General features: G+C 42.1%; 1 protein-coding gene and 7 long non-coding RNA genes across 15 annotated transcripts; 4 read left to right on the top strand and 4 right to left on the bottom strand.

The window, feature by feature from the left end:
• Positions 1 to 17,953: 17,953 nt before the first annotated feature.
• LOC145861152 (uncharacterized) lies at positions 17,954 to 19,662 on the bottom strand. Its single transcript, XR_014380998.1, has 2 exons — positions 18,669 to 19,662; positions 17,954 to 18,567 (listed from the first exon to the last, which is right to left on the bottom strand). It is a non-coding gene; the product is annotated as an uncharacterized LOC145861152 (long non-coding RNA).
• A 15,291-nt stretch (positions 19,663 to 34,953) lies between these two features.
• On the top strand, positions 34,954 to 43,731 carry LOC145861151 (uncharacterized). 2 transcript variants are annotated; one of them, XR_014380997.1, is made up of 3 exons: positions 34,954 to 35,716; positions 36,934 to 37,414; positions 37,505 to 43,731. It is a non-coding gene; the product is annotated as an uncharacterized LOC145861151 (long non-coding RNA). The 2 variants fall into 2 exon arrangements; XR_014380996.1 differs by having other exon boundaries at positions 34,954 to 35,739.
• Positions 43,732 to 54,725: 10,994 nt separating this feature from the next.
• LOC123728195 (uncharacterized) lies at positions 54,726 to 62,796 on the top strand. Of its 2 annotated transcripts, none has more exons than XR_006760059.2 (3): positions 54,726 to 55,488; positions 56,712 to 57,192; positions 57,283 to 62,796. It is a non-coding gene; the product is annotated as an uncharacterized LOC123728195 (long non-coding RNA). The 2 variants fall into 2 exon arrangements; XR_006760058.2 differs by having other exon boundaries at positions 54,726 to 55,511.
• On the bottom strand, positions 61,192 to 66,581 carry LOC145861150 (uncharacterized). Its single transcript, XR_014380995.1, has 4 exons — positions 66,306 to 66,581; positions 63,159 to 63,476; positions 62,850 to 62,970; positions 61,192 to 61,396 (listed from the first exon to the last, which is right to left on the bottom strand). It is a non-coding gene; the product is annotated as an uncharacterized LOC145861150 (long non-coding RNA).
• A 9,994-nt stretch (positions 66,582 to 76,575) lies between these two features.
• On the top strand, positions 76,576 to 81,337 carry LOC106577479 (uncharacterized). Its single transcript, XR_014380994.1, has 2 exons — positions 76,576 to 79,293; positions 79,384 to 81,337. It is a non-coding gene; the product is annotated as an uncharacterized LOC106577479 (long non-coding RNA).
• A 2,029-nt stretch (positions 81,338 to 83,366) lies between these two features.
• On the bottom strand, positions 83,367 to 88,722 carry LOC123728196 (uncharacterized). Its single transcript, XR_014380993.1, has 4 exons — positions 88,447 to 88,722; positions 85,260 to 85,577; positions 84,951 to 85,071; positions 83,367 to 83,497 (listed from the first exon to the last, which is right to left on the bottom strand). It is a non-coding gene; the product is annotated as an uncharacterized LOC123728196 (long non-coding RNA).
• Positions 88,723 to 100,745: 12,023 nt separating this feature from the next.
• On the top strand, positions 100,746 to 107,228 carry LOC145861154 (uncharacterized). The gene is made up of 2 exons (XR_014381004.1): positions 100,746 to 101,444; positions 101,535 to 107,228. It is a non-coding gene; the product is annotated as an uncharacterized LOC145861154 (long non-coding RNA).
• LOC106596683 (uncharacterized) lies at positions 105,603 to 137,631 on the bottom strand. Of its 6 annotated transcripts, XR_014381002.1 has the most exons (15): positions 137,395 to 137,631; positions 136,890 to 137,231; positions 117,022 to 117,360; positions 116,058 to 116,363; positions 115,567 to 115,602; positions 115,293 to 115,398; positions 115,130 to 115,195; positions 114,912 to 114,941; positions 114,781 to 114,828; positions 114,620 to 114,637; positions 114,426 to 114,488; positions 114,099 to 114,137; positions 107,605 to 107,922; positions 107,282 to 107,402; positions 105,603 to 105,827 (listed from the first exon to the last, which is right to left on the bottom strand). XR_014381002.1 is itself a non-coding variant. In XM_082963071.1 (13 exons), exons 1-13 carry the CDS (start codon positions 137,432 to 137,434, stop codon positions 107,850 to 107,852), a joined length of 1,506 nt encoding a protein of 501 aa, XP_082819197.1. In that variant the 5' UTR covers positions 137,435 to 137,631; the 3' UTR covers positions 107,604 to 107,849. The 6 variants fall into 6 exon arrangements, 4 of the variants coding, with proteins under 4 accessions (XP_082819197.1, XP_082819196.1, XP_045555348.1 ...); XM_082963071.1 differs by lacking the exons at positions 105,603 to 105,827; positions 107,282 to 107,402 and having other exon boundaries at positions 107,604 to 107,922; XM_082963070.1 differs by lacking the exons at positions 105,603 to 105,827; positions 107,282 to 107,402; positions 107,605 to 107,922 and adding an exon at positions 112,025 to 112,185.
• Positions 137,632 to 144,179: the final 6,548 nt, after the last annotated feature.

The following is a 144,179-nucleotide window of genomic DNA, read 5'->3' as shown; positions in this document are numbered from 1 at the left end:
CGAGGAGGCATGGATGAGTCAAATAGGAATCCTGACTTAATGAAGTGGTGATTAAAGAGCTCAGCCATGTGCATCTTGTCAGTAACAACCACATCATCAACGTTAAGGGACATGGTCAGCTGTGAGGAGGACGGTTTATTCTCCAGGTCTTAAACTGTTTTCCAGAACTTCTTGGGGTTAGACCCACAGAGAGAGAACTGCTCCTTAAAGTAACTAACTTTGGCCTTCCGGATAGCCTGAGTGCACTTATTTCTCATTTGCCTGAACAAGCGCCTGTCAACCTGATTACGTGTGTGCCGAGCCTTTCGCCAAATGCAATTCTTGAGGTGGAGTAACTCTGCAAGATCACGGTTAAACCAGGGGCTAACTCTGTTTTAATTCGAATTTTCTTTATGGGGGCGTGTTTGTTAACAATACCACTGAAAATATAAAAAAATAAGGTCCAAGCATCTTCGACAGAGGGGATCAAGCTGATTCTATACCAATTTACAGAGGCCAGGTCATGAAGGAAGGCTTGCTCATTAAAGTCTTTTACCAAGCGTCTATGACAAATCAGGACAGGACGTTTCACTGAGCAGCCATTACGAACACAGGCTGTAAAACAGTGATCACTAAGGTCATTACTGAAAACACCAGACTGATACCTCTCATGATTATTTGTGAGGATAGCATCGAGCAGAGTAGCCTTTTCTGGGTGTTTGGAGTCATACCTTGTGGGATTGGTAATAATCTGAGAAAGATCTAGGGTGTCCCATTGCTTTAGGACTTGGTCAGGTGGTTTAAGCATGTCCCAGTTTAGGTCACTTAGCAGGACAAATTCAGACTTAGTGTAAGGGGCCAGGAGAGAATTTAGGGCAGGTAGGGTACAGGCCAGTGCTGATGGAGGACGATAGCATCCAGCAACAGTCAACAAAGAACTATTTGAAAGTTTAAATCTAGCAAATCAAATTGTTTGGGGACAGACTTGGTTGAGCACTGAAGGTGATCCTTGGTAAAGATTGCCACTCCCCCACCTTCGGAAGATCTGTCTTGCCGAAAAAGTTTATAACCAGAAAGGTTAACATCAGTATTCAAAAAACTCTTCCTTAGCCACGTCTCAGGAATGACCAACACATCTGGATTGGAGCTGTGAACCCACACTTTCAATTGATCCATTTTAGGTAATAAGCTTCTAGTGTTAACGTGCTGAAAACCCAGGCTTTTATGAGAGCAGAAATCACCAAAGCAGATATCAGAGCACAAGTCAGAATTGGGGCTAGCAACCGTAGATGGGCCAGGGTGTACATGCACATTTCCAGATATCATCAGCAGTAATACAATCAAGGCACGGCAGAGGACAGGGCGAGCTCTACAGTGCTGATTTATGATATTTGAATGTGCATTAGATGGCAACGATCATATTGTACAGCAATTGCATCAGGTAACATGAATACAAAGCCGGCAAGAGGTGGTTAGAATAGGATGGGAGGCCAAAAGTCTGTGTAACCAGTAAAGAGTCAGAGTCCCGAGTGTGGGAACAAACATAGTCTGTCCCACGGGTGGGTAAACAAGAAAGTCCATCGTCAACAAAGCATGTAGGAGTCATTAGGTAAATAGCAAAATGCACAAGAAAAAATATATAACGACTTGGGGCTAGCCATTGTAAGTTAAGAGTCACTCGCCCCAACAGTGCCAGGGGGAGACAAGCCAGGGCAGACGGTGAACAGATCTCCAGGTGGAATCCAAGCAGCAGCCAACGGGAGTAGGTGTCACACCCACTTGGGAGAAGCTTTTAATTCTGGAAATGATTTATTGTAGAAAATGGCTGGATGGTCTGTGAACTGCTTCAAAGGCCTCTGGATTTGATTGGGATAACCTGCCCATTTGTTGGGCTCAAAGGCTTCGACACCTTTCACTTCACACCTCAGTGCAAATTGAAGTTGTATCTGGTCTGTCTCAGTTCCAGGTTCTCAGGTCTTTGTTTGCCAGATCACCATCTGTATAGCTTGGAAAAAGGAATCCTTTCTAGGTCATTTTGTTCAAAACTGGGTTGTAGGTTTGGAGATTTGATCTGGAGTGAAGGTTATGTTGTGGAGGGTAGCATCCTGTATATGTCCCTGCCAAAAAATCCAAGTTTATCTAACGCCAAAACTATATTATTGTAAAAAACATGTTGGAAAATGCGAGAGCTCACATGCAGCAGTGTCTCTCTAAGCAGAGGGAGGTTCAAGTGCAGGTATTGGTTAGTTTAAATCAACACTAACCCCAAATATAATATATGTTTTTGTATTATTGAGGTATCCATGCTTGTAATGTTACCTTTCTCCATCCCCATCCCTCAGCTAATGTGGCTATCATTGGGCTAAAAAACAAACTACAGATTGTGGCTTTGTCAAGACAGTAGCACCACCTGCCGTTTACTTATTAAAAGACCAAAGAGAACAGTGGAGCGCATAATGAACACAAATATAAACACAACATGTTAAGTGTCATTCCCATCTTTCATGAGTTGAAATAAAAGATCCCATAAGTTTTCCATATGCACAAAAAGCTTATTTTTCTCAAATGTATTGCATCCCTGTTAGTGAGCATGTCTCATTTGCCAAGATAATCCATCCACCTGACAGGTGGGCCATATAAAGAAGCTGATTAAACAGAATGATCATTACACAGGTGCACCTTGTGCTGGGGACAATTAAAGGCCACTCTAATATTTGCAGTTTTGTCACACAACACAATGCTACAGATGTCTCAAGTTTTGAGGGAGCATGCAACTGGCATGCTGACTGCAGGAATGTCCACCAGCGCTGTTGCCAGAGAATGTAATGTTAATTTCTCTACCATAAGCCGCCTCCAACGTTGTTTTAGAGAATTTGACACAACCGTAGCCTCACAACCGTAGATCACCTGTAACCACGCCAGCCCAGGACCTCCACATCCAGCTTCTTCACCTGCAGGATCGTCTGAGACCAGCCACCCGTACCTAGCTATCTGGCCGACCGGCCATCCGGACCTAGCATTCTGGCCGGCTGGACTTAGCTACCTGGCCGGCCGGACGACCGGACCTAGCTTACTGGCCGGCCAGACCTAGCTATCTGGCCAGCCGGTGGGCCGTACCTAGCTATCTGGCCGACCGGCCTTCCAGACCTAGCATTCTGGCCGGCTGGAACTAACTACCTGGCCGGCCTGACCTAGCTACCTGGCCATCCAGCCTAAACTACCTACCTGGCCGGCCCCGCTGGATCTACCTATCTGGCCGGCAATACCTAGCTGTCTGGCAGACCGGCCGTCCGGATTTAGCAATCTGGCTGGCCGGACCTAGCTACTCTGGCTGGCCAGAGCCACCTATCTGGCAGGCCAGCCGGCCAGATCTACCTATCTGGCGGGCTGGACCTACCTATCTGGCCAGTCAGACATATTTGGCCGGACCTATTTCTCTGTCCGGACCAAGCTATCTGACCGGTCTGCCGGACCAAGCTATCTGGCCGGACCTAGGACATCAACAACCAGCCAGGGTTTCATTAAATACGCTATAGGCACAATACCTTTTATTGTACATCTAGGCCTAATTAAACTGATGCATTTGGCAATGTTCAAGTTCAATTCACTGGCACTATGAAGAATAGCTAAGCCATACCGTCAGGGATTTCTTCGTCGGAGGACGATATAGCGAAATCATCATCGGAAAAAGATGACCAAAATGCAGCAGGGTTGTGATAATTCATTTTTGATCATTTAATAAACTCAAAAAAAATGAACATAAAAAAATAACAAAAAAAACGAACTCACGATTTACAGACAGTCCTGTTAGGCTTACACACGCTAAACATGAAACAATCTCCCACAAATACACAGACAAACACACCCAACTAATATAGGACTTCCAATCAAATGCAACACCACACAGCTGCCTTCAATTGGAAGTCCACCCCAATTAACTCAACATAGAAACAGATCAACCAGACTACAAATAGAAATACATCAACATAGACCATAACTCAAAACCCGGAAATAATAAATCAAACGCCCTCCTAACTAACACACCACCCTGAACCACATAAAACAAATACCCTCTGCCACGTCCTGACCAAACTAAAATGACAATTAACCCTTATACTGGCCAGGACGTGACACATACTCATTAATAGAGTAATATATAGCCTATTTTAATGTAATTTTGGTGAATTTACGAGGCATTGCTAGATAGAGAATACTAAGATATAGCCTATGCGCACGGTTCTGACTGTCTCTCTGCCTGCCCTAATCCTCTCTCCCTCACCTGCTCCTCTTTCTCTTCGCTAGTGTGTGTTTGGTCATTGGTCTGTTGAGTGTAGAATTGCTTAATCTACTCATTGATAGCCCCTATTTTTGTAAATTTGCGCGAGAGATTGCAAGCCAAGAAATTGCGAAATACAGCAATACCATAGCCTATACCTTTTGATTACCGATACACATTTCTGATTGTCTGCCTGGTGGCCGACATGCCTACCAATGCCTGGCTGTGCCCCTCCCATCTCTCTCTCCCTCGCCCTTTCTTTGCTGTGAAAGATGCGTGAGTATGTGTTCTCTAAATAGACTACGGAAAATAGTTTAATCCCTTGCAAAAATACAGAATCTTAGAAGTCGATGAATCGATTCCTAGCGAAATCGAAGTTTGACAACCAGAAATGGGAGTTGACACCAGGAGTCGACAGGCAAAGAGTTGAGGAATCTATTATTTTGAAGTCGACTCCCCATCACTATCCATATGGCAGTTAAGACAGAGCTCCCGGTAAACTACACAACACACAGGTGGAAATCAACAACAGTTTCTCAAAATGTACAGACAAAACTTCGAAAAGATTTGACTGCTTAGTGATAATCCCTGTTGTCCTGCATTCTTGTTTTACTTTTGAAAGTAAAGTGACGGTTTGTTGAGGAGAAGAACGTCAAGGAAATAAGTTATTTGCTAGCTAGCTACTGTAGTTATTGTCACGAGAATTTTCAATCCCAATGATAATAACTAACAATCAATAAGCTTTGACCAATCCCCGAGGTTTGTAAGACCCTGGGTTTAATAATAATTAGGCAAAGACTCAGCTTATGCTAAAGGTTCGTACAGTTTATTCATGAGAACGTTCTAAAGTCCACAATACAAAGACATGCCATTTTATAACTCACTCCCTACTTACGCACATACCTCCACACAAACAGTAGATAGCCTACGCACATACATACACACGAACAGTAGGTAAAATGTATCCTTCCCCATGGTTCTCACCACTGTTCATCATTACCAAACTGGCAGTTCCATCCCCCCGAGATTAGAGGAACCTTGAAAGGACTCCCTGTCCTATCGTAAGTTTCTCAGAGTTCTAGCCAGGTCAAGTCATACACAGTTTAATTGTTCTCGGTATCTTCTTAGTCACACACACACACATTTCTCTCCCTCACATGTCTCTACCGAACCTTATTGGACTTACGTTTAGTACTTTAATTATTCATTATACATGCTACATAAACTAGTAATCACTAATAGTTACGTTTCAGGGTGGACTTCTTTAATAATTACCTTTAAGCATATAAATTGCCTTATCAGTTAGCTAGTTTGCTAGTTTAGCTGGATAATTGTAGCTCGCTCACTGTTAGCTCTCAGGATAATCCTCCATGGACATGGTAGCTACATTTTCATTTTGACTTGTTGTAGGCGCTGACATTTAGATTTCTGTTTAGTTAATTGATATTAAGTGTGTGCGTGTGTGTGTGTGTGTGTGTGTGTGTGTGTGTGTGTGTGTGTGTGTGTGTGTGTGTGTGTAAGAGAGTGACATGAAACACGAAACCTAGATTGCTTGTGTGTGTAAGACAGTAAGCTAGGCTAATTCTTGAAACTTGTACTCCCAATATGAATGTGAAGTTTTTATTGATTCGTCAGAGATCCTTGTATTTTTGGGTATTTTGTATTTGAGAATACCATAAATTTATCATATCCCGACTCCCCCTCAACACGCATTCTAACGTCTTTGTTCATTCTTAAATGTCTGTTTCTTGCAGGAATCTTCTAACTTGGATGGACGAGGGAACAAAGGGAAGGAGTACAGAAGTTATCCAGCCTGCTGACTAAGAAATGGAAATAGACAGCAAAGCATAGGCTATCTGTCACAGAAAATGTCGTTTTGTTGAAGGGAGGACCAATACGCAGCAGGAATGTGGATGCTCATCTTTTAATTACTTTAGAATAAAGCATACACGGGAAAAAACAAGAAACACGACAGTACAACAGTCTTGCAGGCTATACTAAACGCAGTGCAAAAACAACTACCCACAAAACACAAAGACAAACACACCCTACTATATAGGACTCCCAATCAAAGGCAACTCAACACACCTGCCTTCAATTGGGAGTCCAACCCCAATTAACTATACATAGAACCACAGACATAGACCAGTGACAAACCCCATACACATACATCAACTCCCCTCTGCCACGTCCTGACCAAACTACAATAACCAAATATCCTCTATACTGGTCAGGACGTGACAGTACCCCCCCCTCAAAGGTGCAGACCCCGGAATGCACCTACACAAAACACAGAAAACCCCCCCAAAACAACAACAAAAAAATCCCCTAAACAACAAGGGAGGGAAGGGAGGGTGGCTGCCGTCAACGACGGCACTGTGCTACACCCCCCCTCCCCAACCCACCTATATAGGAGGCGGCTCAGGTGCGGGACGTGGACCTCGCTCCACTTTCGGCGTCGCCCACTTAGGTGGCGTCGATGGCTGCGCCGGGCAGACGGACCACTCTGGCTGGGCTGGAGGACAGGCGGGCCACTCGGGCTGGGCCGGAGGACAGGCGGGCCACTCGGGCTGGGCCGGAGGACAGGCGGGCCAGTCGGGCTGGGCCGGAGGACAGGCGGGCCACTCGGGCTGGGCCGGAGGACAGGCGGGCCACTCGGGCTGGGCCGGAGGACAGGCGGGCCACTCTGGCAGCTCCGGGCAGTCGGGCCACTCTGGCAGGTCCGGGCAGTCGGGCCACTCTGGCAGCACCGGGCAGTCGGGCCACTCTGGCAGCTCCGGGCAGTCGAGCCACTCTGGCAGCTCCGGCTCAGGATTCACCAGGCTGGGGAGACATGAAGGAGGCCTGGCTCTGGGCGCAGGCCCTGGACTCACCAGGCTGGGGAGACCCGCTGGAGGCTTGGTTTGAGGAGGTGGCACAGGAGAGACCAGGGTGGAGGGATCCACCGGAGGACTGGTCCTTGGAGGAGGCACAGGCTTGACCAGGATGAGGAGACCCACTGGAGGACTGGTCCGTGGAGGAGACACGGGCTTGACCAGGATAGGGAGACCCACTGGAGGACTGGTCCGTGGAGGAGGCACGGGCTTGACCAGGATATGGAGACCCACTGGAGGACTGGTCCGTGGAGGAGGCACGGGCTTGACCAGGATAGGGAGACCCACTGGAGGACTGGTCCGTGGAGGAGGCACGGGCTTGACCAGGATAGGGAGACCCACTGGAGGACTGGTCCGTGGAGGAGGCACGGGCTTGACCAGGATAGGGAGACCCACTGGAGGACTGGTCCGTGGAGGAGGCACAGGCTTGACCAGGATAGGGAGACCCACTGGAGGACTGGTCCGTGGAGGAGGCACGGGTTTGACCAGGATGGGAAGACATGCAGGAGGCCTGGTTCTGGGCGTAGGCACAGGACGTGCAGGGCTGGGAAGACAGGCAGGAGGCCTGTTTCTGGGCGCAGGCACAGTCTTCACCAGGCAACCAGCACGCACCTCAGGACGAGTATGGAGAGCTGCCTCAGGTGACATCATTTCATCGACACACTCCGTAGGGCGAATGCCGTACCTTATGTACCAAACTAGCAGCTCTCTCATCTCTCTCTCCTTTAATCTTCCCATTAATTCCTTCATAGTCTCTGCCTCGTACCCCTCGCTCACCTCCAATGTCAGCCCGGCTGGCTCTGGTTCCGACCCCGGCTCCGCCGACTGTCCCGTGTGCCCCCCCTAAAAAAATATTGGGGCTGCCTCTCGTGCTCGTTTCGCTCTCTCTCCTCATAGAATCGCCTTTCCACTCTCGCCGCTTCAATCTCCCACTGCGGGAGGCGATAATCCCCAGCTTGAGTCCATGGTCCCTCTCCGTCCAGGATTTGTTCCCATGTCCACGAGTCCATAACGCTGTACTCCTGTTGCTCCTTCCTGCTCCGCCGCTTGGTCCTTGTTTGGTGGGTAGTTCTGGCGACTCCTGACTGGCGGGCATCTCTGGCGACTCTTGACTGGCGGGCAGCTCTGACGACTCTTGACTGGCGAGACTGGGCTGACGCACTATACGCCTGATGCGTGGGGCTGGTACTGGACGTGCCGACCTGGAGACACGCACCTCCATGCTAGTGCGTATAGCGGGAACCACCGGACTGTAGAGGCGCACTGGCGGTCTTGAGCGCAGGGTTGGCATCACCCCTTCAGGCTCGATGCTCACTTCGCCTTGGCACATGCAGGGCGCTGGTACAGGGCAGACTGGGCTGTGCGTGCGTATTGACGAGATAGTGCGCACCTCAGCGAAACATGGCGCCCTCCACCTCATACGCTCCTCCATGTAATCACGGGTAGCTGGCTTACGGCTCTTCCTTGGCCTAGCCAAACTACCCGTGTGCCCCCCCAAAAAAAATTATTGGGGGTGCCTCTCGGGCTTCCTACCCAGCCGTGTTCCCTCATACCGCTGCCGTTGGTTCTTCTGTCCTGCTGCCTCCACTCTTCTGAGTGCCACTACCTGTTCCCATGGGAGGCGATCCCTTCCGACCAGGATCTCCTCCCAAGTGTAGGAACCCTTGCCGTCCAGGATGTCCTCCCATGTCCAGTCCATCACGCTGTTCCCCTGTGGCACCTTCCTCCTCCGCTGCTTGGTCCTTTGGTGGTGCGTAATTCTGTCACAGAAAATGTTGTTTTGTTGAAGGGAGGACCAATACGCAGCAGGAATGTGGATTCTCATCTTTTAATTACTTTAGAATAAAGCATACACGGGAAAAAACAAGAAACACGACAGTACAACAGTCTTGCAGGCTATACTAAACGCAGTGCAAAAACAACTACCCACAAAACACAAAGACAAACACACCCTACTATATAGGACTCCCAATCAAAGGCAACTCAACACACCTGCCTTCAATTGGGAGTCCAACCCCAATTAACTATACATAGAACCACAGACATAGACCAGTGACAAACCCCATACACATACATCAACTCCCCTCTGCCACGTCCTGACCAAACTACAATAACCAAATATCCTATATACTGGTCAGGACGTGACACTATCTCTCTCTATCCGTCTGTCTGTCTGCCTGCCTGCCCGCCTGACTGACATATTGCTGAAGGGCAACATAGTCAATGTACTTGCTAGGCCAAGCCTAACTTGGTGAAGACCTTGATTCGTCTCTGTCTTTATAGTTCCTGAAACATGTCAATGGCCTGATGCATGGCCTCTACAGAGGTGGTTGGCCACCCACTCAGTTACCAGTGACCTATTCTGCCACATCCCAGGGAATTGAGAGCGCAGGACCACCCCTTCTTAAATCCATAGTAATTGACACAGAGGGTTCTACCTGGAACCCAAAACGGTTCAAACTGGAACCAAAAAGGCTTTGCCTATTAGGACAGCCGAACAAACTTTTGGACCCTTGTTTCTAAGAGTGTAGTGTAAGTAGATCTACTTGAAAAAGCACCACTTCTAATAATATAACATTGTAAAGCAAATCAAATCCTATTTTAACTTTTTTTCAGGTGCAAAAGCCTTGTGTCCTGATTCAACAGACACCTCCCCTGGTGAGTCATGTAAAGTTTCCTGATTCAACAAAACCTCCCCTGGTGAGTCATGTAAAGTTTCCTGATTGAACAAACACCTCCCCTGGTGAGTCATGTAAAGTTTCTCCCATTTCTCTCTTGCTCATTCTCTCTTTCACTCCCTCAAACTCACACACATGCAGAAGTAGAGAAGAGGAAGAGATATACCAATTACATCAATTTCTAACACTGTTTGTTGCAGGAATTATGACAGACGCATAACCTTTTGGATTAATGTCCCACTTCAATATGAAGGGACAGAGGAGCAAACATGCCTTTGCTACCACTTTTAGTAGATTCTGACTGTTACAGATATTTTACTGTGTGTTACTGTTATGTCCTGCATGCCCACATTATGCAAATCATTTAAAAAGTCTTAATTTTATGCTTACAATAAGTGTCATGAAAAGTCAGGAGGTTGATGTGTTATGGGCCTTCTGGAAAGTCCTAAAATATGCCCCTGAGCCGTGTTGGGGAAGGACGCAAAGTATTTTTTTTTAAATACATCTCTAAGCTATAACTGCCACAGCATTATTCAACTAGTACCATGGAAATACTTTTAACTGGCTGAGTACAAAGTTTCTTCAAGAGTGTCCTTTTCTAGTTTGCTTATAAAATATTAACTTGATAAAATTGTAATGTGCTGATTGTCTTCACTTCATCTGATCCATCACACCACTCTTCAAGAGGACCGCTCTGCTCCAGAACTGACCCATCACACCACTCTTCAAGAGGACCACTCTGCTCCAGATCTGACCCATCACACCACTCTTCAAGAGGACCACTACGCTCCAGAACTGACCCATCACACCACTCTTCAAGAGGACCACTATGCTCCAGATCTGACCCATCACACCACTCTTCAAGAGGGCCACTACGCTCCAGATCTGACCCATCACACCACTCTTCAAGAGGACCACTATGCTCAAGATCTGACCCATCACACCACTCTTCAAGAGGACCACTATGCTCCAGATCTGACCCATCACACCACTCTTCAAAAGGACCACTATGCTCCAGATCTGACCCATCACACCACTCTTCAAGAGGACCACTATGCTCCAGATCTGACCCATCACACCGCTCTTCAAGAGGACCACTACGCTCCAGATCTGACCCATCACACCACTCTTCAAGAGGACCACTACCCTACAGAACTGACCCAGAACTGACCCATCACACCACTCTTCAAGAGGACCACTCTGCTCCAGATCTGACCCATCACACCACTCTTCAAGAGGACCACTATGCTCCAGATCTGACCCATCACACCACTCTTCAAGAGGACCACTATGCTCCAGATCTGACCCATCACACCACTCTTCAAGAGGGCCACTACGCTCCAGATCTGACCCATCACACCACTCTTCAAGAGGACACTATGCTCCAGATCTGACCCATCACACCACTCTTCAAGAGGACCACTATGCTCCAGATCTGACCCATCACACCACTCTTCAAGAGGACCACTACGCTCCAGAACTGACCCATCACACCACTCTTCAAGAGGACCACTATGCTCCAGATCTGACCCATCACACCACTCTTCAAGAGGACCACTACGCTCCAGATCTGACCCATCACACCACTCTTCAAGAGGACCACTACGCTCCAGAACTGACCCATCACACCACTCTTCAAGAGGACCACTCTGCTCCAGATCTGACCCATCACACCACTCTTCAAGAGGACCACTATGCTCCAGATCTGACCCATCACACCACTCTTCAAGAGGACCACTATGCTCCAGATCTGACCCATCACACCACTCTTCAAGAGGACACTATGCTCCAGATCTGACCCATCACACCACTCTTCAAGAGGACCACTATGCTCCAGATCTGACCCATCACACCACTCTTCAAGAGGACCACTACGCTCCAGAACTGACCCATCACACCACTCTTCAAGAGGACCACTCTGCTCCAGATCTGACCCATCACACCACTCTTCAAGAGGACCACTATGCTCAAGATCTGACCCATCACACCACTCTTCAAGAGGACCACTCTGCTCCAGATCTGACCCATTACACCACTCTTCAAGAGGACCACTACGCTCCAGATCGCCTTCTGTGCTCAGATGTCCTTGATGAGGATCTAGCCCATCACACCACTGTTGCAGGTTAACTTTAATTGGTAACTATGGATACAAATAGAAATGTAATGAACAATGTTTTCAATGTCCAACTTCATCCTCTGCAGATCTTACACTCTTAGGGGAAAAAACGTATTTGGCTGTCCCCAAAGGAGAACTCTTGAAGAACTCTGTTTGGTTCCAGGTAGAACCTGTTGTGTCTTTGGCTATGCCGGATTAAGTGATATGACATGCTATTCTGTAAAATCATTTCTCTGTAATTAATATTACCTGATTAAGCTAATCAGGTAAATAATTAACTAGAAAGTCGGGGAACCACGAAAGAATGTTTGTAGAGCTGTTATCTTCCGAATAAACTCTTAAAGACCTAGTAATCTTTTACATCAATAGCAGTCAATATTTAATCTTCACCTTGTTTAGTCTCATCTGAAAGTTGTAAATTCTTGGTTATCTTCACGAACCCTGGCTAACAAATTGAATTAGCAATACAAAATTTGGTTTAATTATTTATTTACTAAATACCTAAATAATCGCACAGACTTACATATACACAGAATCAATCATACATTGATGGACCTGGTGAACGGAGCCGATATAGCGGCTGGTTACACAAAGAAAAGGGGGAGGGGTTTGAGTGAAAGAGCGGAAAGACTGAGTAACAAAGGGAGAAGCTATGCTATCGTAAATACAGTATCTTATGCATTCTAAATTACCGCCCATTTGAAAAAGGAAAATGCAATAAATATTTAGTCTGAGCTGCGCTTAATTAGATTGGTCGTAATTTCGTTAGGGCCCCCAAAATTGGCTTAGTTCTGTAGGTGGTCTTTGTCCTTTCAACGTGGGAACCTCAAGTCCACACGTCGTTGGAACAGGTTATTATCTGAGCCTTTTTAACGTAGGACCGTCGCCCTAACGTCCTCGGAACAGGTTATTCTCTGAGCCTTTTTAACGTAGCACCGTCGCCCTAACGTCCTCGGAACAGAAAGTTACATTTTCGTCAAGGGGCTTATATAGGATTGGGAGAGAGGGCTGTGTTTCATAGTTTACAACCCATGTCTGTTCACTTGGGCGGGGCCCCTGAGTGAGCAGAGTGGTGTTCTTCTGACAAACCGTTCTCTCATTAAGAAGCTAAAAATTCAATTTCATCTTTTCACAACTAGTTTAATATTTAAAACATTTAAATTGCACAACAATTTCATGTGACTCTGATAACTAGAATATGTAGATTTTCCAAGATACAGTTTATGTCGTCCTATCGTCAGTAATCATGTCTCAGACGCCATTCATTAAGTCCCATCGCATATTTTCATCTGGTTGGATTACCGAAATATGGTTCCGTTTCCCATCTTTTGATGTCACCAGACTCTCTATGTTAAAACCTGTTTGGGATAGGGGGCAGTATTTTCACGGCCGGATAAAAAACGTACCCGATTTAATCTGGTTACTACTCCTGCCCAGAAACTAGAATATGCATATAATTATTAGATTTGGATAGAAAACACTCTAAAGTTTCTAAAACTGTTTGAATGGTGTCTGTGTATAACAGAACTCATATGGCAGGTCAAAACCTGAGAAGAATCTATACAGGAAGTGCCCTGTCTGACAATTTGTTCTCCTTCTAAGGCATCTCTATCAAAAATACAGCATCTCTGCTGTAACATGACATTTTCTAAGGCTTCCATTGGCTCTAGGAAGGCGCCAGAAAGTGTAATGAGAGCTCTCCAGTCTCTGGGAGAAAAACAGCAGGGGTTTTTGTGAGTGGTCCTGCTGAGAACAATGATACTGAGGCGCGCGTGCATGAGACGACTCCATGTTTTTCTTTCAGTGTTTGAATGAACACAACGTCGCCCGGTTGGAATATTATCGCTATTTTACGAGAAAAATATCATAAAATTTATTTGAAACAGCATTTGACATGCTTCGAAGTACGGTAATGGAATATTTTGAAATGTTTTGTCACGAAATGCGCCAGCGGTCACCCTTCGGATACTGACCTCAACGCACGAACAAAACGGAGCTATTTGGATATAACTATGGATTATTTCGAACCAAAATAACATTTGTTGTTGAAGTAGAAGTCCTGGGAGTGCATTCTGATGAAGAACAGCAAAGGTAATCCATAGTAAATCTGAGTTTGGTGAGGGCCAAACTTGGCGGGTGTCAAATTAGCTAGCCGTGATGGCCGGGCTATGTACTCAGAATATTGCAAAATGTGCTTTCACCGAAAACCTATTTTAAAATCTGACACCGCAATTGCATAAAGGAGTTCTGTAACTATAATTCTTAAAATAATTGTTACGTTTTTTGTCAACGTTTATTGTGAGTAATTTAGTAAATTCACCGGAAGTTTGCGGTGGGTATGCTAGTTCTGAACATCACATGCTAATGTAAAAAGCTGGTTTTTGATATAAATATGAACTTGATTGAACAAAACATGCATGTATTGTATAACATAATGTCCTAGGAGTGTCATCTGATGAAAATCATCAAAGGTTAGTGCTGCATTTAGCTGTGGTTTTTGTTTTTGTGACATATATGCTTGCTTTGAAAATGGCTGTGTGATTATTTTTGGGAGGGTACTCTCCTGACTTAATCTAATGTTTTGCTTTCGCTGTAAAGCCTTTTTGAAATCGGACAGTGTGGTTAGATTAACGAGAGTCTCATCTTTAAAATTGTGTAAAATAGTCATATGTTTGAGAAATTGAAGTTATAGCATTTTTGAGGTATTTGTATTTCGCGCCACGCTATACCATTGGATATTGGTGTCATAGAATAAGTCGTAGTCATCCTTAAAAATGTCGTACTGGAGAGAAGAGGACCAAAACGCAGCAGGTATGTGTATGCTCATCGTGTGTATTTATTTACAGACTAAATGAACATCAAAACAACAAAACGAACTCACGAGAATGAACGAACAACCAACAGTCTGGCAAAGCATAGGCTCAACACAGAACAATTCCCCACAACCCCAAAGACAAACACACACACCTATATAGGACTTCCAATCAAAGGCAACTATACACACCTGCCTTCAATTGGAAGTCCCAATCATCAACCCAACATTTAACAAACACAAACCCCCTGCCACATCCTGACCTAGACTAAGCAATACGCCCTCTGCTGGTCAGGACGTGACAGTACCCCCCCTCAAGGTGCAGACTCCAGGATGCACCTAAAAAAGAAAAACAAGAAAATCCCCAATACCCCAACAAAAACCCAACAAACAATAACCCCTAAACCATAAGGGAGGGAAGGGAGGGTGGCAACTGGGGACAGTCTGGGCAGTCTGGCAACTGGGGACAGTCTGGGCAGTCTGGCCACTCCGGCAGTTCAGCGCAGTCTGGCCACTCCGGCAGTTCAGCGCAGTCTGGCCACTCCGGCAGTTCAGCGCAGTCTGGCCACGCCGGCAGTTCAGCGCAGTCTGGCCACTCCGGCAGTTCAGCGCAGTCTGGCCACTCCGGCAGGTCAGGGCAGTCTGGCCACTCCGGCAGGTCAGGGCAGTCTGGCCACTCCGGCAGGTCAGGGCAGTCTGGCCACTCCGGCAGGTCAGGGCAGTCTGGCCACTCCGGCAGGTCAGGGCAGTCTGGCCACTCCGGCAGGTCAGGGCAGTCTGGCCACTCCGGCAGGTCAGGGCAGTCTGGCCACTCCGGCAGTTCAGGGCAGTCTGGCCACTCCGGCAGTTCAGGGCAGTCTGGCCACTCCGGCAGTTCAGCGCAGTCTGGCCACTCCGGCAGTTCAGCGCAGTCTGGCCACTCCGGCAGTATAGCGCAGTCTGGCCACTCCGGCAGTTCAGCGCAGTCTGGCCACTCCGGCAGTTCAGCGCAGTCTGGCCACTCCGGCAGTTCAGCGCAGTCTGACCTCTCTGACGACTGTTGACTGGCGGGCAGCTCTGACGAGCTCTGACGAGCTCTGAAAATGTCGTACTGGAGAGAAGAGGACCAAAACGCAGCAGGTATGTGTATGCTCATCGTGTGTATTTATTTACAGACTAAATGAACATCAAAACAACAAAACGAACTCACGAGAATGAACGAACAACCAACAGTCTGGCAAAGCATAGGCTCAACAGAACAATTCCCCACAACCCCAAAGACAAACACACACACCTATATAGGACTTCCAATCAAAGGCAACTATACACACCTGCCTTCAATTGGAAGTCCCAATCATCAACCCAACATTTAACAAACACAAACCCCCTGCCACATCCTGACCTAGACTAAGCAATACGCCCTCTGCTGGTCAGGACGTGACAATTGGTGAGGCGTTCCGCTAGCGGGACGTCTGTCCCTAACTTAACGAAGGGATTTTCAATAGTCACATTGGTAGAGTAGAGAGAGGAAAAAGGGGAAAGGTATTTATGGGGGTCATAAACCTCCAACAGGCCAGCATCATGAGTTCCACAGAGGGTTCTACATGGAAACCAAAAGGGTTCTACGTGGAACCAGGGGCGAAAATCTGACATCAACTTTGGAGGGGACAATTACATTACATTTTCTCAAGAGCAATTCTTGAGGGGGACACCAAAAGTAGTGCTGTAACACATAGCCTACGTTGTAATATGTTAAATGTATATTGAGGAACCATACTTACTACTACTGGATAATTGATAGGTACAGTAGTTAACAGAAGGGTTGTCCCAACTTGTTCAAATGTTTAAATCATCATAATACTACTACTAATAATAGTTATAGCAGTGTTCCTTATCAGTCCAGTATGTCTGCAGGTATTTGTATTTACAACCAGCAATACCAAGAAAAGCCAGTAGGTGGCAATGGTACTGTACACTGTATGGGTGCAGTTTTCGTAAATACAATGAACATGGTGTGATCTCGTCTAAAATAATCTCCATTGAGTAACATCACAAAGTTGTTCTCCGTATTGAATTGACCTTTTAATTTTACTTTTTCTGATACATTTATAAAGTCATTAAATATGTGCCACTGGCCTGAGTCTACTACAATAGCTTTACAAGAACAAAAAGCTAAAAATAAGTACAGTTCTAAAAGCAAAATAACTACTTCAATGAATAACCCAAATAAATCAACCAAAATATCCTTCAGTCTGTGTCTCAACTCTTCAAACAGCAGCTATGGACAAGTATGTCACACAAAGTATGACATTTGAAATAAAATAACATGAAATAAATAATTAGTAAGTGTACTGTAATGTACTAAAGCCTCCTGAGGACCTCTGCTGCCTCTCCACTGCTGCTACAGGGGTATTTGTTGTGAAAGAGAGGGATCTGCACTGAAAGAGAATCTATGTTTAGCTCTGGGTACTGATCTAGAGACTCATCCAACTCCCCCGTGAGAAGCGCTCTTTCCAACTTTTGCAGGACGTTTAGACTGTCCTGGTCAGAACGGTCGCCAAACTGAACCTCCACACCATCCAACACAAAAAAATTCTGCCCTAGAGTGATCCACTGCTTTGCCAGCAAATCGTCTTGAGTGTGTCTCAATGGATTCAATAGAGTCAATCAATGTTGTTGCTTTCTCATACAGTGCAAGGTAGCTTTCGTCATTTCTCTTGCCCCTAAGAGATGACCGCACACACTCGACTGCAGCCTGCATACCAGAGACAGTCTGAGTTTTCTTCTGCAGTGAAATGTTTAGACATTCAAGCTCTCCAAGAACAGCAGAGGCAAGTGTGAGGCCCAACACAGTCTTGCCTTTGCTGAAGTGCTCGAATAAGCCACTGGCGGTTGAAGCTGTCTTGGATGCAGTTGTTGCCATCTCCTCTAGGCTGCTTAGTACCCGCTCATACTGCCCTAGCACAGCTCTAATAGCAGTATTCCGCACAGTCCACCTCGTTGGACATAGGGGTTTCAGGGTGGTCAGATTTGTATCTTTGGACGTGGCAACTGATTCAAACATGCTCTTAAACTTTCCTGACTGGCCATAGAGGACACCTAACTGATGGACCCAAGAAAGGGAATCCCGGATCAGTGGGGAGGCTGTGCAGCCAGCCTGTGTAATCAGATTACACAGTGTGCTCCACAATGCACATAGAGGGCTAATGGCTGCTGCCTCCTCACAATTGCCTGTGCACCTGTGTATTTTCCTGCCATGTTTAGAGTCACCATCGTAGCTCTGCCCACGTAAGCCAGACATGGGCAAATTGAGCCTCAACAACACATCAGTTGCCACTTTCGCAATGCCCTCGCCTGTTGTCTCCGACACCCTGTATAGCCCAATAAACTCCTTGTGAGGGACAAGGTCATGGTCAACATAACGCAGGCAGACACTCTCCTGTTCACCACCAGAGACATCTTGAGTACCATCAACAATTACTGAAAATTGTACAATCGGAAGAGACCTAATCTCAGCTGCAATGCCTTGAATGACTGTATTGGCCATGATGTTCAGAATTTCATTCTGTACTCCTAACTACCGGTACCCAAAACTACACAATTAATCAAAACAGCAATACCATTGCCTTAAACAAATCTTAGTTCAGTCACCAGTTTAAGTTGAGAGTGGGGGTATCTATGGCATTTTCCAATTATGTCCCTATTTTACAAGATAACAAAAAAATTAGAACCTTTCATAATGTTGCCAAACAAAGACTCAACAAACTTACCTGAGACTCCCTGTCTCTGCCAGTCTGTCCCTGCATATCTGTCCCCAACTCTGCTGTCTGTGTGCCATCTGTTGCCTGCTCTGCCTAATGACATCAATGTGAAACATTTCTATTAGCATTTCACTTCTTTCTTATGAACATTTTATCAACTAGTCTTTGAGATATTAGGCTACTAGGGTTCTTACTTTGCGTTTTGGTGTACTGAAAAATACTCTGATGTCCGTCTTTTTTCTTTTTTCTGCCATTTTTCTACCTGGCTGGCTGGCTACTCACACACACAGTGTGTAGGTTATTTACAGTAGGAGATGGGCTTCTATCATCTTATCTTCTATCATTCTATATGGACTTCGATCTAAAAGGTAGCTAGCAAATGTGAAACGGATTAAAATGACAAGAGTTGACAGCTGTATGAGTTCACCATTTACACAACATATGCTGCAACCTTTTGTAATTTTAATAGTTTGTTTCATATTGGCTGGCTTCCAACAATAGCTGAATTTGCAAAGCTAGTGAGCGCCAATTCCGTTTCAGTGGTGTTTGCTATAATCTTTGTTACCCGAGTTAAATAAAGTTGAAATAAAATAAATAAAAGTTCCCTTGCGACAATTTAGCTTTTGCAACGAGACCATTAAATATATTTAAGACCATTGTCTTAAAATTAGAACCTGTTCAGTTTGGATTTCAGTTTATCGCTAACCTTATCACAGGGACTTTGAAGCACTAACTTACATCATCTGCATGCTGATTTCGGAATAAATTGACGATAGCAAAGATTCCATCTTTGACGAGGCCACATAAATGGAATAGGTACTAGCTAGCTTAATAGTTAATATTTGCGCGCTACCTCTGCATATTCAGCTAGTGTGTGTGCGCGATTGACTGGCTAACCTCACGTCAGTTACGTTCATTGAGTGCCTTTCAGACAGTAGATACGACCTCTCTGTTACGGAGCAAGCTAAGGAACTGGCAGTGGATCAAACCATTGTGAGGCAAAGGGTGGGGGTGTCGCAATCTTTTGAAACTTAAAAACGCGCTATTAAGTGTCTATAATCAGCACAATTGCTTTCATTGCGTATTATTAATATTATTTAAATTACATAGTTATGTTTCAGTGATATATTGGGGGGGACAAATCATATTTTTCCCAGGATGGGGGGGTCGTGTCCCCCCCGTCCCCCCCGGGATTTCCGCCCCTGCGTGGAACCAAAAAGGGTTCTTCCTAGAACCAAAAAGGGTTATTCTATGGGGACACCTGAAGTACCCTTTTGGAACACTTTTTTTCTAAGAGTGTAGGTAATAAGCTGTAGTCAGGTGGTCATTACCAGGTTATGATGAGGTCTTTACTATGACCAGTAGCCTACATAATATAGCACATAATATAGTGGTCACAATTATGACCAGATGGTCACATGTTGGTCAGAAAAAGACGTCAGATTCTGGTGAGTAAAAATCTGTTAAAAAATGTCCTATTTCATCCAGTTTGCGACAGAATAAGACGTCATAAAAAGATGTCATACTGACGTCTTTTCAAACCAGGTTTTGACCACTGGGTGGAATACCACTGTAAGTAGGCCTATACTATAGTTGTCATTTGTTTCCAAGTAGACAATGTTTCAGAATTTGAGGTCAATGCAGCATATGAAAAATACATTATTGAATTCAAACAATCTGTTTAGAGGTCCCAAACAATTTGCAATAGTTTTTTTTCTTCAGAAATTGTCAAATACAGCAAATGTCACTGTAAACGTTTAAAACATTCTGCCAACACCTCCAGAGACATTTGATCAAACTCGCCATTTCTATTTGGAAACTACCATGGTATAATTCCAGTACTTCCAAAGTACACAGCAAAAAAAGGCGTTATTGTCACTATAAATGGTGAATGAAGGCCGTTTTTCAGGCAGATTCTCATTCACGTGCGCACAGGTTCAGGACGGTCTGATTTATAACAGGAAACATGCTGTCACGACTTCTGCCAAAGTCGATGCCCCTCCTTGTTCGGGTGGTGCTCGGCGATCGACGTCACCGGTCTTCTTGATGCGTTTTTCATTTTCCATTGGTTTTGTCTGGTCTCCTTACACACCTGTTTCTTATCCCAGTAATTACATGTTGTGTATGTAACCCTCTGTTTCCCCTCATATCCTTGTCGGTGATTGTTTGTTATGTTATGTACGTGTTGATTATGTATCGGTGTGCGATGGGTTATTTTTACCCGGATTATTTAGTACGTTGGTTTTGGAGTTTGTTTTCTTTAATGAATACTCCATTTTGAACCACTTTGGTTTGTCCTGCACCTGACTTCCCTGCCACCTACATACCGTAATTTCCGGACTATTGAGCGCACCTGAATATAAGCTGCACCCACTGAATTAAAAAATATATATATTATTTTGAACATAAATAAGCCGCACATGTCTATGTTTTTGGATTTAGGTTAAAAGTTGGGGGGAAAAATAGGAAATTCCCTTACATTGATTACTTTTTGCAAATCCAATCAGTCCTATATTGTCATCATATTGCATTTTGTTGAAATGAAGTGGAAACAACATTGTTCCAACCAGTTTTTGCCCAGTGGGTAGTGATCAGCACAAACTCATAGAGTCAGACTTAAAGTAGGTCAAGTAGCCTGTGTGTTATACATTGTGTTTGGGTATTTAAAATGTGTCAGTAGGATATATAGTATTGTATGTAAAGGGCTAACCAAGAAAAACTTCCAAAAGGACTAATTCGAGACAGAAAGGAGTTGGGGCACTCAACTGTCACCTGTTATCATCCTATAAAATGGATTAAAGTGACCTAAAATAAATCCATCTCTACCTTTCCAATTACTTTCTGCCTCAAATTAGTCCTTTGGGATGTTTTTCTTGGTAAGCCCTTCTCTTGCTTTTCATCATTGTTGTTGAGCACCCCTCCTTTCCTTTGTTTGCTGAAGAGGCCCACCTGAACTCATATCATTGCATGTATTTCTGAGACACCAATTCAGTACTCTATCCTCATTGTAGATCTAATATGTATTTGAGAATGCACCATTTTTACTACAGTGCTTCCAAGTAATTATTAAAATACCAAAAAGCTGACAAACACTCATTACAGCAACTCTTTAACCAGGCTATTAGTATTATCTTACCTGAGATGAATTTTCCTCATGATTACGCCACCAAACACCAGGACAGCTACACATGCTGCAACGCCTGTTATCATCCCCCAATAGAAGAGACTGTTGTCTGTGGCCTGTTGCACTTGTGTTCCTGAGAAAGGGGAAAATATATATTATGATCTTGTATGTTTCTCTTCCGCCATCTTGTTCATTTACATTAAGGCATTGTGTTTTGACAGTCTCCATTTTAAGACATTATTACATGTATTGATGACAAAATCCAATATTGTGACTACAGAAAGTCTCAGTTCTGTCAGATGTAACTTCTATGACAGACTTTACGAAACAAGACCACAAAACACTGACAGAACATAAAGGTAAGCACATGACAGGCATTCCACTAAATATGTGGTGATGTCACGTCCTGACCAGCAGATGGAGATATTGTTTTAGTTTTGGGGTCAGGACGTGGCAGTTTTGTGTATGGGGAATGTTTGTATTGTTGATTGGGACTTCCAATTGAAGGCAGGTGTGTTGAGTTGCCTTTGATTGGAAGTCCTATATAGGTGTGTGTGTTTTTCTTTGGGGTTGTGGGTGGTTGTTTTTGCACTGCGTTTCTAGCCTGCAGAACTGTAGCTGTTGTCACCTTTATTGTATTGTTAAGTGGATGCTTTACTCCTTATTTGTAATTAAATATGAGTATTCACATACCTGCTGCGCCTTGGTCCATTTATGAAGACAGCCGTTACAGAACCACTCACCAAACCAGGACCAAGCAGCAGAAGAGGAGGAAGCCACAGGAGAAGAAAAGGGAGGAATGGACATGGGTGAACGTCCTGGACGGCAAGGGAGCCTACACCTGGGAAGAGATCCTGGCCAGAAGGGATCGCCTCCCATGGGAACAGGTGGAGGCACTCAGGAGAGTGGAGGCAGCTGGACAGAGGAACCAACGGGAACGTTATGCTGGAACACGGTTGGGTAGGAAACCCGAGAGGCACCCCCCAATAATTTTTTTGGGGGGGGCACACGGGTAGCTTGGCCAGGCCAGGGAAGAGCCGTAAGCCAGCTACCCGTGACTACAGGGAGGTGCGTATGAGGTGGAGGGCGCCATGTTACGCTGAGGTACGCACCATCTCGCCTATACGGACGCACAGCCCAGTTCGCCCAGTACCAGCGCCCCGCAGGTGCCAGGGCAAGGTGAGCATCGAGCCGGAAGGGGTGATGCCAACCCTGCACTCAAGACCGCCAGTGCGCCCTTTCGGTCCGGTGTTTCCCGCTAGACGCACTAGCATGGAGGTGCGTGTCTCCAGGCTGGCACGTCCAATACCAGCCCCACGCATCAGGACTCTAGTGTGTCAGCCCAGCCTCGCCAGTCAACAGTCACCAGAGCTGCCCGCCAGTCAACAGTCACCAGAGCTGCCCGCCAGTCAACAGTCGCCAGAGCTGCCCGCCAGTCGTAAGTCGCCAGAGCTGCCCGCCAGTCGTAAGTCGCCAGAGCTGCCCGCCAGTCGTAAGTCGCCAGAGCTGCCCGCCAGTCGTAAGTCGCCAGAGCTGCCCGCCAGTCGTAAGTCGCCAGAGCTGCCCGCCAGTCGTAAGTCGCCAGAGCTGCCCGCCAGTCGTAAGTCGCCAGAGCTGCCCGCCAGTCGTAAGTCGCCAGAGCTGCCCGCCAGTCGTAAGTCGCCAGAGCTGCCCGCCAGTCGTAAGTCGCCAGAGCTGCCCGCCAGTCGTAAGTCGCCAGAGCTGCCCGCCAGTCGTAAGTCGCCAGAGCTGCCCGCTAGTCAGAAGCTGCCGCTAGTCAGAAGCTGCCAGAGTGGCCAGACTGCCCGGTTCTGCCAGAGTGGCCAGACTGCCCGGTTCTGCCAGAGTGGCCAGACTGCCCGTCAGGATCTGCCAGAGTGGCCCTCCTGTCCTCCGGTCTAGCCCGAGTGGCCCTCCTGTCCTCCGGTCTAGCCCGAATGGCCCTCCTGTCCTCCGGCCCAGCCCGAGTGGCCCTCCTGTCCTCCGGCCCAGCCCGAGTGGCCCTCCTGTCCTCCGGCCCAGCCCGAGTGGCCCTCCTGTCCTCCGGCCCAGCCCGAGTGGCCCTCCTGCCCTCCGGCCCAGCCCGAGTGGCCCTCCTGCCCTCCGGCCCAGCCCGAGTGGCCCGCATGCCCTCCGGCCCAGCCCGAGTGGTCCGTCTGCCAGGGTCAGCCCGAGTGGCCCGTCTGCCCGGCGCAGCTATCGGCGCCACCAAAGTGGGCGCCGAAGGTGGAGCGAGGTCCACGTCCTGCACCTGAGCCACCTCCAGGATAGGTGGGTTGGGGAGGGAGGGTGTAGCACAGTGCCGTCGGTGACGGTAGCCACCCTCCCTTCCCTCCCTTATTGTTTAGGGGTTATTGTTTATGGGTTTTTTGTTGGTGTTTTCTGTTGGTAGGTGCATTCCGGGGTCTGCACCTTGAGGGGGGGGTACTGTCACGTCCTGACCAGCAGATGGAGCTATTGTTTTAGTTTTGGGGTCAAGACGTGGCAGTTTTGTGTATGGGGAATGTTTGTATTGTTGATTGGGACTTCCAATTGAAGGCAGGTGTGTTGAGTTGCCTTTGATCGGAAGTCCTATATAGGTGTGTGTGTTTTTCTTTGGGGTTGTGGGTGGTTGTTTTTGCACTGCGTTTCTAGCCTGCAGAACTGTAGCTGTTGTCACCTTTATTGTATTGTTAAGTGGATGCTTTACTCCTTATTTGTAATTAAATATGAGTATTCACATACCTGCTGCGCCTTGGTCCATTTATGAAGAACGCCGTTACAGGTGATGAGATATGCTGGAGTTCATTTTAAAATGATTGTGAACAATCCCATCAGACCAAACACTTACCATTGACAGAAATATGTATGTTTATATCAGAACTGCCTTTATAATATGTACAATCACAGGTGTAGCTCCCTTCATCAGATGGTTGTATGTTGATGATGTGTAGAAACACTCTGTCATTCTCTATCTGCAATGTGACTCTGGGGTCACAAGAGCTGTTGGTATGATTTGTTTCAAAGTCTTGTGAAACTCTAAACTCATGACCCTCACTTATACCTCTTATTTTGTGACATACTACAGTAATGATGTCAGTGAGAGTTTGGTTTGGGCAGAGAAGAGTGGCATCTGCTCCTCCGGTCTCCATTGTTTTCTCTTGAGTCACTGTAAACAGGAAGGGAAAAAGTTTGTGTATATTATTTCATGAGATCGGTTTGATTGAGCATGAGTAGTACTATCATTTCTCATTAATAAAAAGTCCCATTTCAGTCTACAGAAATTAATACAGAGCCAAAATGAATGTTTTATAATGGTAAAAAGAAACCTGGCACATGAAAAAGCCACTTTACTGAATTGTTAATGCCCAAATGAAGATGACCCAAAGTGAATTAATGACCTCATACTAAAACTATCTCAATGTAACAGGAATATAATATGAGGGGGTTTAACTGTGTACGGGATGCAACTCTAAACAAGTCATCAACTAAACTATATCCTTTTCCTAACATGTCTAAGGTATTAAACCACAACATTAAAGAGATGGGTCTGTGTGAACTGTGGAGATAGAAACATCCAACTGAAAGACAATACTCCTATTACTCTCACCTCCAAAACTCATATTCAGTCATTTACTTATTTATTGTAAACTTGGCTATAATTGACTGTGTTTCTGAATCTAAATACCTTCCTAGAACAATTACGGACAATAGCCCATTGTCTTTAACGTTTAAGTTCAAACCTCCAATGCCAATAGCAGAGACATAGAGATCCAACACAATGTTTCTTGGAGATAAGGAGTTTACCTCATATTGCAACACACAGATAGACATGTTTTTGGAAATAAATGTGGACAATGAAGTATGCTCAACTGTAGTCTAGGAAGCTCTTAAATCATACATGAGAGGTTGTATCATGTCTTACTCTTCACATAAGAAAAATAAGACCAATAAATAATTAGAAATACTAGAACAGAAAATCCACCTCTTAGAAAGAAAACACAGTTTAGATAGAAATGTTGACACCCTTCAACAGTTGAACACTTTGAAGCTTGAATATAACACAATAAACTCTCGATCTGCAGAGATTGCTGCCATAAAATCCAAGCAACAATATGTTGAGCAAGGTGAAAGTGCAGGGGAAACGCTTGCTTGGCAAATTAAGAAAGAGGAATATACCATCCATAGCATTCAAACCCCAGATGGTAGCATAAGAATGGATCCTTCTGAAATTAACTCAGTCTTTAAAACATTTTATGAAAAACTGTATCAATCTGAAAACAAAAGTTGAAAGGAATATATAGACAATTTCCTCAATAAGGCCATTTGACCAATTATAAATGAACCAGAGAAAAGGAATATGGATAAAACATTTCCCCAGGTGAACTGTTGGAGGCCATAAATAATCTACAGATTGGGAAATCTCCTGGTAATTATGGATTCCCAGTGGAATGTTATAGACACTTTAATCCCAGATTACTAAGGCCTATGTTACTTATGCTCACAGCAGCTCTAGAGAAAAATGAACTTCCCCAGTCACTATGTCTGGCTAAAATCACCCTACTTAAGAAGAAAGATAATGATCCACTGTCATGCGGATCTTCTGCCCAGTATAACTTTTGAACGTGGATTACAAAATCATTGCTAAGGTATTGGCTTTTCATTGGCATAGAAACAGTAATGCAAAGGTTAATTCACTCAGATCAAACAGGGTTTATAAGGAATAGGATGTCCTCAGACAATCTCCACAGTTTTTTTCAATGTAATCTATCATACCACCATCAAATTCATGAGGTGGAAAGAAACAACATTGCCAGGCACCCTTATTTGGAATAACACCACCTTACCTCCAGCATTTAGTGATGACACCTTTAAGTCATGTTCCGAAGTGGCATCATTAATTTTTAACATGTTTACTATGATGGATATATACTGTCATTGAATGAATTACATTATCCAAGGCCGATTTCTTTCAGTTCTCACAACTCAGAAATCATATTCAATCACTTCAACAGAATCTGGATGAACCTAAGGCATCTAGCATAGAAAACATACTGAAAGAAGCTGCTACGACAAAGAAGTTGATTGCCAAGTTATATCAAGAGCTGATTGAAACTCTACCTGATGGTTCAGAACCTATAATGAACAAATGGTAAACAGATATAAATGAAGAAATTGAGGAGCACCATTGGTCACAGATACGTGAAAATGTTCATACCTGCTCCTACAACTAAAGACATGAACTAATGCAATGTAAGATCATTTATAGGACTTACTATACTCCTGCCAGAATGCATGTAATGTCACCCAGAAATGTCACATCTCTGTTGGAGATGCAAAAAGTACAAAGGAACTCTATTACATATGCTGTGGTCCTGTGACAAACTGACACCATTCTGGGATAATATATGTGCAATCATTTCACTGTGTCTAGGAATTTATATCCATTCATCTCCACGATTATGTTTGTTTGGAAATGTAAATATTGGTCATCAATATGATAGACATTTTTGTAATCTAGGTCTACTTGCTGCAAAAAATAAATAAAGCCATCAATTGGAAAGCCCCATATCCACCCTCAATAACAAACTGGAGTTAAACCATACATATTACACCATACATATTAAACCATACATATTACACCATACATATTAAAGAATTTGGAAATGTTATGTTCACCATCTCAGAGAAAATGTTGTATAGTTGCCATTTTGTTTTTGTGTTGTTGTTTTTGATTAAAAAAATTAAATAAAGAGCATGAGTAGCTAGTGGTAGTAAAAATGACAGTTTAGTCTTATTGAATAACTGCATTAAAACTGTAGTGAACAATTTGGTTACACTTTACAATACAGTGTCCTTATTACTGTGTAGGTCTAACTCCTGTAGGTATTCCTGTAAATTTCAGGGCTTGTGTACAAATTAAATAGATCATGGGATACATCTCTCTTACCGTCAACAGCTGTGAATAGACCCCACAGCACCAGAAGCAGAGCAAGTCTGGATACACTTCCACACATACTGACCAACTGCACAACCAAACGTTGACCCGACACTTCCTGCTCAGACCGACTACAGATATGACTTCAATACAACGTTATTTACTCAGTAGAGGAACAAAATAAAACTCAATCAAACCAAAGTGATGCTCATTTCACTGGCTTGACTTGGTTATAATGGGCCTTGAGAGCTGAGAGGAGGAGGTGCTGTTGTCTAGCTTGTATTTATGTTACTCCTATGCAGAAACAATGGCACCTCTGCTAGTGCAACCTAGTTTTTGTGACTCGGGTCTTTGTAGAGCTCTCAACACAGAGAGGTCTTATGATCAACCACAGACACATCAACCGGTCCACTTCCATCTTTAGACACAAACAATGATAGATTTTGCACCACCATAAGGCTGAAGGGTTCTTTTAACAGATTTTTTAATTTACATTTTTTATTGAACCTTTATTTAACTAGGCAAGTCAGTTAAGAACACATTCTTATTTACAATGACGGCCTACCAAAAGGCAAAAGGCCTCCTGCGGGGTTGGGGGCTGGGTTTAAAAATATATATAAATTAAATAAATATAGGACAAAACACACATCATGACAAAAGAGACAATACAACACTACATAAAGAGAGACCTAAGACACCAACATAGCATGGCAGCAACACATGACAACATAGCATGGAAGCAATACAACATGACAACACATGGTAGCAACACAACATGGCACAGCAACACAACATGGTAGCAGCACAAAACAGGGTATAAACATTATTATTATTATTAACATTATTATTATCTTGCCCTTTGAGCGCAGACAACAGCACAAAGGGCAAGAAGGTAGAGACAACAATACATCACGCAAAGCAGCCACAACTGTCAGTAAGAGTGTCCATGATTGAGTCTTTGATCAAAGAGATTGAGATGAAACTGTCCAGTTTGAGTGTTTTTTGCAGCTCGTTCCAGTCGCTAGTTGCAGTGAACTGAAAAGACGAGCAACCCAGGGATGTGTGTGCTTTGGGGATCTTTAACAGAATGTGACCGGCAGAACGGGTGTTGTATGTGGAGGATGAGGGCTGCAGTAGATATCTTAGACAGGGGGGATTGAGGCCTAAGAGGGTTTTATAAATAAGAATCAACCACTGGGTCTTGCGACAGGTATACAGAGATGACCAGTTTACAGAGGAGTATAGAGTGCAGTGATGTGACTTATAAGGATCATTGGTGGCAAATCTGATGTCAGAATGGTAAAGAACATCTAGCCGCTCAAGAGATCACTATTACCTGCAGATCTATACATTAAGTCTCTGTAATCTAGCATGAGTAGGATGGTCATCTGAATCACGGTTAGTTTGGCAGCTGGGGTGAAAGAGGAGCGATTACGATTTAACTTTAACCTGCAGCTTTGATATGTGCTGAGAGAAGGACAGTGTACCATCCAGCCATACTCCCATGTACTTGTATGATGTGACTACCTCAAGCTCTAAACCCTCAGTAGTAATCACACCTGTGGCGAGAGGGGCATTTTTCTTACCAAACCACATGACCTTTGTTTTGGAGGTGTTCAGAACAAGGTGAAGGGCAGAGAAAGCTTGTTGGGCACTAAGAAAGATTTGTTGTAGAGCGTTAAACACAAAATCTGGCGAGGGACCAGCTGAGTATAAGACTGTATTATCTGCATATAAATGGATAAGAGAGCTTCTGTCACGACTTCCACCGAAGTCGGTCCCTCTCCTTGTTCGGGCGGTGCTCGGCGGTCGACGTCACCGATCTTCTAGCCATCACTGATCCATTTTTCATTTTCCATTGGTTTTGTCTTGTCTTCCTTCACACCTGGTTCCAATCCCATCAATTACATGTTGTGTATTTAACCCTCTGTTTCCCATCATGTCCTTGTCAGAGATTGTTTGTTTGTATGTTCGTGTATTATGTATTGGTGCGTGACGGGTTCTTGTACCCACTTTTCTTTATCTTGTAACTTTGATTTTGGAGTTTTGTTAAGTCTATTAACCTGTTGGGGGTAGGGGGCAGTATTTACACGGCCGGATAAAAAAACGTACCCGATTTAATCTGGTTATTACTACTGCCCAGAAACTAGAATATGCATATAATTATTGGCTTTGGATAGAAAACACCCTAAAGTTTCTAAAACTGTTTGAATGGTGTCTGTGAGTATAACAGAACTCATATGGCAGGCAAAAACCTGAGAAGATTCCTTACAGGAAGTGCCCTCTCTGACTATTCCTTGAGAATCTTGTCTCTGTTTATTGAAGACTGAGGATCTTTGCTGTAACGTGACACTTCCTACGGCTCCCATAGGCTCTCAGAGACGGGAAAAAGCTGAATGATATCGAGTCAGCCCCAGGCTGAAACACATTTGCGCTTTTGGCAAGTGGCCGATCAGAGGACAATGGGCTTAGGCGCGTGCACGAGTCGACCCCATGCTTTATTTTCTTTCGTCTTTTTACCTAAACGCAGATTCCCGGTCGGAATATTGTCGCTTTTTTACGAGAAAAATGGCATAAAAATTGATTTTAAACAGCGGTTGACATGCTTCGAAGTACGGTAATGGAATATTTAGAATTTTTTTGTCACGAAATGCGTTGTGCTCGTCACCCTTCTTTACCATTCGGATAGTGTCTTGAACGCACGAACAAAACGCCGCTGTTTGGATATAACTATGGATTATTTTGAACCAAACCAACATTTGTTATTGAAGTAGAAGTCCTGGGAGTGCATTCTGACGAAGAACACCAAAGGTAATAACATTTTTCTTATAGTAAATCTGACTTTGGTGAGTGCTAAACTTGCTGGGTGTCTAAATAGATAGCCCTGTGATGCCGGGCTATCTACTGAGAATATTGCAAAATGTGCTTTCACCGAAAAGCTATTTTAAAATCGGACATATCGAGTGCATAGAGGAGTTCTGTATCTATAATTCTTAAAATAATTGTTATGCTTTTTGTGAACGTTTATCGTGAGTAATTTAGTACATTTTTAGTAAATTCACCGGAAGTTTGCGGGGGGTATGCTAGTTCTGAACGTCACATGCTAATGTAAAAAGCTGGTTTTTGATATAAATATGAACTTGATTGAACAAAACATGCATGTATTGTATAACATAATGTCCTAGGTGTGTCATCTGATGAAGATCATCAAAGGTTAGTGCTGCATTTAGCTGTGGTTTGGATTTATGTGACATTATATGCTAGCTTGAAAAATGGGTGTCTGATTATTTCTGGCTGGGTACTCTGCTGACATAATGTAATGTTTTGCTTTCGTTGTAAAGCCTTTTTGAAATCGGACAGTGTGGTTAGATTAACGAGAGTCTTGTCTTTAAAATGGTGTAAAATAGTCATATGTTTGAGAAATTGAAGTAATAGCATTTCTAAGGTATTTGAGTAACGCGCAACAGGATTTCACTGGCTGTTACGTAGGTGGGACAATTTCGTCCCGCCGACCCTAGAGAGGTTAAACGACTCCATTTATACCAAGTTCGATTCTCCTGCGCCTGACTTCCCTGCCACCTACACACACGCTATTACAGCTTCCTAATGCCTGAGCTATGTTGTTCATGTAAATTGAGAAGAGCGTGGCACCTAGGATCGAGCCTTGGGGTACACCCTTGGTGACAGGCAGTGGCTGAAACAGCAGATGTTCTGACTTTATACACTGCACTATTTGAGAGAGGTAGTTAGCAAACCAGGCCAAAGACCCATCAGAGACACCAATACTCGTTCGCCGGCCCACAAGAATGGAATGGTCTACCGTATCAAAAGCTTTGGCCAAGTCAATAAAAATAGCAGCACAACATTGCTTAGAATCAAGGGCAATGGTGACATCATTGAGGACCTTTAAGGTTGCAGTGACACATCCATAACCTGAGTGGAAACCAGATTGCATACCAGAGAGAATACTATAGACATCAAGAAAGCCAATTAGTTGATTATTGACAAGTTTACCAACACTTTTGATAAACAGGGCAAAATAGAAATAGGCCTATAACTGTTAGGATCAGCTTGATCTCCCCGTTTAAATAAAGGACAAACCGTGGCTGCCTTCCAAGCAATGGGAACCTCCCCAGAGAGGAGAGACAGGTTAAAAAGGTCAGAGATGGGCTTGGCGATGATAGGGGCAGCAACATTATAAAAGAAAGGGTCTAAACCGTCTGACCCAGAAGTTTTTTTGGGGTCAGGTTTAAGGAGCTCCTCTAGCACCTCAGACTCAGTGACCGCCTGCAGGGAGAAACCTTGTAGCGGGGATGGGAAAAAGAGGGGCTAGTCACATTAGAAAAGGTGGGCGATTAGGAAATGTTGGACGGACGAGGAGGCATGAATGAGTCAAATAGGAATCCTGACTTAATGAAGTGGTGATTAAAGAGCTCAGCCATGTGCATCTTGTCAGTAACAACCACATCATCAACGTTAAGGGACATGGTCAGCTGTGAGGAGGACGGTTTATTCTCCAGGTCTTAAACTGTTTTCCAGAACTTCTTGGGGTTAGACCCACAGAGAGAGAACTGCTCCTTAAAGTAACTAACCTTGGCCTTCCGGATAGCCTGAGTGCACTTATTTCTCATTTGCCTGAACAAGCGCCTGTCAACCTGATTACGTGTGTGCCGAGCCTTTCGCCAAATGCAATTCTTGAGGTGGAGTAACTCTGCAAGATCACGGTTAAACCAGGGGCTAACTCTGTTTTAATTCTAATTTTCTTAATGGGGGTGTGTTTGTTAACAATACCACTGAAAATATAAAAAATAATGTCCAAGCATCTTCGACAGAGGGGATCAAGCTGATTCTATACCAATTTACAGAGGCCAGGTCATGAAGGAAGGCTTGCTCATTAAAGTTTTTTACCAAGCGTCTATGGCAAATCAGGACAGGACGTTTCACTGAGCAGCCATTACGAACACAGGCTGTAAAACTTGGTAAAGATTGCCACTCCCCCACCTTCGGAAGATCTGTCTTGCCGAAAAAGTTTATAACCAGAAAGGTTAACATCAGTATTCAAAACACTCTTCCTTAACCATGTCTCAGGAATGACCAACACATCTGGATTGGAGCTGTGAACCCACACTTTCAATTGATCCATTTTAGGTAATAAGCTTCTAGTGTTAACGTGCTGAAAACCCAGGCTTTTATGAGAGCAGAAATCACCAAAGCAGATATCAGAGCACAAGTCAGAATTGGGGCTAGCAACCGTAGATGGGCCAGGGTGTACATGCACATTTCCAGATATCATCAGCAGTAATACAATCAAGGCACGGCAGAGGACAGGGCGAGCTCTACAGTGCTGATTTATGATATTTGAATGTGCATTAGATGGCAACGATCATATTGTACAGCAATTGCATCAGGTAACATGAATACAAAGCCGGCAAGAGGTGGTTAGAATAGGATGGGAGGCCAAAAGTCTGTGTAACCAGTAAAGAGTCAGAGTCCCGAGTGTGGGAACAAACATAGTCTGTCCCACGGGTGGGTAAACAAGAAAGTCCATCGTCAACAAAGCATGTAGGAGTCATTAGGTAAATAGCAAAATGCACAAGAAAAAATATATAACGACTTGGGACTAGCCATTGTAAGTTCAGAGTCACTCTCCCCAACAGTGCCAGGGGGAGACAAGCCAAGGCAGACGGTGAACAGATCGCCAGGTGGAATCCAAGCAGCAGCCAACGGGAGTAGGTGTCACACCCACTTGGGAGAAGCTTTTATTTCTGGAAATGATTTATTGTAGAAAATGGCTGGATGGTCTGTGAACTGCTTCAAAGGCCTCTGGATTTGATTGGGATAACCTGCCCATTTGTTGGGCTCAAAGGCTTCGACACCTTTCACTTCACACCTCAGTGCAAATTGAAGTTGTATCTGGTCTGTCTCAGTTCCAGGTTCTCAGGTCTTTGTTTGCCAGATCACCATCTGTATAGCTTGGAAAAAGGAATCCTTTCTAGGTCATTTTGTTCAAAATTGGGTTGTAGGTTTGGAGAGTTGTTCTGGAGTGAAGGTTATGTTGTGGAGGGTAGCATCCTGTATATGTCCCTGCCAAAAAATCCAAGTTTATCTAACTCCAAAACTATCTTATTGTAAAAAAACATGTTGAAAAATGTGAGAGCTCACATGCAGCTGTTTCTCTCTAAGCAGAGGGAGGGTCAAGTGCAGGTATTGGTTAGTTTCAATCAACACTAACCCCAAATATAATATATGTTTTTGTATTATTGCGGTATCCATGTTTGTGATGTTACCTTTCTCCATCCCCATCCCTCAGCTAATATGGCTATCATTGGGCTGAAACACAACTCCAGATTGTGGCTTTGTCAAGACAGTAGCACCACCTGCCGTTTACTTATTAAAAGACCAAAGAGAAGAGTGGAGCGCATAATGAACACAAATATAAACACAACATGTTAAGTGTCATTCCCATCTTTCATGAGTTGAAATAAAAGATCCCATAAGTTTTCCATATTATTTTATTACATTATTTTTCTCAAATGTATTGCATCGCTGTTAGTGAGCATGTCTCATTTGCCAAGATAATCCATCCACCTGACAGTTGGGCCATATAAAGAAGCTGATTAAACAGAATGATCATTACACAGGTGCACCTTGTGCTGGGGACAATTAAAGGCCACTCTAATATTTGCAGTTTTATCACACAACACAATGCTACAGATGTCTCAAGTTTTGAGGGAGCATGCAACTGGCATGCTGACTGCAGGAATGTCCACCAGAGCTGTTGCCAGAGAATGTAATGTTAATTTCTCTACCATAAGCCGCCTCCAACATCGTTTTAGAGAATTTGACACAACCGTAGCCTCACAACCGTAGATCACCTGTAACCACGCCAGCCCAGGACCTCCACATCCAACTTCTTCACCTGCGGGATCGTCTGAGATCAGCCACCCGTACCTAGCTATCTGGCCGACCGGCCGTCCGGACCTAGCATTCTGGCCAGCCGGTGGGCCTTACCTAGCTATCTGGCCGACCGGCCTTCCAGACCTAGCATTCTGGCCGGCTTGAACTAGCTACCTGGCCGGCCTGACCTAGCTACCTGGCCATCAAGCCGAAACTACCTTCCTGGCCGGCCCGGCTGGATCTACCAATCTGGCAGGCCAACTGGACAGATCTACCTATCTGGCCGGCCATACCTAGCTGTCTGGCAGACCGGCCATCCGGATTTAGCAATCTGGCTGGCTGGACCTAGCTACTCTGGCTGGCCGGAGCCACCAATCTGTCAGGCCAGCCGGGCCGGATCTACCTATCTGGCGGGTTGGACCTACCTATCTGGCCAGCCAGACATATTTGGCCGGACCTATTTCTCTGTCCGGACCAAGCTATCTGACCGGTCTGCCGGACCAAGCTATCTGGCCGGACCTAGGACATCAACAACCCGCCAGGGTTTCATTAAATACGCTATAGGCACAATACTTTTTATTGTACATCTAGGCCTAATTAAACTGATGCATTTGACAATGTTCATGTTCAATTCACTGGCACTATGAAGAATAGCTAAGCCATAGTCATTAATAGAGTAATATATAGCCAATTTTAATGTACTTTTGGTGAATTTACGAGGCATTTCTAGATAGAGATTACCAAGATATAGCATATGCGCACGGTTCTGACTGTCTCTCTTCCTGCCCTAATCCTCTCTCCCTCACCTGCACCTCTTTCTCTCACTAGTGTGTGTTTGGTCTTTGGTCTGTTGAGTGTAGAATTGCTCAATCTACTCATTGATAGCCCCTATTTTTGGAAATTTGCGCGAGAGATTGCATGCCAAGAAATTGCGAAATACAGCAATACCATAGCCTATAGCCTAGATCTTTTGATTACCAATACACATTTCTGATTGTCTGCCTGGTGGCCGACATGCCTACCTATGCCTGGCTGTGCCCCTCCCATCTCTCTCTCCCTCGCCCTTTCTTTGCTGTGAAAGATGCGTGAGTATGTGTTCTCTAAATAAACTACGGAAAATAGTTTAATCCCTTGCAAAAATACAGAATCTTAGAAGTCGATGAATCGATTCCTAGCGAAATCGGAGTTTGACAACCAGAAATGGGAGTTGACACCAGGACTCGACAGGCAAAGAGTTGAGGAATCTATTATTTTGAAGTCGACTCCCCATCACTATCCATATGGCAGTTAAGACAGAGCTCCCGGTAAACTACACAACAACACACAGGTGGAAATCAACAACAGTTTCTCAAAATGTACAGACAAAACTTTGAAAAGATTTGACTGCTTAGTGATAATCCCTGTTGTCCTGCATTCTTGTTTTACTTTTGAAAGTAAAGTGACGGTTTGTTGAGGAGAAGAACGTCAAGGAAACAAGTTATTTGCTAGCTAGCTACTGTAGTTAGTGTCACAAGAATTTTCAATCCCAATGATAATAACTAACAATCAATAAGCTTTGACCAATCCCCGAGGTTTGTAAGACCCTGGGTTTAATGATAATTAGGCAAAGACTCAGCTTATGCTAAAGGTTCGTACAGTTTATTCACGAGAAAGTCCACAATACAAAGACATGCCATTTTATAACTCACTCCCTACTTACGCACATACCTCCACACAAACAGTAGATAGCCTACGCACATACATACACAAGAACAGTAGGTAAAATGTATCCTTCCCCATGGTTCTCACCACTGTTCATCATTACCAAACTGGCAGTTCCATCCCCCCGAGATTAGAGGAACCTTGAAAGGACTCCCTGTCCTATCGTAAGTTTCTCAGAGTTCTAGCCAGGTCAAGTCATACACAGTTTAATTGTTCTCGGTATCTTCTTAGTCACACACACACACACATTTCTCTCCCTCACATGTCTCTACCGAACCTTATTGGACTTACATTTAGTACTTTACGTTCATTATACATGCTACATAAACTAGTAATCACTAATAGTTACGTTTCAGGGTGGAATTCTTTAATAATTACCTTTAAGCATATAAATTGCCTTATCAGTTAGCTAGTTTGCTAGTTTAGCTGGATAATTGTAGCTAGCGCTCTCTTAGCTCTCAGGATAATCCTCCATGGACATGGTAGCTACATTTCCATTTTGACTTGTTGTAGGCGCTGCCATTTAGATTTCTGTTTAGTTAATTGATATTAAGTGTGTGTGTGTGTGTGTGTGTGTGTGTGTAAGAGAGAGACATGAAAACACGAAACCTAGATTGCTTGTGTGTGTAAAACAGTAAGCTAGGCTAATTCTTGAAACTTGTACTCCCAATATGAATGTGAAGTTTTTATTGATTCGTCAGAGATCCTTGTATTTTGGGGTATTTTGTATTTGAGAATACCATAAATTTAGCATATCCCGACTCCCCCTCAACACGCATTCTAACGTCTTTGTTCATTCTTAAATGTCTGTTTCTTGCAGGAATCTTCTAACTTGGATGGACGAGGGAAAAAAGGGAAGGAGTAGAGAAGTTATCCAGCCTGCTGACTAAGAAATGGAAATAGCCTATGCTTTGCTGTCTATCTCTCTCTATCTCTCTCCGTCTGTCTGCCTGCCTGCCTAACTGACATATTGCTGAAGGGCAACATAGTCAATGTACTTGCTAGGCTAAGCGTAACTTAGTGAAGACCTTGATTTGTCTCTGTCTTTACAGTTCCTGAAACATGTCAATGGCCTGATGCATGGCCTCTACAGAGGTGGTTGGCCACCCACTCAGTTACCAGTGACCTATTCTGCCACATCCCAGAGAATTGAGAGCGCAGGACCACCCCTTCTTAAATCCATAGTAATTGACACAGAGGGTTCTACCTGGAACCCAAAACGGTTCAAACTGGAACCAAAAAGGCTTTGCCTATGAGGACAGCTGAACAACCTTTTGGACCCTTGTTTCTAAGAGTGTAGTGTAAGTAGATCTAATTGAAAAAGCACCACTTCTAATAATATAACATTGTAAAGCAAATCAAATCCTATTTTAACTCAGATTTTTTTTCAGGTGCAAAAGCCTTGTGTCCTGATTCAACAGACACCTCCCCTGGTGAGTCATGTAAAGTTTCCTGATTCAACAAAACCTCCCCTGGTGAGTCATGTAAAGTTTCCTGATTGAACAAATACCTCCCCTGGTGAGTCATGTAAAGTTTCTCCCATTTCTCTCTTGCTCATTCTCTCTTTCGCTCCCTCAAACTCACACACATGCAGAAGTAGAGAAGAGGAAGAGATATACCAATTACATCAATTTCTAACACTGTTTGTTGCAGGAATTATATGACAGACGCATAACCTTTTGAACAATATAATATTTTACTGTCGCTTTATTGCATCTTTACACATACTTACATTTTTGCATTTAACTTTGTTTTTTAAGACTGCCACGCTGTCATATATTGGGGAACCTTGTCCAGGACAATGACCTCAGGATTATGGAGCTGTGTGTTTATAAAAAAAGTTTGAATATTACAACATGTATTAGGATTAAGATAAACTTGACCATTTAGAGAGGAGTTCAACATTTTCATTATTGAACTACTGTCTAATTTTAATAACCTCTTTCTTAAAATATTTCTGATTGATGACCAATGGATTAATGTCCCACTTCAAAATGAAGGGACAGAAGAGCAAACATGCCTTTGCTACCACTTTTAGTAGATTCTCACTGTTACAAATCTTTTACTGTGTGTTACTGTTATGTTCTGCATGCCCACATAATGCAAATCATAAAAAAGTAATATTTTTATGCTTACAGTAAGTGTCATGAAAACTCAGGAGGTTGATGTGTTATGGGCCTTCTGGAAAGTCCTAAAATATGCCCCTGAGCCGTGTTGGGGAATGACGCAAAGTATTTTTTTTAAATACATCTCTAAGCTATAACTGCCACAGCATTATTCAACTAGTACCATGGAAATACTTTTAACTAGCTGAGTACAAAGTTTCTTCAAGAGTGTCCTTTTCTAGTTTGCTTATAAAATATTAACTTGATAAAATTGTAATGTGCTGATTGTCTTCACTTCATCTGATCCATCACACCACTCTTCAAGAGGACCGCTCTGCTCCAGAACTGACCCATCACACCACTCTTCAAGAGGACCACTCTGCTCCAGATCTGACCCATCACACCACTCTTCAAGAGGACACTATGCTCCAGATCTGACCCATCACACCACTCTTCAAGAGGACACTATGCTCCAGATCTGACCCATCACACCACTCTTCAAGAGGACACTATGCTCCAGATCTGACCCATCACACCACTCTTCAAGAGGACCACTATGCTCCAGATCTGACCCATCACACCACTCTTCAAGAGGACACTATGCTCCAGATCTGACCCATCACACCACTCTTCAAGAGGACACTATGCTCCAGATCTGACCCATCACACCACTCTTCAAGAGGGCCACTATGCTCCAGATCTGACCCATCACACCACTCTTCAAGAGGACCACTCTGCTCCAGATCTGACCCATCACACCACTCTTCAAGAGGACCACTATGCTCCAGATCTGACCCATCACACCACTCTTCAAGAGGACACTATGCTCCAGATCTGACCCATCACACCACTCTTCAAGAGGACCACTATGCTCCAGATCTTACCCATCACACCACTCTTCAAGAGGACACTATGCTCCAGATCTGACCCATCACACCACTCTTCAAGAGGGCCACTATGCTCCAGAACTGACCCATCACACCACTCTTCAAGAGGGCCACTATGCTCCAGATCTGACCCATCACACCACTCTTCAAGAGGACCACTCTGCTCCAGATCTGACCCATCACACCACTCTTCAAGAGGACCACTATGCTCCAGATCTGACCCATCACACCACTCTTCAAGAGGACCACTCTGCTCCAGATCTGACCCATCACACCACTCTTCAAGAGGACCAATATGCTCCAGATCTGACCCATCACACCACTCTTCAAGAGGACCACTATGCTCCAGATCTGACCCATCACACCACTCTTCAAGAGGACACTATGCTCCAGATCTGACCCATCACACCACTCTTCAAGAGGGCCACTATGCTCCAGAACTGACCCATCACACCACTCTTCAAGAGGACCACTCTGCTCCAGATCTGACCCATCACACCACTCTTCAAGAGGACCACTATGCTCCAGATCTGACCCATCACACCACTCTTCAAGAGGACCACTATGCTCAAGATCTGACCCATCACACCACTCTTCAAGAGGACCACTCTGCTCCAGATCTGACCCATTACACCACTCTTCAAGAGGACCACTACGCTCCAGATCGCCTTCTGTGCTCAGATGTCCTTGATGAGGATCTAGCCCATCACACCACTGTTGCAGGTTAACTTTAATTGGTAACTATGGATACAAATAGAAATGTAATGAACAATGTTTTCAATGTCCAACTTCATCCTCTGCAGATCTTACACTCTTAGGGGAAAAAACGTATTTGGCTGTCCCCATAGGAGAACTCTTGAAGAACTCTGTTTGGTTCCAGGTAGAACCTGTTGTGTCTTTGGCTATGCCGGATTAAGTGATATGACATGCTATTCTGTAAAATAATTTCTCTGTAATTAATATTACCTGATTAAGCTAATCAGGTAAATAATTAACTAGAAAGTCGGGGAACCACGAAATAATGTTTGTAGAGCTGTTATCTTCCGAATAAACTCTTAAAGACCTAGTAATCTTCTACATCAATAGCAGTCAATATTTAATCTTCACCTTGTTTAGTCTCATCTGAAAGTTGTAAATTCTTGGTTATCTTCATGAACCCTGGCTAACAAATTGAATTAGCAATACAAAATTTGGTTTAATTATTTATTTACTAAATACCTAAATAATCGCACAGACTTACATATACACAGAATCAATCATACATTGATGGACCTGGTGAACGGAGCCGATATAGCGGCTGGTTACACAAAGAAAAGGGGGAGGGGTTTGAGTGAAAGAGCGGAAAGACTGAGTAACAAAGGGAGAAGCTATGCTATCGTAAATACAGTATCTTATGCATTCTAAATTACCGCCCATTTGAAAAAGGAAAATGCAATAAATATTTAGTCTAAGCTGCGCTTAATTAGATTGGTCGTAATTTCGTTAGGGCCCCCAAAATTGGCTTAGTTCTGTAGGTGGTATTTGTCTTTTCAACGTGGGAACCTCAAGTCCACACGTCGTTGGAACAGGTTATTATCTGAGCCTTTTTAACGTAGGACCGTCGCCCTAACGTCCTCGGAACAGGTTATTATCTGAGCCCTTTTAACGTAGCACCGTCGCCCTAACGTCCTCGGAACAGAAAGTTACATTTTCGTCAAGGGGCTTATATAGGATTGGGAGAGAGGGCTGTGTTTCATAGTTTACAACCCATGTCTGTTCACTTGGGCGGGGCCTCTGAGTGAGCAGAGTGGTGTTCTTCTGACAAACCGTTCTCTCATTAAGAAGTTAGAAATTACATTTCATCTTTTCACAAATAGTTTAATATTTAAACATTTAAATTGCACAACAATTCCATGTGAATCTGATAACTAGAATATGTAGATTTTCCAAGATACAGTTTATGTCGTCCTATCGTCAGTAATCATGTCTCAGACGTCAACTGATCTGACATCATATTCATTAAGTCCCATCGCATATTTTCAACTGGTTGGATTACCGAAATATGGTTCCGTTTTCCATCTTTTGATGTCACCAGACTCTGTATGTTAACGAAGGGATTTTCAATAGTCACATTGGTAGAGTAGAGAGAGGAAAAAGGGGAAAGGAATTTATGGGGGTCATAAACCTCCAACAGGCCAGCATCATGACAAACCCTTTTGGGTTCTATGTAGAACCCTTTCCATAGAGGGTTCTACATGGAAACCAAAAGGGTTTTACGTGGAACCAAAAAGGGTTCTTCCTAGAACCAAAAAGGGTTATTCTATGGGGACACCTGAAGTACCCTTTTGGAACACTTTTTTTCTAAGAGTGTAGGTAATAAGCTGTAGTCAGGTGGTCATTACCAGGTTATGATGAGGTCTTTACTATGATCAGTAGGATACATAATATAGCACATAATATAGTGGTCACAATTATGACCAGATGGTCACATGTTGGTCAGAAAAAGACGTCAGATTCTGGTCAGTAAAAATCTGTTAAAAAATTTCCTATTTCATCCAGTTTGCGACAGAATAAGACGTCATAAAAAGATGTCATACTGACGTCTTTTCAAACCATGTTTTGACCACTGGGTGGAATACCACTGTAAGTAGGCCTATACTATAGTTGTCATTTGTTTCCAAGTAGACAATGTTTCAGAATTTGAGGTCAGTGCAGCATATGAAAAATACATTATTGAATTCAAACAATCTGTTTAGAGGTCCCCAACAATTTGCAATAGTTTTTTTTCTTCAGAAATTGTCAAATACAGCAAATGTCACTGTAAACGTTTAAAACATTCTGCCAACACCTCCAGAGACATTTGATCAAACTCGCCATTTCTATTTGGAAACTACCATGGTATAATTCCAGTACTTCCAAAGTACACAGCAAAAAAAGGCGTTATTGTCACTATAAATGGTGAATGAAGGCCGTTTTTCAGGCAGATTCTCATTCACGTGCGCACAGGTTCAGGACGGTCTGACTTATAACAGGAAACATGCGTATGTATGGCAACCACCAAGTTTATACATCTCAATATTTTTGAACGTGTGCAGACTTTTCTGAAATTATGCAAGCAGATATTTATTGTGAAATGTACACAACGGTTATAAATGAGGACCCAGATGCCTTCATCTGACTAACAGGCAACAGCAAGCAGTGTTGTGGCACCTCGTTGACGGTTCCAGACACTTGTAGCTGTGTTCTCCTGTTGAGCAAAAAATAACAAGAGTTAACATGGCACCAAATGAAACCTGTTTTACACAGCACATTTTCCGGAGCTAAATGATTGTGGGCAGAGTACGTGTTTTTTTTACCACACTCGTTTTTGACAGGAAATGAGAAGTGAGAAGCCACAACAGTGCAGCTATTGGAAACTACTCACTGGTCACAGATGTCAGTTGAACATCTAGCCTAGTTTCGTTTTGGTTGAGTTGTCAACTAACGTGATTCAACATGAATTCAGCAAAAAATGGCACCATGTTTTTGGATTTAGGTTAAAAGTTTGGTGGGAAAAATAGGAAATTCCCTTACATTGATTAGTTTTTGCAAATCCAATCAGTCCCACGTTGTCTTCACATTTTGTTTTGTTGTTGAAATGAAGTGTAAACAACACTGATTCATCCAGTTTTTTCCCAGGGGGTAGTGATCAGCACAAACTCATAGAGTCAGACTTAAAGTAGGTCAAGTAGCCTGTGTGTTATACATTGTGTTTGGGTATTTAAAATGTGTCAGTAGGATATATAGTATTGTATGTAAAGGGCTTACATAGAAACTTCCAAAAGGACTAATTCGAGACAGAAAGGAGTTGGGGCACTCAACTGTCACCTGTTATCATCCAATAAAATGGATTAAAGTGACCTAAAATAAATCCATGTCTGCCTTTCCAATTACTTTCTGCCTCAATTTAGTCCTTTTGGATGTTTTTCTTGGTAAGCCCTTCTCATGCTTTTCATCATTGTTGTTGAGCACCCCTCCTTTCCTTTGTTTGCTGAAGAGCGAAGGCCCACCTGAACTCATATCATTGCATGTATTTCTGAGACACCAATTCAGTACTCTATCCTCATTGTAGATCTGATATGTATATGAGAATGCACCATTTTTACTACAGTGCTTCCAAGTAATTATTAAAATACCAAAAAGCTGACAAACACTCATTACAGCAACTCTTTAACCAGGCTATTGGTATTATTGTCACGTCCTGACCAGTATAAAGATTATTTGCTATTGTAGTTTGGTCAGGACGTGGCAGAGGGTATTTTGTTTATGTGTTTCGGGGTGATGGTTTATGTAGTAGGGTGTTTGATTTATTATTTCTGGGTTTTTTGGTCACTGCTCTATGTTAGTCTATTTCTATGTTCTTTCTAGTTAGTCTGTTTCTATGTTTAGTTAATTGGGGTGTGGACTCTCAATTGGAGGCAGGGGTTGTCTAGTTGCCTTTGATTGAGAGTCCTATATATTAGGGTGTGTTTGTGATTTGTGGGAGGTTGTGCTTGTTTAGCTGTCTATGCCTGACAAGACTGTATTTCGTCATTCATCATTTTTTGTGATTTTTGTATACGGTTTGGTTTTCCTTCTTTCTCCTATTAAAAGAAGATGAGTATACAACCCGCTGCGTTTTGGTCCTCCATTCCTGACGACAGCTGTTACAATTATCGTACCTGAGATGAATTTTTCTCATGATTACGCCACCAAACACCAGGGCAGCTACACATGCTGCAACACCTGTTATCATCCCCCAATAGAAGAGACTGTTGTCTGTGGCCTGTTGCACTTGGTTTCCTGAGAAAGGGGAAAATATATTATGATCTTATTTGATTCTCTTCCCCCATCTTGAAACAACACCACAAAACACTGACAGAACATAAAGGTAAGCACATGACGGGCATTCCACTAAATATGTGGTGATAAGATATGCTGGAGTTCATTTTAAAATGATTGTGAACAATCCCATCAGACCAAACACTTACCATTGACAGAAATATGTATGTTTATATCAGAACTGCCTTTATAATATGTACAATCACAAGTGTAGTTCCCTTCATCAGATGGTTGTATGTTGGTGATGTGTAGAAACACTCTGTCATTCTCTATCTGCAGTGTGACTCTGGGGTCACAAGAGCTGTTGGTATGATTTGTTTCAAAGTCTTGTGAAACTCTACACTCATGACCCTCACTTATAACTCTATTTTTGTGACATGCTACTGTCATGATGTCAGTGAGAGTTTGGTTTGGGCAGAGAAGAGTGGCATCTGCTCCTCCTGTCTCCAATGTTTTCTCTTGAGTCACTGTAAACAGGAAGGGAAAAAGTTTGTGAGTATATTATTTCATGAGATCGTTTTGATCGAGCATGAGTAGTACTATCAATTCTCATGAATAAAAAGTCCAATTTCAGTCTACAGAAATTACTACAGACACAAATGGATGTTTTATAATGGTAAAAAGTCACTTTACTGAATTGTTAATGCCCAAATGAAGATGACCCAAAGTGAATTAATAACCTCATACTAAAACTATCTCAATGTAACAGGAATATAATATGGGGGGGTTTAACTGTGTACGGGATGCAACTCTAGACAAGTCATCAACTAAACTATATCCTCTTCCTAACATGTCTAAGGTATTAAACCACAACATTAAAGAGATGGGTCTGTGTGAACTGTGGAGATAGAAACATCCAACTGAAAGACAATACTCCTATTACTCTCACCTCCAAAACTCATATTCAGTCATTTACTTATTTATTGTAAACTTGGCTATAATTGACTGTGTTTCTGAATCTAAATACCTTCCTAGAACAATTACGGACAATAGCCCATTGTCTTTAACGTTTAAGCTCAAACCTCCAATGCCAATAGCAGACACATAGAGATCCAACACAATGTTTCTTGGAGATAAGGAGTTTACCTCATATTGCAACACACAGACATGTTTTTGGAAATAAATGTGGACAATGAAGTATGCTCAACTGTAGTCTAGGAAGCTCTTAAATCATACATGAGAGGTTGTATCATGTCTTACTCTTCACATAAGAAAAATAAGACCAATAAATAATTAGAAATACTAGAACAGAAAATCCACCTCTTAGAAAGAAAACACAGTTTAGATAGAAATGTTGACACCCTTCAACAGTTGAACACTTTGAAGCTTGAATATAACACAATAAACTCTCGATCTGCAGAGATTGCTGCCATAAAATCCAAGCAACAATATGTTGAGCAAGGTGAAAGTGCAGGGGAAACGCTTGCTTGGCAAATTAAGAAAGAGGAATATACCATCCATAGCATTCAAACCCCAGATGGTAGCATAAGAATGGATCCTTCTGAAATTAACTCAGTCTTTAAAACATTTTATGAAAAACTGTATCAATCTGAAAACAAAAGTTGAAAGGAATATATAGACAATTTCCTCAATAAGGCCATTTGACCAATTATAAATGAACCAGAGAAAAGGAATATGGATAAAACATTTCCCCAGGTGAACTGTTGGAGGCCATAAATAATCTACAGATTGGGAAATCTCCTGGTAATTATGGATTCCCAGTGGAATGTTATAGACACTTTAATCCCAGATTACTAAGGCCTATGTTACTTATGCTCACAGCAGCTCTAGAGAAAAATGAACTTCCCCAGTCACTATGTCTGGCTAAAATCACCCTACTTAAGAAGAAAGATAATGATCCACTGTCATGCGGATCTTCTGCCCAGTATAACTTTTGAACGTGGATTACAAAATCATTGCTAAGGTATTGGCTTTTCATTGGCATAGAAACAGTAATGCAAAGGTTAATTCACTCAGATCAAACAGGGTTTATAAGAAATAGGATGTCCTCAGACAATCTCCACAGTTTTTTTCAATGTAATCTATCATACCACCATCAAATTCATGAGGTGGAAAGAAACAACATTGCCAGGCACCCTTATTTGGAATAACACCACCTTACCTCCAGCATTTAGTGATGACACCTTTAAGTCATGTTCCGAAGTGGCATCATTAATTTTTAACATGTTTACTATGATGGATATATACTGTCATTGAATGAATTACATTATCCAAGGCCGATTTCTTTCAGTTCTCACAACTCAGAAATCATATTCAATCACTTCAACAGAATCTGGATGAACCTAAGGCATCTAGCATAGAAAACATACTGAAAGAAGCTGCTACGACAAAGAAGTTGATTGCCAAGTTATATCAAGAGCTGATTGAAACTCTACCTGATGGTTCAGAACCTATAATGAACAAATGGTAAACAGATATAAATGAAGAAATTGAGGAGCACCATTGGTCACAGATACGTGAAAATGTTCATACCTGCTCCTACAACTAAAGACATGAACTAATGCAATGTAAGATCATTTATAGGACTTACTATACTCCTGCCAGAATGCATGTAATGTCACCCAGAAATGTCACATCTCTGTTGGAGATGCAAAAAGTACAAAGGAACTCTATTACATATGCTGTGGTCCTGTGACAAACTGACACCATTCTGGGATAATATATGTGCAATCATTTCACTGTGTCTAGGAATTTATATCCATTCATCTCCACGATTATGTTTGTTTGGAAATGTAAATATTGGTCATCAATATGATAGACATTTTTGTAATCTAGGTCTACTTGCTGCAAAAAATAAATAAAGCCATCAATTGGAAAGCCCCATATCCACCCTCAATAACAAACTGGAGTTAAACCATACATATTACACCATACATATTAAACCATACATATTACACCATACATATTAAACCATACATATTACACCATACATATTAAACCATACATATTACACCATACATATTAAAGAATTTGGAAATGTTATGTTCACCATCTCAGAGAAAATGTTGTATAGTTGCCATTTTGTTTTTGTGTTGTTTTTGATTAAAAAAATTAAATAAAGAGCATGAGTAGCTAGTGGTAGTAAAAATGACAGTTTATTCTTACTGAATAACTGCATTAAAACTGTAGTGAACAATTTGGTTACACTTTACAATACAGTGTCCTTATTACTGTGTAGGTCTAACTCCTGTAGGTATTCCTGTACATTTCAGGGCTTGTGTACAAATTAAATAGATCATGGGATACATCTCTCTTACCGTCAACAGCTGTGAATAGACCCCACAGCACCAGAAGCAGAGCAAGTCTGGATACACTTCCACACATATTGACCAACTGCACAACCAAACGTTGACCCGACACTTCCTGCTCAGACCGACTACAGATATGACTTCAATACAACGTTATTTACTCAGTAGAGGAACAAAATAAAACTCAATCAAACCAAAGTGATGCTCATTTCACTGGCTTGACTTGGTTATAATGGGCCTTGAGAGCTGAGAGGAGGAGGTGCTGTTGTCTAGCTTGTATTTATGTTACTCCTATGCAGAAACAATGGCACCTCTGCTAGTGCAACCTGGTTTTTGTGACTCGGGTCTTTGTAGAGCTCTCACCACAGAGAGGTCTTATGATCAACCACAGACACATCAACCGGTCCACTTCCATCTTTAGACACAAACAATGATAGATTTTGCACCACCATAAGGCTGAAGGGTTCTTTTAACCGATTTTTTAATTTACATTTTTTATTGAACCTTTATTTAACTAGGCAAGTCAGTTAAGAACACATTCTTATTTACAATGACGGCCTACCAAAAGGCAAAAGGCCTCCTGCGGGGTTGGGGGCTGGGTTTAAAAATATATATAAATTAAATAAATATAGGACAAAACACACATCATGACAAAAGAGACAACACAACACTACATAAAGAGAGACCTAAGACACCAACATAGCATGGCAGCAACACATGACAACATAGCATGGAAGCAATACAACATGACAACACATGGTAGCAACACAACATGGCACAGCAACACAACATGGTAGCAGCACAAAACAGGGTATAAACATTATTATTATTATTAACATTATTATTATCTTGCCCTTTGAGCGCAGACAACAGCACAAAGGGCAAGAAGGTAGAGACAACAATACATCACGCAAAGCAGCCACAACTGTCAGTAAGAGTGTCCATGATTGAGTCTTTGATCAAAGAGATTGAGATGAAACTGTCCAGTTTGAGTGTTTTTTGCAGCTCGTTCCAGTCGCTAGTTGCAGTGAACTGAAAAGACGAGCAACCCAGGGATGTGTGTGCTTTGGGGATCTTTAACAGAATGTGACCGGCAGAACGGGTGTTGTATGTGGAGGATGAGGGCTGCAGTAGATATCTTAGACAGGGGGGATTGAGGCCTAAGAGGGTTTTATAAATAAGAATCAACCACTGGGTCTTGCGACAGGTATACAGAGATGACCAGTTTACAGAGGAGTATAGAGTGCAGTGATGTGACTTATAAGGATCATTGGTGGCAAATCTGATGTCAGAATGGTAAAGAACATCTAGCCGCTCAAGAGATCACTATTACCTGCAGATCTATACATTACGTCTCTGTAATCTAGCATGAGTAGGATGGTCATCTGAATCACGGTTAGTTTGGCAGCTGGGGTGAAAGAGGAGCGATTACGATTTAACTTTAACCTGCAGCTTTGATATGTGCTGAGAGAAGGACAGTGTACCATCCAGCCATACTCCCATGTACTTGTATGATGTGACTACCTCAAGCTCTAAACCCTCAGTAGTAATCACACCTGTGGCGAGAGGGGCATTTTTCTTACCAAACCACATGACCTTTGTTTTGGAGGTGTTCAGAACAAGGTGAAGGGCAGAGAAAGCTTGTTGGGCACTAAGAAAGATTTGTTGTAGAGCGTTAAACACAAAATCTGGCGAGGGACCAGCTGAGTATAAGACTGTATTATCTGCATATAAATGGATAAGAGAGCTTCTGTCACGACTTCCACCGAAGTCGGTCCCTCTCCTTGTTCGGGCGGTGCTCTGTCGGTCGACGTCACCGATCTTCTAGCCATCACTGATCCATTTTTCATTTTCCATTGGTTTTGTCTTGTCTTCCTTCACACCTGGTTCCAATCCCATCAATTACATGTTGTGTATTTAACCCTCTGTTTCCCATCATGTCCTTGTCAGAGATTGTTTGTTTGTATGTTCGTGTATTATGTATTGGTGCGTGACGGGTTCTTGTACCCACTTTTCTTTATCTTGTAACTTTGATTTTGGAGTTTTGTTAAGTCTATTAACCTGTTGGGGGTAGGGGGCAGTATTTACACGGCCGGATAAAAAAACGTACCCGATTTAATCTGGTTATTACTACTGCCCAGAAACTAGAATATGCATATAATTATTGGCTTTGGATAGAAAACACCCTAAAGTTTCTAAAACTGTTTGAATGGTGTCTGTGAGTATAACAGAACTCATATGGCAGGCAAAAACCTGAGAAGATTCCTTACAGGAAGTGCCCTCTCTGACTATTCCTTGAGAATCTTGTCTCTGTTTATTGAAGACTGAGGATCTTTGCTGTAACGTGACACTTCCTACGGCTCCCATAGGCTCTCAGAGACGGGAAAAAGCTGAATGATATCGAGTCAGCCCCAGGCTGAAACACATTTGCGCTTTTGGCAAGTGGCCGATCAGAGGACAATGGGCTTAGGCGCGTGCACGAGTCGACCCCATGCTTTATTTTCTTTCGTCTTTTTACCTAAACGCAGATTCCCGGTCGGAATATTGTCGCTTTTTTACGAGAAAAATGGCATAAAAATTGATTTTAAACAGCGGTTGACATGCTTCGAAGTACGGTAATGGAATATTTAGAATTTTTTTGTCACGAAATGCGTCGTGCTCGTCACCCTTCTTTACCATTCGGATAGTGTCTTGAACGCACGAACAAAACGCCGCTGTTTGGATATAACTATGGATTATTTTGAACCAAACCAACATTTGTTATTGAAGTAGAAGTCCTGGGAGTGCATTCTGACGAAGAACACCAAAGGTAATAACATTTTTCTTATAGTAAATCTGACTTTGGTGAGTGCTAAACTTGCTGGGTGTCTAAATAGATAGCCCTGTGATGCCGGGCTATCTACTGAGAATATTGCAAAATGTGCTTTCACCGAAAAGCTATTTTAAAATCGGACATATCGAGTGCATAGAGGAGTTCTGTATCTATAATTCTTAAAATAATTGTTATGCTTTTTGTGAACGTTTATCGTGAGTAATTTAGTACATTTTTAGTAAATTCACCGGAAGTTTGCGGGGGGTATGCTAGTTCTGAACGTCACATGCTAATGTAAAAAGCTGGTTTTTGATATAAATATGAACTTGATTGAACAAAACATGCATGTATTGTATAACATAATGTCCTAGGTGTGTCATCTGATGAAGATCATCAAAGGTTAGTGCTGCATTTAGCTGTGGTTTGGATTTATGTGACATTATATGCTAGCTTGAAAAATGGGTGTCTGATTATTTCTGGCTGGGTACTCTGCTGACATAATGTAATGTTTTGCTTTCGTTGTAAAGCCTTTTTGAAATCGGACAGTGTGGTTAGATTAACGAGAGTCTTGTCTTTAAAATGGTGTAAAATAGTCATATGTTTGAGAAATTGAAGTAATAGCATTTCTAAGGTATTTGAATAACGCGCAACAGGATTTCACTGGCTGTTACGTAGGTGGGACAATTTCGTCCCGCCGACCCTAGAGAGGTTAAACGACTCCATTTATACCAAGTTCGATTCTCCTGCGCCTGACTTCCCTGCCACCTACACACACGCTATTACAGCTTCCTAATGCCTGAGCTATGTTGTTCATGTAAATTGAGAAGAGCGTGGCACCTAGGATCGAGCCTTGGGGTACACCCTTGGTGACAGGCAGTGGCTGAAACAGCAGATGTTCTGACTTTATACACTGCACTATTTGAGAGAGGTAGTTAGCAAACCAGGCCAAAGACCCATCAGAGACACCAATACTCGTTCGCCGGCCCACAAGAATGGAATGGTCTACCGTATCAAAAGCTTTGGCCAAGTCAATAAAAATAGCAGCACAACATTGCTTAGAATCAAGGGCAATGGTGACATCATTGAGGACCTTTAAGGTTGCAGTGACACATCCATAACCTGAGTGGAAACCAGATTGCATACCAGAGAGAATACTATAGACATCAAGAAAGCCAATTAGTTGATTATTGACAAGTTTACCAACACTTTTGATAAACAGGGCAAAATAGAAATAGGCCTATAACTGTTAGGATCAGCTTGATCTCCCCGTTTAAATAAAGGACAAACCGTGGCTGCCTTCCAAGCAATGGGAACCTCCCCAGAGAGGAGAGACAGGTTAAAAAGGTCAGAGATGGGCTTGGCGATGATAGGGGCAGCAACATTATAAAAGAAAGGGTCTAAACCGTCTGACCCAGAAGTTTTTTTGGGGTCAGGTTTAAGGAGCTCCTCTAGCACCTCAGACTCAGTGACCGCCTGCAGGGAGAAACCTTGTAGCGGGGATGGGAAAAAGAGGGGCTAGTCACATTAGAAAAGGTGGGCGATTAGGAAATGTTGGACGGACGAGGAGGCATGAATGAGTCAAATAGGAATCCTGACTTAATGAAGTGGTGATTAAAGAGCTCAGCCATGTGCATCTTGTCAGTAACAACCACATCATCAACGTTAAGGGACATGGTCAGCTGTGAGGAGGACGGTTTATTCTCCAGGTCTTAAACTGTTTTCCAGAACTTCTTGGGGTTAGACCCACAGAGAGAGAACTGCTCCTTAAAGTAACTAACTTTGGCCTTCCGGATAGCCTGAGTGCACTTATTTCTCATTTGCCTGAACAAGCGCCTGTCAACCTGATTACGTGTGTGCCGAGCCTTTCGCCAAATGCAATTCTTGAGGTGGAGTAACTCTGCAAGATCACGGTTAAACCAGGGGCTAACTCTGTTTTAATTCTAATTTTCTTAATGGGGGTGTGTTTGTTAACAATACCACTGAAAATATAAAAAATAATGTCCAAGCATCTTCGACAGAGGGGATCAAGCTGATTCTATACCAATTTACAGAGGCCAGGTCATGAAGGAAGGCTTGCTCATTAAAGTTTTTTACCAAGCGTCTATGGCAAATCAGGACAGGACGTTTCACTGAGCAGCCATTACGAACACAGGCTGTAAAACTTGGTAAAGATTGCCACTCCCCCACCTTCGGAAGATCTGTCTTGCCGAAAAAGTTTATAACCAGAAAGGTTAACATCAGTATTCAAAACACTCTTCCTTAACCATGTCTCAGGAATGACCAACACATCTGGATTGGAGCTGTGAACCCACACTTTCAATTGATCCATTTTAGGTAATAAGCTTCTAGTGTTAACGTGCTGAAAACCCAGGCTTTTATGAGAGCAGAAATCACCAAAGCAGATATCAGAGCACAAGTCAGAATTGGGGCTAGCAACCGTAGATGGGCCAGGGTGTACATGCACATTTCCAGATATCATCAGCAGTAATACAATCAAGGCACGGCAGAGGACAGGGCGAGCTCTACAGTGCTGATTTATGATATTTGAATGTGCATTAGATGGCAACGATCATATTGTACAGCAATTGCATCAGGTAACATGAATACAAAGCCGGCAAGAGGTGGTTAGAATAGGATGGGAGGCCAAAAGTCTGTGTAACCAGTAAAGAGTCAGAGTCCCGAGTGTGGGAACAAACATAGTCTGTCCCACGGGTGGGTAAACAAGAAAGTCCATCGTCAACAAAGCATGTAGGAGTCATTAGGTAAATAGCAAAATGCACAAGAAAAAATATATAACGACTTGGGGCTAGCCATTGTAAGTTCAGAGTCACTCGCCCCAACAGTGCCAGGGGGAGACAAGCCAGGGCAGACGGTGAACAGATCGCCAGGTGGAATCCAAGCAGCAGCCAACGGGAGTAGGTGTCACACCCACTTGGGAGAAGCTTTTATTTCTGGAAATGATTTATTGTAGAAAATGGCTGGATGGTCTGTGAACTGCTTCAAAGGCCTCTGGATTTGATTGGGATAACCTGCCCATTTGTTGGGCTCAAAGGCTTCGACACCTTTCACTTCACACCTCAGTGCAAATTGAAGTTGTATCTGGTCTGTCTCAGTTCCAGGTTCTCAGGTCTTTGTTTGCCAGATCACCATCTGTATAGCTTGGAAAAAGGAATCCTTTCTAGGTCATTTTGTTCAAAATTGGGTTGTAGGTTTGGAGAGTTGTTCTGGAGTGAAGGTTATGTTGTGGAGGGTAGCATCCTGTATATGTCCCTGCCAAAAAATCCAAGTTTATCTAACTCCAAAACTATCTTATTGTAAAAAAAAACATGTTGAAAAATGTGAGAGCTCACATGCAGCTGTTTCTCTCTAAGCAGAGGGAGGGTCAAGTGCAGGTATTGGTTAGTTTCAATCAACACTAACCCCAAATATAATATATGTTTTTGTATTATTGCGGTATCCATGTTTGTGATGTTACCTTTCTCCATCCCCATCCCTCAGCTAATATGGCTATCATTGGGCTGAAACACAACTCCAGATTGTGGCTTTGTCAAGACAGTAGCACCACCTGCCGTTTACTTATTAAAAGACCAAAGAGAAGAGTGGAGCGCATAATGAACACAAATATAAACACAACATGTTAAGTGTCATTCCCATCTTTCATGAGTTGAAATAAAAGATCCCATAAGTTTTCCATATGCACAAAAAGCTTATTTTTCTCAAATGTATTGCATCGCTGTTAGTGAGCATGTCTCATTTGCCAAGATAATCCATCCACCTGACAGTTGGGCCATATAAAGAAGCTGATTAAACAGAATGATCATTACACAGGTGCACCTTGTGCTGGGGACAATTAAAGGCCACTCTAATATTTGCAGTTTTATCACACAACACAATGCTACAGATGTCTCAAGTTTTGAGGGAGCATGCAACTGGCATGCTGACTGCAGGAATGTCCACCAGAGCTGTTGCCAGAGAATGTAATGTTAATTTCTCTACCATAAGCCGCCTCCAACATCGTTTTAGAGAATTTGACACAACCGTAGCCTCACAACCGTAGATCACCTGTAACCACGCCAGCCCAGGACCTCCACATCCAACTTCTTCACCTGCGGGATCGTCTGAGATCAGCCACCCGTACCTAGCTATCTGGCCGACCGGCCGTCCGGACCTAGCATTCTGTGCCGGCTGGACTTAGCTACCTGGCCGGCCGGACGACCGGACCTAGCTTACTGGCCGGCCAGACCTAGCTATCTGGCCAGCCGGTGGGCCTTACCTAGCTATCTGGCCGACCGGCCTTCCAGACCTAGCATTCTGGCCGGCTTGAACTAGCTACCTGGCCGGCCTGACCTAGCTACCTGGCCATCAAGCCGAAACTACCTTCCTGGCCGGCCCGGCTGGATCTACCAATCTGGCAGGCCAACTGGACAGATCTACCTATCTGGCCGGCCATACCTAGCTGTCTGGCAGACCGGCCATCCGGATTTAGCAATCTGGCTGGCTGGACCTAGCTACTCTGGCTGGCCGGAGCCACCAATCTGTCAGGCCAGCCGGGCCGGATCTACCTATCTGGCGGGTTGGACCTACCTATCTGGCCAGCCAGACATATTTGGCCGGACCTATTTCTCTGTCCGGACCAAGCTATCTGACCGGTCTGCCGGACCAAGCTATCTGGCCGGACCTAGGACATCAACAACCCGCCAGGGTTTCATTAAATACGCTATAGGCACAATACTTTTTATTGTACATCTAGGCCTAATTAAACTGATGCATTTGACAATGTTCATGTTCAATTCACTGGCACTATGAAGAATAGCTAAGCCATAGTCATTAATAGAGTAATATATAGCCAATTTTAATGTACTTTTGGTGAATTTACGAGGCATTTCTAGATAGAGATTACCAAGATATAGCATATGCGCACGGTTCTGACTGTCTCTCTTCCTGCCCTAATCCTCTCTCCCTCACCTGCACCTCTTTCTCTCACTAGTGTGTGTTTGGTCTTTGGTCTGTTGAGTGTAGAATTGCTCAATCTACTCATTGATAGCCCCTATTTTTGGAAATTTGCGCGAGAGATTGCATGCCAAGAAATTGCGAAATACAGCAATACCATAGCCTATAGCCTAGATCTTTTGATTACCAATACACATTTCTGATTGTCTGCCTGGTGGCCGACATGCCTACCTATGCCTGGCTGTGCCCCTCCCATCTCTCTCTCCCTCGCCCTTTCTTTGCTGTGAAAGATGCGTGAGTATGTGTTCTCTAAATAAACTACGGAAAATAGTTTAATCCCTTGCAAAAATACAGAATCTTAGAAGTCGATGAATCGATTCCTAGCGAAATCGGAGTTTGACAACCAGAAATGGGAGTTGACACCAGGACTCGACAGGCAAAGAGTTGAGGAATCTATTATTTTGAAGTCGACTCCCCATCACTATCCATATGGCAGTTAAGACAGAGCTCCCGGTAAACTACACAACAACACACAGGTGGAAATCAACAACAGTTTCTCAAAATGTACAGACAAAACTTTGAAAAGATTTGACTGCTTAGTGATAATCCCTGTTGTCCTGCATTCTTGTTTTACTTTTGAAAGTAAAGTGACGGTTTGTTGAGGAGAAGAACGTCAAGGAAATAAGTTATTTGCTAGCTAGCTACTGTAGTTAGTGTCACAAGAATTTTCAATCCCAATGATAATAACTAACAATCAATAAGCTTTGACCAATCCCCGAGGTTTGTAAGACCCTGGGTTTAATGATAATTAGGCAAAGACTCAGCTTATGCTAAAGGTTCGTACAGTTTATTCACGAGAAAGTCCACAATACAAAGACATGCCATTTTATAACTCACTCCCTACTTACGCGCATTCCTCCACACAAACAGTAGATAGCCTACGCACATACATACACACGAACAGTAGGTAAAATGTATCCTTCCCCATGGTTCTCACCACTGTTCATCATTACCAAACTGGCAGTTCCATCCCCACGAGATTAGAGGAACCTTGAAAGGACTCCCTGTCCTATCGTAAGTTTCTCAGAGTTCTAGCCAGGTCAAGTCATACACAGTTTAATTGTTCTCGGTATCTTCTTAGTCACACACACACACACATTTCTCTCCCTCACATGTCTCTACCGAACCTTATTGGACTTACATTTAGTACTTTACGTTCATTATACATGCTACATAAACTAGTAATCACTAATAGTTACGTTTCAGGGTGGAATTCTTTAATAATTACCTTTAAGCATATAAATTGCCTTATCAGTTAGCTAGTTTGCTAGTTTAGCTGGATAATTGTAGCTAGCGCTCTCTTAGCTCTCAGGATAATCCTCCATGGACATGGTAGCTACATTTCCATTTTGACTTGTTGTAGGCGCTGCCATTTAGATTTCTGTTTAGTTAATTGATATTAAGTGTGTGTGTGTGTGTGTGTGTGTGTGTGTGTGTGTAAGAGAGAGACATGAAAACACGAAACCTAGATTGCTTGTGTGTGTAAAACAGTAAGCTAGGCTAATTCTTGAAACTTGTACTCCCAATATGAATGTGAAGTTTTTATTGATTCGTCAGAGATCCTTGTATTTTGGGGTATTTTGTATTTGAGAATACCATAAATTTAGCATATCCCGACTCCCCCTCAACACGCATTCTAACGTCTTTGTTCATTCTTAAATGTCTGTTTCTTGCAGGAATCTTCTAACTTGGATGGACGAGGGAAAAAAGGGAAGGAGTAGAGAAGTTATCCAGCCTGCTGACTAAGAAATGGAAATAGCCTATGCTTTGCTGTCTATCTCTCTCTATCTCTCTCCGTCTGTCTGCCTGCCTGCCTAACTGACATATTGCTGAAGGGCAACATAGTCAATGTACTCGCTAGGCTAAGCGTAACTTAGTGAAGACCTTGATTTGTCTCTGTCTTTACAGTTCCTGAAACATGTCAATGGCCTGATGCATGGCCTCTACAGAGGTGGTTGGCCACCCACTCAGTTACCAGTGACCTATTCTGCCACATCCCAGGGAATTGAGAGCGCAGGACCACCCCTTCTTAAATCCATAGTAATTGACACAGAGGGTTCTACCTGGAACCCAAAACGGTTCAAACTGGAACCAAAAAGGCTTTGCCTATGAGGACAGCTGAACAACCTTTTGGACCCTTGTTTCTAAGAGTGTAGTGTAAGTAGATCTAATTGAAAAAGCACCACTTCTAATAATATAACATTGTATAGCAAATCAAATCCTATTTTAACTCAGATTTTTTTTCAGGTGCAAAAGCCTTGTGTCCTGATTCAACAGACACCTCCCCTGGTGAGTCATGTAAAGTTTCCTGATTCAACAAAACCTCCCCTGGTGAGTCATGTAAAGTTTCCTGATTGAACAAACACCTCCCCTGGTGAGTCATGTAAAGTTTCTCCCATTTCTCTCTTGCTCATTCTCTCTTTCGCTCCCTCAAACTCACACACATGCAGAAGTAGAGAAGAGGAAGAGATATACCAATTACATCAATTTCTAACACTGTTTGTTGCAGGAATTATATGACAGACGCATAACCTTTTGAACAATATAATATTTTACTGTCGCTTTATTGCCTCTTTACACATACTTACATTTTTGCATTTAACTTTGTTTTTTAAGACTGCCACGCTGTCCTATATTGGGGAACCTTGTCCAGGACAATGACCTCAGGATTATGGAGCTGTGTGTTTATAAAAAAAGTTTGAATATTACAACATGTATTAGGATTAAGATAAACTTGACCATTTAGAGAGGAGTTCAACATTTTCATTATTGAACTACTGTCTAATTTTAATAACCTCTTTCTTAAAATATTTCTGATTGATGACCAATGGATTAATGTCCCACTTCAAAATGAAGGGACAGAAGAGCAAACATGCCTTTGCTACCACTTTTAGTAGATTCTCACTGTTACAAATCTTTTACTGTGTGTTACTGTTATGTTCTGCATGCCCACATAATGCAAATCATAAAAAAGTAATATTTTTATGCTTACAGTAAGTGTCATGAAAACTCAGGAGGTTGATGTGTTATGGGCCTTCTGGAAAGTCCTAAAATATGCCCCTGAGCCGTGTTGGGGAATGACGCAAAGTATTTTTTTTAAATACATCTCTAAGCTATAACTGCCACAGCATTATTCAACTAGTACCATGGAAATACTTTTAACTGGCTGAGTACAACGTTTCTTCAAGAGTGTCCTTTTCTAGTTTGCTTATAAAATATTAACTTGATAAAATTGTAATGTGCTGATTGTCTTCACTTCATCTGATCCATCACACCACTCTTCAAGAGGACCACTCTGCTCCAGATCTGACCCATCACACCACTCTTCAAGAGGACCACTCTGCTCCAGAACTGACCCATCACACCACTCTTCAAGAGGACCACTCTGCTCCAGATCTGACCCATCACACCACTCTTCAAGAGGACCACTCTGCTCCAGATCTGACCCATCACACCACTCTTCAAGAGGACCACTATGCTCCAGATCTGACCCATCACACCACTCTTCAAGAGGACACTATGCTCCAGATCTGACCCATCACACCACTCTTCAAGAGGGCCACTATGCTCCAGAACTGACCCATCACACCACTCTTCAAGAGGACCACTCTGCTCCAGATCTGACCCATCACACCACTCTTCAAGAGGACCACTATGCTCCAGATCTGACCCATCACACCACTCTTCAAGAGGACCACTATGCTCAAGATCTGACCCATCACACCACTCTTCAAGAGGACCACTCTGCTCCAGATCTGACCCATTACACCACTCTTCAAGAGGACCACTACGCTCCAGATCGCCTTCTGTGCTCAGATGTCCTTGATGAGGACCTAGCCCATCACACCACTGTTGCAGGTTAACTTTAATTGGTAACTATGGATACAAATAGAAATGTAATGAACAATGTTTTCAATGTCCAACTTCATCCTCTGCAGATCTTACACTCTTAGGGGAAAAAACGTATTTGGCTGTCCCCATAGGAGAACTCTTGAAGAACTCTGTTTGGTTCCAGGTAGAACCTGTTGTGTCTTTGGCTATGCCGGATTAAGTGATATGACATGCTATTCTGTAAAATAATTTCTCTGTAATTAATATTACCTGATTAAGCTAATCAGGTAAATAATTAACTAGAAAGTCGGGGAACCACAAAATAATGTTTGTAGAGCTGTTATCTTCCGAATAAACTCTTAAAGACCTAGTAATCTTCTACATCAATAGCAGTCAATATTTAATCTTCACCTTGTTTAGTCTCATCTGAAAGTTGTAAATTCTTGGTTATCTTCATGAACCCTGGCTAACAAATTGAATTAGCAATACAAAATTTGGTTTAATTATTTATTTACTAAATACCTAAATAATCGCACAGACTTACATATACACAGAATCAATCATACATTGATGGACCTGGTGAACGGAGCCGATATAGCGGCTGGTTACACAAAGAAAAGGGGGAGGGGTTTGAGTGAAAGAGCGGAAAGACTGAGTAACAAAGGGAGAAGCTATGCTATCGTAAATACAGTATCTTATGCATTCTAAATTACCGCCCATTTGAAAAAGGAAAATGCAATAAATATTTAGTCTAAGCTGCGCTTAATTAGATTGGTCGTAATTTCGTTAGGGCCCCCAAAATTGGCTTAGTTCTGTAGGTGGTATTTGTCCTTTCAACGTGGGAACCTCAAGTCCACACGTCGTTGGAACAGGTTATTATCTGAGCCTTTTTAACGTAGGACCGTCGCCCTAACGTCCTCGGAACAGGTTATTATCTGAGCCCTTTTAACGTAGCACCGTCGCCCTAACGTCCTCGGAACAGAAAGTTACATTTTCGTCAAGGGGCTTATATAGGATTGGGAGAGAGGGCTGTGTTTCATAGTTTACAACCCATGTCTGTTCACTTGGGCGGGGCCTCTGAGTGAGCAGAGTGGTGTTCTTCTGACAAACCGTTCTCTCATTAAGAAGTTAAAAATTACATTTCATCTTTTCACAAATAGTTTAATATTTAAACATTTAAATTGCACAACAATTCCATGTGAATCTGATAATTAGAATATGTAGATTTTCCAAGATACAGTTTATGTCGTCCTATCGTCAGTAATCATGTCTCAGACGTCAACTGATCTGACATCATATTCATTAAGTCCCATCGCATATTTTCAACTGGTTGGATTACCGAAATATGGTTCCGTTTTCCATCTTTTGATGTCACCAGACTCTGTATGTTAACGAAGGGATTTTCAATAGTCACATTGGTAGAGTAGAGAGAGGAAAAAGGGGAAAGGAATTTATGGGGGTCATAAACCTCCAACAGGCCAGCATCATGACAAACCCTTTTGGGTTCTATGTAGAACCCTTTCCACAGAGGGTTCTACATGGAAACCAAAAGGGTTTTACGTGGAACCAAAAAGGGTTCTTCCTAGAACCAAAAAGGGTTATTCTATGGGGACACCTGAAGTACCCTTTTGGAACACTTTTTTTCTAAGAGTGTAGGTAATAAGCTGTAGTCAGGTGGTCATTACCAGGTTATGATGAGGTCTTTACTATGATCAGTAGGATACATAATATAGCACATAATATAGTGGTCACAATTATGACCAGATGGTCACATGTTGGTCAGAAAAAGACGTCAGATTCTGGTCAGTAAAAATCTGTTAAAAAATGTCCTATTTCATCCAGTTTGCGACAGAATAAGACGTCATAAAAAGATGTCATACTGACGTCTTTTCAAACCAGGTTTTGACCACTGGGTGGAATACCACTGTAAGTAGGCCTATACTATAGTTGTCATTTGTTTCCAAGTAGACAATGTTTCAGAATTTGAGGTCAGTGCAGCATATGAAAAATACATTATTGAATTCAAACAATCTGTTTAGAGGTCCCCAACAATTTGCAATAGTTTTTTTTCTTCAGAAATTGTCAAATACAGCAAATGTCACTGTAAACGTTTAAAACATTCTGCCAACACCTCCAGAGACATTTGATCAAACTTGCCATTTCTATTTGGAAACTACCATGGTATAATTCCAGTACTTCCAAAGTACACAGCAAAAAAAGGCGTTATTGTCACTATAAATGGTGAATGAAGGCCGTTTTTCAGGCAGATTCTCATTCACGCGCGCACAGGTTCAGGACGGTCTGACTTATAACAGGAAACATGCGTATGTATGGCAACCACCAAGTTTATACATCTCAATATTTTTGAACGTGTGCAGACTTTTCTGAAATTATGCAAGCAGATATTTATTGTGAAATGTACACAACGGTTATAAATGAGGACCCAGATGCCTTCATCTGACTAACAGGCAACAGCAAGCAGTGTTGTGGCACCTCGTTGACGGTTCCAGACACTTGTAGCTGTGTTCTCCTGTTGAGCAAAAAATAACAAGAGTTAACATGGCACCAAATGAAACCTGTTTTACACAGCACATTTTCCGGAGCTAAATGATTGTGGGCAGAGTACGTGTTTTTTTTACCACACTCGTTTTTGACAGGAAATGAGAAGTGAGAAGCCACAACAGTGCAGCTATTGGAAACTACTCACTGGTCACAGATGTCAGTTGAACATCTAGCCTAGTTTCGTTTTGGTTGAGTTGTCAACTAACGTGATTCAACATGAATTCAGCAAAAAATGGCACCATGTTTTTGGATTTAGGTTAAAAGTTTGGTGGGAAAAATAGGAAATTCCCTTACATTGATTAGTTTTTGCAAATCCAATCAGTCCCACGTTGTCTTCACATTTTGTTTTGTTGTTGAAATGAAGTGTAAACAACACTGATTCATCCAGTTTTTTCCCAGGGGGTAGTGATCAGCACAAACTCATAGAGTCAGACTTAAAGTAGGTCAAGTAGCCTGTGTGTTATACATTGTGTTTGGGTATTTAAAATGTGTCAGTAGGATATATAGTATTGTATGTAAAGGGCTTACATAGAAACTTCCAAAAGGACTAATTCGAGACAGAAAGGAGTTGGGGCACTCAACTGTCACCTGTTATCATCCAATAAAATGGATTAAAGTGACCTAAAATAAATCCATGTCTGCCTTTCCAATTACTTTCTGCCTCAATTTAGTCCTTTTGGATGTTTTTCTTGGTAAGCCCTTCTCATGCTTTTCATCATTGTTGTTGAGCACCCCTCCTTTCCTTTGTTTGCTGAAGAGCGAAGGCCCACCTGAACTCATATCATTGCATGTATTTCTGAGACACCAATTCAGTACTCTATCCTCATTGTAGATCTGATATGTATATGAGAATGCACCATTTTTACTACAGTGCTTCCAAGTAATTATTAAAATACCAAAAAGCTGACAAACACTCATTACAGCAACTCTTTAACCAGGCTATTGGTATTATTGTCACGTCCTGACCAGTATAAAGATTATTTGCTATTGTAGTTTGGTCAGGACGTGGCAGAGGGTATTTTGTTTATGTGTTTCGGGGTGATGGTTTATGTAGTAGGGTGTTTGATTTATTATTTCTGGGTTTTTTGGTCACTGCTCTATGTTAGTCTATTTCTATGTTCTTTCTAGTTAGTCTGTTTCTATGTTTAGTTAATTGGGGTGTGGACTCTCAATTGGAGGCAGGGGTTGTCTAGTTGCCTTTGATTGAGAGTCCTATATATTAGGGTGTGTTTGTGATTTGTGGGAGGTTGTGCTTGTTTAGCTGTCTATGCCTGACAAGACTGTATTTCGTCATTCATCATTTTTTGTGATTTTTGTATACGGTTTGGTTTTCCTTCTTTCTCCTATTAAAAGAAGATGAGTATACAACCCGCTGCGTTTTGGTCCTCCATTCCTGACGACAGCTGTTACAATTATCGTACCTGAGATGAATTTTTCTCATGATTACGCCACCAAACACCAGGGCAGCTACACATGCTGCAACACCTGTTATCATCCCCCAATAGAAGAGACTGTTGTCTGTGGCCTGTTGCACTTGGTTTCCTGAGAAAGGGGAAAATATATTATGATCTTATTTGATTCTCTTCCCCCATCTTGAAACAACACCACAAAACACTGACAGAACATAAAGGTAAGCACATGACAGGCATTCCACTAAATATGTGGTGATAAGATATGCTGGAGTTCATTTTAAAATGATTGTGAACAATCCCATCAGACCAAACACTTACCATTGACAGAAATATGTATGTTTATATCAGAACTGCCTTTATAATATGTACAATCACAGGTGTAGTTCCCTTCATCAGATGGTTGTATGTTGGTGATGTGTAGAAACACTCTGTCATTCTCTATCTGCAGTGTGACTCTGGGGTCACAAGAGCTGTTGGTATGATTTGTTTCAAAGTCTTGTGAAACTCTACACTCATGACCCTCACTTATAACTCTATTTTTGTGACATACTACTGTCATGATGTCAGTGAGAGTTTGGTTTGGGCAGAGAAGAGTGGCATCTGCTCCTCCTGTCTCCAATGTTTTCTCTTGGGTCACTGTAAACAGGAAGGGAAAAAGTTTGTGAGTATATTATTTCATGAGATCGGTTTGATTGAGCATGAGTAGTACTATCAATTCTCATGAATAAAAAGTCCCATTTCAGTCTACAGAAATTACTACAGACACAAATGGATGTTTTATAATGGTAAAAAGTCACTTTACTGAATTGTTAATGCCCAAATGAAGATGACCCAAAGTGAATTAATAACCTCATACTAAAACTATCTCAATGTAACATAAATATAATATGGGGGGGTTTAACTGTGTACGGGATGCAACTCTAGACAAGTCATCAACTAAACTATATCCTCTTCCTAACATGTCTAAGGTATTAAACCACAACATTAAAGAGATGGGTCTGTGTGAACTGTGGAGATAGAAACATCCAACTGAAAGACAATACTCCTATTACTCTCACCTCCAAAACTCATATTCAGTCATTTACTTATTTATTGTAAACTTGGCTATAATTGACTGTGTTTCTGAATGTAAATACCTTCCTAGAACAATTACGGACAATAGCCCATTGTCTTTAACGTTTAAGCTCAAACCTCCAATGCCAATAGCAGAGACATAGAGATCCAACACAATGTTTCTTGGAGATAAGGAGTTTACCTCATATTGCAACACACAGATAGACATGTTTTTGGAAATAAATGTGGACAATGAAGTATGCTCAACTGTAGTCTAGGAAGCTCTTAAATCATACATGAGAGGTTGTATCATGTCTTACTCTTCACATAAGAAAAATAAGACCAATAAATAATTAGAAATACTAGAACAGAAAATCCACCTCTTAGAAAGAAAACACAGTTTAGATAGAAATGTTGACACCCTTCAACAGTTGAACACTTTGAAGCTTGAATATAACACAATAAACTCTCAATCTGCAGAGATTGCTGCCATAAAATCCAAGCAACAATATGTTGAGCAAGGTGAAAGTGCAGGGGAAACGCTTGCTTGGCAAATTAAGAAAGAGGAATATACCATCCATAGCATTCAAACCCCAGATGGTAGCATAAGAATGGATCCTTCTGAAATTAACTCAGTCTTTAAAACATTTTATGAAAAACTGTATCAATCTGAAAACAAAAGTTGAAAGGAATATATAGACAATTTCCTCAATAAGGCCATTTGACCAATTATAAATGAACCAGAGAAAAGGAATATGGATAAAACATTTCCCCAGGTGAACTGTTGGAGGCCATAAATAATCTACAGATTGGGAAATCTCCTGGTAATTATGGATTCCCAGTGGAATGTTATAGACACTTTAATCCCAGATTACTAAGGCCTATGTTACTTATGCTCACAGCAGCTCTAGAGAAAAATGAACTTCCCCAGTCACTATGTCTGGCTAAAATCACCCTACTTAAGAAGAAAGATAATGATCCACTGTCATGCGGATCTTCTGCCCAGTATAACTTTTGAACGTGGATTACAAAATCATTGCTAAGGTATTGGCTTTTCATTGGCATAGAAACAGTAATGCAAAGGTTAATTCACTCAGATCAAACAGGGTTTATAAGGAATAGGATGTCCTCAGACAATCTCCACAGTTTTTTTCAATGTAATCTATCATACCACCATCAAATTCATGAGGTGGAAAGAAACAACATTGCCAGGCACCCTTATTTGGAATAACACCACCTTACCTCCAGCATTTAGTGATGACACCTTTAAGTCATGTTCCGAAGTGGCATCATTAATTTTTAACATGTTTACTATGATGGATATATACTGTCATTGAATGAATTACATTATCCAAGGCCGATTTCTTTCAGTTCTCACAACTCAGAAATCATATTCAATCACTTCAACAGAATCTGGATGAACCTAAGGCATCTAGCATAGAAAACATACTGAAAGAAGCTGCTACGACAAAGAAGTTGATTGCCAAGTTATATCAAGAGCTGATTGAAACTCTACCTGATGGTTCAGAACCTATAATGAACAAATGGTAAACAGATATAAATGAAGAAATTGAGGAGCACCATTGGTCACAGATACGTGAAAATGTTCATACCTGCTCCTACAACTAAAGACATGAACTAATGCAATGTAAGATCATTTATAGGACTTACTATACTCCTGCCAGAATGCATGTAATGTCACCCAGAAATGTCACATCTCTGTTGGAGATGCAAAAAGTACAAAGGAACTCTATTACATATGCTGTGGTCCTGTGACAAACTGACACCATTCTGGGATAATATATGTGCAATCATTTCACTGTGTCTAGGAATTTATATCCATTCATCTCCACGATTATGTTTGTTTGGAAATGTAAATATTGGTCATCAATATGATAGACATTTTTGTAATCTAGGTCTACTTGCTGCAAAAAATAAATAAAGCCATCAATTGGAAAGCCCCATATCCACCCTCAATAACAAACTGGAGTTAAACCATACATATTACACCATACATATTAAACCATACATATTACACCATACATATTAAACCATACATATTACACCATACATATTAAACCATACATATTACACCATACATATTAAACCCCCCCCCCCCCCGAATTTGGAAATGTTATGTTCACCATCTCAGAGAAAATGTTGTATAGTTGCCATTTTGTTTTTGTGTTGTTTTTGATTAAAAAAATTAAATAAAGAGCATGAGTAGCTAGTGGTAGTAAAAATGACAGTTTATTCTTACTGAATAACTGCATTAAAACTGTAGTGAACAATTTGGTTACACTTTACAATACAGTGTCCTTATTACTGTGTAGGTCTAACTCCTGTAGGTATTCCTGTACATTTCAGGGCTTGTGTACAAATTAAATAGATCATGGGATACATCTCTCTTACCGTCAACAGCTGTGAATAGACCCCACAGCACCAGAAGCAGAGCAAGTCTGGATACACTTCCACACATATTGACCAACTGCACAACCAAACGTTGACCCGACACTTCCTGCTCAGACCGACTACAGATATGACTTCAATACAACGTTATTTACTCAGTAGAGGAACAAAATAAAACTCAATCAAACCAAAGTGATGCTCATTTCACTGGCTTGACTTGGTTATAATGGGCCTTGAGAGCTGAGAGGAGGAGGTGCTGTTGTCTAGCTTGTATTTATGTTACTCCTATGCAGAAACAATGGCACCTCTGCTAGTGCAACCTGGTTTTTGTGACTCGGGTCTTTGTAGAGCTCTCACCACAGAGAGGTCTTATGATCAACCACAGACACATCAACCGGTCCACTTCCATCTTTAGACACAAACAATGATAGATTTTGCACCACCATAAGGCTGAAGGGTTCTTTTAACCGATTTTTTAATTTACATTTTTTATTGAACCTTTATTTAACTAGGCAAGTCAGTTAAGAACACATTCTTATTTACAATGACGGCCTACCAAAAGGCAAAAGGCCTCCTGCGGGGTTGGGGGCTGGGTTTAAAAATATATATAAATTAAATAAATATAGGACAAAACACACATCATGACAAAAGAGACAACACAACACTACATAAAGAGAGACCTAAGACACCAACATAGCATGGCAGCAACACATGACAACATAGCATGGAAGCAATACAACATGACAACACATGGTAGCAACACAACATGGCACAGCAACACAACATGGTAGCAGCACAAAACAGGGTATAAACATTATTATTATTATTAACATTATTATTATCTTGCCCTTTGAGCGCAGACAACAGCACAAAGGGCAAGAAGGTAGAGACAACAATACATCACGCAAAGCAGCCACAACTGTCAGTAAGAGTGTCCATGATTGAGTCTTTGATCAAAGAGATTGAGATGAAACTGTCCAGTTTGAGTGTTTTTTGCAGCTCGTTCCAGTCGCTAGTTGCAGTGAACTGAAAAGACGAGCAACCCAGGGATGTGTGTGCTTTGGGGATCTTTAACAGAATGTGACCGGCAGAACGGGTGTTGTATGTGGAGGATGAGGGCTGCAGTAGATATCTTAGACAGGGGGGATTGAGGCCTAAGAGGGTTTTATAAATAAGAATCAACCACTGGGTCTTGCGACAGGTATACAGAGATGACCAGTTTACAGAGGAGTATAGAGTGCAGTGATGTGACTTATAAGGATCATTGGTGGCAAATCTGATGTCAGAATGGTAAAGAACATCTAGCCGCTCAAGAGATCACTATTACCTGCAGATCTATACATTACGTCTCTGTAATCTAGCATGAGTAGGATGGTCATCTGAATCACGGTTAGTTTGGCAGCTGGGGTGAAAGAGGAGCGATTACGATTTAACTTTAACCTGCAGCTTTGATATGTGCTGAGAGAAGGACAGTGTACCATCCAGCCATACTCCCATGTACTTGTATGATGTGACTACCTCAAGCTCTAAACCCTCAGTAGTAATCACACCTGTGGCGAGAGGGGCATTTTTCTTACCAAACCACATGACCTTTGTTTTGGAGGTGTTCAGAACAAGGTGAAGGGCAGAGAAAGCTTGTTGGGCACTAAGAAAGATTTGTTGTAGAGCGTTAAACACAAAATCTGGCGAGGGACCAGCTGAGTATAAGACTGTATTATCTGCATATAAATGGATAAGAGAGCTTCTGTCACGACTTCCACCGAAGTCGGTCCCTCTCCTTGTTCGGGCGGTGCTCGGCGGTCGACGTCACCGATCTTCTAGCCATCACTGATCCATTTTTCATTTTCCATTGGTTTTGTCTTGTCTTCCTTCACACCTGGTTCCAATCCCATCAATTACATGTTGTGTATTTAACCCTCTGTTTCCCATCATGTCCTTGTCAGAGATTGTTTGTTTGTATGTTCGTGTATTATGTATTGGTGCGTGACGGGTTCTTGTACCCACTTTTCTTTATCTTGTAACTTTGATTTTGGAGTTTTGTTAAGTCTATTAACCTGTTGGGGGTAGGGGGCAGTATTTACACGGCCGGATAAAAAAACGTACCCGATTTAATCTGGTTATTACTACTGCCCAGAAACTAGAATATGCATATAATTATTGGCTTTGGATAGAAAACACCCTAAAGTTTCTAAAACTGTTTGAATGGTGTCTGTGAGTATAACAGAACTCATATGGCAGGCAAAAACCTGAGAAGATTCCTTACAGGAAGTGCCCTCTCTGACTATTCCTTGAGAATCTTGTCTCTGTTTATTGAAGACTGAGGATCTTTGCTGTAACGTGACACTTCCTACGGCTCCCATAGGCTCTCAGAGACGGGAAAAAGCTGAATGATATCGAGTCAGCCCCAGGCTGAAACACATTTGCGCTTTTGGCAAGTGGCCGATCAGAGGACAATGGGCTTAGGCGCGTGCACGAGTCGACCCCATGCTTTATTTTCTTTCGTCTTTTTACCTAAACGCAGATTCCCGGTCGGAATATTGTCGCTTTTTTACGAGAAAAATGGCATAAAAATTGATTTTAAACAGCGGTTGACATGCTTCGAAGTACGGTAATGGAATATTTAGAATTTTTTTGTCACGAAATGCGTCGTGCTCGTCACCCTTCTTTACCATTCGGATAGTGTCTTGAACGCACGAACAAAACGCCGCTGTTTGGATATAACTATGGATTATTTTGAACCAAACCAACATTTGTTATTGAAGTAGAAGTCCTGGGAGTGCATTCTGATGAAGAACACCAAAGGTAATAACATTTTTCTTATAGTAAATCTGACTTTGGTGAGTGCTAAACTTGCTGGGTGTCTAAATAGATAGCCCTGTGATGCCGGGCTATCTACTGAGAATATTGCAAAATGTGCTTTCACCGAAAAGCTATTTTAAAATCGGACATATCGAGTGCATAGAGGAGTTCTGTATCTATAATTCTTAAAATAATTGTTATGCTTTTTGTGAACGTTTATCGTGAGTAATTTAGTACATTTTTAGTAAATTCACCGGAAGTTTGCGGGGGGTATGCTAGTTCTGAACGTCACATGCTAATGTAAAAAGCTGGTTTTTGATATAAATATGAACTTGATTGAACAAAACATGCATGTATTGTATAACATAATGTCCTAGGTGTGTCATCTGATGAAGATCATCAAAGGTTAGTGCTGCATTTAGCTGTGGTTTGGATTTATGTGACATTATATGCTAGCTTGAAAAATGGGTGTCTGATTATTTCTGGCTGGGTACTCTGCTGACATAATGTAATGTTTTGCTTTCGTTGTAAAGCCTTTTTGAAATCGGACAGTGTGGTTAGATTAACGAGAGTCTTGTCTTTAAAATGGTGTAAAATAGTCATATGTTTGAGAAATTGAAGTAATAGCATTTCTAAGGTATTTGAATAACGCGCAACAGGATTTCACTGGCTGTTACGTAGGTGGGACAATTTCGTCCCGCCGACCCTAGAGAGGTTAAACGACTCCATTTATACCAAGTTCGATTCTCCTGCGCCTGACTTCCCTGCCACCTACACACACGCTATTACAGCTTCCTAATGCCTGAGCTATGTTGTTCATGTAAATTGAGAAGAGCGTGGCACCTAGGATCGAGCCTTGGGGTACACCCTTGGTGACAGGCAGTGGCTGAAACAGCAGATGTTCTGACTTTATACACTGCACTATTTGAGAGAGGTAGTTAGCAAACCAGGCCAAAGACCCATCAGAGACACCAATACTCGTTCGCCGGCCCACAAGAATGGAATGGTCTACCGTATCAAAAGCTTTGGCCAAGTCAATAAAAATAGCAGCACAACATTGCTTAGAATCAAGGGCAATGGTGACATCATTGAGGACCTTTAAGGTTGCAGTGACACATCCATAACCTGAGTGGAAACCAGATTGCATACCAGAGAGAATACTATAGACATCAAGAAAGCCAATTAGTTGATTATTGACAAGTTTACCAACACTTTTGATAAACAGGGCAAAATAGAAATAGGCCTATAACTGTTAGGATCAGCTTGATCTCCCCGTTTAAATAAAGGACATACCGTGGCTGCCTTCCAAGCAATGGGAACCTCCCCAGAGAGGAGAGACAGGTTAAAAAGGTCAGAGATGGGCTTGGCGATGATAGGGGCAGCAACATTATAAAAGAAAGGGTCTAAACCGTCTGACCCAGAAGTTTTTTTGGGGTCAGGTTTAAGGAGCTCCTCTAGCACCTCAGACTCAGTGACCGCCTGCAGGGAGAAACCTTGTAGCGGGGATGGGAAAAAGAGGGGCTAGTCACATTAGAAAAGGTGGGCGATTAGGAAATGTTGGACGGACGAGGAGGCATGAATGAGTCAAATAGGAATCCTGACTTAATGAAGTGGTGATTAAAGAGCTCAGCCATGTGCATCTTGTCAGTAACAACCACATCATCAACGTTAAGGGACATGGTCAGCTGTGAGGAGGACGGTTTATTCTCCAGGTCTTAAACTGTTTTCCAGAACTTCTTGGGGTTAGACCCACAGAGAGAGAACTGCTCCTTAAAGTAACTAACTTTGGCCTTCCGGATAGCCTGAGTGCACTTATTTCTCATTTGCCTGAACAAGCGCCTGTCAACCTGATTACGTGTGTGCCGAGCCTTTCGCCAAATGCAATTCTTGAGCTGGAGTAACTCTGCAAGATCACGGTTAAACCAGGGGCTAACTCTGTTTTAATTCTAATTTTCTTAATGGGGGTGTGTTTTTTAACAATACCACTGAAAATATAAAAAATAATGTCCAAGCATCTTCGACAGAGGGGATCAAGCTGATTCTATACCAATTTACAGAGGCCAGGTCATGAAGGAAGGCTTGCTCATTAAAGTTTTTTACCAAGCGTCTATGGCAAATCAGGACAGGACGTTTCACTGAGCAGCCATTACGAACACAGGCTGTAAAACTTGGTAAAGATTGCCACTCCCCCACCTTCGGAAGATCTGTCTTGCCGAAAAAGTTTATAACCAGAAAGGTTAACATCAGTATTCAAAACACTCTTCCTTAACCATGTCTCAGGAATGACCAACACATCTGGATTGGAGCTGTGAACCCACACTTTCAATTGATCCATTTTAGGTAATAAGCTTCTAGTGTTAACGTGCTGAAAACCCAGGCTTTTATGAGAGCAGAAATCACCAAAGCAGATATCAGAGCACAAGTCAGAATTGGGGCTAGCAACCGTAGATGGGCCAGGGTGTACATGCACATTTCCAGATATCATCAGCAGTAATACAATCAAGGCACGGCAGAGGACAGGGCGAGCTCTACAGTGCTGATTTATGATATTTGAATGTGCATTAGATGGCAACGATCATATTGTACAGCAATTGCATCAGGTAACATGAATACAAAGCCGGCAAGAGGTGGTTAGAATAGGATGGGAGGCCAAAAGTCTGTGTAACCAGTAAAGAGTCAGAGTCCCGAGTGTGGGAACAAACATAGTCTGTCCCACGGGTGGGTAAACAAGAAAGTCCATCGTCAACAAAGCATGTAGGAGTCATTAGGTAAATAGCAAAATGCACAAGAAAAAATATATAACGACTTGGGGCTAGCCATTGTAAGTTCAGAGTCACTCGCCCCAACAGTGCCAGGGGGAGACAAGCCAGGGCAGACGGTGAACAGATCGCCAGGTGGAATCCAAGCAGCAGCCAACGGGAGTAGGTGTCACACCCACTTGGGAGAAGCTTTTATTTCTGGAAATGATTTATTGTAGAAAATGGCTGGATGGTCTGTGAACTGCTTCAAAGGCCTCTGGATTTGATTGGGATAACCTGCCCATTTGTTGGGCTCAAAGGCTTCGACACCTTTCACTTCACACCTCAGTGCAAATTGAAGTTGTATCTGGTCTGTCTCAGTTCCAGGTTCTCAGGTCTTTGTTTGCCAGATCACCATCTGTATAGCTTGGAAAAAGGAATCCTTTCTAGGTCATTTTGTTCAAAATTGGGTTGTAGGTTTGGAGAGTTGTTCTGGAGTGAAGGTTATGTTGTGGAGGGTAGCATCCTGTATATGTCCCTGCCAAAAAATCCAAGTTTATCTAACTCCAAAACTATCTTATTGTAAAAAAACATGTTGAAAAATGTGAGAGCTCACATGCAGCTGTTTCTCTCTAAGCAGAGGGAGGGTCAAGTGCAGGTATTGGTTAGTTTCAATCAACACTAACCCCAAATATAATATATGTTTTTGTATTATTGCGGTATCCATGTTTGTGATGTTACCTTTCTCCATCCCCATCCCTCAGCTAATATGGCTATCATTGGGCTGAAACACAACTCCAGATTGTGGCTTTGTCAAGACAGTAGCACCACCTGCCGTTTACTTATTAAAAGACCAAAGAGAAGAGTGGAGCGCATAATGAACACAAATATAAACACAACATGTTAAGTGTCATTCCCATCTTTCATGAGTTGAAATAAAAGATCCCATAAGTTTTCCATATGCACAAAAAGCTTATTTTTCTCAAATGTATTGCATCGCTGTTAGTGAGCATGTCTCATTTGCCAAGATAATCCATCCACCTGACAGTTGGGCCATATAAAGAAGCTGATTAAACAGAATGATCATTACACAGGTGCACCTTGTGCTGGGGACAATTAAAGGCCACTCTAATATTTGCAGTTTTATCACACAACACAATGCTACAGATGTCTCAAGTTTTGAGGGAGCATGCAACTGGCATGCTGACTGCAGGAATGTCCACCAGAGCTGTTGCCAGAGAATGTAATGTTAATTTCTCTACCATAAGCCGCCTCCAACATCGTTTTAGAGAATTTGACACAACCGTAGCCTCACAACCGTAGATCACCTGTAACCACGCCAGCCCAGGACCTCCACATCCAACTTCTTCACCTGCGGGATCGTCTGAGATCAGCCACCCGTACCTAGCTATCTGGCCGACCGGCCGTCCGGACCTAGCATTCTGTGCCGGCTGGACTTAGCTACCTGGCCGGCCGGACGACCGGACCTAGCTTACTGGCCGGCCAGACCTAGCTATCTGGCCAGCCGGTGGGCCTTACCTAGCTATCTGGCCGACCGGCCTTCCAGACCTAGCATTCTGGCCGGCTTGAACTAGCTACCTGGCCGGCCTGACCTAGCTACTTGGCCATCAAGCCGAAACTACCTTCCTGGCCGGCCCGGCTGGATCTACCAATCTGGCAGGCCAACTGGACAGATCTACCTATCTGGCCGGCCATACCTAGCTGTCTGGCAGACCGGCCATCCGGATTTAGCAATCTGGCTGGCTGGACCTAGCTACTCTGGCTGGCCGGAGCCACCAATCTGTCAGGCCAGCCGGGCCGGATCTACCTATCTGGCGGGTTGGACCTACCTATCTGGCCAGCCAGACATATTTGGCCGGACCTATTTCTCTGTCCGGACCAAGCTATCTGACCGGTCTGCCGGACCAAGCTATCTGGCCGGACCTAGGACATCAACAACCCGCCAGGGTTTCATTAAATACGCTATAGGCACAATACTTTTTATTGTACATCTAGGCCTAATTAAACTGATGCATTTGACAATGTTCATGTTCAATTCACTGGCACTATGAAGAATAGCTAAGCCATAGTCATTAATAGAGTAATATATAGCCAATTTTAATGTACTTTTGGTGAATTTACGAGGCATTTCTAGATAGAGATTACCAAGATATAGCATATGCGCACGGTTCTGACTGTCTCTCTTCCTGCCCTAATCCTCTCTCCCTCACCTGCACCTCTTTCTCTCACTAGTGTGTGTTTGGTCTTTGGTCTGTTGAGTGTAGAATTGCTCAATCTACTCATTGATAGCCCCTATTTTTGGAAATTTGCGCGAGAGATTGCATGCCAAGAAATTGCGAAATACAGCAATACCATAGCCTATAGCCTAGATCTTTTGATTACCAATACACATTTCTGATTGTCTGCCTGGTGGCCGACATGCCTACCTATGCCTGGCTGTGCCCCTCCCATCTCTCTCTCCCTCGCCCTTTCTTTGCTGTGAAAGATGCGTGAGTATGTGTTCTCTAAATAAACTACGGAAAATAGTTTAATCCCTTGCAAAAATACAGAATCTTAGAAGTCGATGAATCGATTCCTAGCGAAATCGGAGTTTGACAACCAGAAATGGGAGTTGACACCAGGACTCGACAGGCAAAGAGTTGAGGAATCTATTATTTTGAAGTCGACTCCCCATGTCACGTCCTGGCCAGTATATAAGGTTAATTGTTTTGTAGTTTGGTCAGGGCGTGGCAGGGGGTATTTGTTTTCTGTGGTTCGGGGTGGTGTGTTTGTGTAAAGGGTGTTTAATTTAGTAATTCCGGGTTTTGGTTTATGTTTAGTAATTCTATGGTTAGTCTAGGTTGTGTGTTTCTATGTTTGGTTGATTGGGGTTGGGACTCTCAGTTGAAGGCAGGTGTTGTCTATCTGCCTTTGATTGAGAGTTCCATATATTAGGGTGTGTTTGTATGTGTGATTTGTGGGTGATTGTTCTGTGTTTCGCCTTGTGCCTTACCAGACTGTTTTTGTTGATCGTTCGTGTTTTTGTTATTTTGTACGTTCGTTTTGAAAGATAATTAAAAAGCAAGATGAGCATTCACGTACCTGCTGCGTTTTGGTCCTCATTCACCGACAACACCTGTGACAGAATCACCCACCACCAAAGGACCAAGCAGCAGAGGAAGGAGCAGACGGAGTTCGAGTTGGACTGGCGGGAGAAGTGGACTTGGGAGGAAGTTCTGGACGGGGCCGGACCCTGGCATCAGGCTGGGGATTATCGACGCCCGCAGGAGGAAATTGAGGCAGCCAAGGCAGAGAGGCGGTGGTACGAGGCCAAGTACGCGCTGAAGGAGAAGCACGAGAGGCACCCCCAAGAAAATTTTGGGGGGGGGCACACGGGTAGTTTGGCTAGGCGTAAGAAGAGCCGGAAGCCAGCTACTCGTGGTTATATGGAGGAGCGTATGGGGTGGAGAGCGCTATGTTTCGCTGAGGAGCGCACTATCTCACCCATACGCACGCACAGTCCGGTGCGCGTTATTCCAGCCCCTCGCAGGTGCCGTGCTAGAGCGGGCATCCAGCCTGGTAGGAGGATGCCTGCGCAGCGCATCTGGTCGCCGGTACGCCTCCGAGGACCAGGCTACCCAACTCCCGCTCTACGCACGGCTACCATCAGGCCCCTGCACAGCCCAGTCTGCCCTGTACGAGCACCCCGCTCGTACAGGGCTACTAGTTCCATCCAGCCAAGGCGGGTTGTGCAGGAGGTAAGATCTAGACCGGCTGTGCGCCTCCATAGCCCTGGGTTTCCAGCTCCTGTCTCTCGTGCGGACCCGGAAGTGCGTCAACCCAGTCCGACTCGTCCTGTTCCCGCTCCCCGCACTAGCCTGGAGGTGCGTGTACATAATCTGGTAATCCCAGTACCAGCACCACGCACCAGGCTACAAGTGCGTCAACCCAGCCTCGCCAGTCAACAGTCTTCATCAGAGCTGCCCGCCAGTCAACAGTCATCATCAGAGCTGCCCGCCAGTCAACAGTCATCGTCAGAGCTGCCCGCCAGTCAACAGTCATCGTCAGAGCTGCCCGCCAGTCAACAGTCATCGTCAGAGCTGCCCGCCAGTCAACAGTCATCGTCAGAGCTGCCCGCCAGTCAACAGTCATCGTCAGAGCTGCCCGCCAGTCAACAGTCATCGTCAGAGCTGCCCGCCAGTCAACAGTCATCGTCAGAGCTGCCCGCCAGTCAACAGTCATCGTCAGAGCTGCCCGCCAGTCAACAGTCATCGTCAGAGCTGCCCGCCAGTCAACAGTCGTCAGAGCTGCCCGCCAGTCAACAGTCGCCAGAGAGGTCAGACTGCGCTGAACTGCCGGAGTGGCCAGACTGCGCTGAACTGCCGGAGTGGCCAGACTGCGCTGAACTGCCGGAGTGGCCAGACTGCGCTGAACTGCCGGAGTGGCCAGACTGCGCTGAACTGCCGGAGTGGCCAGACTGCGCTGAACTGCCGGAGTGGCCAGACTGCGCTGAACTGCCGGAGTGGCCAGACTGCCCTGAACTGCCGGAGTGGCCAGACTGCCCTGAACTGCCGGAGTGGCCAGACTGCCCTGAACTGCCGGAGTGGCCAGACTGCCCTGAACTGCCGGAGTGGCCAGACTGCCCTGAACTGCCGGAGTGGCCAGACTGCCCTGAACTGCCGGAGTGGCCAGACTGCCCTGAACTGCCGGAGTGGCCAGACTGCCCTGAACTGCCGGAGTGGCCAGACTGCCCTGAACTGCCGGAGTGGCCAGACTGCCCAGACTGTCCCGAATTGCCAGACTGCCCAGACTGTCCCGAATTGCCAGACTGCCCAGACTGTCCCGAATTGCCAGACTGCCCAGACTGTCCCGAATTGCCAGACTGCCCAGACTGTCCCGAATTGCCAGACTGCCCAGACTGTCCCGAATTGCCAGACTGCCCAGACTGTCCCGAATTGCCAGACTGCCCAGACTGTCCCGAATTGCCAGACTGCCCAGACTCTCCCGAATTGCCAGACTGCCCCGACTGCCCCCCGGCGAAGCCAGAGTGGCCCGACAGCCTGGAACGGCCGGAGCCAGAGCCACCTCCAGAAATAGGTGGGTTGGGGAGGGGGGGTGTAGCACAGTGCCGTCGTTGACGGCAGCCACCCTCCCTTCCCTCCCTTTAGAAAAGGGGACTTTTTGTTGGTGTTGCTTGGGGTTATTTTTTGTTAAGGTGCTTCTGGGGTAGCACCTTTTAGGGGGGGGTACTGTCACGTCCTGGCCAGTATATAAGGTTAATTGTTTTGTAGTTTGGTCAGGGCGTGGCAGGGGGTATTTGTTTTCTGTGGTTCGGGGTGGTGTGTTTGTGTAAAGGGTGTTTAATTTAGTAATTCCGGGTTTTGGTTTATGTTTAGTAATTCTATGGTTAGTCTAGGTTGTGTGTTTCTATGTTTGGTTGATTGGGGTTGGGACTCTCAGTTGAAGGCAGGTGTTGTCTATCTGCCTTTGATTGAGAGTTCCATATATTAGGGTGTGTTTGTATGTGTGATTTGTGGGTGATTGTTCTGTGTTTCGCCTTGTGCCTTACCAGACTGTTTTTGTTGATCGTTCGTGTTTTTGTTATTTTGTATGTTCGTTTTGAAAGATAATTAAAAAGCAAGATGAGCATTCACGTACCTGCTGCGTTTTGGTCCTCATTCACCGACAACAGCCGTGACACCCCATCACTATCCATATGGCAGTTAAGACAGAGCTCCCGGTAAACTACACAACAACACACAGGTGGAAATCAACAACAGTTTCTCAAAATGTACAGACAAAACTTTGAAAAGATTTGACTGCTTAGTGATAATCCCTGTTGTCCTGCATTCTTGTTTTACTTTTGAAAGTAAAGTGACGGTTTGTTGAGGAGAAGAACGTCAAGGAAATAAGTTATTTGCTAGCTAGCTACTGTAGTTAGTGTCACAAGAATTTTCAATCCCAATGATAATAACTAACAATCAATAAGCTTTGACCAATCCCCGAGGTTTGTAAGACCCTGGGTTTAATGATAATTAGGCAAAGACTCAGCTTATGCTAAAGGTTCGTACAGTTTATTCACGAGAAAGTCCACAATACAAAGACATGCCATTTTATAACTCACTCCCTACTTACGCACATACCTCCACACAAACAGTAGATAGCCTACGCACATACATACACAAGAACAGTAGGTAAAATGTATCCTTCCCCATGGTTCTCACCACTGTTCATCATTACCAAACTGGCAGTTCCATCCCCCCGAGATTAGAGGAACCTTGAAAGGACTCCCTGTCCTATCGTAAGTTTCTCAGAGTTCTAGCCAGGTCAAGTCATACACAGTTTAATTGTTCTCGGTATCTTCTTAGTCACACACACACACACATTTCTCTCCCTCACATGTCTCTACCGAACCTTATTGGACTTACATTTAGTACTTTACGTTCATTATACATGCTACATAAACTAGTAATCACTAATAGTTACGTTTCAGGGTGGAATTCTTTAATAATTACCTTTAAGCATATAAATTGCCTTATCAGTTAGCTAGTTTGCTAGTTTAGCTGGATAATTGTAGCTAGCGCTCTCTTAGCTCTCAGGATAATCCTCCATGGACATGGTAGCTACATTTCCATTTTGACTTGTTGTAGGCGCTGCCATTTAGATTTCTGTTTAGTTAATTGATATTAAGTGTGTGTGTGTGTGTGTGTGTGTGTGTGTGTGTGTGTGTGTGTGTAAGAGAGAGACATGAAAACACGAAACCTAGATTGCTTGTGTGTGTAAAACAGTAAGCTAGGCTAATTCTTGAAACTTGTACTCCCAATATGAATGTGAAGTTTTTATTGATTCGTCAGAGATCCTTGTATTTTGGGGTATTTTGTATTTGAGAATACCATAAATTTAGCATATCCCGACTCCCCCTCAACACGCATTCTAACGTCTTTGTTCATTCTTAAATGTCTGTTTCTTGCAGGAATCTTCTAACTTGGATGGACGAGGGAAAAAAGGGAAGGAGTAGAGAAGTTATCCAGCCTGCTGACTAAGAAATGGAAATAGCCTATGCTTTGCTGTCTATCTCTCTCTATCTCTCTCCGTCTGTCTGCCTGCCTGCCTAACTGACATATTGCTGAAGGGCAACATAGTCAATGTACTTGCTAGGCTAAGCGTAACTTAGTGAAGACCTTGATTTGTCTCTGTCTTTACAGTTCCTGAAACATGTCAATGGCCTGATGCATGGCCTCTACAGAGGTGGTTGGCCACCCACTCAGTTACCAGTGACCTATTCTGCCACATCCCAGGGAATTGAGAGCGCAGGACCACCCCTTCTTAAATCCATAGTAATTGACACAGAGGGTTCTACCTGGAACCCAAAACGGTTCAAACTGGAACCAAAAAGGCTTTGCCTATGAGGACAGCTGAACAACCTTTTGGACCCTTGTTTCTAAGAGTGTAGTGTAAGTAGATCTAATTGAAAAAGCACCACTTCTAATAATATAACATTGTATAGCAAATCAAATCCTATTTTAACTCAGATTTTTTTTCAGGTGCAAAAGCCTTGTGTCCTGATTCAACAGACACCTCCCCTGGTGAGTCATGTAAAGTTTCCTGATTCAACAAAACCTCCCCTGGTGAGTCATGTAAAGTTTCCTGATTGAACAAACACCTCCCCTGGTGAGTCATGTAAAGTTTCTCCCATTTCTCTCTTGCTCATTCTCTCTTTCGCTCCCTCAAACTCACACACATGCAGAAGTAGAGAAGAGGAAGAGATATACCAATTACATCAATTTCTAACACTGTTTGTTGCAGGAATTATATGACAGACGCATAACCTTTTGAACAATATAATATTTTACTGTCGCTTTATTGCCTCTTTACACATACTTACATTTTTGCATTTAACTTTGTTTTTTAAGACTGCCACGCTGTCCTATATTGGGGAACCTTGTCCAGGACAATGACCTCAGGATTATGGAGCTGTGTGTTTATAAAAAAAGTTTGAATATTACAACATGTATTAGGATTAAGATAAACTTGACCATTTAGAGAGGAGTTCAACATTTTCATTATTGAACTACTGTCTAATTTTAATAACCTCTTTCTTAAAATATTTCTGATTGATGACCAATGGATTAATGTCCCACTTCAAAATGAAGGGACAGAAGAGCAAACATGCCTTTGCTACCACTTTTAGTAGATTCTCACTGTTACAAATCTTTTACTGTGTGTTACTGTTATGTTCTGCATGCCCACATAATGCAAATCATAAAAAAGTAATATTTTTATGCTTACAGTAAGTGTCATGAAAACTCAGGAGGTTGATGTGTTATGGGCCTTCTGGAAAGTCCTAAAATATGCCCCTGAGCCGTGTTGGGGAATGACGCAAAGTATTTTTTTTAAATACATCTCTAAGCTATAACTGCCACAGCATTATTCAACTAGTACCATGGAAATACTTTTAACTGGCTGAGTACAACGTTTCTTCAAGAGTGTCCTTTTCTAGTTTGCTTATAAAATATTAACTTGATAAAATTGTAATGTGCTGATTGTCTTCACTTCATCTGATCCATCACACCACTCTTCAAGAGGACCACTCTGCTCCAGATCTGACCCATCACACCACTCTTCAAGAGGACCACTCTGCTCCAGAACTGACCCATCACACCACTCTTCAAGAGGACCACTCTGCTCCAGATCTGACCCATCACACCACTCTTCAAGAGGACCACTCTGCTCCAGATCTGACCCATCACACCACTCTTCAAGAGGACCACTATGCTCCAGATCTGACCCATCACACCACTCTTCAAGAGGACACTATGCTCCAGATCTGACCCATCACACCACTCTTCAAGAGGGCCACTATGCTCCAGAACTGACCCATCACACCACTCTTCAAGAGGACCACTCTGCTCCAGATCTGACCCATCACACCACTCTTCAAGAGGACCACTATGCTCCAGATCTGACCCATCACACCACTCTTCAAGAGGACCACTATGCTCAAGATCTGACCCATCACACCACTCTTCAAGAGGACCACTCTGCTCCAGATCTGACCCATTACACCACTCTTCAAGAGGACCACTACGCTCCAGATCGCCTTCTGTGCTCAGATGTCCTTGATGAGGATCTAGCCCATCACACCACTGTTGCAGGTTAACTTTAATTGGTAACTATGGATACAAATAGAAATGTAATGAACAATGTTTTCAATGTCCAACTTCATCCTCTGCAGATCTTACACTCTTAGGGGAAAAAACGTATTTGGCTGTCCCCATAGGAGAACTCTTGAAGAACTCTGTTTGGTTCCAGGTAGAACCTGTTGTGTCTTTGGCTATGCCGGATTAAGTGATATGACATGCTATTCTGTAAAATCATTTCTCTGTAATTAATATTACCTGATTAAGCTAATCAGGTAAATAATTAACTAGAAAGTCGGGGAACCACAAAATAATGTTTGTAGAGCTGTTATCTTCCGAATAAACTCTTAAAGACCTAGTAATCTTCTACATCAATAGCAGTCAATATTTAATCTTCACCTTGTTTAGTCTCATCTGAAAGTTGTAAATTCTTGGTTATCTTCATGAACCCTGGCTAACAAATTGAATTAGCAATACAAAATTTGGTTTAATTATTTATTTACTAAATACCTAAATAATCGCACAGACTTACATATACACAGAATCAATCATACATTGATGGACCTGGTGAACGGAGCCGATATAGCGGCTGGTTACACAAAGAAAAGGGGGAGGGGTTTGAGTGAAAGAGCGGAAAGACTGAGTAACAAAGGGAGAAGCTATGCTATCGTAAATACAGTATCTTATGCATTCTAAATTACCGCCCATTTGAAAAAGGAAAATGCAATAAATATTTAGTCTAAGCTGCGCTTAATTAGATTGGTCGTAATTTCGTTAGGGCCCCCAAAATTGGCTTAGTTCTGTAGGTGGTATTTGTCCTTTCAACGTGGGAACCTCAAGTCCACACGTCGTTGGAACAGGTTATTATCTGAGCCTTTTTAACGTAGGACCGTCGCCCTAACGTCCTCGGAACAGGTTATTATCTGAGCCCTTTTAACGTAGCACCGTCGCCCTAATGTCCTCGGAACAGAAAGTTACATTTTCGTCAAGGGGCTTATATAGGATTGGGAGAGAGGGCTGTGTTTCATAGTTTACAACCCATGTCTGTTCACTTGGGCGGGGCCTCTGAGTGAGCAGAGTGGTGTTCTTCTGACAAACCGTTCTCTCATTAAGAAGTTAAAAATTACATTTCATCTTTTCACAAATAGTTTAATATTTAAACATTTAAATTGCACAACAATTCCATGTGAATCTGATAATTAGAATATGTAGATTTTCCAAGATACAGTTTATGTCGTCCTATCGTCAGTAATCATGTCTCAGACGTCAACTGATCTGACATCATATTCATTAAGTCCCATCGCATATTTTCAACTGGTTGGATTACCGAAATATGGTTCCGTTTTCCATCTTTTGATGTCACCAGACTCTGTATGTTAACGAAGGGATTTTCAATAGTCACATTGGTAGAGTAGAGAGAGGAAAAAGGGGAAAGGAATTTATGGGGGTCATAAACCTCCAACAGGCCAGCATCATGACAAACCCTTTTGGGTTCTATGTAGAACCCTTTCCATAGAGGGTTCTACATGGAAACCAAAAGGGTTTTACGTGGAACCAAAAAGGGTTCTTCCTAGAACCAAAAAGGGTTATTCTATGGGGACACCTGAAGTACCCTTTTGGAACACTTTTTTTCTAAGAGTGTAGGTAATAAGCTGTAGTCAGGTGGTCATTACCAGGTTATGATGAGGTCTTTACTATGATCAGTAGGATACATAATATAGCACATAATATAGTGGTCACAATTATGACCAGATGGTCACATGTTGGTCAGAAAAAGACGTCAGATTCTGGTCAGTAAAAATCTGTTAAAAAATGTCCTATTTCATCCAGTTTGCGACAGAATAAGACGTCATAAAAAGATGTCATACTGACGTCTTTTCAAACCAGGTTTTGACCACTGGGTGGAATACCACTGTAAGTAGGCCTATACTATAGTTGTCATTTGTTTCCAAGTAGACAATGTTTCAGAATTTGAGGTCAGTGCAGCATATGAAAAATACATTATTGAATTCAAACAATCTGTTTAGAGGTCCCCAACAATTTGCAATAGTTTTTTTTCTTCAGAAATTGTCAAATACAGCAAATGTCACTGTAAACGTTTAAAACATTCTGCCAACACCTCCAGAGACATTTGATCAAACTCGCCATTTCTATTTGGAAACTACCATGGTATAATTCCAGTACTTCCAAAGTACACAGCAAAAAAAGGCGTTATTGTCACTATAAATGGTGAATGAAGGCCGTTTTTCAGGCAGATTCTCATTCACGCGCGCACAGGTTCAGGACGGTCTGACTTATAACAGGAAACATGCGTATGTATGGCAACCACCAAGTTTATACATCTCAATATTTTTGAACGTGTGCAGACTTTTCTGAAATTATGCAAGCAGATATTTATTGTGAAATGTACACAACGGTTATAAATGAGGACCCAGATGCCTTCATCTGACTAACAGGCAACAGCAAGCAGTGTTGTGGCACCTCGTTGACGGTTCCAGACACTTGTAGCTGTGTTCTCCTGTTGAGCAAAAAATAACAAGAGTTAACATGGCACCAAATGAAACCTGTTTTACACAGCACATTTTCCGGAGCTAAATGATTGTGGGCAGAGTACGTGTTTTTTTTACCACACTCGTTTTTGACAGGAAATGAGAAGTGAGAAGCCACAACAGTGCAGCTATTGGAAACTACTCACTGGTCACAGATGTCAGTTGAACATCTAGCCTAGTTTCGTTTTGGTTGAGTTGTCAACTAACGTGATTCAACATGAATTCAGCAAAAAATGGCACCATGTTTTTGGATTTAGGTTAAAAGTTTGGTGGGAAAAATAGGAAATTCCCTTACATTGATTAGTTTTTGCAAATCCAATCAGTCCCACGTTGTCTTCACATTTTGTTTTGTTGTTGAAATGAAGTGTAAACAACACTGATTCATCCAGTTTTTTCCCAGGGGGTAGTGATCAGCACAAACTCATAGAGTCAGACTTAAAGTAGGTCAAGTAGCCTGTGTGTTATACATTGTGTTTGGGTATTTAAAATGTGTCAGTAGGATATATAGTATTGTATGTAAAGGGCTTACATAGAAACTTCCAAAAGGACTAATTCGAGACAGAAAGGAGTTGGGGCACTCAACTGTCACCTGTTATCATCCAATAAAATGGATTAAAGTGACCTAAAATAAATCCATGTCTGCCTTTCCAATTACTTTCTGCCTCAATTTAGTCCTTTTGGATGTTTTTCTTGGTAAGCCCTTCTCATGCTTTTCATCATTGTTGTTGAGCACCCCTCCTTTCCTTTGTTTGCTGAAGAGCGAAGGCCCACCTGAACTCATATCATTGCATGTATTTCTGAGACACCAATTCAGTACTCTATCCTCATTGTAGATCTGATATGTATATGAGAATGCACCATTTTTACTACAGTGCTTCCAAGTAATTATTAAAATACCAAAAAGCTGACAAACACTCATTACAGCAACTCTTTAACCAGGCTATTGGTATTATTGTCACGTCCTGACCAGTATAAAGATTATTTGCTATTGTAGTTTGGTCAGGACGTGGCAGAGGGTATTTTGTTTATGTGTTTCGGGGTGATGGTTTATGTAGTAGGGTGTTTGATTTATTATTTCTGGGTTTTTTGGTCACTGCTCTATGTTAGTCTATTTCTATGTTCTTTCTAGTTAGTCTGTTTCTATGTTTAGTTAATTGGGGTGTGGACTCTCAATTGGAGGCAGGGGTTGTCTAGTTGCCTTTGATTGAGAGTCCTATATATTAGGGTGTGTTTGTGATTTGTGGGAGGTTGTGCTTGTTTAGCTGTCTATGCCTGACAAGACTGTATTTCGTCATTCATCATTTTTTGTGATTTTTGTATACGGTTTGGTTTTCCTTCTTTCTCCTATTAAAAGAAGATGAGTATACAACCCGCTGCGTTTTGGTCCTCCATTCCTGACGTCAGCTGTTACAATTATCGTACCTGAGATGAATTTTTCTCATGATTACGCCACCAAACACCAGGGCAGCTACACATGCTGCAACACCTGTTATCATCCCCCAATAGAAGAGACTGTTGTCTGTGGCCTGTTGCACTTGGTTTCCTGAGAAAGGGGAAAATATATTATGATCTTATTTGATTCTCTTCCCCCATCTTGAAACAACACCACAAAACACTGACAGAACATAAAGGTAAGCACATGACAGGCATTCCACTAAATATGTGGTGATAAGATATGCTGGAGTTCATTTTAAAATGATTGTGAACAATCCCATCAGACCAAACACTTACCATTGACAGAAATATGTATGTTTATATCAGAACTGCCTTTATAATATGTACAATCACAGGTGTAGTTCCCTTCATCAGATGGTTGTATGTTGGTGATGTGTAGAAACACTCTGTCATTCTCTATCTGCAGTGTGACTCTGGGGTCACAAGAGCTGTTGGTATGATTTGTTTCAAAGTCTTGTGAAACTCTACACTCATGACCCTCACTTATAACTCTATTTTTGTGACATACTACTGTCATGATGTCAGTGAGAGTTTGGTTTGGGCAGAGAAGAGTGGCATCTGCTCCTCCTGTCTCCAATGTTTTCTCTTGGGTCACTGTAAACAGGAAGGGAAAAAGTTTGTGAGTATATTATTTCATGAGATCGGTTTGATTGAGCATGAGTAGTACTATCAATTCTCATGAATAAAAAGTCCCATTTCAGTCTACAGAAATTACTACAGACACAAATGGATGTTTTATAATGGTAAAAAGTCACTTTACTGAATTGTTAATGCCCAAATGAAGATGACCCAAAGTGAATTAATAACCTCATACTAAAACTATCTCAATGTAACATAAATATAATATGGGGGGGGTTTAACTGTGTACGGGATGCAACTCTAGACAAGTCATCAACTAAACTATATCCTCTTCCTAACATGTCTAAGGTATTAAACCACAACATTAAAGAGATGGGTCTGTGTGAACTGTGGAGATAGAAACATCCAACTGAAAGACAATACTCCTATTACTCTCACCTCCAAAACTCATATTCAGTCATTTACTTATTTATTGTAAACTTGGCTATAATTGACTGTGTTTCTGAATGTAAATACCTTCCTAGAACAATTACGGACAATAGCCCATTGTCTTTAACGTTTAAGCTCAAACCTCAAATGCCAATAGCAGAGACATAGAGATCCAACACAATGTTTCTTGGAGATAAGGAGTTTACCTCATATTGCAACACACAGACATGTTTTTGGAAATAAATGTGGACAATGAAGTATGCTCAACTGTAGTCTAGGAAGCTCTTAAATCATACATGAGAGGTTGTATCATGTCTTACTCTTCACATAAGAAAAATAAGACCAATAAATAATTAGAAATACTAGAACAGAAAATCCACCTCTTAGAAAGAAAACACAGTTTAGATAGAAATGTTGACACCCTTCAACAGTTGAACACTTTGAAGCTTGAATATAACACAATAAACTCTCAATCTGCAGAGATTGCTGCCATAAAATCCAAGCAACAATATGTTGAGCAAGGTGAAAGTGCAGGGGAAACGCTTGCTTGGCAAATTAAGAAAGAGGAATATACCATCCATAGCATTCAAACCCCAGATGGTAGCATAAGAATGGATCCTTCTGAAATTAACTCAGTCTTTAAAACATTTTATGAAAAACTGTATCAATCTGAAAACAAAAGTTGAAAGGAATATATAGACAATTTCCTCAATAAGGCCATTTGACCAATTATAAATGAACCAGAGAAAAGGAATATGGATAAAACATTTCCCCAGGTGAACTGTTGGAGGCCATAAATAATCTACAGATTGGGAAATCTCCTGGTAATTATGGATTCCCAGTGGAATGTTATAGACACTTTAATCCCAGATTACTAAGGCCTATGTTACTTATGCTCACAGCAGCTCTAGAGAAAAATGAACTTCCCCAGTCACTATGTCTGGCTAAAATCACCCTACTTAAGAAGAAAGATAATGATCCACTGTCATGCGGATCTTCTGCCCAGTATAACTTTTGAACGTGGATTACAAAATCATTGCTAAGGTATTGGCTTTTCATTGGCATAGAAACAGTAATGCAAAGGTTAATTCACTCAGATCAAACAGGGTTTATAAGGAATAGGATGTCCTCAGACAATCTCCACAGTTTTTTTCAATGTAATCTATCATACCACCATCAAATTCATGAGGTGGAAAGAAACAACATTGCCAGGCACCCTTATTTGGAATAACACCAACTTACCTCCAGCATTTAGTGATGACACCTTTAAGTCATGTTCCGAAGTGGCATCATTAATTTTTAACATGTTTACTATGATGGATATATACTGTCATTGAATGAATTACATTATCCAAGGCCGATTTCTTTCAGTTCTCACAACTCAGAAATCATATTCAATCACTTCAACAGAATCTGGATGAACCTAAGGCATCTAGCATAGAAAACATACTGAAAGAAGCTGCTACGACAAAGAAGTTGATTGCCAAGTTATATCAAGAGCTGATTGAAACTCTACCTGATGGTTCAGAACCTATAATGAACAAATGGTAAACAGATATAAATGAAGAAATTGAGGAGCACCATTGGTCACAGATACGTGAAAATGTTCATACCTGCTCCTACAACTAAAGACATGAACTAATGCAATGTAAGATCATTTATAGGACTTACTATACTCCTGCCAGAATGCATGTAATGTCACCCAGAAATGTCACATCTCTGTTGGAGATGCAAAAAGTACAAAGGAACTCTATTACATATGCTGTGGTCCTGTGACAAACTGACACCATTCTGGGATAATATATGTGCAATCATTTCACTGTGTCTAGGAATTTATATCCATTCATCTCCACGATTATGTTTGTTTGGAAATGTAAATATTGGTCATCAATATGATAGACATTTTTGTAATCTAGGTCTACTTGCTGCAAAAAATAAATAAAGCCATCAATTGGAAAGCCCCATATCCACCCTCAATAACAAACTGGAGTTAAACCATACATATTACACCATACATATTAAACCATACATATTACACCATACATATTAAACCATACATATTACACCATACATATTAAACCATACATATTACACCATACATATTAAACCATACATATTACACCATACATATTAAACCATACATATTACACCATACATATTAAAGAATTTGGAAATGTTATGTTCACCATCTCAGAGAAAATGTTGTATAGTTGCCATTTTGTTTTTGTGTTGTTTTTGATTAAAAAAAATTAAATAAAGAGCATGAGTAGCTAGTGGTAGTAAAAATGACAGTTTATTCTTACTGAATAACTGCATTAAAACTGTAGTGAACAATTTGGTTACACTTTACAATACAGTGTCCTTATTACTGTGTAGGTCTAACTCCTGTAGGTATTCCTGTACATTTCAGGGCTTGTGTACAAATTAAATAGATCATGGGATACATCTCTCTTACCGTCAACAGCTGTGAATAGACCCCACAGCACCAGAAGCAGAGCAAGTCTGGATACACTTCCACACATATTGACCAACTGCACAACCAAACGTTGACCCGACACTTCCTGCTCAGACCGACTACAGATATGACTTCAATACAACGTTATTTACTCAGTAGAGGAACAAAATAAAACTCAATCAAACCAAAGTGATGCTCATTTCACTGGCTTGACTTGGTTATAATGGGCCTTGAGAGCTGAGAGGAGGAGGTGCTGTTGTCTAGCTTGTATTTATGTTACTCCTATGCAGAAACAATGGCACCTCTGCTAGTGCAACCTGGTTTTTGTGACTCGGGTCTTTGTAGAGCTCTCACCACAGAGAGGTCTTATGATCAACCACAGACACATCAACCGGTCCACTTCCATCTTTAGACACAAACAATGATAGATTTTGCACCACCATAAGGCTGAAGGGTTCTTTTAACCGATTTTTTAATTTACATTTTTTATTGAACCTTTATTTAACTAGGCAAGTCAGTTAAGAACACATTCTTATTTACAATGACGGCCTACCAAAAGGCAAAAGGCCTCCTGCGGGGTTGGGGGCTGGGTTTAAAAATATATATAAATTAAATAAATATAGGACAAAACACACATCATGACAAAAGAGACAACACAACACTACATAAAGAGAGACCTAAGACACCAACATAGCATGGCAGCAACACATGACAACATAGCATGGAAGCAATACAACATGACAACACATGGTAGCAACACAACATGGCACAGCAACACAACATGGTAGCAGCACAAAACAGGGTATAAACATTATTATTATTATTAACATTATTATTATCTTGCCCTTTGAGCGCAGACAACAGCACAAAGGGCAAGAAGGTAGAGACAACAATACATCATGCAAAGCAGCCACAACTGTCAGTAAGAGTGTCCATGATTGAGTCTTTGATCAAAGAGATTGAGATGAAACTGTCCAGTTTGAGTGTTTTTTGCAGCTCGTTCCAGTCGCTAGTTGCAGTGAACTGAAAAGACGAGCAACCCAGGGATGTGTGTGCTTTGGGGATCTTTAACAGAATGTGACCGGCAGAACGGGTGTTGTATGTGGAGGATGAGGGCTGCAGTAGATATCTTAGACAGGGGGGATTGAGGCCTAAGAGGGTTTTATAAATAAGAATCAACCACTGGGTCTTGCGACAGGTATACAGAGATGACCAGTTTACAGAGGAGTATAGAGTGCAGTGATGTGACTTATAAGGATCATTGGTGGCAAATCTGATGTCAGAATGGTAAAGAACATCTAGCCGCTCAAGAGATCACTATTACCTGCAGATCTATACATTACGTCTCTGTAATCTAGCATGAGTAGGATGGTCATCTGAATCACGGTTAGTTTGGCAGCTGGGGTGAAAGAGGAGCGATTACGATTTAACTTTAACCTGCAGCTTTGATATGTGCTGAGAGAAGGACAGTGTACCATCCAGCCATACTCCCATGTACTTGTATGATGTGACTACCTCAAGCTCTAAACCCTCAGTAGTAATCACACCTGTGGCGAGAGGGGCATTTTTCTTACCAAACCACATGACCTTTGTTTTGGAGGTGTTCAGAACAAGGTGAAGGGCAGAGAAAGCTTGTTGGGCACTAAGAAAGATTTGTTGTAGAGCGTTAAACACAAAATCTGGCGAGGGACCAGCTGAGTATAAGACTGTATTATCTGCATATAAATGGATAAGAGAGCTTCTGTCACGACTTCCACCGAAGTCGGTCCCTCTCCTTGTTCGGGCGGTGCTCGGCGGTCGACGTCACCGATCTTCTAGCCATCACTGATCCATTTTTCATTTTCCATTGGTTTTGTCTTGTCTTCCTTCACACCTGGTTCCAATCCCATCAATTACATGTTGTGTATTTAACCCTCTGTTTCCCATCATGTCCTTGTCAGAGATTGTTTGTTTGTATGTTCGTGTATTATGTATTGGTGCGTGACGGGTTCTTGTACCCACTTTTCTTTATCTTGTAACTTTGATTTTGGAGTTTTGTTAAGTCTATTAACCTGTTGGGGGTAGGGGGCAGTATTTACACGGCCGGATAAAAAAACGTACCCGATTTAATCTGGTTATTACTACTGCCCAGAAACTAGAATATGCATATAATTATTGGCTTTGGATAGAAAACACCCTAAAGTTTCTAAAACTGTTTGAATGGTGTCTGTGAGTATAACAGAACTCATATGGCAGGCAAAAACCTGAGAAGATTCCTTACAGGAAGTGCCCTCTCTGACTATTCCTTGAGAATCTTGTCTCTGTTTATTGAAGACTGAGGATCTTTGCTGTAACGTGACACTTCCTACGGCTCCCATAGGCTCTCAGAGACGGGAAAAAGCTGAATGATATCGAGTCAGCCCCAGGCTGAAACACATTTGCGCTTTTGGCAAGTGGCCGATCAGAGGACAATGGGCTTAGGCGCGTGCACGAGTCGACCCCATGCTTTATTTTCTTTCGTCTTTTTACCTAAACGCAGATTCCCGGTCGGAATATTGTCGCTTTTTTACGAGAAAAATGGCATAAAAATTGATTTTAAACAGCGGTTGACATGCTTCGAAGTACGGTAATGGAATATTTAGAATTTTTTTGTCACGAAATGCGTCGTGCTCGTCACCCTTCTTTACCATTCGGATAGTGCCTTGAACGCACGAACAAAACGCCGCTGTTTGGATATAACTATGGATTATTTTGAACCAAACCAACATTTGTTATTGAAGTAGAAGTCCTGGGAGTGCATTCTGATGAAGAACACCAAAGGTAATAACATTTTTCTTATAGTAAATCTGACTTTGGTGAGTGCTAAACTTGCTGGGTGTCTAAATAGATAGCCCTGTGATGCCGGGCTATCTACTGAGAATATTGCAAAATGTGCTTTCACCGAAAAGCTATTTTAAAATCGGACATATCGAGTGCATAGAGGAGTTCTGTATCTATAATTCTTAAAATAATTGTTATGCTTTTTGTGAACGTTTATCGTGAGTAATTTAGTACATTTTTAGTAAATTCACCGGAAGTTTGCGGGGGGTATGCTAGTTCTGAACGTCACATGCTAATGTAAAAAGCTGGTTTTTGATATAAATATGAACTTGATTGAACAAAACATGCATGTATTGTATAACATAATGTCCTAGGTGTGTCATCTGATGAAGATCATCAAAGGTTAGTGCTGCATTTAGCTGTGGTTTGGATTTATGTGACATTATATGCTAGCTTGAAAAATGGGTGTCTGATTATTTCTGGCTGGGTACTCTGCTGACATAATGTAATGTTTTGCTTTCGTTGTAAAGCCTTTTTGAAATCGGACAGTGTGGTTAGATTAACGAGAGTCTTGTCTTTAAAATGGTGTAAAATAGTCATATGTTTGAGAAATTGAAGTAATAGCATTTCTAAGGTATTTGAATAACGCGCAACAGGATTTCACTGGCTGTTACGTAGGTGGGACAATTTCGTCCCGCCGACCCTAGAGAGGTTAAACGACTCCATTTATACCAAGTTCGATTCTCCTGCGCCTGACTTCCCTGCCACCTACACACACGCTATTACAGCTTCCTAATGCCTGAGCTATGTTGTTCATGTAAATTGAGAAGAGCGTGGCACCTAGGATCGAGCCTTGGGGTACACCCTTGGTGACAGGCAGTGGCTGAAACAGCAGATGTTCTGACTTTATACACTGCACTATTTGAGAGAGGTAGTTAGCAAACCAGGCCAAAGACCCATCAGAGACACCAATACTCGTTCGCCGGCCCACAAGAATGGAATGGTCTACCGTATCAAAAGCTTTGGCCAAGTCAATAAAAATAGCAGCACAACATTGCTTAGAATCAAGGGCAATGGTGACATCATTGAGGACCTTTAAGGTTGCAGTGACACATCCATAACCTGAGTGGAAACCAGATTGCATACCAGAGAGAATACTATAGACATCAAGAAAGCCAATTAGTTGATTATTGACAAGTTTACCAACACTTTTGATAAACAGGGCAAAATAGAAATAGGCCTATAACTGTTAGGATCAGCTTGATCTCCCCGTTTAAATAAAGGACATACCGTGGCTGCCTTCCAAGCAATGGGAACCTCCCCAGAGAGGAGAGACAGGTTAAAAAGGTCAGAGATGGGCTTGGCGATGATAGGGGCAGCAACATTATAAAAGAAAGGGTCTAAACCGTCTGACCCAGAAGTTTTTTTGGGGTCAGGTTTAAGGAGCTCCTCTAGCACCTCAGACTCAGTGACCGCCTGCAGGGAGAAACCTTGTAGCGGGGATGGGAAAAAGAGGGGCTAGTCACATTAGAAAAGGTGGGCGATTAGGAAATGTTGGACGGACGAGGAGGCATGAATGAGTCAAATAGGAATCCTGACTTAATGAAGTGGTGATTAAAGAGCTCAGCCATGTGCATCTTGTCAGTAACAACCACATCATCAACGTTAAGGGACATGGTCAGCTGTGAGGAGGACGGTTTATTCTCCAGGTCTTAAACTGTTTTCCAGAACTTCTTGGGGTTAGACCCACAGAGAGAGAACTGCTCCTTAAAGTAACTAACTTTGGCCTTCCGGATAGCCTGAGTGCACTTATTTCTCATTTGCCTGAACAAGCGCCTGTCAACCTGATTACGTGTGTGCCGAGCCTTTCGCCAAATGCAATTCTTGAGCTGGAGTAACTCTGCAAGATCACGGTTAAACCAGGGGCTAACTCTGTTTTAATTCTAATTTTCTTAATGGGGGTGTGTTTTTTAACAATACCACTGAAAATATAAAAAATAATGTCCAAGCATCTTCGACAGAGGGGATCAAGCTGATTCTATACCAATTTACAGAGGCCAGGTCATGAAGGAAGGCTTGCTCATTAAAGTTTTTTACCAAGCGTCTATGGCAAATCAGGACAGGACGTTTCACTGAGCAGCCATTACGAACACAGGCTGTAAAACTTGGTAAAGATTGCCACTCCCCCACCTTCGGAAGATCTGTCTTGCCGAAAAAGTTTATAACCAGAAAGGTTAACATCAGTATTCAAAACACTCTTCCTTAACCATGTCTCAGGAATGACCAACACATCTGGATTGGAGCTGTGAACCCACACTTTCAATTGATCCATTTTAGGTAATAAGCTTCTAGTGTTAACGTGCTGAAAACCCAGGCTTTTATGAGAGCAGAAATCACCAAAGCAGATATCAGAGCACAAGTCAGAATTGGGGCTAGCAACCGTAGATGGGCCAGGGTGTACATGCACATTTCCAGATATCATCAGCAGTAATACAATCAAGGCACGGCAGAGGACAGGGCGAGCTCTACAGTGCTGATTTATGATATTTGAATGTGCATTAGATGGCAACGATCATATTGTACAGCAATTGCATCAGGTAACATGAATACAAAGCCGGCAAGAGGTGGTTAGAATAGGATGGGAGGCCAAAAGTCTGTGTAACCAGTAAAGAGTCAGAGTCCCGAGTGTGGGAACAAACATAGTCTGTCCCACGGGTGGGTAAACAAGAAAGTCCATCGTCAACAAAGCATGTAGGAGTCATTAGGTAAATAGCAAAATGCACAAGAAAAAATATATAACGACTTGGGGCTAGCCATTGTAAGTTCAGAGTCACTCGCCCCAACAGTGCCAGGGGGAGACAAGCCAGGGCAGACGGTGAACAGATCGCCAGGTGGAATCCAAGCAGCAGCCAACGGGAGTAGGTGTCACACCCACTTGGGAGAAGCTTTCATTTCTGGAAATGATTTATTGTAGAAAATGGCTGGATGGTCTGTGAACTGCTTCAAAGGCCTCTGGATTTGATTGGGATAACCTGCCCATTTGTTGGGCTCAAAGGCTTCGACACCTTTCACTTCACACCTCAGTGCAAATTGAAGTTGTATCTGGTCTGTCTCAGTTCCAGGTTCTCAGGTCTTTGTTTGCCAGATCACCATCTGTATAGCTTGGAAAAAGGAATCCTTTCTAGGTCATTTTGTTCAAAATTGGGTTGTAGGTTTGGAGAGTTGTTCTGGAGTGAAGGTTATGTTGTGGAGGGTAGCATCCTGTATATGTCCCTGCCAAAAATCCAGTTTATCTAACTCCAAAACTATCTTGTCGTAAAAAAACATGTTGAAAATGTGAGAGCTCACATGCAGCTGTTTCTCTAAGCAGAGGGAGGGTCAAGTGCAGGTATTGGTTAGTTTCAATCAACACTAACCCCAAATATAATATATGTTTTTGTATTATTGCGGTATCCATGTTTGTGATGTTACCTTTCTCCATCCCCATCCCTCAGCTAATATGGCTATCATTGGCTGAAACACGTAACTCCAGAGTTGTGGCTTCTGTCAAGACAGTAGCAACTCACCTGCCGTTACTTATTAAAAGACCAAAGAGAAGAGTGGAGCGCATAATGAACACAAATATAAGACACAACATGTTAAGTGTCATTCCCATCTTTCATGAGTTGAAATAAAAGATCCCATAAGTTTTCCATATGCACAAAAAGCTTATTTTTCTCAAATGTATTGCATCGCTGTTATGCCCATGTCTCATTTGCCAAGATAATCCATCCACCTGACAGTTGGGCCATATAAAGAAGCTGATTAAACAGAATGATCATTGACACAGGTGCACCTTGTGCTGGGACAATTAAAGGCCACTCTAATATTTGCAGCTTTTATCACACAACACAATGCTACAGATGTCTCAGTTTTGAGGGAGCATGCAACTGGCATGCTGACTGCAGGAATGTCCACCAGAGCTGTTGCCAGAGAATGTAATGTTAATTTCTCTACCATAAGCCGCCTCCAACATCGTTTTTAGAGAATTTGACACAACCGTAGCCTCACAACCGTGAGATCACCTGTAACCACGCCAGCCCAGGACCTCCACATCCAACTTCTTCACCTGCGGGATGCGTCTGAGATCAGCCACCCGTACCTAGCTATCTGGCCGACCGGCCGTCCGGATCAGCATTCTGTGCCGGCTGGACTTAGCCACCTGGCTGGCCCGGACGACCGGACCTAGCTTACTGGCTTCGCCAGACCCAGCCCTATCTGGCCTAGCCGGTCGTCAGCCCACGCTATCCAGCGTCACCGGCCTTCCAGACCCAGCATTCTGGCCGGCTTGAACTAGCTACCTGGTCGGCCTGACCGCAGCCATTCTCGGCCATCAAGTCGAATCACCTTCCTGGCCGGCCCGGCCAGATCATCAATCGGCAGGCCAATCTGGACAGATCGTACCCATCTGGCTGGCCATGACCTAGCTGTCGGCAGATCCGGCCATCCTGATTTAGCAATCTGGCTGGCTGACCCAGTTACTTTGGTTGCCGCAGCCACCAATCTGTCAGGCCAGCCTGGCCGGATCACCCATCTGCGTGTTGGACCCACCCATCTGCTAGCCAGCACATATTTGGCCGTACCCATTTCTCTGTCCGGACCAAGCTATCTGACCGGTCTGCCGGACCAAGCTATCTGGCCGGACCTAGGACATCAACAACCGCCAGGGTTTCATTAAATACGCTATAGGCACAATACTTTTTATTGTACATCTAGCCAATCAAACTGATGCATTTGACAATGTTCATGTTCAATTCACTGTCACTATGAAGAATAGCTAAGCCATAGTCATTAATAGAGTAATATATAGCCAATTTTAATGTACTTTTGGTGAATTTACGAGGCATTTCTAGATAGAGATCACCAAGATATAGCATATGCGCACGGTTCTGACTGTCTCTCTTCCTGCCCTAATCCTCTCTCCCTCACCTGCACCTCTTTCTCTCACTAGTGTGTGTTTGGTCTTTGGTCTGTTGAGTGTAGAATTGCTCAATCTACTTATTGATAGCCCCTATTTTTGGAAATTTGCGCGAGAGATTGCATGCCAAGAAATTGCGAAATACAGCAATACCATAGCCTATAGCCTAGATCTTTTGATTACCAATACACATTTCTGATTGTCTGCCTGGTGGCCGACATGCCTACCTATGCCTGGCTGTGCCCCTCCCATCTCTCTCTCCCTCGCCCTTTCTTTGCTGTGAAAGATGCGTGAGTATGTGTTCTCTAAATAAACTACGGAAAATAGTTTAATCCCTTGCAAAAATACAGAATCTTAGAAGTCGATGAATCGATTCCTAGCGAAATCGGAGTTTGACAACCAGAAATGGGAGTTGACACCAGGACTCGACAGGCAAAGAGTTGAGGAATCTATTATTTTGAAGTCGACTCCCCATGTCACGTCCTGGCCAGTATATAAGGTTAATTGTTTTGTAGTTTGGTCAGGGCGTGGCAGGGGTATTTGTTTTCTGTGGTTCGAGGGTGGTGTGTTTGTGTAAAGGGTGTTTAATTTAGTAATTCCGGGTTTTGGTTTATGTTTAGTAATTCTATGGTTAAGTCTAGGTTGTGTGTTTCTATGTTTGGTTGATTGGGGTTGGGACTCTCAGTTGAAGGCAGGTGTTGTCTATCTGCCTTTGATTGAGAGTTCCATATATTAGGGTGTGTTTGTATGTGTGATTTGTGGGTGATTGTTCTGTGTTTCGCCTTGTGCCTTACCAGACTGTTTTTGTTGATCGTTCGTGTTTTTGTTATTTTGTACGTTCGTTTTGAAAGATAATTAAAAAGCAAGATGAGCATTCACGTACCTGCTGCGTTTTGGTCCTCATTCACCGACAACACCTGTGACAGAATCACCCACCACCAAAGGACCAAGCAGCAGAGGAAGGAGCAGACGGAGTTCGAGTTGGACTGGCGGGAGAAGTGGACTTGGGAGGAAGTTCTGGACGGGGCCGGACCCTGGCATCAGGCTGGGGATTATCGACGCCCGCAGGAGGAAATTGAGGCAGCCAAGGCAGAGAGGCGGTGGGTACGAGGCCAAGTACGCGCTGAAGGAGAAGCACGAGAGGCACCCCCAAGAAAATTTTGGGGGGGGGCACAACGGGTAGTTTGGCTAGGCGTAAGAAGAGCCGGAAGCCAGCTACTCGTGGTTATATGGAGGAGCGTATGGGGTGGAGAGCGCTATGTTTCGCTGAGGAGCGCACTATCTCACCCATACGCACGCCACAGTCCGGTGCGCGTTATTCCAGCCCCTCGCAGGTGCCGTGCTAGAGCGGGCATCCAGCCTGGTAGGAGGATGCCTGCGCAGCGCATCTGGTCGCCGGTACGCCTCCGAGGACCAGGCTACCCAACTCCCGCTCTACGCACGGCTACCATCAGGCCCCTGCACAGCCCAGTCTGCCCTGTACGAGCACCCCCGCTCGTACAGGGCTACTAGTTCCATCCAGCCAAGGCGGGTTGTGCAGGAGGTAAGATCTAGACCGGCTGTGCGCCTCCATAGCCCTGGGTTTCCAGCTCCTGTCTCTCGTGCGGACCCGGAAGTGCGTCAACCCAGTCCGACTCGTCCTGTTCCCGCTCCCCGCACTAGCCTGGAGGTGCGTGTACATAATCTGGTAATCCCAGTACCAGCACCACGCACCAGGCTACAAGTGCGTCAACCCAGCCTCGCCAGTCAACAGTCTTCATCAGAGCTGCCCGCCAGTCAACAGTCATCATCAGAGCTGCCCGCCAGTCAACAGTCATCGTCAGAGCTGCCCGCCAGTCAACAGTCATCGTCAGAGCTGCCCGCCAGTCAACAGTCATCGTCAGAGCTGCCCGCCAGTCAACAGTCATCGTCAGAGCTGCCCGCCAGTCAACAGTCATCGTCAGAGCTGCCCGCCAGTCAACAGTCATCGTCAGAGCTGCCCGCCAGTCAACAGTCATCGTCAGAGCTGCCCGCCAGTCAACAGTCATCGTCAGAGCTGCCCGCCAGTCAACAGTCATCGTCAGAGCTGCCCGCCAGTCAACAGTCGTCAGAGCTGCCCGCCAGTCAACAGTCGCCAGAGAGGTCAGACTGCGCTGAACTGCCGGAGTGGCCAGACTGCGCTGAACTGCCGGAGTGGCCAGACTGCGCTGAACTGCCGGAGTGGCCAGACTGCGCTGAACTGCCGGAGTGGCCAGACTGCGCTGAACTGCCGGAGTGGCCAGACTGCGCTGAACTGCCGGAGTGGCCAGACTGCGCTGAACTGCCGGAGTGGCCAGACTGCCCTGAACTGCCGGAGTGGCCAGACTGCCCTGAACTGCCGGAGTGGCCAGACTGCCCTGAACTGCCGGAGTGGCCAGACTGCCCTGAACTGCCGGAGTGGCCAGACTGCCCTGAACTGCCGGAGTGGCCAGACTGCCCTGAACTGCCGGAGTGGCCAGACTGCCCTGAACTGCCGGAGTGGCCAGACTGCCCTGAACTGCCGGAGTGGCCAGACTGCCCTGAACTGCCGGAGTGGCCAGACTGCCCAGACTGTCCCGAATTGCCAGACTGCCCAGACTGTCCCGAATTGCCAGACTGCCCAGACTGTCCCGAATTGCCAGACTGCCCAGACTGTCCCGAATTGCCAGACTGCCCAGACTGTCCCGAATTGCCAGACTGCCCAGACTGTCCCGAATTGCCAGACTGCCCAGACTGTCCCGAATTGCCAGACTGCCCAGACTGTCCCGAATTGCCAGACTGCCCAGACTCTCCCGAATTGCCAGACTGCCCCGACTGCCCCCCGGCGAAGCCAGAGTGGCCCGACAGCCTGGAACGGCCGGAGCCAGAGCCACCTCCAGAAATAGGTGGGTTGGGGAGGGGGGGTGTAGCACAGTGCCGTCGTTGACGGCAGCCACCCTCCCTTCCCTCCCTTTAGAAAAGGGGACTTTTTGTTGGTGTTGCTTGGGGTTATTTTTTGTTAAGGTGCTTCTGGGGTAGCACCTTTTAGGGGGGGGTACTGTCACGTCCTGGCCAGTATATAAGGTTAATTGTTTTGTAGTTTGGTCAGGGCGTGGCAGGGGGTATTTGTTTTCTGTGGTTCGGGGTGGTGTGTTTGTGTAAAGGGTGTTTAATTTAGTAATTCCGGGTTTTGGTTTATGTTTAGTAATTCTATGGTTAGTCTAGGTTGTGTGTTTCTATGTTTGGTTGATTGGGGTTGGGACTCTCAGTTGAAGGCAGGTGTTGTCTATCTGCCTTTGATTGAGAGTTCCATATATTAGGGTGTGTTTGTATGTGTGATTTGTGGGTGATTGTTCTGTGTTTCGCCTTGTGCCTTACCAGACTGTTTTTGTTGATCGTTCGTGTTTTTGTTATTTTGTATGTTCGTTTTGAAAGATAATTAAAAAGCAAGATGAGCATTCACGTACCTGCTGCGTTTTGGTCCTCATTCACCGACAACAGCCGTGACACCCCATCACTATCCATATGGCAGTTAAGACAGAGCTCCCGGTAAACTACACAACAACACACAGGTGGAAATCAACAACAGTTTCTCAAAATGTACAGACAAAACTTTGAAAAGATTTGACTGCTTAGTGATAATCCCTGTTGTCCTGCATTCTTGTTTTACTTTTGAAAGTAAAGTGACGGTTTGTTGAGGAGAAGAACGTCAAGGAAATAAGTTATTTGCTAGCTAGCTACTGTAGTTAGTGTCACAAGAATTTTCAATCCCAATGATAATAACTAACAATCAATAAGCTTTGACCAATCCCCGAGGTTTGTAAGACCCTGGGTTTAATGATAATTAGGCAAAGACTCAGCTTATGCTAAAGGTTCGTACAGTTTATTCACGAGAAAGTCCACAATACAAAGACATGCCATTTTATAACTCACTCCCTACTTACGCGCATTCCTCCACACAAACAGTAGATAGCCTACGCACATACATACACACGAACAGTAGGTAAAATGTATCCTTCCCCATGGTTCTCACCACTGTTCATCATTACCAAACTGGCAGTTCCATCCCCCCGAGATTAGAGGAACCTTGAAAGGACTCCATGTCCTATCGTAAGTTTCTCAGAGTTCTAGCCAGGTCAAGTCATACACAGTTTAATTGTTCTCGGTATCTTCTTAGTCACACACACACACACATTTCTCTCCCTCACATGTCTCTACCGAACCTTATTGGACTTACATTTAGTACTTTACGTTCATTATACATGCTACATAAACTAGTAATCACTAATAGTTACGTTTCAGGGTGGAATTCTTTAATAATTACCTTTAAGCATATAAATTGCCTTATCAGTTAGCTAGTTTGCTAGTTTAGCTGGATAATTGTAGCTAGCGCTCTCTTAGCTCTCAGGATAATCCTCCATGGACATGGTAGCTACATTTCCATTTTGACTTGTTGTAGGCGCTGCCATTTAGATTTCTGTTTAGTTAATTGATATTAAGTGTGTGTGTGTGTGTGTGTGTGTGTGTGTGTGTGTGTGTGTGTGTGTGAAGAGAGAGACATGAAAACACGAAACCTAGATTGCTTGTGTGTGTAAAACAGTAAGCTAGGCTAATTCTTGAAACTTGTACTCCCAATATGAATGTGAAGTTTTTATTGATTCGTCAGAGATCCTTGTATTTTGGGGTATTTTGTATTTGAGAATACCATAAATTTAGCATATCCCGACTCCCCCTCAACACGCATTCTAACGTCTTTGTTCATTCTTAAATGTCTGTTTCTTGCAGGAATCTTCTAACTTGGATGGACGAGGGAAAAAAGGGAAGGAGTAGAGAAGTTATCCAGCCTGCTGACTAAGAAATGGAAATAGCCTATGCTTTGCTGTCTATCTCTCTCTATCTCTCTCCGTCTGTCTGCCTGCCTGCCTAACTGACATATTGCTGAAGGGCAACATAGTCAATGTACTTGCTAGGCTAAGCGTAACTTAGTGAAGACCTTGATTTGTCTCTGTCTTTACAGTTCCTGAAACATGTCAATGGCCTGATGCATGGCCTCTACAGAGGTGGTTGGCCACCCACTCAGTTACCAGTGACCTATTCTGCCACATCCCAGGGAATTGAGAGCGCAGGACCACCCCTTCTTAAATCCATAGTAATTGACACAGAGGGTTCTACCTGGAACCCAAAACGGTTCAAACTGGAACCAAAAAGGCTTTGCCTATGAGGACAGCTGAACAACCTTTTGGACCCTTGTTTCTAAGAGTGTAGTGTAAGTAGATCTAATTGAAAAAGCACCACTTCTAATAATATAACATTGTAAAGCAAATCAAATCCTATTTTAACTCAGATTTTTTTTCAGGTGCAAAAGCCTTGTGTCCTGATTCAACAGACACCTCCCCTGGTGAGTCATGTAAAGTTTCCTGATTCAACAAAACCTCCCCTGGTGAGTCATGTAAAGTTTCCTGATTGAACAAACACCTCCCCTGGTGAGTCATGTAAAGTTTCTCCCATTTCTCTCTTGCTCATTCTCTCTTTCGCTCCCTCAAACTCACACACATGCAGAAGTAGAGAAGAGGAAGAGATATACCAATTACATCAATTTCTAACACTGTTTGTTGCAGGAATTATATGACAGACGCATAACCTTTTGAACAATATAATATTTTACTGTCGCTTTATTGCCTCTTTACACATACTTACATTTTTGCATTTAACTTTGTTTTTTAAGACTGCCACGCTGTCCTATATTGGGGAACCTTGTCCAGGACAATGACCTCAGGATTATGGAGCTGTGTGTTTATAAAAAAAGTTTGAATATTACAACATGTATTAGGATTAAGATAAACTTGACCATTTAGAGAGGAGTTCAACATTTTCATTATTGAACTACTGTCTAATTTTAATAACCTCTTTCTTAAAATATTTCTGATTGATGACCAATGGATTAATGTCCCACTTCAAAATGAAGGGACAGAAGAGCAAACATGCCTTTGCTACCACTTTTAGTAGATTCTCACTGTTACAAATCTTTTACTGTGTGTTACTGTTATGTTCTGCATGCCCACATAATGCAAATCATAAAAAAGTAATATTTTTATGCTTACAGTAAGTGTCATGAAAACTCAGGAGGTTGATGTGTTATGGGCCTTCTGGAAAGTCCTAAAATATGCCCCTGAGCCGTGTTGGGGAATGACGCAAAGTATTTTTTTTAAATACATCTCTAAGCTATAACTGCCACAGCATTATTCAACTAGTACCATGGAAATACTTTTAACTGGCTGAGTACAACGTTTCTTCAAGAGTGTCCTTTTCTAGTTTGCTTATAAAATATTAACTTGATAAAATTGTAATGTGCTGATTGTCTTCACTTCATCTGATCCATCACACCACTCTTCAAGAGGACCACTCTGCTCCAGATCTGACCCATCACACCACTCTTCAAGAGGACCACTCTGCTCCAGATCTGACCCATCACACCACTCTTCAAGAGGACCACTCTGCTCCAGATCTGACCCATCACACCACTCTTCAAGAGGACCACTATGCTCCAGATCTGACCCATCACACCACTCTTCAAGAGGACACTATGCTCCAGATCTGACCCATCACACCACTCTTCAAGAGGACCACTATGCTCCAGATCTGACCCATCACACCACTCTTCAAGAGGACCACTATGCTCCAGATCTGACCCATCACACCACTCTTCAAGAGGACCACTCTGCTCCAGATCTGACCCATCACACCACTCTTCAAGAGGACACTATGCTCCAGATCTGACCCATCACACCACTCTTCAAGAGGGCCACTATGCTCCAGAACTGACCCATCACACCACTCTTCAAGAGGACCACTCTGCTCCAGATCTGACCCATCACACCACTCTTCAAGAGGACCACTATGCTCAAGATCTGACCCATCACACCACTCTTCAAGAGGACCACTCTGCTCCAGATCTGACCCATTACACCACTCTTCAAGAGGACCACTATGCTCAAGATCTGACCCATTACACCACTCTTCAAGAGGACCACTCTGCTCCAGATCTGACCCATTACACCACTCTTCAAGAGGACCACTACGCTCCAGATCGCCTTCTGTGCTCAGATGTCCTTGATGAGGATCTAGCCCATCACACCACTGTTGCAGGTTAACTTTAATTGGTAACTATGGATACAAATAGAAATGTAATGAACAATGTTTTCAATGTCCAACTTCATCCTCTGCAGATCTTACACTCTTAGGGGAAAAAACGTATTTGGCTGTCCCCATAGGAGAACTCTTGAAGAACTCTGTTTGGTTCCAGGTAGAACCTGTTGTGTCTTTGGCTATGCCGGATTAAGTGATATGACATGCTATTCTGTAAAATAATTTCTCTGTAATTAATATTACCTGATTAAGCTAATCAGGTAAATAATTAACTAGAAAGTCGGGGAACCACAAAATAATGTTTGTAGAGCTGTTATCTTCCGAATAAACTCTTAAAGACCTAGTAATCTTCTACATCAATAGCAGTCAATATTTAATCTTCACCTTGTTTAGTCTCATCTGAAAGTTGTAAATTCTTGGTTATCTTCATGAACCCTGGCTAACAAATTGAATTAGCAATACAAAATTTGGTTTAATTATTTATTTACTAAATACCTAAATAATCGCACAGACTTACATATACACAGAATCAATCATACATTGATGGACCTGGTGAACGGAGCCGATATAGCGGCTGGTTACACAAAGAAAAGGGGGAGGGGTTTGAGTGAAAGAGCGGAAAGACTGAGTAACAAAGGGAGAAGCTATGCTATCGTAAATACAGTATCTTATGCATTCTAAATTACCGCCCATTTGAAAAAGGAAAATGCAATAAATATTTAGTCTAAGCTGCGCTTAATTAGATTGGTCGTAATTTCGTTAGGGCCCCCAAAATTGGCTTAGTTCTGTAGGTGGTATTTGTCTTTTCAACGTGGGAACCTCAAGTCCACACGTCGTTGGAACAGGTTATTATCTGAGCCTTTTTAACGTAGGACCGTCGCCCTAACGTCCTCGGAACAGGTTATTATCTGAGCCCTTTTAACGTAGCACCGTCGCCCTAACGTCCTCGGAACAGAAAGTTACATTTTCGTCAAGGGGCTTATATAGGATTGGGAGAGAGGGCTGTGTTTCATAGTTTACAACCCATGTCTGTTCACTTGGGCGGGGCCTCTGAGTGAGCAGAGTGGTGTTCTTCTGACAAACCGTTCTCTCATTAAGAAGTTAAAAATTACATTTCATCTTTTCACAAATAGTTTAATATTTAAACATTTAAATTGCACAACAATTCCATGTGAATCTGATAATTAGAATATGTAGATTTTCCAAGATACAGTTTATGTCGTCCTATCGTCAGTAATCATGTCTCAGACGTCAACTGATCTGACATCATATTCATTAAGTCCCATCGCATATTTTCAACTGGTTGGATTACCGAAATATGGTTCCGTTTTCCATCTTTTGATGTCACCAGACTCTGTATGTTAACGAAGGGATTTTCAATAGTCACATTGGTAGAGTAGAGAGAGGAAAAAGGGGAAAGGAATTTATGGGGGTCATAAACCTCCAACAGGCCAGCATCATGACAAACCCTTTTGGGTTCTATGTAGAACCCTTTCCACAGAGGGTTCTACATGGAAACCAAAAGGGTTTTACGTGGAACCAAAAAGGGTTCTTCCTAGAACCAAAAAGGGTTATTCTATGGGGACACCTGAAGTACCCTTTTGGAACACTTTTTTTCTAAGAGTGTAGGTAATAAGCTGTAGTCAGGTGGTCATTACCAGGTTATGATGAGGTCTTTACTATGATCAGTAGGATACATAATATAGCACATAATATAGTGGTCACAATTATGACCAGATGGTCACATGTTGGTCAGAAAAAGACGTCAGATTCTGGTCAGTAAAAATCTGTTAAAAAATGTCCTATTTCATCCAGTTTGCGACAGAATAAGACGTCATAAAAAGATGTCATACTGACGTCTTTTCAAACCAGGTTTTGACCACTGGGTGGAATACCACTGTAAGTAGGCCTATACTATAGTTGTCATTTGTTTCCAAGTAGACAATGTTTCAGAATTTGAGGTCAGTGCAGCATATGAAAAATACATTATTGAATTCAAACAATCTGTTTAGAGGTCCCCAACAATTTGCAATAGTTTTTTTTCTTCAGAAATTGTCAAATACAGCAAATGTCACTGTAAACGTTTAAAACATTCTGCCAACACCTCCAGAGACATTTGATCAAACTCGCCATTTCTATTTGGAAACTACCATGGTATAATTCCAGTACTTCCAAAGTACACAGCAAAAAAAGGCGTTATTGTCACTATAAATGGTGAATGAAGGCCGTTTTTCAGGCAGATTCTCATTCACGCGCGCACAGGTTCAGGACGGTCTGACTTATAACAGGAAACATGCTTATGTATGGCAACCACCAAGTTTATACATCTCAATATTTTTGAACGTGTGCAGACTTTTCTGAAATTATGCAAGCAGATATTTATTGTGAAATGTACACAACGGTTATAAATGAGGACCCAGATGCCTTCATCTGACTAACAGGCAACAGCAAGCAGTGTTGTGGCACCTCGTTGACGGTTCCAGACACTTGTAGCTGTGTTCTCCTGTTGAGCAAAAAATAACAAGAGTTAACATGGCACCAAATGAAACCTGTTTTACACAGCACATTTTCCGGAGCTAAATGATTGTGGGCAGAGTACGTGTTTTTTTTACCACACTCGTTTTTGACAGGAAATGAGAAGTGAGAAGCCACAACAGTGCAGCTATTGGAAACTACTCACTGGTCACAGATGTCAGTTGAACATCTAGCCTAGTTTCGTTTTGGTTGAGTTGTCAACTAACGTGATTCAACATGAATTCAGCAAAAAATGGCACCATGTTTTTGGATTTAGGTTAAAAGTTTGGTGGGAAAAATAGGAAATTCCCTTACATTGATTAGTTTTTGCAAATCCAATCAGTCCCACGTTGTCTTCACATTTTGTTTTGTTGTTGAAATGAAGTGTAAACAACACTGATTCATCCAGTTTTTTCCCAGGGGGTAGTGATCAGCACAAACTCATAGAGTCAGACTTAAAGTAGGTCAAGTAGCCTGTGTGTTATACATTGTGTTTGGGTATTTAAAATGTGTCAGTAGGATATATAGTATTGTATGTAAAGGGCTTACATAGAAACTTCCAAAAGGACTAATTCGAGACAGAAAGGAGTTGGGGCACTCAACTGTCACCTGTTATCATCCAATAAAATGGATTAAAGTGACCTAAAATAAATCCATGTCTGCCTTTCCAATTACTTTCTGCCTCAATTTAGTCCTTTTGGATGTTTTTCTTTGGTAAGCCCTTCTCATGCTTTTCATCATTGTTGTTGAGCACCCCTCCTTTCCTTTGTTTGCTGAAGAGCGAAGGCCCACCTGAACTCATATCATTGCATGTATTTCTGAGACACCAATTCAGTACTCTATCCTCATTGTAGATCTGATATGTATATGAGAATGCACCATTTTTACTACAGTGCTTCCAAGTAATTATTAAAATACCAAAAAGCTGACAAACACTCATTACAGCAACTCTTTAACCAGGCTATTGGTATTATTGTCACGTCCTGACCAGTATAAAGATTATTTGCTATTGTAGTTTGGTCAGGACGTGGCAGAGGGTATTTTGTTTATGTGTTTCGGGGTGATGGTTTATGTAGTAGGGTGTTTGATTTATTATTTCTGGGTTTTTTGGTCACTGCTCTATGTTAGTCTATTTCTATGTTCTTTCTAGTTAGTCTGTTTCTATGTTTAGTTAATTGGGGTGTGGACTCTCAATTGGAGGCAGGGGTTGTCTAGTTGCCTTTGATTGAGAGTCCTATATATTAGGGTGTGTTTGTGATTTGTGGGAGGTTGTGCTTGTTTAGCTGTCTATGCCTGACAAGACTGTATTTCGTCATTCATCATTTTTTGTGATTTTTGTATACGGTTTGGTTTTCCTTCTTTCTCCTATTAAAAGAAGATGAGTATACAACCCGCTGCGTTTTGGTCCTCCATTCCTGACGACAGCTGTTACAATTATCGTACCTGAGATGAATTTTTCTCATGATTACGCCACCAAACACCAGGGCAGCTACACATGCTGCAACACCTGTTATCATCCCCCAATAGAAGAGACTGTTGTCTGTGGCCTGTTGCACTTGGTTTCCTGAGAAAGGGGAAAATATATTATGATGGCTCTATTGTGACTGTCTCCTTCCGCGGCCATGCGGTTCGAAACAACACCACAAAACACTGACAGAACATAAAGGTAAGCACATGACAGGCATTCCACTAAATATGTGGTGATAAGATATGCTGGAGTTCATTTTAAAATGATTGTGAACAATCCCATCAGACCAAACACTTACCATTGACAGAAATATGTATGTTTATATCAGAACTGCCTTTATAATATGTACAATCACAGGTGTAGTTCCCTTCATCAGATGGTTGTATGTTGGTGATGTGTAGAAACACTCTGTCATTCTCTATCTGCAGTGTGACTCTGGGGTCACAAGAGCTGTTGGTATGATTTGTTTCAAAGTCTTGTGAAACTCTACACTCATGACCCTCACTTATAACTCTATTTTTGTGACATACTACTGTCATGATGTCAGTGAGAGTTTGGTTTGGGCAGAGAAGAGTGGCATCTGCTCCTCCTGTCTCCAATGTTTTCTCTTGGGTCACTGTAAACAGGAAGGGAAAAAGTTTGTGAGTATATTATTTCATGAGATCGGTTTGATTGAGCATGAGTAGTACTATCAATTCTCATGAATAAAAAGTCCCATTTCAGTCTACAGAAATTACTACAGACACAAATGGATGTTTTATAATGGTAAAAAGTCACTTTACTGAATTGTTAATGCCCAAATGAAGATGACCCAAAGTGAATTAATAACCTCATACTAAAACTATCTCAATGTAACATAAATATAATATGGGGGGGTTTAACTGTGTACGGGATGCAACTCTAGACAAGTCATCAACTAAACTATATCCTCTTCCTAACATGTCTAAGGTATTAAACCACAACATTAAAGAGATGGGTCTGTGTGAACTGTGGAGATAGAAACATCCAACTGAAAGACAATACTCCTATTACTCTCACCTCCAAAACTCATATTCAGTCATTTACTTATTTATTGTAAACTTGGCTATAATTGACTGTGTTTCTGAATGTAAATACCTTCCTAGAACAATTACGGACAATAGCCCATTGTCTTTAACGTTTAAGCTCAAACCTCCAATGCCAATAGCAGAGACATAGAGATCCAACACAATGTTTCTTGGAGATAAGGAGTTTACCTCATATTGCAACACACAGACATGTTTTTGGAAATAAATGTGGACAATGAAGTATGCTCAACTGTAGTCTAGGAAGCTCTTAAATCATACATGAGAGGTTGTATCATGTCTTACTCTTCACATAAGAAAAATAAGACCAATAAATAATTAGAAATACTAGAACAGAAAATCCACCTCTTAGAAAGAAAACACAGTTTAGATAGAAATGTTGACACCCTTCAACAGTTGAACACTTTGAAGCTTGAATATAACACAATAAACTCTCAATCTGCAGAGATTGCTGCCATAAAATCCAAGCAACAATATGTTGAGCAAGGTGAAAGTGCAGGGGAAACGCTTGCTTGGCAAATTAAGAAAGAGGAATATACCATCCATAGCATTCAAACCCCAGATGGTAGCATAAGAATGGATCCTTCTGAAATTAACTCAGTCTTTAAAACATTTTATGAAAAACTGTATCAATCTGAAAACAAAAGTTGAAAGGAATATATAGACAATTTCCTCAATAAGGCCATTTGACCAATTATAAATGAACCAGAGAAAAGGAATATGGATAAAACATTTCCCCAGGTGAACTGTTGGAGGCCATAAATAATCTACAGATTGGGAAATCTCCTGGTAATTATGGATTCCCAGTGGAATGTTATAGACACTTTAATCCCAGATTACTAAGGCCTATGTTACTTATGCTCACAGCAGCTCTAGAGAAAAATGAACTTCCCCAGTCACTATGTCTGGCTAAAATCACCCTACTTAAGAAGAAAGATAATGATCCACTGTCATGCGGATCTTCTGCCCAGTATAACTTTTGAACGTGGATTACAAAATCATTGCTAAGGTATTGGCTTTTCATTGGCATAGAAACAGTAATGCAAAGGTTAATTCACTCAGATCAAACAGGGTTTATAAGGAATAGGATGTCCTCAGACAATCTCCACAGTTTTTTTCAATGTAATCTATCATACCACCATCAAATTCATGAGGTGGAAAGAAACAACATTGCCAGGCACCCTTATTTGGAATAACACCACCTTACCTCCAGCATTTAGTGATGACACCTTTAAGTCATGTTCCGAAGTGGCATCATTAATTTTTAACATGTTTACTATGATGGATATATACTGTCATTGAATGAATTACATTATCCAAGGCCGATTTCTTTCAGTTCTCACAACTCAGAAATCATATTCAATCACTTCAACAGAATCTGGATGAACCTAAGGCATCTAGCATAGAAAACATACTGAAAGAAGCTGCTACGACAAAGAAGTTGATTGCCAAGTTATATCAAGAGCTGATTGAAACTCTACCTGATGGTTCAGAACCTATAATGAACAAATGGTAAACAGATATAAATGAAGAAATTGAGGAGCACCATTGGTCACAGATACGTGAAAATGTTCATACCTGCTCCTACAACTAAAGACATGAACTAATGCAATGTAAGATCATTTATAGGACTTACTATACTCCTGCCAGAATGCATGTAATGTCACCCAGAAATGTCACATCTCTGTTGGAGATGCAAAAAGTACAAAGGAACTCTATTACATATGCTGTGGTCCTGTGACAAACTGACACCATTCTAGGATAATGTATGTGCAATCATTTCACGATTATGTTTGTTGGGAAATGTAAATATTGGGGATCAATATCAGAGAAAGTTTTGTAATCTAGGTATACTTGCTGCAAAACAATGTAAAGCCATTAACTGGAAAGCCCCATTTCTACCCTCAGTTCAAACCTCCAGTTTGTTACTATCTAGCTACATCCCATTAGACTTATAAAATCAAACATAAGCCAGATAGACATACTGTATTTGACAGAATTTGGAAATGTTTCAACCATCTTAGAGAATGTTTTGTATAGTTGGCATTTTGTTTTTGTGTTTGTGTTTAATTAAGAGCATGAGTAGCTAGTGGTAGGGAAGTAAAAAAGAAAGTTTATTCTTATTGACTAACTGTATTAAAACTAGTGAACTATTTGGTTACACTTTACAATACAGTGTCCTTATTACTGTGTAGGTCTAACTCCTGTAGGTATTCCTGTAAGGTTCAGGGCTTGTGTACAAATTAAATAGATCATGGGATACATCTCTCTTACCGTCAACAGCTGTGAATAGACCCCACAGCACCAGAAGCAGAGCAAGTCTGGATACACTTCCACACATACTGACCAACTGCACAACCAAACGTTGACCCGACACTTCCTGCTCAGACCGACTACAGATATGAATTCAATGCAACGTTATTTACTCAGTAGAGGAACAAAATAAAACTCAATCAAACCAAAGTGATGCTCATTTCACTGGCTTGACTTGGTTATAATGGGCCTTGAGAGCTGAGAGGAGGAAGTGGTGCTGTTGTCTAGCTTCTACCTGTCTTACTGTTTCACAGAAACACTTGCACCTCTCCTAGCGCATCTTGGTCTTTGTGACTGGGGTCTTTGTGGAGCCCCACAGAGAGGTCTTATGATCAGACACATCAACAGGTCTACTTCCATCTTTAGACACAATGATAGATTCTGCACCACCACAAGGCTGAAAGGTGTTTTTATCAAGTGTAGAACTGATGCAGGTTATGGTTAGTTTCAATCAACACAAACAGCCAATGTGTACACGTTGTAGTTCTACAGAAGAAACCCTGATAGGAGAAGCAATTTTTGCGTAAGTGGGAAGTGTCATTAAGTCAACATATGTTCTGACACCTGTCATAACTGCAAAAAGTACACTGCCTTGTTATGTAGATATTATGTCAATATTACAATGCTCTTATGATGTATAGTCCAAATGACGTTACCCAACTGTCTTACCGCGTCATAACCCCAAATATATTCTGCACTTCTTGTATTTTATTTTGTATTATTGCGCTATGATGTCTTTGTACCTCAGTTTGTGGCGGGACTACCACTGGGCTGAAACACAATCTCCAGATTGTGGAGTTAACAAGACAGCAGCATCTCCTGCCCCTTACTTATTGAAAAGGTGCTTAGCGACTACCGCTTCCCCCGATTCAGCCCATACCTGGCACGAACTTGGGGCCTTGCTAGCACACGTGACCATTCTCCCTCATGCATCTTAGCTGATCACGCCACCTCAAAAGCTAATGAGGCGACGCAAGCGGGACACTTAATGCTGAGGCGCAAGGTTGGGGTCAATTCCAATTAAATTCCAGTCAATTCATGCAGTACACTGAAATTCCAATTTGAAGTCCTATTCCAATGCTCTTCAGTGCCTTTCAATTAGGAACATTTGGAATTAGAATTGGAATTTGGTTTACTTTCTGAATTGATCTGGAATTAAAATGGAAGTGAGCTTACAATGACCCTGCTGAGGAGGAAGTTTCACACATTTACAACATTCTGCTTAGTCCACTGAAGAGGCCTCTAAAATAACTAGTGTTAAACGTTACAGTTGTTAATATTTGATCTTTCTCAGAAACCCCTGTGCAAGAGGAACCAGTCAAAGGAGCATCACTTTGGTTGGATTAAGTTTTTATTGTGTTCCTCTACTGAGTAAATACATCATATCTGTAGTCGGTCTGAGCAGGAAGTGTCGGGTCAACGTTTGGTTCTGCTGTTGGTCAGTAAGTGTGGAAGTGTATCCAGACTTGCTCTGCTTTTGGTGCTGTGGGGTCGATTCACAGCTGTTGACGGTAAGAGATATTGCATGATCTATTTAATTTGTACCCTAACCCTAATACAGGGTAACAATGAGTAATTACAGTACTTGTTACACTGTACTTACAGAAGTTCGGCCTACACAGTAATAAGGACACTGTATTGTAAAGTCTAATTCTACACTACAGACAGAGAGTGTTTCTACACATCACCAACATACAATCATCTGATGAAGGGAACTACACCTGTGAGTCTTACATTTTAGTCATTTAGCAGACGCTCTTATCCAGAGCGACTTACAGTAGTGAATGCATACATTTCATACATTTTCTTCACATCATGGAGGTACACATCTTTTGCATTTCAGTAGTTCTGTCAAAGGTGTTTGGAGTTTTTCCAGGTTATAGAGCTCGCCAGCTTGTAGTCCTAAAAACCGAAAATGAGTTACCTCTGGTTCGTTCAGCCATTCCTATGGGAAAAATGAGTTACCTCTGGTTCGTTCAGCCCTTCCTATGGGAAAAATGAGTTACCTCTGGTTCGTTCAGCCATTCCTATGGGAAAAATGAGTTACCTCTGGTTCGTTCAGCCCTTCCTATGGGAAAAATGAGTTACCTCTGGTTCGTTCAGCCATTCCTATGGGAAAAATGAGTTACCTCTGGTTCGTTCAGCCCTTCCTATGGGAAAAATGAGTTACCTCTGGTTCGTTCAGCCCTTCCTATGGGAAAAATGAGTTACCTCTGGTTCGTTCAGCCCTTCCTATGGGAAAAATGAGTTACCTCTGGTTCGTTCAGCCCTTCCTATGGGAAAAATGAGTTACCTCTGGTTCGTTCAGCCCTTCCTATGGGAAAAATGAGTTACCTCTGGTTCATTCAGCCCTTCCTATGGGTAAAATTGTTCAGCCATTCCTATGGGGAACATTAATGGGGAAAGAATAGGGTTTTGGAATAAACGCTGAAAATAACGTCAGAGGTTAACACAGGCTTCGGAGATCTTATACGTTTTGTTCTATGAGATACTATCAGTCAGTTAACATGACCATGAAGTTAGTGAGAATTATTGAATTCAGTCCTCTGTATGGTGTAAAACAATCTGGTACGCTGACTATCAAATCCATGTTTCAACAATCTTTAAACTGAACAGACCAGGGTGTGATGCGTTCTGCCTCTTCATGAGATGTCAGAGAGAGTCAGCTGCAAAACTACAGTATCAAACCCATTTCAATACGACCTCTCTCCCTAAAATTATATTTAGGTGACCCCTAGTGGCACTTGTTTGTAACTTCGGTTGGTCTCTTGAGTTGCAGAAGAATCAAAGACAATTCCTTTTTTAAGCATTCCCAGCAGCAGATTTATGACACATTGTATAACAAGCGATGTCACAACATACACTACAACATTATTTAAAATTGTATTGATAAAAGTAGAAAACAAACACACAGTGACAACAAAGGACATCACAACATTGTGTATCTTACAGCATTTGATTTATAAAGAGTGAAGAAAGTAAACAACACACACACACAACAACACACACCATGAAAGTAGTCTACATTATGATATTGTGTGGGTTATAATATCACAACACTTGATTTATTTAAAAAAGTGAAGAATAAAACAAAACAAGTGTAGTGTGGATTTATCATGTTTCATCATTAATCAACTACAAAATATATTTACATACATACTGTATCTATATATACAATAACCAGCAGGCCTGTGTGTCAACCATTCAGTCCACTATTCAGTACCCACAATGCCTATGGATAGAAACAGTCTCCGAACCACACAGATGTGTGACAGACAGTATGGTAGTCACTCAGTCCTCCTCACCCTCTAAAAGTTTCCTAAAATAGATACAACAAAATGGCATAGATATTTATTTTAAAAAAGATGTACTTCTGACTGCATCTTTGTAATTATTTCTAATGATTTCAGCTCACCTTCTACATTGCAGGTCATCTGGTCTCTCAGGAGATAATCTGTATGAAAGAAGGTCATTTAAATATCAACTGAATGGAGTATCCTATATTAGTGATGTGAGTAACATAACATAACATAACAACAATGCAACAAATGCAACTCATTTGCATGTATGCAGTCACCATGACTACCACCTCAAAACATAATTCCAGAGCTTCTTGTTCAATGAGAGAATACGGTATAAAAACCCCACCCAAAAAACAAGAGAACTTAAACCTACTTTACAACATCTTGTGCTTGTTGCATCATACACTTGGCTGAGGAGCTGAATGAAGATGTAAACCTACTTCTTTACAGCCTCCTGAGCTGGTTGTATCCTGCGCTTCTCAGACGAGCTGAGGGATGGTATCCTGAATCAAGAGGAAATGTTTTTATGTTAAAATTTTTGTTAATTTATACAAAAAGCTTTTGTAACATTCTCAATATTGTCCGTTTCACTCTTTCTATCGGGATAATCAAATAAAGTTGTAAAAATACTCACATTTGTGACGGACTGGAGCTTGATGTGAAAGAGATCAAAACAGACAATGTACCGGCAGGAAACATACACCACAGAAATACATTTCCAAGTTTCATTCCCAAGTTTCTTGATCAATGAGAGAGATTACAGAAGACCTTAAGAGACTATGAAAGTTAACCTACTTCTTAGTCAACCTACGCTTGACTGTTGAGCTGGTTGACAAGTGTGACCTGAAAAAACAAATGTTTTTTTATTTTTTATATAATTATTATTTATCTTAAAAAGCTGCTAAAAATGTTGAAGAGATACTCACATTTGTGATGGACTGGAGGTTGGTGTGACACTGAAATAAATCAAAATCAACAATATACTGACAAGAACCACATCATCTGATTCATTATTCATTCATTACAATTATTTAATCATGAAGAATGTACCTGTATAGCACATATTCTCAGAAAATGTAATTATCATGTTTCAAATAGGTATCCATCATAATCTCTTAAATGTTCATAAGAATGAGCATCTTACTGTTTGGATGTTGCTGGTGTCTTTAAGGGAGTTGGGCTGATTTCAGGGTCAGGAACTGGGGGTTTTCTACATCAAATTAGAGATCAACTGGTAAACAACTGGCAGTCAAATCACATTCAATTCAGAGTAACTGTTCAGTTTCAAGGTAATAGTTTTTATCTACCTGGAAGAGGTATCTTTTCTCCTCTTTTGCAGCCATATTACACAGAATACAGCAATGAGACACACTGAAACCAGCACTGAACCCATCACTGCACCAACCACTGCACCTGTGAATGAGAGAGATGACAGAAGACAGAGGTCAAATTCACAGGTACACCACACCAACGCCTCATACATGTAAATATGTCTCTGCACTACACCTGAAAGTTGAACAGTAAAAGAGTCAGTCAATAGGTTGATTATGGCCTGTCATTATTAGAATAACAACCACTTACCACTGATCCTGTCATCATCAGAGACCTGAGATTGACCTAGCACAGAAATACACAGGAAGTACTTCATCATGAACACAGGCAGTACCTCATCATGAACACAGGCAGTACTTCATCATGAACACAGGCAGTAATTCATCATGAACACAGACAGTACTTCATCATGAACACAGGCAGTACTTCATCATGAACACAGGCAGTACTTCATCATGAACACAGGCAGTACCTTATCATGAACACAGGCAGTACTTCATCATGAACACAGGCAGTACTTCGTCATGAACACAGGCAGTACTTCATCATGAGCACAGGCAGTAATTCATCATGAACACAGGCAGTACTTCATCATGAACACAGGCAGTACTTCATCATGAACACAGGCAGTACTTCATCATGAACACAGGCAGTACCTCATCATGAACACAGGCAGTACTTCATCATGTTCCTGATCATGTCAATATATTATGGTGGTATTAACCCTAACCATTTCTCACCTGCAAATGAAGCTTGATCCCTAGTTGGAATCACCATGGAAACCTCCTTGACGGCACCACGGGATGACGCTACACACCTAACCCTGGTGTCTTTGTCAGGTAGACTGGACGCTGCCACCATGGCAGTTATGGTGACAGTGACTGTTTCATCGGAATGGGTGACATCAGCCATGCTGGATTTGTCTAGACTGATGTTTTCTATGTGGTCCCAGGTTACTGTAGGAGCAGGTCGTCCCGTAGCAGAACAGGACAGAGTGGTGTGACTGTTGTTGGTTTGTGTGATGAGGAGTGAGGGTCCATACAGCTCTATAGGACAACAACAAACACAGTTCACAGTGAATGTAAATACTATAATGTTTTCATGTACATCAAGGTCAAATGGATGCATGATGATTTGAGGGAATTGTTCCTGGGTTAATCATTTACACACAGGTCAAGGTAGAACAATGGATTGAAGGCATTTGGAGGCCATTGTTCCTGTTTTAAAGGGATATGAGACATTGTTTTAAGACCTCAAAAGTAGTCTAATATATTTTATAAATTTTTTTACCCATTTTTCTCCCCAATTTTCATGATATCAAATTGGTAGTTACAGTCTTGTCCCATCGCTGCAACTCCCGTACGGATACAGGAGAGGCGAAGGTCAAAAGCCATGTGTCCTCCGAAACACGACCCTGCCAAGCCGCACTGCTTCTTGACACACTGCTCGCTTGACCCAGAAGTCAGCCGCACCAATGTGTCGGAGGAAACACTGTACAACTGGCGACCATGTCAGCGTACATGTGCCCGGCCCGCCACAGGACTCTCTAGAGCGCGATGGGACAAGGACATCCTGGCCGGCCAGTGCCTTAGACCGCTGCACCACTCGGGAGGCCCAAAAGTAGTCTAATGTTAAGGTGAATCCACATTATACAATTTGGATTTTAGAGTGAATTAACCCCTCCTTACAGTGATCATATTTTACCATTAATTTGGAGGCAGGTCCTGCCGCTGATAGCTCCTTCTGGATAGGCGTTAAACAGACACTTGTAGCAGGACTCGTCTCCTCTTGACACTCCTCTGATGACGATAGAGCAGTTCTGCAGACCCTCGTCTTCAAACTCCACGTTCCTCTGAAAAGGTGGGTTGACTACTGGTCCAAATCGATTGTTGTAGGTGGCCACATTTTCAGTCCCCCCTGGTGTCACTTTCTGCCAGGTGACTTGAAGCACGTCTTTGGGTTTCATGAGCCTGCAGCTGAAGTGAGCATCCTCTCCCAGGGTTGCTGTGACAAACTGCTGTGTTCTCACCAGCTGAGAGAGCCCTGCATGAAGAAAGTTACAGGCTGTTTAGTACACACATCTAATATAGCGCTACATTTTAGCAACCTGCAGTGAACACTATGAAGGGACTAAACAACAGCATAAATACATTTAAAGGTATACGCAGTATTGCATCTATCATTTCAATTCCCATTCTGTATGTTTGTACATTTCAAAGGACTCTTGGAAGACTAGCCCTTGGTGGGCTAAAAGAGATCCTAATAAAATCATTTCTAGGCTGTTTTGTGTGTATGAAGTTTGAAACACGTATGTTAATGTTGTACTTAGAGTCCAGCCCCCCTTGACTTCTTTCCAGTTTCAGTTTTTATCCAATTAATTGACTGGACAGTGCTTTTTTCTGTCCTGACAACAAATCCACTTTTTTGCTATAGCTGATATAATGCATCATATGGCAGCTATTGAAATATATATTTAAACTGTAAACTGGTCCCTGGCAAGTAAATGTACAAAAATAAAGTAAAATACATCTTGCAGAGAGGGACATTGGGAAATATGTTAATAAGACACGTATTTTAAGCCAACACAGTATTTTAAACTGAGGATTCAATGTCAGCTCAAAAATCTCCCAATTCAAATGTCAATGCAACTTGGATATTTAAGCTACAAGGACTTTTCTAAGTTCAATTTTTTTTTAAACAGTATAGAACAGGAAGATGTGGATGTTTGTATACTGATGGTGACTGGACCGGCCATTCACCCGTAAAAAAGGCACCTTAGCTTCAAATAATATAATAATAATTTTAATTATTATATAATAATAATGAATTAATTGTATTCCTTTAAGGACTATATGCAGTTACAATTGATGTATAATGCACCTATACATTTTAGTGTAGTTATCTACATCTCATAATGAAACACAACTCTGAAATGTATTATACTGTATAACTTACATTTTAGACCTACAGACTTATCAAGTACTTCATATGAAAACTGATGTAACTCACCCTCAGTAAAGAATAGCAGTAGAATAGAAAGGTAACTGTTAACATGAGCCATGGCAGCAATGTCTGGCTAGGTGAGGCTAGGTGATGGACCTCTGGATGATGTGTGGCAAAGCATTATTTGAAGCTAGGAACCGTTTTCAAGAGAGGCATGGTAACTTAGTACATTGGATAGTTTAAAAAATAACAAGCTCTGTTCTGCAACCTTGTTGGCCAATGTTGAATGTGGCTTTGTGTTGTGAGCTCCTCCCATAGAGATAAGGACAATTGCTAGTCTTTCTGCAACTCCTCCTCCAGTGAAAGTGAAAGTAAACACAGAACAGTATCAGGAAAACACCTTTGCAAGGTTGGAGGTAATAACATTATGTATCATCATGCATAGCTAAGTGAATCTACTGGTGAGATTAACTTAACCTATATGAAGGTTTTCCCTTGTGTGTGTCAGTACCATTGCTTGCTCAAAGATGTAGCTGTGAAGTAAGTCTCTCCCTACAGCCGTTTGATTGGCTCAGCAAATTGAGTGTGAAATCAAAGATAAGGGTGGCATCTGAACGATGCTCTACACAGCAAGCGGATTTGATTTGTAAGTACTGTATATTATACATGTGTAGCCAGCATACACAACCAAGTGTGTGTGAGAACGACATGTAAGATATTCATGTGTCAAGGGGAAATGGACTAGCCTGAATACCAGTCTCTAGCTAACATTCAATGTTTTATAAGAAACATTAATGTGTTGAAAATTCAAAATTGTTTGCATAGTCAACTTACACACAGCTCTGACATACACACTTACCCCACCAGACATGCTACCAGGGTTTTTTTCATAGTCCCCAAATCCAGAAAAAATGTAAGCTTCCAGTATTATATAGAGCCATTATTGCAGATCTGGCTCCTGACCCTGAGACTGAGTTTCCCCTCGTCTGGAGGTCCCTGCCTGGTCCGGTTGGGGGGTCTCCGCCAGAGCCAGAGCCCTTTACGCTGTCATAGAGGTACTACCTGGCCCTGCTCTAGGGATCAAGCCAGCTCCTGCCAATGGAGCCCAGAGCGCTCCCTCCTTCCAGTCTCAGACTGTGTCAGACCCAGAGACTGTTTCCTCTGACAAGTCTGCCCCTAGTACAGATACCCTGCTGGTAGCCACAACAGCCTCTGATAGTCAGTTTCTGGAGACCTGTTGGACCATATAGTAGGACCTGTCTGCCAGTCTTTACCTGCCACAGTGTCCTGCCCTTAGTTATTAGTCAGGCCATGTTCCCGAGTGGCGCAGCGGTCTAAGGAACTGCATCTCAGTGCAAGAGGTGTCACTACATTCCCTGGTCGAATCCAGGCTGTATCACATCCGGCTGTGATTGGGAGTCCCATGGGGCGGCGCACAATTGGCCGGGATAGGCCGTCATTGTAAATAAGAATTTGTTCTTAACTGTCTTGCCTAGTTAAATAAAGGTTAAACATATTTCCCTTAATGTTATTAGCCTACCTCTTCTCTTTCTCTATTGTTGCTTCATTCTTTCCTCCTTTCAACAGTTAAATTAAATCAAATCAAATCAAATGTATTTATATAGCCCTTCTTACATCAGCTGATATCTCAAAGTGCGGTACAGAAACCCAGCCTAAAACCCCAAACAGCAAGCAATGCAGGTGTAGAAGCACGGTGGCTAGGAAAAACTCCCTAGAAAAGCCAAAACCTAGGAAGAAACCTAGAGAGGAACCAGGCTTTGAGGGGTGGCCAGTCCTCTTCTGGCTGTGCCGGGTGGAGATTATAACAGCACATGGCCTAGATGTTCAAATGTTCATAAATGACCAGCATTGTCAAATAATAATAATCATAGTAGTTGTCGAGGGTGCAACAAGTCAGCAACACACGAGTAAGTGTCAGTTGGCTTTTTCACAGCCGATATTTGAGAGTATCTCTACCGCTCCTGCTGTCTCTAGAGAGTTGAAAAACAGCAGGTCTGGGACAGGTAGCACGTCCGGTGAATAGGTCAGGGTTCCAGCAGGTCTGGGACAACAGGTCTGGGACAGGTAGCACGTCCGGTGAACAGGTCAGGGTTCCATAGCTGCAGGCAGAACAGTTGGAACTGGAGCAGCAGCACGGCCAGGTGAACTGGGGACAGCAAGGAGTCATCAGGCCAGGTAGTCCTGAGGCATGGTCCTAGGGCTCAGGTCCTCCGAGAGAGAGAAAGAAAGAAAGAAAGAGAAAGAGAGAGAGAATTAGAGAGAGCATATTTAAATTCACACAGGACACCGGAAAAGACAAGAGAAATACTCCAGATGTGACAGACTGACCCTAGCCCCCCGACACATAAACTACTGCAGCATAAATACTGGAGGCTGAGACAGGAGGGGTCAGGAGACACTGTGGCCCCATCCGATGAAACCCCCGGACAGGGCCAAACAGGTAGGATATAACCCCACCCACTTTGCCAAAGCACAGCCTCCACACCACTGGAGGGATATCTCCAACCACCAACATACCATCCCGGGACAAGGCCGAGTATAGCCCACAAAGATCTCCGCCACGGCACAGCCCAAGGGGGGGCACCAACCCAAAATAAGTTCAGTTGTCCATATCGTCATCATTCTAATGACATCATCGATTAATAAAGGACTAGAATTAGATGCAGAAGAAGGCTTTCACTTCTCTTCATGAAGATTGAATGGTTATGGGTTTGAATAAATAACTGCCATAGGGTACCGCCATCGCATGTTTGCTCTTCTGCTGTATCTAACATTCAGAAAAAAAGAACTTACATCCGTCTTCGAAGTCTTGCTATAAGAAATACCTTTTTTTTTTTTTAAAAGGCCAGCAAGCTGTCATTAAGGGCTAGCTTCTTGCTAGCGGGACACCTGCCGACAACATCCGGTGAAATTGCAGGGCGCGCAAATTCAAATAAATATTCATAATATTAAACATTCATGAACATGCAAGTGTTTTATATAATTTAAAAGCTTAACTTTTTGTTAATCCAACTGCGTTGTCAAATTTCAAAAAGGCTTCATGGCGAAAGCATACCATGCGATTATCAATCTTTTCAACCAGCACAGGCTTCACAAAATCACAAATAGCGATTCAATAAATCAATAGATCTTCCTCTGTTTGCAATCCCAATGGTCCCAGCTACAACATGAATGGTCGTTTTGTTCGATAAAATCCTTCTTTATATCCCAAAAGGTCTGTTTAGTTAGTGCCATTGATTTAAGTAATCCACTCGTTCAACATGCAGACAAAGGAGTCCAAAAAGCTACCGGTAAACTTCGTCCAAACAAGTCAAACAACATTTCTACTTAATCCACAGGTAGTCTAAAATGTAAATAAACTGTAATATTTCACACGGAAAGTACTATGATCAATTGGAAAGGTAAATTCATAAGCGCGCACCTTCTCTCTCGCGCGCCGAAAGACTGATTTTGTTCAGGTGCTCTCCTAACATAAACTCCAAATACTTGTTCGTTTTCAAAAAATAAGCCTGAAACCTTGAATAAAGACTGTTGACATCCAGTGGAAGCCATAGGAATTGCAATTTGGGTGATGGATATATATATATATATATATATATATATATATATATATATATATATATATATATATATATATATATATATATATATATATATATAGGCTCTTATTATGGAAACCTATTGCTATATATACATATATATATATCTATATATATATATATATATATATATATATATATATATATATATATATATATATATATATATAAGCAATAGGTTTCCATAATAAGAGCCTGGGAGCTGTTTTTTTTAAATTCTGGTCGTATTTGTGCCTGCCATATCAATTCTGTTATAGTCTCAGACATTATTTTAACAGTTTTAGAAACTTCAGAGTGGTTTCTATCCAATGCTATCAACTATATGCATATCCTGGCTTCTGGGCCTAAGTAACAGGCAGTTTACTTTGGGCACGTCAGTCAGGTGGAAATTCAGGAAACTGCCCCCTAGCCCTAAGAAGATGTATAGTCTAGCTTTTCTTGCATAGGACTCCAAGACCTAAGGGTCGTTTTTAAGGAGAGGCCAATGGAGCACAGCTGCTTGCATAATACACAAGAGAGAGAGGCTATAAATTAGGAGCCTATTATGCATAACCCATAATTAATTAGGTAAATATAAGGCTAATGCTGCATTGAATGTATTACCTGACTTATGTAGCCTAGAACATCAATATATCGGGCTATATGTCAATCTAGAACAGGATTATCTATTTTGGATGCAATTTGAATGGAGTTGACGGAGAGAGAGACAGAGAGTGCTCACGGTTGCACTGATTTAAAGCAATGATATTCAAATCAGCAGTTGCAATTAAAAAAATGGAATAACAAGGTGACTCCCGAAAGCCAGAAGGAGATGGGTAAATTAGACACGCATTTGGTCTTTATATTACTGTAGGATAGGTTATGCTGCAGCAAATGTAGGCCTACCTGTCACTACCTGTCACCATGACGAGACCATAATACAGTTGGTCTGTCTGTCCTCACCCTGAGCGTGGATGATTCATCATGCAGGGGTCGTAGAGAAGCCAGATTTAGACATCACAGTTCCATTTCACGCAATACTGTTCATTAACATAGTTTATTAATTTACCGGTTTCTTGCAGTTATTTATCCCGGTAAAAGGGAGCGGTTTTGGGCGGTAATCCTGGTGAATCCCTGTAACCGGTTTCCCACCATTCAATCCTAAAGTGTAGCTGTACTATTATGTAGGAACGTTTACCAAACTTGTAGTTATGTGTGAAGCCGTTAGTAATGTGTGTCATCTATCTGTAGTAAAAGTATTAAAAAGGCAATAGAAACAAGGTAGTTATTAGTATTTATTCAATGTTACTGTGAAATACTAACAGCTGATTTTCCAGAGGGAAGTGAACAACCAGAAACCCATTTAAACCAATATGTGATAAACTGGAAAGATATGCCCTAATATCTTTTAACAAGACAATCGTGCAAGCTCCTGGAAAATACACAAATCATCAACATAAACCTTGTACTTTAAAGTTTACTGAAGACAGGCTTAGCACTAAATACATGTAAACAAAAGTGAGTTATCACAAAGACACAATTTACAGCCAAACATACATTCATCAGACATAGGAACTTTAGTAAATATAAATCAGGGGTCTCCACACGGTTGTGCAGGTTTTTGTTCCAGCCCTGTTCTACCACACCTGATTCTAATATTTAAGGTTTTGATAAGCAGCTGACTAGTAGTATTGTGTGGTGTAGAATAGTCAGAAGTTACAAATATCACAGCTGAGCAGCAGCACGTCACCAAAGACAATACACGAAGTGTATAAAACATTAGGAACACCTTCCTAATATTGAGTTGCACCCCCTTTTGCCCTCAGATGAGCTAGTGGTTAGATAATGCAAATAGTAGCAAGGATATAGGGGGCAACTTTGTCTCATGGCCATTTCTAGGTTTATCTTATCCCATAATTGTCAATTTACTACTTTAGCAAGAGGTTCACAATACAGAGTTTGAATGATCCGCTTTGATTCGTTGTTGAAGTAAAAAAATTAAAATCCATTGTGGTGTGATGGAAATGTATATCATGTGAAGATCAATGTGTTTGGATTGTAGAAGAGGTTGGGGAGGAAAGCAAATCCAGACTCATCGTGGAGAAGAAAGGGGCGTGGCGTTTGGCCAGAGCAATGTGGATGGGTGGTCAGGCTAAACCAAAATGGAGCTCTTCTTTTCTACTGTATGTCTATTTGTATTTAGTTATTTTTTAACTAGGCAAGTCAGTTAAAAACTAATTCTTATTTACAATGACGGCCTACCCCGGCCAAACCCGGACGACGCTGGGCCAATTGTGTGCCGCCCTATGGGACTCCCAATCATGGCTGCTTGTGATACATCCTGGATCCGAACCAGGGTGTCTGTAGTGACGCTTCTAGACAGACAGACAGACAGACAGACAGACAGACAGACAGACAGACAGACAGACAGACAGACAGACAGACAGACAGACAGACAGACAGACAGACAGACAGACAGACAGACAGACAGACAGACAGACAGACAGACAGGACAGAGGTAGGTAAGCTGAGCGGTAACTCTGCCTCAGACTTGAAGTAGTGCTGCTCCTGCTCAACCAACACCATGCTCAGCAGTTTCTGAGAAACAACAAAGAAGAATTGTCACATTTCAATTTGGTCAATTCAGAGATCTTTGTGGGGAATAGTGCATCTATACAGTCTACCATAAAGGTTTAATGCAAAACCTGTCAATGGGACTACAGTCATTGTGGAACATGTTGTAGTTTGAGTAAAATGTTTGAATTTGCAACGTAACCTTCAAAAGGAATATGAGCAAATATATTGTTTTTGCAAACAGCAAAAAACATTGTAATATAATGTTTTGTCCACATACATATTATTTAAGTAATATAATCATAATGAATCTAGTTGCGGGAGTCCTCCTGATTTCAGGGTTATCAGGCTCTGTGCATCAAAAAAGAGAACATTTGATAAAGTAATCTGAAAGCAGTCAAATCTCATATTCCACTGGAAGGCACAGCACATATTCCAGAATAACAGCATTAATGGTATTTAGGAAAAACACATGTAAGTTTGTCAATCAATGTCACAGTAAAACTGTACTTTCTCTCAGATATCTGAATAAAAACCTGATCTTCCACCACAGTGACCCAGCTAAAGATTGAGGGTTTATGGGGGTAAATTTGGGTAAACAACATGACATGTTATAAATAACATTGTAATTTCTCCCTTTGCACCACAACACTGCCACGGCACTATACCAATACATACATAGGTTAACTGACGTGGCACTCTTAAAATAAGAAAATAGTTTACTATGACTTGACACTATTACAATAAGTAAATACTGTAGGTTGACTATGACTTGGCACTATTACAATAAGTAAGTTGGTTGACTATGACTTGGCACTATTACAGTAAGTAAGTTGGTTGACTATGACTTGGCACTATTACAGTAAGTAAGTAGGTTGACTATGACTTGGCACTATTACAGTAAGTAAGTAGGTTGACTATGACTTGGCACTATTACAGTAAGTAAGTGGGTTGACTATGACTTGGCACTATACCAATCACTGAGTTTCCACTGATCCAGATATTGGAGATTTGAGATTGACCTATCATGCCAATTATCATGCATGTATTGACAAACCATGGCCTCTTTCACCAGCCAATCAGACTTAATCACTGACTGACATCACCATAGAAACGTCCTTAGTGGCACCACCAGAAGGTACCACACACTTAACCTTGGTGTCTTTGTAAGGTAGACTGGACACTGTTGTAGTAGTTGTGACAGTTCATTGGGGTGGGTGACATCGACCGTGGTGGAATGTGGTCCCTGGTTACTATAGGAGCAGGTCGTCCAGTAGCTGAACAGGACAGAGTGGTGTGACTGTTGTTGGTTTGTGTGATGAGGAGTGAGGGTCCATACAGCTCTATAGAACAACAACAGACACAATGAACAGCACATGAGTCATAAAGCAGGTATCTCATTTTTATTTTATTTCACCTTTATTTAACCAGGTAGGCCAGTTGAGAACAAGTTCTCATTTACAAACAAGTTCTCATTTACAACTGCGACCTGGCCAAGATAAAGCAAAGCAGTTCGACACAAACAACAACACAGAGTTACACATATAATAAACAAACGTACAGTCCATAACACAATAGAAAAAAATATATATACAGTGTGTGCAAATGAGGTAAGATTAGGGAGGTAAGGCAATAAATAGGCCGTAGTGGCGAAGTAATTACAATTTAGTAATTAAACACTGGAGTGATAGATGTGCAGAAGATGAACGTGCAAGTAGAGATACTGGGGTGCATAGGAGCAAAATAAATAAATAACAATATGGGGATGAGGTAGTTGGATGGGCTATTTACAGATGGGCTATGTACAGGTGCAATGATCTGTGAGCTGCTCTGACAGCTGATGCGTATAGTTATTGAGGGAGATATGAGTCTCCAGCTTCAGTGATTTTTGCAATTCGTTCCAGTCATTGGCAGCAGAGAACTGGAAGGAAAGGCGGCCAAATTAGGAATAGGTTTTGGGGGTGACTAGTGAGATATACCTGCTGGAGCACTTGCTACGGGTGTGTGCTGCTATGGTGACCAGTGAGCTGAGATTTCTTTTTTCTTTTATTTCACCTTTATTTAACCAGGTACGCTAGTTGAGAACAAGTTCTCATTTGCAACTGCGACCTGGCCAAGATAAAGCATAGAAATTTGATACATACAACAACACAGAGTTACACATGGAATAAAAAAAAAACAGTCAATAATACAGTGGAACAAAAGAAAACAAAAAGTCTATATACAGTGAGTGCAAATGAGGTACCGTAATTTCTGGACTATTAAGCGCATCTGAATATAAGCCGCACCCACTGAATTAATTTAAAAAACATATTTTGAACATAAGTAAGCCGCACATGTCTATAAGCCGCAGGTGCCTACCGGTACATTGAAACAAATGAACTTTACACAGGCTTTAACGAAACACGGCTTGTAACAAAAATAAATAGGCTTTAACGAAACACGGCTTGTAACAAAAATAAATAGGCTTTAACGAAACACGGCTTGTAACAAAAAATAAATAGGCTTTAACGAAGCACGGCTTGTAACAAAAATAAATAGGCTTTAACGAAACACGGCTTGTAACAAAAAATCTAAAATTAGCAGTAAACAGTAGCCTACCAAGAAAGTCATTGGTCACTATCTTCCTCCTCCTGTGCACTGAAACCATCTCCTCGGTGTCGGAGTTGAATAGCCTCAGAATTGTTTCATCCGATATTGGATCGTTTTCATTGTCGCTCTCGTCACTTTCATCCGGAGGCAAGTCCCCCGCTGAGCCCTTTTCAACATGCAGCACTCCAGCCTTTCGAAACCTGTTGATGATAGTGGATTTTTTGACAATGCTCCACGCTGTCAGGACCCACAAATTTGAAAGCGGGAAACATCCATATATTAGCCGCGTCATTGTTTAAGCCGCGAAGTTCAAAGCGTGGGAAAAAAGCTTATAGTCCGGAATTTATGGTAAGTTAAGGCAATAAATAGGCCATGGTGGCGAAGTAATTACAATATAGCAATTAAACACTGGAATGGTAGATGTGCAGAAGATGAATGTGCAAGTAGAGATACTAGGGTGCAAAGGAGCAAGATAAATAAATAAATACAGTATGGGGATGAGGTAGGTAGATAGATGGGCTGTTTACAGATTGGCTATGTACAGGTGCAGTGATCTGTGAGCTGCTCTGACAGCTGGTGCTTAAAGCTAGTGAGGGAGATATGAGTCTCCAGCTTCAGAGATTTTTGCAGTTCGTTCCAGTCATTGGCAGCAGAGAACTGGAAGGAAAGACGACCAAAGGAGGAATTGGCTTTGGGGGTGACCAGTGAGATATACCTGCTGGAGCGCATACTAAGAGTGGGTGCTGCTATGGTGACCAGTGAGCTGAGATAAGGCGGGGCTTTCCATAGCAGAGACTTGTAGATAACCTGTAGCCAGTGGGTTTGGCGACGAGTATGAAGCGAGGGCCAACCAACGAGAGCGTACTGGTTGCAATGGTGGGTAGTGTATGGGGCTTTGGTGACAAAATGGATGGCACTGTGATAGACTGCATCCAGTTTGTTGAGTAGAGTGTTGGAGACTATTTTATAGATGACATCACCGAAGTCGAGGATTGGTAGGATGGTCAGTTTTACGAGGGTGTGTTTGGCAGCATGAGTGAAGGATGCTTTGTTGCGATATAGGAAGCCGATTCTAGATTTAATTTTGGATTGGAGATGCTTGATGTGAGTCTGGAAGGAGAGCTTACAGTGTAACCAGACACCCAGGTATTTGTAGTTGTCCACGTATTCTAAGTCAGAGCCGTCCAGAGTAATGATGCTAGACGGGCGAGCAGGTGCGGGCAGTGATCAATTGAATAGCATGCATTTAGTTTTACCTGCGTTTAAGAGCAGTTGGAGGCCACGAAAGGAGAATTGTATGGCATTGAAGCTCGTCTGGAGGTTAGTTAACACAGTGTCTAAAGAGGGGCCAGAAGTATACAGAATGGTGTCGTCTGCGTAGAGGTGGATCAGAGAATCACCAGCAGCAAGAGCAACATCAATGATGTATACAGAGAAGAGAGTCGGCCCGAGAATTGAACCCTGTGCCACACCCATAGAGACTGCCAGAGGTCCGGACAACAGGCCCTCCGATTTGACACACTGAACTCTATCAGAGAAATAGTTGGTAAACCAGGCGAGGCAATAATTTGAGGAACCAAGGCTGTCGAATCTGCCAATAAGAATGTGGTGATTGACAGAGTCGAAAACCTTGGCCAGGTCGATGAATACTGCTGCACAGTAAAGTCTCTTATCGATGGCGGTTATGATGTCGTTTAGGACCTTGAGCGTGGCTGAGGTGCACCCATCACCAGCTCTGAAACCAGATTGCATAGCGGAGAAGGTACGGTGTGATTCGAAATGGTCGGTAATCTGTTTGTTAACTTGGCTTTCGAAGACCTTAGAAAGACAGGGTAGGATAGATATAGGTCTGTAGCAGTTTGGGTCTAGAGTGTCACCCCCTTTGAAGAGGGGGATGACCGCGGCAGCTTTCCAATCTTTGGGAATCTCAGACGATACGAAAGAGAAGTTGAACAGGCTAGTAATAGGGGTTGAAACAATTTCGGCAGATAAGGCGGGGCTTTACCTAGCAAAGACATATAGATGACCTGGAGCCCGTGGGTTTAGCGACGAATATGAAGCGAGGGCCAGCCAACGAGAGCATACAGGTCGCTGTGGTGGGTAGTATATGGGGCTTTGGTGACAAAACGGATGGCACTGTGATAGGCTGCAACCAATTTGCTGAGTAGAGTGTTGGAGGCTATTTTGTAAATGACATCACAGAAGTCAAGGATCGGTAGGATAGTCAGTTTAACGAGGGTATGTTGGGCAGCATGAGTGAAAGATGCTTTGTTGTGAAATAGGAAACCGATTCTAGATTTAATTTTGGATTGGAGATGCTTAATGTGAGTCTGGAAGGAGAGTTTATAGTCTAACTAGACACCTAGTTATTTGTAATTGTCCACATATTCTAAGTCAGAACAGTCCAGATTAGTGATGCTGGATGGGCGGGCATGTGCGGGCAGCGATCGGTTGAAAAGCATGCATTTAGTTTTACTTGCATTTAAGAGCAGTTGGAGGCCACGGAAGGAGAGTTGAATGGCATTGAAGCTCGTCTGGAGGTTTGTTAACACAGTGTCCAAAGAAGGGCCAGAAGTATACAGAATGGTGTCGTCTGCGTAGAGGTGGATCAGAGAATCACCAGCAGCAAGAGCGACATCAATGATGTATACAGAGAAAAGAATCGGCCCGAGAATTGAACCCTGTGGCACCCCTATAGAGACTGCCAGAGGTCCGGAAAACAGGCCCTCCGATTTGACACACTGAACTCTGTCTGAGAAGTAGTAGGTGAACCAGGAGAGGCAGTCATTTGAGAAACCAAGGCTGTTGAGTCTGCCAATAATAATAATAATAATAACCCTGTTCCTGGAGAGATACCCTCCTGTAGGTTTATACTCCAACCCTGTTCCTGGAGAGATACCCTCCTGTAGGTTTATACTCCAACCCTGTTCCTGGAGAGACACCCTCCTGTAGGTTTATACTCCAACCCTGTTCCTGGAGAGATACCATCCTGTAGGTTTATACTCCAACCCTGTTCCTGGAGAGATACCCTCCTGTAGGTTTATACTCCAACCCTGTTCCTGGAGAGATACCGTCCTGTAGGTTTATACTCCAACCCTGTTCCTGGAGAGACACCCTCCTGTAGGTTTATACTCCAACCCTGTTCCTGGAGAGATACCGTCCTGTAGGTTTATACTCCAACTCCAGTTGCATCTAACATAAATCAACTCACAACCAGCAAATTATTTAAATAATGTGTGCTAGAAAAGAGTTGGATTGAAAACCTATAGCACGGTAGCTCTCCAGGAACAGAGTTGGAGATTCCTGCAATATAAAGTATAGTATTGTGATGTAGTACTCAGAAGGGGGAGTAGTCTATAATCTAGTCTAGGTACAGTAGGAGGAAGTTATGAATGAAGGGGCTTTTAAACTGACTGCAGTATGGATTAGTAACTGACTGCAGTATGGGTTAGTAACTGACAGCAGTATGGGTTAGTAACTGACTGCAGTATGGGTTAGTAACTGACAGCAGTATGGGTTAGTAACTGACTGCAGTATGGGTTAGTAACTGACTGCAGTATGGGTTAGTAACTGACAGCAGTATGGGTTAGTAACTGACTGCAGTATGGGTTAGTAACTGACAGCAGTATGGGTTAGTAACTGACTGCAGTATGGGTTAGTAACTGACTGCAGTATGGGTTAGTAACTGACTGCAGTATGGGTTAGTAACTGGCTGCAGGATGGGTTAGTAACTGACTGCAGTATGGGTTAGTAACTGACTGCAGTATGGGTTAGTAACTGACAGCAGTATGGGTTAGTAACTGACAGCAGTATGGGTTAGTAACTGACAGCAGTATGGGTTAGTAACTGACAGCAGTATGGGTTAGTAACTGACAGCAGTATGGGTTAGTAACTGACAGCAGTATGGGTTAGTAACTGACTGCAGTATGGGTTAGTAACTGACAGCACTATGGGTTAGTAACTGACTGCAGTATGGGTTAGTAACTGACTGCAGTATGGGTTAGTAACTGACAGCAGTATGGGTTAGTAACTGACTGCAGTATGGGTTCATGTGGTGAATTATTAAAGTAACAAACTCCAGAATGTGTGGACATCAGTGAATATAAGGAACTATGACTATAGATCAATCCTCTTACTTTGTTCACTGATTAAATCATTGTTCACTATACAGTTTATACAGTGACTTTCACTACACTATAAAGTTTATACAGTGACTTTCACTACCCTATACAGTTTATACAGTGACTTTCACTACACTATACAGTTTATACAGTGACTTTCACTACACTATACAGTTTATACAGTGACTTTCACTACACTATACAGTTTATACAGTGACTTTCACTACCCTATACAGTTTATACAGTGACTTTCACTACACTATACAGTTTATACAGTGACTTTCACTACACTATACAGTTTATACAGTGACTTTCACTACACTATACAGTTTATACAGTGACTTTCACTACACTATACAGTTTATACAGTGACTTTCACTACCCTATACAGTTTATACAGTGACTTTCACTACACTATACAGTTTATACAGTTACTTTCACTACACTATACAGTTTATACAGTGACTTTCACTACACTATACAGTTTATACAGTGACTTTCACTACACTATACAGTTTATACAGTGACTTTCACTACCCTATACAGTTTATACAGTGACTTTCACTACCCTATACAGTTTATACAGTGACTTTCACTACACTATACAGTTTATACAGTGACTTTCACTACACTATACAGTTTATACAGTGACTTTCACTACACTATACAGTTTATACAGTGACTTTCACTACCCTATACAGTTTATACAGTGACTTTCACTACCCTATACAGTTTATACAGTGACTTTCACTACCCTATACAGTTGATATAGTGAATTTCACTACACTATACAGTTTATACAGTGACTTTCACTACACTACATGCATTTCACTACACTACATTCATAATTGACCTTTAATTTAGCCTATAGCAGGTGTGTCAAGCTCATTGCATGGAGGGCTGAGTGTCCGCAGGTTTTTGTTTTATCCTTTCAATTAAGACCTAGACAACCAAATGAGGCAAGTTACTTACTAATTAGTGACCTTAATTCATAAATGAAGTGCGAGGGTGGAGCGAAAACCCGCAGACACTCGGCCCTCCATGGAATGAGTTTGACACGTGGCCTATAGCTATAGATAGCCTATACAAAATAATGAATGTAGTGAAATACAGGTTTGAACTGCTGTAAAAAGCACTACATTTCAGAAAGAAAAGCAATAGTATCAGCAATATTGTGTACATTCAGAAAATAAATCTGAAAATGCAGTATACCATGCATAAAACTAATTAGCTCACCTTTAGAAATGACTAGACTACTAGCAGAATAAACAGGTAGTTGTAGTGTGCAGGAGACCTGGTGAAAATGTGAGTTCTCTTATAGTCACTTGAGAGTAAAGAGAGGGAAATTGAATTTCCCTCTGTGTCCAACCAACATGAGGTTGAATGACATATGCCCCTCCCCATACACTAGGCTAAAAGTAACTTCACCTGGTGAGATTTTAAATAGATGTTTTTTTATGCTTTTCTTCCATAGTGTGTTAGCCAATGCCAGAACCATTGTTTTACCAGTTTTAATTGCTAAGGTTAAAGGACCACTTCTCAGGTCATAAAACAGAAAGGAGCTGAAATATTACACACACATAGCCAAGTGAGCCTGGTGCAGAGCTATAACAACCTACCCCTGATTTTAAATGGTGATATTACTGTAAACAAGGAGGAGCTATAACAACCTACCCCTTATTTAAAATGGTGATGTTACTATAAACAAGGAGGAGCTATAACAACCTACCCCTGATTTTAAATGGTGATATTACTGTAAACAAGGAGGAGCTATAACAACCTACCCCTGATTTAAATGGTGATATTACTGTAAACAAGGAGGAGCTATAACAACCTACCCCTGATAAATGGTGATATTACTGTAAACAAGGAGGAGCTATAACAACCTACCCCTGATTTTAAATGGTGATATTACTGTAAACAAGGAGGAGCTATAACCTACCCCTGATATGGTGATATTACTGTAAACAAGGAGGAGCTATAACAACCTACCCCTGATATGGTGATATTACTGTAAACAAGGAGGAGCTATAACAACCTATCGATGATTTTAAATGGTGATATTACTGTAAACAAGGAGGAGCTATAATAACCTACTCCAGATCTTAAATGGTGATGTTAATGTAAACAGAGCTGTAAGAACCTACCCCTGATTTTAAGTCGTGATATTACTGTAAACAGAGCTATAAGAACCTTTCCCTGATTTTAAATGGTGATGTTACTGTAAACAAGGTGACAATGGGCATTTTTTTTTTTAAATACAGCGAATAGTTTAATATCAAAAAAGGGTAACATAATCCATAAATCCATTTAAAGAATGTTTTTGAATCTTAATCAACTGAAAACATTGTACAGATCAAGCGAGAATAATAGCCTGATTTATAAACAGTGTCAAATCAAGTGGGGTCAAACACAACAAGCAACATCCATGATTAAAATAAATAACAATAGGAACTCAAACATGAGGGTATATCAAACAATCAAAGAGCAAACATTATCATCATTACATTCTAAGAGCTCAAATACATTCACACATTACACTGACATAACATGAAGAAAAACAAAACTACCTGTAGGTCCATAGATTTATAATAACAATACACTGTAAACTTAACTTGAACAAAAGTGCAATCATATTGAAATGGGTTGAAATAAATTACTAGGTTATTTAGAACATAAAATAAATAGATACATCTATTCTACTTGGTGTATGTTATAATAAAGTACATTCAAACAGTAGGTCCTAATAGATGAGGTAACCTAGCCTGATGACTCAAACTACATTCTTCCTGCTGCTTTGTCGTTCACTACATACTTTAGTCTGAATAGGGTTAGGGTTATTATTGAAGTTGTTGGAGGTGACGAGGGGCATGACGGGCGTTGTACAAACAATGTCTTCAGCGATTGGATTGTCTCTAACCAATCAGAGTAAAAGCCAATGATGAATTTTCAAACTGCTGTTTTACCCACGTGTGTTCTAGCTCTGACTCAACCCATCGTTACCGGACAAATCAGATGGCCCAGAATGTGTTGACATTCGGTGAAAGGTTGGGGAGGTACTCAAATCCAGAATCACTGCGAAGAAGAAACTAACGTCCTTGGGCGTGGCGTAACGTTTGGCAAGGAGTTTGGGTAGCCAGGCAACAGGTAACCTACCTCATATCAGAACACTCACCTACAAGAGGCCATCAATCTCTGAAACCTAAAATGCCATTTCGAATACCTCTAAACAGCATTAACCATATCATGGCTTGTATAATGCATGTGATAATTAGCTTATTTATGACTGCGTAAGAATGACTCAACAAGGTTCAACATCCAGGCTCAGTAACAACAGGTGCTCCAGTCCTCAACAAAAACAGCTGTCAGCTACAGTGCATATAAGCACGGTCAGCAACAACAGACAGATGTTTACACAATGCTCCTAAGAGGGTCCTGCTCGTCTGCTGTGGTTGTCAACACTGCTTGCCTGCAACCTGCCAGATAGAATGTGAAGGTTACTATACTGTACTACAGTGAATCTAAAAGGACGTTCTCCATAAACATTCCTGAGCTCCAAGACATACGCTGCTCACAGTTTATTTGATAAAAGTCAGAACCATATATAGAGTTGATGACTCAATTCATTCCATTTGTCTTACTAACAATATTAAAATAAAGATATTACATATTACAGATAATCTTGTACGGACTCACCTTTTTTCTTTTGAAGCTCGACACAGCCAAAGATGACTAAAAGGGAAATGATTAGGAATACTGGAATGGCAACAGCCCACGGGGATGTCCTCTTGTCATCTGGAAGGTGAAACATGAAATTCCAGTGAGCATGTGTTTGGAGAGACAGCATTTACTCAGAAGAGAAAGACGAGTTATTTTACATCCTTCCTTTTTAATGCATTCAGTTTGAATAACATGTTGACATCATGTTCTGTCCCATCTATCCAATCATATCATCCATCATGTAGCTTCCCTGAGGATCTGGAAACTACCCAGAACTCAACACAACACTTGACTACAGTGTGATTTTAAAAGGGAGTGACTCGTGATGCTTTACCATGGTAGTCAACATTAAACCCAACAGGTGAGATAAGATTACTAACAGCACTAATAGCATCACAACATTAGCCTCTTGGAACCAGCCTGAAATCGCTGCGTTCTGTTCTCAGGAAACAGAATGTTGCACTATTGCACGATGATGCTGGTCACAAGGCTATCACAACATGCCCCTGGGGATGATGTAGCCTGTTAAATAGAACGCCAAATTCATGTATCTAAATGTAAATGTTTACTATTAACATCATGAATTTGGCAAACTATTTATAAGGCTAGTGATGATGTTGTTTTCACAATGTTTTCAAGTTGGACCGTTGTGTACTGACACGCTAAAAGAGTACGGTTTAGAAGTATATAATAGGTCAACATTACGTATCCTCTTCAACCTCCCTCTCTCCAGGGAGAATAGGAAGCGGGACCCGCTCGTGTCTCTGTGTCCTCATCCCATTGTTTACGATACAGTCCACGTATCCACCTGAGCCTGGCAACAGTTGGAGGGTGATGTTGCTAATGGCTGTGACAGTTTGGTCTTTGTTAATGACAGTCCAGTTGTTAGGTGTCTTTATCGGTACTGCTGCAGAAATGTTCCATTGGATCCAAGGTGCTGGTTTACCCGTGGCAGAGCAGCTGACCACAACTTCCATGTCTGCTTTAGATTCAGTGCTGGGGACTTTTTGCATTGTGGCTCTCACTTCAGATACACCTTTGAATAGATGAAACAGGGAATATTAGATCATATTGATTTTATTTATATTACTTATTTTACCTTTATTTTACCAGGCAGATCAATTAAGAACTGCTTTCAAAATATGTATCATGTTTTCATATATGGTTTGACACCAGCCAATTTTCCTTATTAATGCATGCAGAGTTCATGGTCTTTCTGAAAGTTTTGGGATTCAGACATTTTTTTTAATCCTGCCAGTGATGTAACAATGCCAATATGGTGATTTATAGTTGCAGTTAACTGGTGTTCTAAAGCATAGTGTTTCTATTCTCCTAATAAAACCCCTAATAAACCTTTACACCGCCCATACTGTATTATTCAGATATCATGCCTTAGCAAATGTCCTGCTGTAAAGGGTGAAAAGGATTATTCTATATTACCTGTATTGGTTTTGCTTATAAATGTATTAGTGAAGCATCTACAGTGCATTCGGAAAGTATTCAGACTGCTTCCCTTTTTTCAAATGTTGTTATGTTACAGATTTATTCTTAAACGGAGTAAATAAAAAAAGTTCATCAATCTACACACAATACCCCATAATGACAAAGCAAAAACATGTTTAGACATTTTTGCAAATCAATTTTTTATTTTTTTTAATCACACTTGTTTTATTTAAAATGTAATCCATTTTAGAATAAGGCTGTAACGTAACAAAATGTGCAAAAAGTCAAGGGGTCTGAATACTTTCCGAATGTAGTGAAGGTATTGCTTATGAAGTCTTTATGAATACTCGATAAGAGGAAACCCCCAGTGACTTTCACTTCTATTCCAGTACCAGCACACCTGATTCAACTAGGTCTAATCCAGGGCTGGATAATTAGTTGACCAAATGTGCTTGTACCTGTGCTGATTTACGATTATTATTTTGAGTTACAATATCACTTACATTAAAATAGAACTTGAACTGAATAGAGAACAATAGAGGTAAGCCCTAAAACTGTTATTATTCAGTGCATTAAATACCTTGAACGGTAAGACAAGTCTGCTTGCGTATTGAACCACTCGGGTAAACATTGAAGGAACAAATATAGCAGGCTTCGTCCGACCATGTTACATTCTTCACCGTAATGGACGTCGAGTTGAGAGATGCCTCCGTGAAAACCACCTTGCCTCGGTGCGGGTCTATGATTTGAGCTCCAAACCGCTTGCTGTATGTGGCCAGATTCTCCACCGAGTCGTCTTTGAACAGCCTCTGCCAGGTGACTTGCAGCACACCTGTCGAGTCCGCATGGGTGCAGGTATATGATGCGTCGGCATTGAAGTCAACCCTGGTGTCTCCTCTAGCTACGACGTTGACAGAGACTGCTAGAAAGTGAAGAAGGCAAGTTTACAGGTAAATGAATAAAGTTTAGCCTACATACAATATAATCAATTACCTGTCAAACTTGGTAAATGTTGCTAACCTAACCTATATTATCTTATATGAGCAGAATCAACCCCTAGTCAGAAGCCATGGAAAACAATTTACCTTCAGAGTGCAGGCATAAGAGAATGAGAAAAGTCTTCATTCTCAGCTGGTGAATGTTGACTGAAGCTCATGGTTTCTCACGTTGTACCATATAATATATTGCTTCGTTAGTTGCACGTGAAGTGAGTCAGATTCACCGAAAGTGGAAGAATGCTTTTGGAAAGCCCTTAAATTGTTGATGCGGGAAGCCTAGAGAGTAGCCTAGTTCCCCAGTGGTTCCCGGCCGTAGCCAATTACAACGTGACATCTACTGTAAAATACATGACAAGGAAGAAGGAACTGTTAGTTCTTGTATTTTCTGTGGCTCACAGTAGGCTGAACCTTAATGACGTCATAGCAAAAGAAATGAAATGGGAAATCTATTTAGCTATAGTTTGTTGACGTAACATTATTTTTGTTCACAGGCTCTGTGCCAAACTAAACTCCAATTTAGAGGCCATCACATCAAAGGCATCAACAGGCTACTACAACTACAGATAGTTCCACACAAATTTGCTGCTTATGCTGCACCCCCAGAAACTATACCGAACAGAAATAAACTCAACATGCAACAATTTAATTATTTTACTGTGTTTCAGTTAATATAAGGAAATCAGTCAATTGAAGTAAATGTATTAGGCCCTAATCTATGGATTGACTGGGCAGGGGTGCAGCCATGGCTGGGCCTGGGAGGGCATAAACCCACCCAATGGCAGCCAGGCCCATGCCATTCAGAATGAGTTTTTCCCCACATAAGGGCTTTATCACAGACAGAAATACTCCTCTGTTTCATCAGCTATCCGGGTGGCTGGTCTCAAACGATCCCTCAGGTGAAGAAACTGAATGTGGAGGTCCTGGGCTGGAGTGGTTGCATGTGTTCTGCGGTTGTGAGGCTGGTTGGACGAACTGCCAAATTCTCTAAAATGACGTTGGCGGCGGCTTATGGTAGAGAAATTAACATTAAATTCTCTGGCAACAGTTCTGATGGACATTCCTGCAGTCAGCATGTCAATTGCACACTCTCTCAACTTGAGACATCTGTGGCATTGTTGTGTGACACAGCTGCACATTTTAGTGGCCTTTTATTGTCCCCAGCACAAGGTGCACCTATGTAATGATCATGCTGTTTAATCAGCTTCTTGATATGCCACACCTGTCAGGTGGATGGATTATCTTGGCAAAGTAGAAATGCTCACTAACAGGGATGTAAACAAATTTGTGCACAAAATTGGAGAGAAATAAGCTTGTTGTGCATATGTAAAACTTCTGGGATTTTTTATTTCAGCTCATCAAACATGGGACCAACACTTTACATGTTGCGTTTTCATATTTTTGTTCAGTATAAATAGGCCTACACTTGATGAACAGTACATTTCAGTCAATCTGCATTAAAAAAAAACATTTTACAATGTGAGAAATGATGACTCTGTGTTATGGGAATAAGGTGAACATTTTATGAGTCAGACATTTTAAATGTGTGTGATAGGGGTTTAGAGTTTTCACAACATGCTTCTCACATTAAGTGCTGTTCTGGTAATTGTGTCAGCAGGAAGTTACCAGATTCTTCTCCTGGTGGTTGCTGGTCTCCATTGTTAGTCTGGTGTTAGGGGTTGTGGGATTTCCTCTTCCTAGGAGATGTGTAGTGACTGACTGTGTCTGAATGTCATAGCAAAAGGGGGAAGTCCACTGCCCCAGTGGGTAGAAGACACGAGTTGCATTACACAAGTGAAACTGAAAGTGTTTAAGATAGTTATGAATTTATTCATTGAAAGTGATGTTAACCTTACTATAACCAGTGGTGTAAAAAATACTTTGAAGTACTACTTAAGTTGTTTTTTTGGGTATCTGTACTTTACTATTTATATTTTTGACTCCACTACATTCCTAAAGAAAATGTTATTTTTACTCCATACATTTTCCCTGACACTCAAAAGTACCTGTTACAGGACAGGAAAAGTGTCCGATTCACACAGTCCCACCATCCCTGGTCATCCCGACTGCCTCTGATCTGGCGGACTCACTAAACACACACGCTTCGTTTGTAAATGATGTCTAAGTGTTGGAGTTTGCCCCTGGCTATCCTTAAATAAACAAGAAAATGGTGCCGTCTGGTTTACATATATTTTAGGAATTGAAATTTACTTTTGATACTTAAACCAAAATACTCTAACACTTTTACTGAAGTAGTTTTTTGCTGGTTCACTTTTACTTGAGTCATTTTATACACTGCTCAAAAAAATAAAGGGAACACTTAAACAACACAGTTAGATTTGTATATCATTTGTTTTTATCTTAATTGTAATGGTACATTTTATTACAAACAGCATGCCTATTAAATTATAGACGTGTATTAATCCCATCGTTCTGTTATTTTACCATTTACATTCTAGCTGGGAGTAGCCTAAGGGTGGCAGGTAGCCTAGCAGTTAAGGGCATTGGGCCAATAACCGAAAAGTCGCTGGTTCGAATCCTAGAGCCAACTCCAGGGTCACTGTCAATAATGGCTGATCTCTGGCTGTGACCCCACTATCTGAGGGTGTCTCAGGGGGAGTGGCCCAACAGAAGGTCTGAGGGTTACTGTAGAAAATAATGAAGGAGGAACCATCCTGACTGGAGGGTTATTACAGTACTCTGGCCACTTTCAGCAGCCTCTGTGGTAACTGAGTGTTGTACTGAATCCAATTCCAGGAAAGGAGGAGCAGTCAAAAGTAGACACTCCTTATCTGATATCACTGTAAACTTTGATATCCTATGATTGTTTAAAGGGTGTTGGAATGTGTACGAGGAGTCATCTGGTGAAAGGGTTGCCGGTTAAAATCCCAGGTCAGATGAGACAAACTTCTCCAGGGGCACTGTAGTGTACTGCAGTGTGTGTGTGTGTGTGTGCAAAATTGTGTGCATGTGTGTAGTTTCCATAGAAACCCCTAGCGTAAAAAGGTGTGTTTTAACCCGAACATCAGATCCAAAACATGTTCATTATATCTTGGGAAGTACCTGTCTCATATTCTGGTTGGCTGGTGTGGTCTTATGTTACTGTGGTGACATTGATACATGTGAACCTGTCTCACTCAACCAGAGGACGATTCCAGCTGCATCTCACTTATCTAATGTACATAACAACAGATAGTGAAATTATACATATTTCTTAGCAATTGATGTAGTCTACAGTACAGAATATGAACTATATAAGGCCTGTTACAAAGAACAAATGGTAAAAAATCTAAAGTACGGAGAGAATTCCACACAATCAGGTGATGCAAGGATCTTACACAAATATAAAGCATCACATATTTAGGTAATCAGACGGGACACTTTTCTGAAATTTTTACTTCAAATGTTGCATCACTATCCGTTCATAACGCTGTGACTAAGTCCCTTTTCAAATGCAGCACAGCGACACCTGGTGGAACTGTAGTTTCTGTTTCTTTACATGCATGTTGCTGTGGAGGCGACAGACACTCACGTCCCTGTTCTCCTGTTGAGCAAGACTAAAACTAGAGAGGGAACCATTGTAATACTATACAGTACCAGTCAAAAGTTTGGACACGCCTACTCATTCAAGGGTTTTTCCAAGAGTGTGCAAAGCTGTCATAAATGGTGGCTACTTTGAAGAATCTCAAAATATATTTTGATTTGTTTAACACTTTTTGGCTACTACATGATTTCATATGTTATTTCATAGTTTTGTCTTTTCTACAATGTAGAAAATAGTAAAAAGAAAAGAAAAACCCTTGAATGAGTAGGTGTGTCCAAACTTTTGACTGGTACCATATATGCAGTGCATTCGGAAAGTATTCTTTTTCCACATTTTGTTGTTAGCCTTATTCTAAAACATCAATCTAGGCACAATACCCCATAATGACAAAGCAAATACAGTTTTCGAATTTTTTGAAAATGTATTAAAAAAAAACTAGAGTATTACATTTACATCAGTATTCAGACCATTTACTCAGTACGCCATCCCATCTGGTTTGCGCTTAGTGGGACTATCATTTGTTTTTCCACAGGACAATGACCCAACACACCTCCAGGCTGTGTAAGGCCTATTTGACCAAGAAGGAGAGTGATGGAGTGCTGCATCAGATGACCTGGCCTCCACAATCACCGATGGTTGGTTCAGAATCGCTGTTCTATTCATTGGCCAGTACAGAGAATTAAGTAAAATCAAAAGTCCAAATCCCTATCACCATCCATGGCTAATTTGGGAAAGGAATGATTTTTACACAACAAGATGCAGAAATTCTTTTTTTTTTGTGCACCAGGACCATATACAGCTGAATGATGGGCGTTTTCAGGTGGAGTTTTAATGCTCTTTTACGAGCATACAGTTTCAGTACGGGTCTGATTTATAATGGGAAACATAATGATGCATGGCGTGCTCCAAGTTTATAAATCTCTATTTTTGTAGGTGCCCAGTCTTTTCAGAAATGGCGCACACAGATATTTAGTGTGAAATTTACGCAATGGTTATAAATGAGGCCCCTCGGGTTTGTGAGAGGATTTTCTCTCAAATGTGACTTTCATTTTCACACTAGCAATTTAAAGGTCACTGAATTTAGGGAAGTAATCAGAGGTAATATTCATCATACCCTGAAGACAGTTTGTCTGTCGAAACGTTGGATATTTTTCATCTGAGCTCCTAGAGTGTGTGGCTCTCCTTTATTTTTTTAAATATACACCGTCAGACCAAACACTTAGCTTTGACAGAAATATTGAAATAGAATTATGTTCCTCCATGATGTACACACTCACAGGTGTAGTTCTAGTGGTTAGAGTGTTGGGCCAGTAACCGGAAGGTTGTTGGATTGAATCCCAGAGCTGACAAGGTAAACATCTGTCGTTCTGCCCGTGAGCAAAGCCCCCTGCACCTCTCTGATTCAGAGGGGTTGGGTTAAATGCGGAAGACACATTTCAGTTGAATACATTCAGTTGGACAACTCACTTTCCCTATATCAGATGTTGGTGATGTGTAGAAACACTGCCATTTTCTAAACTCAGCAAAAAAAGAAACAGGACTCTGTCTTTTAAAGATAATTCGTAAAAATCCAAATAACTTCACTGATCTTCATTGTAAAGGGTTTAAACACTGTTTCCCATTCTTGCTCAATGAACCATAAACAACTAATGAACATGCACCTGTGGAATGGTGGTTAAGACATTAATAGCTTACAGACGGTAGGCAATTAAGGTCACAGTTATGAAAACTTAGAGGACACTAAAGAGGCCTTTCTTCTGACTCTGAAAAACACCAAAAGAAAGATGCCCAGGGTCCCTGCTCATCTGCGTGAACGTGCCTTAGGCATGCTGCAAGGTGGCATGAGGACTGCAGATGTCGCCAGGGCAATAAATTCCATGTCTGTACTGTGAGACGCCTAAGACAGCGCTACAGGAAGACAGGACGGACAGCTGATCGTCCTCGCAGTGGCAGACCACGTGTAACAACACCTGCACAGGATCGGTACATCCGAACATCACACCTGCGGGACAGGTACAGGATGGCAACAACAACTGTCCAAGTTACACCAGGAACGCACAATCCCTCCATCAGTGCTCAGACTGTCCGCAATAGGCTGAGAGAGGCTGGACTGAGGGCTTGTAGGCCTGTTGTAAGGCAGGTCCTCACCAGACATCACCGGCAACAACGTCGCCTATGGGCTCAAACCCACCGTCGCTGGACCAGACAGGACTGTCAAAAAGTGCTCTTCACTGACGAGTTGCGGTTTTGTTTCACCAGGGGTGATGGTCAGATTCACATTTAGGAATGACAGGAATGTCAGTGTTCTGCCATGGCCAGTGAAGAGACCGGATCTCAATCCCATTGAGCACGTCTTGGACCTGTTGGATCGGAGGGTGAGGGCTAGAGCCATTTCCCCCGGAAATGTCAGGGAACTTGCAGGTGCCTTGGTGGAAGAGTGGGGTAACATCTCACAGCAAGAACTGGCAAATCTGGTGCAGTCCATGAGGAGGAGATGCACTGCAGTACTTAATGCAGCTGGTGGCCACACCAGATACTGACTGTTACTTTTGATTTTGACCCCTTTGTTCAGGGACACATTATTCCATTTCTGTTAGTCACAGGTCTGTGGAACTTGTTCAGTTTGCCTCAGTTGTTGAATCTTATGTTCATACAAATATTTACACATGTTAAGTTTGCTGAAACTAAATGTAGTTGACAGTGAGAGGACGTTTATTTTTTTGCTGAGTTTATATGTAGTGTGAATCTGGGGTCATAAGTGAAGTCGGTACCATTATGGTCGGTCCGAAATTACACTTGACAGTCATTTCCCCCCACTTATCACTCTATCTTATCCATTACAAAAAATATTTCATGAGGTGTTTGGCTTGGGCAGAAGGATATCTTTATTTCAGTCACTGCAAACATGAAGGGAAACAGATTGAGTGTACTGTTTTATGGAAAGTTGATTTCTTATTGACTAACTGCATTTGAACTGCAATCCACAGTTTGTTGCAAAAATGACAGATGTTAAGAAATTTTATCTATCATGCAATACATCCCTGTTACCTTCAACAGCTGTGCACAGACCCCACAGAACCAGAACCAGATTGAATACAAACATACTGACCACCTGCAGAACCAATCGTTACTCAATATTGTCTGCACAGACCGAGTACAGAACTTAACGGCTATTCAGCGTTATTTGCTCAATAGAGGAACCAGGTAAAAAGCCAACCAAAATGATGCTGGGTTGACTTAGTTATAATGGACCTTGAGAGCTGAGCGTAGGAAGTGCTGCTGTTGTCTAGCTTGTATTCGTGTTACACCTCTGCTAGTGCATCTTGGTCTT

The sequence above is a fragment of the Salmo salar genome, chromosome 16 (assembly GCF_965601325.2).
Source record: "Salmo salar chromosome 16, fSalSal1, whole genome shotgun sequence".
Taxonomy (NCBI): domain Eukaryota; kingdom Metazoa; phylum Chordata; class Actinopteri; order Salmoniformes; family Salmonidae; genus Salmo; species Salmo salar.
Note: the sequence above shows the minus strand (reverse complement) of the source record. Positions and strands in the feature narration are given on the sequence as shown.

Coding starts and splice junctions, on each gene's coding strand:
- LOC106596683 (XM_082963070.1), bottom strand. CDS start 137,434: ATGAAGACTTTTCTCATTCTCTTATGCCTGCACTCTGAAG. Junction 115,603..116,057: donor GGATCAAGCTTCATTTGCAG/GTGAGAAATGGT, acceptor TTTCTGTGCTAG/GTCAATCTCAGGTCTCTGAT. Junction 115,196..115,292: donor AGAAAAGATACCTCTTCCAG/GTAGATAAAAAC, acceptor AATTTGATGTAG/AAAACCCCCAGTTCCTGACC.